A 121,896-nucleotide genomic window follows, 5' to 3' on the forward strand; every position below is an offset into this window, starting at 1 on the left:
AAGTTGCGGTATATAAAGCACTATCTTCTTCTTGACCAGGTAAATATGTTAAATATTTTATACTTTGGGATGGAAACCCATCTTTATTTATGTATAGACTTGGTTGTGAGTGTTGGATACAGGCATGGTTGGACTTTTCTGAGTTTTTTTCATGTATTTGGAGGATCCTTGGAGGTCATAACCCAATATCCATGTGTTGGAAATGAGTGTTAGACATGGGTACTTCAAGCAACATAGGAGATGCGGACCATTTTTTTGCAGACCACTTTACAGCTTTTGATGAATGTGCATGTCATTGCCAAGTTTTCAATAGCCTTATGCAGTTCATGCTTGGCATTCAGTATTCATATAGGTCAAGCTGTGATTTGGTTTATCTTATTGTTAGCCAATATTTAAGCCACATTGTGACCATTTCTGACTAGTTCTTTGACATCATCAGTACTTAGTTCAGCTTTGTAAAACTCAAAACGCCAAAACCATAATTGTTCCTGTGCACGGTAGCAGTGGTAGTCACTTTCTTTTTTCAATTTTTTTCTAATCTTTTTTTTGATAAGATTTGAAGGCCTCGTTAATAACCTCGTTCAAAACGCCAATTTTTTTCTAATCTAGTTTAGGTCATTGCTGCAATCTGTTTTGTGTTTATAGTTGTTAGACTAGATTCAAATTAAGATTGAAAGAAGAAAACAAATATACTTGATGCAAGTTTTGAGTCATTTTGGGTTGGTGCTGGGGTTGAGTCATGTCTGGTTTGCGTAGGAATTGGGTTGATCCTAGTTAGTCTGAACTTTTCCAATTTGCATGGATGATGTCTGTGGGTTTGCTGATCTTTCAGGTTGGTTCATCTTTTATTATCGCAAGGTTTTGCTTGGTCAGAATAATGGAAATGGACAAGGATGAAAAAACTTTTAATCCAATAGTTAAAGTTACAAAGTAAAAAAGTGGCTAGGGTTAGACCCTAAGAAGATAATAGGAAAAAGAAAATACAGGTGTTTGCAAAACTGATAATATAATATTGGTGGCAATGAAAAGGTGTAGTTACTGACCGGAGATATAGTTGGTTTTCTGGACAAGTACTGACTTGGCATCTTAGGGAGGGACTGATAGAAGTGAGGGATGAAAGTATTTTTGATAGAGAGCCGGAGTCCAAGTGGGGAGAGACAAAAGGAAAATAAAGGCAGTCTCAAATAGTTCCTGTATGTTCTGGCTTTATATATTAAAATCATTTCAAAATTGAGTTCCTTCATGGAATGATCATGCAAACACAGCACTACATTTTGGAATTTTAGGATCTAGATAAATTTTCTATTCTTATTCATTTCCTACATTTAGAGAGATTGTATATTGTTGCATGATATACATATGTTTTCATAATGGTTTATGTAATCATTCTAATTCAGGTGCTATCAAATTGCAGGGTGATTTTTTGGTTCATTTTATGGATATAGCTCGAGAGGAGCTCTTGAAAAAGCATGATGAGATTTCTGTGGAGAAACTGCAGGTTTTTTTTTTTCTTTCCCCTTTTTCTTTGATTACACACCATATGAGGTGCATGTGACAATACATTAAATAAACTCTAGCAAATTTGAAAAGGAAACTGCAAATAAATGTTATTAAAAGGGCAGGCCATCTGACTTATGAATTTATTTCTCTTTAACCATTTTTCTTGAATATGTAGTCTCTGCTGGATCTAGCTTTGCGTACCACAGCTGCTGCTGCAGATCCTTGTCATGAGGACTTAACATGCTGTGTGGTCAGTGATTCCCCTGTTCTTAATTTCTTTTTTATGGGGAAACTTGGATTGTGTGTGTATATATATATTGTTTAATGTTTTAACTCTCAGGAGAGATCTTCGGTTCTCAAAGGATTGAGCAGACTGAAGGATCTCGACATCAAGAATGTTTCTCATAGTAATGATCTCCAGGAGCCAATAAGCATTACTGGTCTTGAGACATTTTCCTTGAGCTATAAGGTATGCTTTTCTTGTTGATGCTAGTGTACAATGTCTATTCTTGAACGAGCCTTCGAATGTAATAAGTTAATTAAAGGGGCCTAGTAGCAGGGAGTGTAGCCATGTCTGGCGAGTCTCTTGGATGATGTGATTTCTTGAGGTTTATATGTTCTACTAAAATTATGTTTGGTTCCTCCAATATTTTCTGGACTTTGTTTAACCTTCTCTATCAAGTTAAAATAGTCGATTGTAAGAACTACATAATCTAAATGGTAGTTTCTCAGGGTAAGCATGATTTAGTTTGGTTAAGTTCAGTGGTAAAAACTAAGAATTTGTTTTCTAACTTTTTGAAACAAAACCAAATCATATTATAATGAAAACCAAGTTGAAGTAATTTAGTTTGCGTTGGTTTCTTATTGGTATTTTACTAAATAAGCCAAAAAATAAATGAGTTAATTTTGCATTCAAATAAGTAATATTTAAGAGAGTCCTCAATTCAAGTCAAACATAATTAAAATACAAAACAAGAGTCCTAAGTTCCTATTCAGTGAATGGCTTTGGTGTACTGGGTATTCATTTTCATCCCATTTCCCCAATATTAGTCTTGCAACAGATGAAGCCTAAATGTGCTACTAAGAACTGAATTTGTAGCATCATAAATAGAAACTAGTCCATATAAAACGTTTTAGAAAACAAAGTAAATAGTAGTACATAACATATATGGTTCAACTAAAGTTTGATAAATAACCTTTTAAAAGGAAACCCAGAAATTGAACTTACAATTCTAAATGAAATAAACATCTGTTGTGTGTGTGGGCATGCATTATAAATATTATTCTCAGTTTTCTCATTCAGTTTCCTTTCAGGATTTTTGAAAAACTAACTGAAACCAAATTATTAATCCAGTTTTTTTCAAACCAAAAATGAAACTATTTACCCCTAAACCAAACCAAACTAGATCAGTTGTTTCTTTGTTTTTGACCAAATGTGCTCTGCCCCGGTGTTTTTTTTTTCTTCCCTTTTCTGTTTATACTTGGTGAGTGGAAACTTCTTATATTGTAATCCATTGCTATATCACTTTTACATCATTTCATGGTGCAACCATGTATTTTCATCCTTCTGCTCATGATATTTTGTATGTTTTCAGATTCAGTGGCCACTGTCAATTGTCATATCAAGAAAAGCTTTAACAAAATATCAGTTGATTTTTCGCTTCCTTTTTCATTGTAAGCATGTGGAACGCCAGCTTTGTGGAGCTTGGCAAATGCATCAAGTATGGACTTGAACTTATTGATGAATTCTGGTGACTTTTTATGTGTTTGTTATATGTTATCCAATAACTTGAACAAATTTTGTAGGGAGTTCGTGCTCTCAATTATCGTGGGACTGCTGTCTCTAGATCATCTCTCCTCTGTCGTAGCATGCTGAGATTTATTAACAGTCTTCTGCATTACCTAACATTTGAGGCAGGTTTCTTTGTATCCTTTTCACCATAGCTGCTCTGAATACTTTTGTAAAGCCTAGAAGGAAATGCACATCAAGTCAAATGAATCTTATATGATACATGGTCGTTATCTTCATTCCACTTTCTTTCAGTTTTGGTGCATAACTGAACCTCCGTTTTTCTTTACTCTGGGAAATATCTGCATATGTGGTAGTCAAAGCCACTAGCAAGATGGACTTTGGGTTTTGACTCTGAGCATTGTCAAAGAAACGGGACATAAAAGGACGAGGAATAAAATATGAGCTTAGATTAGGATGTTCATTTAGTTGGCTCGGTATCTTTTGGTAACGTGTTTTGGAATCCTTCTTTTCAGGTCCTTGAACCCAATTGGCATGTGATGCATGGTAGACTCCAGACTGCAAAAAGCATTGATGAGGTATGATACTAATTAGACTTCTATATGCTGTGCATATTTTATTGCATCGCTAGTTATGTTTGAACATCCTTCTGTTTGTAACAGGTTATCCAGCATCATGATTTTTTCCTCAATAAGTGTCTGAAAGAATGCTTACTTCTTTTGCCTGAATTGATAAAGGTTTGTTGCTTCTCATTTATCAATACTTTTGGGACAGCTTTTAATAAAGTGGCATGCTTCTCTGTTGCTATTAGTTAGACTAAAATGATGCTTCAGAATTCCATTAGAGTTGAATAAAAAATGGTAAATGAAGCATATTTCAATTTTCCAAGTGAAAAACTGAATTCGGAAATATCCTAAGAAGTTGAAATAGCCCATGAATACACAAGATTTGATTGTGGGAAATTCACTTTCATTTTTTTTACCGTCACAGAAAATGGAGAAGTTGAAATCATTATGCCTACAATATGCAGCAGCAACACAATGGTTAATTTCATCGTCTATCGATATTCCCAAGTTAGATGTGCAGTATGATGGTTCTGGTGGGTCCGAAAAGTCCAAGCAGTGGAAAACAAAGAATCCATATCAGGGTCAAAAAGTCATGACTAGAAACTCAGCAGTTACTGACTCCATTCTGTAAGTGTGGAGAATGTCTATACGATTACGTACATGTCTCTCGTCACACTAATTTTAAGTAATACATTGCAGTAAATTCGAGAGGGAATTTAATGCCGAGCTTCAGAGTCTGAGACCAATTTTGAGCAGCAGTTCTCAAGTAGAACCATATTTGACACATCTTGCAAAGTGGCTACTTGGTGTTGGAAATGATCAGTAAGTTCAGAATTCGTTAGTCTTGTAAATTTATTACAAGATTATATACAGTTATAAGAAATGTAAATCTCTTTAGTCACGCCTTTTATGATAAATGTGCTTTAGGGTAGGGATTATTGCGTGTTGTGATTTTACCGTATCTTTGGTTTTTCTATATCTTGCATCTCGTTCTTCGTTGCAAAAGACGAGACGGGTGGGGCCGGGGCTCATAAACGTTAACGAGAAGTGAGATTCAGGATGTATGTTCTGAATCTTGTTTGGTTAACAAGGCATTTTTTAGGTCTCTAAATTTGACAAAACAGTTGAGTGTATATTAAACAAACTGTACCATGTTGTAAACTTTGAGGCATGGAAGACGCATTTAAGGTCTAGTGTTGTGATTTCCTCTTATATATCTTTTGCCTCTTTTCCCCCATTTAGTCTAGAGGGTAGCTTACTTTTTCTGGGTATAATCATCGGTGTTCGAGTCGATTAATCTGACGATTAATCTGGATCGAGTATTGTAGAGGTGGGATTGAAACTATAAAAATGGGAAGCAAAGTTCAGTGTATATGAGTAAGAAGGCAGTTTCTGAGTTTTCCTGTGATTTAGGGTAAAAACCTTTAATGACCAGAATAATAGTGAGAAGAAAGTGGATGATGAAATTTGTAATTTACCCTAAAAAATCCATTCAAAATCTCTTAACTGCGACAAACAATTTAAAATACCACAAATCTACAATTTATTTGGAATTTAATGGATATCATACATCCACACAATTTATATGAGAAGCAATTTTCACCCAAGTGTTTATAGAACTTGCAAACATAATTCATGCAGGTATATTGAACGTTCATTGCATAAAAATATAGGAGAATTTGAAATTTTCATGGGGATGACCGTCTCACCTGCCCCTGAGGTGCAAAACCATATTCCAGGCACAACATGACAACACAGAAACAACGGTAAATAGCATAAAATCAAAGCTTGCATGAATTTCAATAGTGAGCTAATGCTGCTATAATCATCAAATCTGGGTTAAGGCAACGATATATTCTGTAGTAATATAGTTTTACCCTTGACCAAACATCCCTTTTGGACCAGTAGTGTACTTTCTTCCCCTGAGTCTGTTTTGCCTCTACTTACTTTACATCACCAGCCTGCGAACTACCATTCATTTTAGCACGTTTAGCTTCCGCATCTTTTGCAGCTGCCTTGATTGCATCTTCTGCAAGCATGCTGCAGTGAAGCTTAAAGGGTGGAAGCGAAAGATGTTTCGCGATCTCACTGCAGTTTTACATAGAACATCGTGACAAATTTGCAGTATAGCACGAGCACATTTGATTGAAAGGAAATTTTCTATCAAAAAAAATTAACGAATTGAACCGTTGGTAACAAAAAGATGAACAAAGACTGGTATACACGCTAGCACCGCCCTCGAAACTAGATGGGAATACACCAGCACCTAAGCATTAGGCTCAACAGATGGTAAATGATCCCCACTTCCCCAACTATAAACAAAGGGGAAAGACCAGTTGGCTAAACATGAAAGCTATGCATATTCTATGTGATCGCCTTAAAAGTTAAATTTGGATGTTACCTATTTAGACAACCATATAATTACAGTTTATGCCTACGCATGTTGCAGTGAAAAAAACTCACAATGACATTGAATATTTCTTCTCATGAATAACTGTATTTATTATATTGACCCTATTGAATCATAGTTAAAACCATAATCTGAAGATCAACTAGACAAAATGCTCAATAGAAAAAAGTTAGACGACGCTATAGCCTTTATGCTCATAGAGAATAAAGAATTGATTGTATATTCTAGAGATTAAAGAATACCCTAGACTTACTAAAATGAATTCTGACTGAGTTAAATTTTTTTTTTTTGAAAAAAAAATGAATTATGACCGAGTTAGGTTGGATTTTTTTAAGGGTTGAGATCGAGATGCAACGATTCAAGTGAAAGGTGAAAAAACTCCGATTCGAGGATAATAATGTAATTTCCTTTCAAAACTTTATTACTTTTTAATTAAATTCTTATTTTATACCGGAACGGGTCAAATCATATCTATACACTAAAAATTCAGGTTGGGTTAAAGTTAAGTGAAGAGTACATATTTATGGGTCGAGTCGAGTCAAAACAAACAAAAAAAATAAAAGGCTCAAAACAACGATCAGACCAAATCAATAACGAGTTAGCTAGAATTAACAATTAAAGGACTAAACTCGAATGAATCAATAATGTAAAGGTCTAACCGCACTTAATTTTTGAATCAGTGACCAGAATCAATCAGACCAAAAAATAAAGAGGACTATTTTAATAGTTTGTACAGAAAAAAAAAATCAAAACCGGCAGTTCGTTGGACAACAATCTAAAACGAACATCGAAAACACAAAAATGAAAAGAGAGCATAAATTGCATGCATAGTTGTAAACTCCCAAGACAAATTAACAAAATTTCATCAGTCTCCCAATTTAAAGCCAAAAATACAAATGTTCCTCAACGCTCAAAATAAAAGGCTCTTTTGATCTCCTGCAAGGCAAAAACACAACAGAATTAAGTGAACCCATCTTTGGTGGCAAGCAAGTAGAAATAATGGCAAGTCCTGCATTAAAGTCCTAATGTTCAACCGCATTCAAACAATCTTTATCAAAACTGTTCAAAAAGTTATTAATCCATAGCATAACTCACGCACGACGCTTAAAGTACAAAAAATGTTCCCAAACTATACTCTTTTTTAACTTAAAGAATCTAAACTAATTTTTAGTCAAAATAAATCTCTAAACCATTATATGTGATACTAGGGGTGTTCAATCGGTTGGTTCGGTTAACCGACCGAACCAAACTAGCCTAAAATCATAAACCGGAATTTTTCTACCGTTAACCGAACCAAAATCTTTCGAAATTTTTTTAACCGAACTGAACAAAGTACGATTAATTCGTCAGTTAACCGAATTAATCGGAATTTTAAATAATATATATTATACATTAAATATTCAACATTTTCAGTTAATCCGGTTGGTTAATTCGGTTAAATCTCAAATTTAAACACTCATAAAACTAAGTAATATATAAATAATCTAAATAATATATTAAAATTTAAAAATTTCGGTTAATTAACCGATTTGGAACCAAATTAACCGGAAACTAAATTTTGGAAAAAATCACTAACCGTTAACCGACCAAACATAAAATTAACCATCGACTAACCCAAAAAAATTTGGTTCAATTGGTTTAATCGGGTTTAAATGATTAATGTACACCCCTATGTGATACTTTAGGTCCTATCACTTTTTCAGTTAAAAAATTCTCTTTTTTTTGACAATAAGATGTTGACATGTCACACAAAATTAAGTATTTGTTTTTAACAACAAAAATAATTTGGAGGGTTAAAGCAAAAAGACAGCATAGTTTAAGCACTTATTTTGACCAAAAAAAAATAGTTTAGATATTTAAAATGGTTTCATATAATAGTTTAAGAAATTATTTTAACTAAAAAATAGTTTAAGGGCTTAAAAGAAAAAGAAGAAGATATAGTTAGACTTATTTTTAGTTTAAGCCTAATAAAAATAACAAACTACCCACAGGGAATGCATGGTTGATGGAACATCATTAAATGAAAAAGAAAAACTAAGAATATTGCTTGTGAATAGCCTTACAAGTCTTAACGCCTTTGTGTCTTTCCAATTGAACGTTTCCCAGAAAACAGGTGCTTTGGTTTCAATGTTGGAATAACCCTATCAGCCTCTCCACGACGAGCATTCTTGTTCCTCTTCTTAACAGATTTCTTTGCCAATTTGATCGCCTTAACCTTTTGAGTAGAATCCTTCAAGCCCTCACCAGGTACAAATTCACTAGGAGGCCGTGACCGTGACCTTGACCGAGATGTAGACCTCAAGCATAGCTTTTTGCTTGCTTGGGTGCCATCTATATCCATAGCATCACAGCCATCAGCCTCTCCCCTGTCAACAGACCGCTCCCTTTTCCTGCCCCTTGACTTGCTACGAGCACGATCAATTGCAAGAGAGGGATCCAGACCCAAAGAAGATAGCTGCCTGCCCATTCTCTCTGTTGTGAACTTTCTATCAGTGTCGAACTTTCTAGGAACAATGGGCCGACTTTCTGCTGTGCTTTTCTTCATCCTATGCTGTTGAATAAGCAAGTTTTTCTTTTTCCTAATCTCGGCTAGTGCTTCTTGCTCTTCCGGGGATAATTCTTCGCCATCCATCTCAAACTCATCACCTTCCTCTTCCGCTTGTCGAAGACCCTCTTCACACTCCAGCTCTTCAAGTCTTAACAAGATATCTGGGTCAATAAAGTCATACACATTGTGACCATCAAGAATTTCAGGAAGTATATCCTCTTTCCATTCATCATTTGCCAATAAATAGTGCTTCTTTAAACTAGCAGAGTATACACCAGCACCACCATTCTCCTCCTCCAAATCCTTTTCAGTTTTCCTCTTCACCTCCTCTGCTGCTTGCTTAGCTTTAGCCTCCAAAACTGCCTCAGGTATGCAAGGAGGTCGCTCCTTCTGATCACGTGGTTTCGGTAATGCAACATGAAACCTATTTAGGCAGTCATTTATTTTTTTTGATTTCATCTTCAATTCAACCCTCTGATTCAATAACCTTTCACAAGCTGCATTCTTCACAGCAATCACTCCATCCTCAGTCAAAGCGCTCATAGTCAACAGCACCCCTTCTTCATTTGCAGCCTCACCTCCTTGACCAATCACAGTCTTCATGGCTTCAGATTTCATCTCCTCGACCAATTTCCTGTCTTCCTTGGAAATGCCATCCAATGGCTGCAAATCAGTCTTATTGCAAACAATGATCAAGGGTTTGTTCATAAAGAGAGATTTAATGCTGTGAAAAAGGGCTGCTTGCTGGGCAATGCTGTATCCACATGACCCAGATATATCCAAAAAGAACAACACCGCAGCTCGTAGGTGAGCCAATGCTGTAATGCTGCACATCTCAATAATGTTTCGATCTTCAAATGGCCTGTCCAAAATTCCAGGTGTATCAATTACTTGATACCTCAGATACTTGTAATCAGTATGACCCACAAAGAGCGATTTTGTAGTGAAAGCATAAGGCTGGACATCCACATCAGCCCTGGTGATTTTGTTCATAAATGAACTCTTACCGACATTGGGGTACCCACAAATCAAGATGGTTCGAGTATTGGGATCAATAGATGGAAGCCTTGCCATATGTTGCCTAATCTGCTCAAGGTAAGCAAGACTAGGGCCAATCCTTTTTATGACAGTACACATTCGACCAAGAGCAGCAACCTTGAGCGACTTGCACCGATATAGCGAGTCACCATACTTCAATAGCCTGACATAATCTTTAGCAATCTTGCTAATGAGATTTCTAGCTGTATTTATCTGGCCGAGAGCAAGCTTGTAGTGATCCTTGTTATAGAGGACATGAAGAAGATCACCATAAAAAGGATGGATATCATCAAGGCGAGGAAACTCCTCGATTATTGTCGAAAGCTTCTCATGAAAATTCTGTTGGGTGTATTTCACTTTGCGCATATAGAACTGGCGGAGACGGGAAATCGCATACCCTTTGTGGACTACTGTCGGCGTCTGACGTTGGGTACGAGAGAGAATAATATCTACGAAATCCTTCCCATTTGGTACGACAGTGATTTTCTTGAAATTATATTGAACCATGTTTACTATTGATCTGCAGCGAAACCAAGATCAGAAGGGCTAAATTAAAAAGGATTTGGGCAACAAATTCAAATTTGAAGTCATTGCTTAATACACATCCGATTAAGAGTTTGCTTTCGGCAAAATAAATCAAACCCAGATATATTTATGAGATTATTTTCTTTATATTCAAGGAAAAGCTAAGCAAATTTAAAAAAATTACAGGCAGTTTCAATAAGCTAGAAAAATAAATATAAAAGCCCTGAACAAATTCCCATGAAAATACATAGGCAAAAAATAAAATAAATCAATTAAAATAGAAAAGATAAATACGAATACCATTTCTTCAATAAAACTAGTAGCAGAGGCTTAGAAATTAACAATAAATTGCAGTAATGAAAGCTTAAAACGGAAAGAACACACACAGGTTTCAGTTTATAAGCTCTTTTTCCTTCAAACCAAACAAGGAAAAAATATTCCAACTGAATATCTCCCTTGAGAAATCAAGCTCCACGGATTCGTCCACCCAGAAGAAGTGAAGATCAAGAGGGAGACAACACTGTAGTTTTAGTTTTTATAGCCGAGTTTCGTCGGCCTAAAGATTTGAGGAGGCGATCCTAGGGTTTTGGATTTTATACTAAATTTGAAAAGCGTAAATTACACGGATCATTCTTGTACTTTTCTTTATTTCCTATTTCACCTACTGTACTTTAAAACTGATCAATTTTATCACTTAATTTAATATAATTGGCAAATTTGATCACTCAGCCGTTTCCCCACAAACGGCGTTAAATAATATTATTTTATTAATTATTTATTCTTCTTCACCCTTAAATTTCTCTCCATTTCATTTCTAAAAACTTATCTCCCTTTCGATCCATCGTAGTCGGCTAACGGTGGCTTGCACCGTCGCCACCTGCAGTCCCATTGTCACCTCCTGAGTAAACCCCAACCACCAACTACCCAAAATCGATCCTCAAAACATCGTAAATTGTGAGAAAGTCGCTCAACGCCCTTCACCGTTTGGTCTTGGTCACTGTTCGTTGGTGAGTGCCGCCGCCTACGACATCGGAAGCGTCTTTGTGCTCCGGTAAAACCCCTACCGATCCCGCTTAGTGAAGTATCGTCGTTCGCCGTCGAGGACTGATCGAATTTTGTCAAAAATCCATAACGACGCCACTGTTGGTTTTTGCGATTTCCGACTGATTCTGTCGCCGTTGCACCTCACCACCTTCACCAATGAGTTCCTTGTCTAGTTCCGACCAAAACCCAGGTGGTAGTGTCCCTTATCCGTTGCTCTATCATCTTGCATCTTACCTCCGTCGTGGGTAACTTTTCAATTAGCTATGGAGAGAGGAAGGATGATCGGGGAAGATGATGTGAGCATTCTGTTAGTCGGGGGTAATAGCTCAGTGACCCAAAAATTAAGTTTATTAAGTTTAGTGACAAAAAATGTTAAATGTATAAAGTTTAGTGAGAAAATTGAACTGATTTAAATTATAATGAGTGAAATAGAAAATAAAGCAAAATACAATGATGATCCTTGTAATTTACCTATTTTAAAAATTCTCAAATATGAATGATAATTACATGGGACCCGGCTTTGATAGGTCTAATTTTAAATTTATCCCTTTAGTTTATGTAATATGAGGAGATAGTCTCCCTACTTCATTTTGTGAGAATTTGGTCCTTATAATTTATAAAATCTGAGAAGTTAAACCTATTATTATAAACACTTGAAGTTAAATATTTTTTACTAATTTATTTCATATATATTGTAAAATTATAAGTGACACTGAACAACATATGCAAAAAATCATTAAAGCACGGACCAAGCAATTTTAATGGTTAAGAAATTTGTGTTGGATTAAAATTTATAAGTGTGAGTACATATGTATGGTGAACAATACTATTATAGAATTTGGTATAAAATTAAATAACTAATTATGTTACATGTTATGTATTAAAATGTCATGAAATTAAACTATAGATACCATAAGTTGTTTTTATAACTTGATGAGGAGTAGAATTGTAAACACTTAAAAGATTAAAATAATATTCAATCTATATAAAGAGGTAGTGGTCCCCAATAAATATGGTGACTTGTATTATTTTTATCATGTCTATAGAGTTTTACGGTAAGAGAAAATTTATCTTCTTAAAATATCGCAATTAAATAAATATTCAAAGATTCGAAAATTTAACCTTTATACCACATCATCCACTAGTTCATGTCAATTTCATGAACTGTCATATTAACATCATGAATCATCACATAAACATCATAAAGGTCAATGTTCAAGTTCCTTAGTTAAATAATAATTTTTTTTCTTAATTTAAGGAGTAAAAAATTCATAAATTACATAGATTTTTTTAAAAAGAGAGAAATTATGTGTTTAGTACATAATCTATCGATTTTAGTTCACTTTAGTATCTAAACTTTTAATTTTTTCAAAATTATACCTAAATTTTATTTTTTGTTTCATTTTAGTACCCGTTCAAAATTTAACGTTAAAATTTGGGGGGAAAAACTAAAACTGCAGTAATAAATGGATCAAAACAATAGTTTAGGTACTGAACCACATTAAGTTTTTAACGACAGTGTACTAGAATGAAACAAAAACTAAACATTATGTGTGCTTTGAAAAATTTAAAGTATAGGTACTTAAACGGATTAAAATTGATAGTATATGTACTAAATTCGTAGTGTACCCAATTTTTTTTATAAACCACAATTTAATGTCTAAATCATTAGGGATAAATTACATATTTGATAACTAAACTTTATTATATCTTATGTTTTACTTACTGTACTTCTAATTTTTTCAATTTATTCATTAAAGTTTATAGATCAAAATTTTTAGTCATTCAACCGTTAAATAATTAAACGACATTATGACACAACAACTTACATCAATACGATGCCATTTTGAATTCCTAAAAAAATATATTTTAGACTAAAACAATGTCATCTTGATTAAAATACTGTCATGTCATAACATCATTAATTATTTAACGACGAAATGATAAATAAAATTTATAAAAATCTATAAAGTTTAGTGAGTAAATTGAAAAAATTAAAAGTATGATGAGTAGAATAAGAGAGAGTAAAGTTTAGTTACCAAATGTATAGTTTACCCAATCATTAGTTTATTGTAAAAATTCGTAGTTCTCGTCAAAGCTCCCCGAAAGGCCGAAACTCTTGAACCCAAGAGAAAAACAAACCCTAGAAGAGATCTCCCTGGGCTTTACCTCTTCCCGTAAGAGGGAAAAAGAGCAAAGAGAAAGGAAGAGTGTTGTAGGTTAAGTTTTCCCCATTCACAATTCAAGAGAAAAGGAGAAGAAATTAACCTAAAAATAAAACACCATGGATGCTATGAGGAAACAACTCGATGTGCTGATGGGTGCCAATCGAAATGGCGACGTACGGGAAGTGAATCGCAAGTACTACGATCGCGATGTTTGCCGTCTCTTCTTGTCCGGTCTTTGTCCTCACGAGCTCTTCCAGTTAACGGTACTTCGATGAGAATTTAACCATCGATTAACTGTTTTCTTTTAGCTCTATTAATTTACCTGATATTGAGATTCTCTGTCTTGTTAAGCCCTAAACTCTGCTTTCATTATTCATATTTTTAATTAAAATTATTGTTTAGCGAGAGATGCATTTCATTTGTGGAGTGGTAGGCTAAGTTAGACGAAGAATTTGAATTATAAAAAAAACTGAAGAGTTTTGGAAGTCCTTTGATTTCTGTGAAAATGCGTTGCAAGGAAAGAATGGGAGTTTGGTTCTACAGCTTTTCTATATGGTTATGATTTAGGTTCCACAAGGTCGATTTCACTGAGTTTTTCTTATGAAAGGAAAATGTATTCGTTCACTGAAGCATTTATGTTTCTGTAAAATTAAAATTCTAGCTTCTTTTTCTTAGAAAGGGATGACTTGTATTATTTTATTAGTAGAAAAAGAAAGAGAACACTTCATTGTGTGTTGCTAAGTTTGTTTACTTGAGATTCTTTGGAAGAAGAAAGGAGTATGACCATACTATTTTGATTTGTCATTGATTGGTAACATGGAAAACAAATAAATCAAGATAAGCTTATTACGGTATTTCCAATTCCAATTTATTTTTCCTTTTCTCATGTGATTCTTTAATTCATGGCATCAATTTATACAAATACTTCTGTTTCGGAGGAATTTTGGTTAAATCATCCACTTAAGATGCTGTACTTGTTTAGCTACATCATACATGGTAGTTATAACGGGCCAGCATTACCAAGGTTTTGAGTTTGACTGTTAAGTGTTAAGTTTTAGTAATACGCTGGATTATGGTTTCTGATCCTTTTTCTTTCTCCTGTCTGAAGTTCTAATTTTTTTACATTACTGATTACATTTTCTTTACCATCTTGATTCAGAAAATGGATATGGGACCATGCCCAAAGGTCCACTCTTTACAGCTGAGGAAAGAGTATCCTTTTAAAGTCTTATTACTGGCACTTTTTTAATTCAGTATGACGTAGCATTGTTATTAATGGTTGAATTGTACTTCTCTTGAGATTTAGGGTATGTGGTAGGTACTATGGGGTTCTAAATTTTCAAACCAAGGTTACAACTAGGTTGCTAAGGTATTGGTATAAGGGTTGGATGTGGTTATGTTATATTTTTATGGATTTTTCCATATACTTTCATGATCTTGTACCTCTAGCTTTCTCTAGCTTGACCTTTGAAGTATTTGAAATGTTCTGAATATATGTAAGAAGAAAAGAAGCGGCTGAGTGACATGCTACTGGACCACTGGCTGACGGGCTATCATTGTGCTATCTAGAAGTAAGGTATAGTTGCTTATGTTTGGTCACTTAACTCTTCCTAGATATGAAGAAGCAAAAGAAAAAGGTGTTGATAACTATGACAGAGAATTGGAAGATGCCATTGATAGACTCATTGTCGAGTGTGATAGGAAAATTGGCAGAGCTTTAAGGCGTCTTGAAGATGAGGACGCAAAAGCTGCTATTGCAATATCAGTTTCTGAGGTTACACTGGTAAGGTCAAGTAGATTCACTTTCATTAGTTTTATCTGATGTCATTTGTGTTTTTGTTTTATGGACTTGTGCAAATTTTCAAGTTGCAGACACCTGAAATACTTGAGCTGTCGAAGCAGATAAAGCAGAAACTGAAAGAAGCTGGTCAACATGGTAATGTGTTTTGAGCTGGAATACAATCTATTCCAGAGTTATATGTTTTGAGCAATTTAACTTTCTGCTGATCGAAGAAAATTTAGCAGTGTTACAACTTTTCTATATTTATGTTAGAAACTTATTGCTGAACCATTCATGACTTAAATTAACTTAAAAATTACTATCGTGGGCTTAAGAATTTATTTCTTTTGATTTATTATGTTTTCTTTGCTTTCACATTCATATCCTTGCAGTCAATAGGGGGTCAACTTCCTGTCTTGTTCTAAGAAGTTGTGTTTCTTCTAAGGAATTTATCTCAGCTGCTGTCCAGTTGAGTAGTAAGGAGATTAAGTTGAATGGCTTAATGGGTTCCATATATTTTAGGTTTGCATGTTAAGAGGTCGAACTGTTCTGGTAGTTGGACTTCATTCTTCCCCTATGTTTAGCTTTCAGGATCTAGTAACTTTTAGGTGGGATGATGTTAAAAATTGCAAACCTAAACAGGGATGATTTAGATAGATGCCCTAGGATAAGTATTTATGGATGAATTTGGCCAAGGATGCAACATTTTTTTATTATTACTATTTTGCCTAGATATTTGGTAAATCATCTAGACTGCTCCTTGTTGTAAATGGAAGATTTATTGGTTGTAATAGATATGAAAGTCATCGTTGTTAAAAAGGACAAACTTATTGAGCCTTGAGTGTTTCTAATGTACTTATTCTTTATGCTTGAAATTTTCAAGTAAAAGATATTGAATTTTTTTTATAAGAAAAATATATTGAATTTTTTGTTTGTTCTTTCTATAAAAGTAGTGTGAACTATCATTGAAATATTGTATTTGTTTCTTAAAAATCTTAATGTTACATTTCTTTTCTACTTTCCACACTTCTTCTGTAATTATGATTGCAATAAAATTATAAAATTCTATACATGGTTGCTTGCAATTCTATTGGGAAATTTAATTCATGTTTACTTTTATTATATAGATCTTGAAGGCAAGACAGATCTTAAGGTTCGAGCTCTGGAAGAAGTAGAAGAGCTTAGAACTACAAGAGCAGACAAGCAAGTATGTCATAGTTTTTGGAGGTTTTGAATTAAAATGAAAATATTAATGCCATGGTGCCATATTCTTGATTTATGTGGTGAAAGTTTCTTAATTTTGTGATAACCTTTTGACCCTTGAACATGTGACATTTTCTTATTGTGATAGTCAATATTGCTTTTGGATGCATTCAATAAAGATAGAGCATCGCTGCCTCAACCCCTTCCAAATCCACCACCATTGGCACCTTTGCCTGTAGCTGCACCGGATCCTCATATCCAGGAGATGATAAATGAAAAGCTAAAGAAAGCAGAAGATCTTGGTTAAGTATACTGCTTCATGATACAGCAGCTTAAAAAGTTATGCTTGTATGTTAGTTAATTGATACATAAAATTAGAGATCAATGGCTAGCCTTACTCCTCCAGCTAGTTTCTGATTTTGATAATTTTATTACTTTTGTTCTGAGTTCTTTTTTTATAGTTACAAGGCAAAAACCAGAGTATTATAAGTTGTTACTAAACAAACAGCATCCCCTCACCAACCACCACCTCTACCAAAAACACACACACACACACACACGCACACTTCAGCCCACATCATTGATGAGTGGTATTCATTGAGATTAGGACGATGGAGGACCATGTTATTTTTAGTAATTATTGATATAATAACAGTTATTTTGCTTTATTTTATTTTGTTGCTTACATAGTTTCTAACTGCTTTCTCTTTTGTTTAGGTGAGATGGGAATGGTGGATGAAGCTCAAAAAGCACTGGAAGAGGCTGAAGCACTTAAGAAGGTTTCCAATTTCCAAGTCTTGGCTTATTCCTTCCTATTTTTCCCTTTTTTGTTTCTCTCATTCTTTAATGATTTTTCCTTTTCTGCTTCAGCTGCCTTCTAGACAGGAGCCTGTTGTGGACTCTTCAAAGTACACAGCCGCTGATGTCCGCATTGTAAGTCCCATTTATTTTCTTAACCAAACAATTAAATGCACCAAAGCTACAAGCCCACAAGATAGTAAATTAAAGATGCATGTGCAAGCTCAGACTTCCTGAAATTAGTTTAATGCTTTGTTATAAGCAGCTTAGAATCTCTAGAGAAAAAATATTTGAGTAATAAAATTTAGAGTTTGGTATGAGTTATGAGAGCTTGCTGCTTCCTCTTGGTTTTAATTTTCTGATCTTATTGGGCCTTTACTAATTAATCATTTGGATTGCCATGTTTGCACAGACTGATCAGAAGCTTCGTGTTTGTGACATTTGCGGAGCATTTTTAAGTGTTTATGATAGGTGAATTTGATTCTCCCGTAGCTATTATCTTGTTGTTTGGGCTTGTTTTGAGGGCTTAAAAAAATCAACATATGGGGTTTCAAGTGTTTAATCGTTTGACACGATTATTATAATGCAATATCAGCAAGCTTTTGGGCCCTGTTTTACGAGGATAATTTTTGCAGCTACATAATGTGCGTCTTTTTATTTTCCTGTTTTATTTGCTTGTAGATTATGCTATTGCTAGATAATAAGTTATAAGGAAGCTACACAATACTTGTCTGTTGTATATGTCAATCTTTTTGGTGAGATATTTTTCTTCTCTTTTGTCCTTCCAGTGACCGACGTTTAGCTGATCATTTTGGAGGCAAGCTTCATTTAGGTTACATGCAAATCCGTGATAAACTAGCAGAGCTTCAGGTGAGACGATTTATCTACACTCTAGTGTCTTAGCTCTTTGTTTTTAGTACTGAGTAGGGATTTCCAAGATGTCCAAGTCTCTAGTTCACTTGCAACGACTTCTGAACTGTGTTTACTGTTGTGCTTTAGTTCTCATGTAATTTAATGCTTTTGCATAATGAATTGAAGGAATAAATCAAATAGGTAGTAGGATAGATATATTTTTGGAGGCAAGCTTCATTTAGGTTACATGCAAATCCGTGATAAACTGGCAGAGCTTCAGGTGAGACGATTTATCTACACTCTAGTGTCTTAGCTCTTAGTTTTTTGTACTGAGTAGGGATTTCCAAGATGTCCAAGTCGCTAGTTCACTTGCAACAACTTCTGAACTGTGTGTTTACTGTTGTGCTTTAGTTCTCATGCAATTTAATGCTTTTGCATAATGAATTGAAGGAATAAATCAAATAGATGCAATTGTACTTAGTAGGATAGATATATTCTTTTATATATCTTGTGTTGAGACTTCATTAAGTTGGTATGTGGATATGTTGGTTCAGGTGCCCTGGTATAATGTTTCACATTCTTCTATACCGATTCTCAGTTACTAAGTCATCTGTGAGTTTTTCTTACCTCGGAGTGAATAATACCCTTCCATTTTCTGATCTTTGTGGTTATAATCTACCGAACTCTGAAAAGCGGGGTTTTTTTTTTCATAGATTAGTGCATAGATTGGAGGAGAAGGAACTTGTCTACTTCAAATCTAACTTATAGCTCTTTGCTTATCTTACTATATTGGACTGCTGAAAATGAACATAAGCTGCAAAAATAATCTAAAATTGCATGGCCACATATTTGCACGTTGTTGTCATATGATCAACGCTGGCTCTCAAGTTTCTGTAGTTCTGTTCCTTTTCACTGCTAAGAAAAGGCTGATGTTGGTGTGTGCATGGGGCTTTGTTGCACAACTGGTTATATGAGGTATTTGGAGTAAGATGATATTAATATAGGCATTTTCTGTTCTGCTTTCCTATCTATGGCTTAATGGTTTCAAGACATTAAGGCTTACTTTCTTATGCCTAGCGTTAAAAGTTTTACTATATAGTCCTTGTGCATTGCATATAAAAGTTTGAGAAGCGTTTCATGTTATTCAGAAATGGTTTCAATAGCACTTTCTTGGTAATTATCTTTGTCAGGAGGCAAGAAACAAGAGCCGCAAACTTGATCCACATGATGACAGAAGGTACACTATGTTCTCGTCTTTTAATTCTGTTTTGTCCCTCTTATTTTGGAAAGGGGCCTGCCAGAGAGTTCATTTTCTTCCATATTTCTCTAATGTTTCTAATTACTGATGGAAGATCGAAGGAACGGAGTAGGGATCATGAAAGAGAACCCAGTCGGGATCATGACCGAGGAGAGAGCCGTGATCGAGGGAGGGATTATGATCATAGGAGCAGGGATCGGGACAGGTATCATGAACGAGATCGTGGATATGATTGGGACCGTGAGAGAGACTATGAGCGTTCACGCGGTTATGATTCAAGTAGTCGTCGCAGGTCACGTTCTCGATCTACGGAACATTCCAGGGATTACGATAGGCACAGGTACATTATTTTTTATAGGTCTGGCAAAGCTTAATATCTTTTTTCATTGTTCTTATAGGCATGACTTGACAAGGATTTTAAAACAATCATCTGCTATTAATAAAGTTTAACGCATAATAGTCACAAGGGATGGGCTCTGTGGTTATTTTAGATGTTGATAATTACTTTGGTCATCTTTAATTCATCCTTTTTAGGTGTCGAGGGTTGGTTTTTTTTCTGGTGTGATTCAAAATAAGATCGAATTGTTGTTTTAACCCGTTTTCTGTATTTCAGGCGTGATCGATACTAGGATGGTTGATGGTTGCGATCAAAGTGGATGGATAAAGGAAATGATGTTCTTGTCTGGGTCAGTGGTGAAATGTGGGATTGTTGTGATGCTTTTATGCATATGCATATGTAGGATTTGAATTAGTATCATCGTGGTCGTCGTCATGTGCTTTTGGGGGGGGTGGAGAATGTCAGTTTACTGTGGTTTTTTTTTTTGCTGGATGTATTTAATTATATTCGACTCTTAATGAGGCTGCTCTACGAGCTCCTTTAATCATGAAGGGGCTTTTTAATGATACCTTCAACGCTTATAAAAAAATATATATTCGACTGCTTCGAAGATTTTTGTTGCTTAGATATTTGCCAGAGGTACTTGTTAGTGTTTGCAAATATATTTTAGGGTAAATTACGCATAGTACCTAAATTATCAGTTTGAGTCCGTTTTAGTATCCGAGCTTTCAATTTTTTTAAATCATATCTAAAGTTTAATTGTTGTTTCATTTTAGTATCCTGTTTAAAATTTAACGTTAAGTTTTGAACAAAATAAAAGTCCAAATACTAAAACGAACCAAAATTAGTAGTTTAAGTATTAAACGCTTTAAGTTTTTAATGGCAGGTAATAAAATGAAATGAAAACTGAAATTTAAGTATGATTTTGAAAAAATTAAAAGTTTAGGTATTAAAACGGATTAAAATTAATAGTTTAAGTATTAAATGCATAGTTTAACCTATATTTTGAACACTGCTGCTGTGATTGTCTGCCCCCCATATATGATGTTTTGCAATTAATTTCTGGGCACTCTTTTCTGGGATTTTCAAATTTAAGGACTTAAAGATTGTAAGGTAAATTGAAGGGAAGATGACTAAATGTTACCCGATTACATAAATGGTTACGATTTGGACAATATTGTGTAATTGAAAATGTGATAATTACATGTTATAAATTGGGTGAACATCGTGTAATTTACTCAAAATGTTGGATTAAATTAGTAATAACTCATGTAACATCGAAGTTTATTTAATTTGGTGACACTTTATATTATTTTAAGCCTCTTACCGTAAACTATCCCGCTCTCTCCCCGAAGATAACAAATAATTGTTGATGAATTTGAAAATTAGCAGTCAGTTCTAACCTATTACTCCCAAACCAAAAATAATTCTGTAAAACTGGTACGAGGAGGATTAGTTTTTTTTGGTGATCTCGACCTCGGTGGTTTCGTATGTAAGATTTACTGTTTTGATTGTTGATGTTTGCGAGTCTCCTCCTTTTTCTGTTTTTGTTTTGGTGATCTCGTCGACGGTGGTTTCATATGTAAGATTTACTGTTTTGATTGTGATGTTTGCGAGTCTCCTTATTTTCTGTTTTGTGTTTTGTTGATCTCGACCTCGGTGGTTTCGTATGTAAGATTTACTGTTTTGATTGTTGATGTTTGCGAGTCTCCTTTTTCTGTTTTTGTTTTGGTGATCGTCGGCGGTGGTTTCATATGTAAGATTTACTGTTTTGATTGTTGATGTTTGCGAGTTTCCTTCATTTTCTGTTTCGAGATTTATTGAACTTGACATTTCTTTCTTCAAACTCTCTTTCACGCTTCGTTAATATCGAGTTACGTTTGATTTTGTTCATATGCATAGTTTCATGAAACTATATCAAAGATGAATAATTTCGCTCCAATAACTAGTTGATTTAATAAGGTGAGTCATTAAATCCCTCAAAGAATATCACGATTACAAATAGAATAAATCGAATTATGAAGGTCGTCTTGCCTCTACGGTACCTGATCCAAATAGATCAGATACCGGTGGTTATACCAAAAAAAATGAATAATTTTGCCGGCTTGTGTTGATTATTTGTTAAAGAGTTTGAGTTTACTTTTTTGTGGTAATATTTCAACGGAACATGGTGTAAACCTTGGAACCAATTGCGGCATTTATATTTGAAATATCTCATAGTCCCAATACGAAAAATGTGTACAATAAATTTAATTACTAGTAATACTCCTACATAAAGGAAATTATAAGCAACATGGCATAATAGTTTTTTCTTTCTCAAAATTTATATATTTTATCAATTAATTTTAATTCAAAAAATAATTCAATAAATCTAACATTCAATATCCACACAAATCATTTCAATTCGATCATTTTAATTCTAAATAATTTTATAAATTTCTAATTTGATGACATGTGTCTTTATTTTATTGGTTAAAATTAAAAGGGGGGGGGAATATAAATAGGAGTATAGGACCAGGGGATCCAAGATCGAAATTGCTAAACATGGATAATGGTATCTAAATAGGAGTTCTCATTTGATACAAAGGCAGAGCTTACTAGTGCCACAAAACAAAAACAAGAGTCCAGTGGGGTTCAAATATATATCCCAAAGTCCTGGGCAATGAGCCAAATCATTCGGCTTCAAGTTCAGCACCGAATTGTTCGAGTCGAACGGCATCCCCGTCCAGATCCCGCACCAAAGCATGATTAACCGTTCCATCATCTTCACTTGCATGTATCTGTCTCCCACCAAACCTAAACCAAACCAAAAAAACACCTCAATAATTCTGTAAATAAGAAAATAACGAACATACGATAAAATCCCGCGATACAGTACGTGCTAGTTTGTAAGAGTTCCATTATTAGACCAATCAACATTTAAGCTCAATGAAAATCAAAAGGAATTAGGTGCCATTTTCATTCTAGAGAATCAAACATCATCTAGGAAATGTTCTCAGAGTAATCCATGATGCAAATTTTACAAAATGTATTCAGGGAACCAGACAACCAGGTGAGTAAAAACTGGTCAGAAAAAAATAGTATTGGTTCTAACAGAACACAAGTTGTTGCATTTTAGATGTTTAAAGGAACTAGCATAGAGAATCAACTACAGCAGTTAATATTATTTAAGCATACGACTTTGTGTTTTAGGGGTGACTAATACACTAGAACTTTCTTCTTAAAATCGTACAGTCACCCCCTCTTTCGGTTCTCTGATGGAAATGTCGTACCATAACTGTTATTTTTTAATCGAAAAAAGTAAACTTTCCAAGATAAAATTTTCCATCGTCCATTCATCAACTCTATGCACTTTTGAGCATCCTTCCTATCCTTGTATTTGACCAAAACAACACCTTGGGGATGGTTCTCACAAACCTGAAGGACAAAAGAAACCAAAACATAGAAAAAAGAGAACATATGATTAAATATGGAACAATCACTTTGCAGTCTGCATGGTTGAGCTAATAATCATTTAGAAGGAACTAGGTAGGTGGTTCAGTTGAGAAGACAAATAGATGAATAGACAGATCACGGAATAAAATCTGTAGTTCATGACTACTTACACACTAAACGGAAAGCGAATACAAAACGGGAGAAGTCAAAATTAATCAGCCTCGACTTAGTTCAAGGATAGTTCAATCATAGTTCTCCACCAATGCCTAAATGCAGGAATTATCAGCCCATACCAAGTATGTGTATAACTATTTATCTCACATGGCCTAGAACAGAACACGTAATTCAGATGTGCCAAGACCAAACATGAGTATGGCTATCAAAATTATTCAGATGTGATAATGGTAAAAGATTATACTACCTTGACCGAGTCCAGTGGACCAAGCTTTAAGCATTCCTCTTTAATATCTTCCTCCAGCTCTGAACACAAATTCTCATCTGCCTGTAGAGATAGGGAGAACGTCAACTTAGAAACCATGTCAAATAAATAAGTAAAAGCGGTAGGGACCTGATATTATTCATACTATTTATAATAACTGCATTCAAAGGAGAATATTAGATAGTAATATAAGATATAAAATAGTTGGCAGAAAACAGTAAGTACTGGAATACAGTCAAATGCAATTCGAGGAATGCTGTCATGCATTTTTTAATCATGGTTTCAAGCATACCCTCATTTCGGTAGGTGTAAACATGTTACGAAGACAACAGTCGCCGGAACTGACAACTTTGCATCGTCACGGCCACCTGCATCATTATATTAAAAAATAGCATTTAGGATGCAAATGCTGCACAAGGAAAAGCTGACAAGTGGAACTATTTGAAAAAAAGGTTTCTTAGGACCAATGCCAAAAAAGCCAGACAAATCCAATAGAAAGCATTGCACAAAATTCTGAATCATTCAATCTCATGATTTGTGCATATTTCTTTACCACCAACGTTCGTTCATACTAGCAGGCTGGTGTTGACTACAATGTAGAGTATATCTATTTTAATAGTACTAAATTCAACAAGAAAAGAACAAAACTAACTTATTTAAAACAAAGAGAAATTCAGATAACGCAAAAATTAGAGAAAGCTCTAAGTTCTAACCATTGGCTGAAATATATATATATGATATTTGACAAAGAATAAACAAATAAAATTATGTGTTAGATTTCTAAGTTGTGTGTAGGACTTATGTGTTAGATTTGGGGGGTTTTGTATTGTTTGGTTTATAGTGGATGTAATGTTCTGATGATTTCTAAGTTGTAATGTTCGATGTTGCAATAAAATTATGAGACACTCTTTTCCTCCTTCCAACAATAAAATTATGAGACACTCTTTTCCTCCTTCCAATGCTCGACGAAACTTTCATATTTCGTTGAGTATGAAGGGGTTTTTAATGAGGTCTCCCTATTCTATCAAAAATAAAAATAAACAAATAACAAAAAAAAAGCAAGGGAATGAGCTTTGTAGGGAATAGATAATTTGGTCAGCATCATAAATTTTTCTATCTACAGACAAAATGGTATGATATAAATATTACATATCAAATCCACATTGTTTTCCTATGATAAAAATTTAGAAGGGAAAGCCAAACGGGAAAGTATGAAGACCAACTTTATGATCATTATAATTAGTCACTATAATATGCTAAATGAGAACCTACCCCAGCTGAGCATCCTCTCCTCAACTTTCTTCAGCTTCTTTTTCTTCCTGCTGTCCACTTGCTTGGTTATGAATTTATCCCCTGCATTATTGCAATAGCAGCTTATCAGTACTGCAAGACTGTATAAGAGCTTTAAAAATAGTTCTATAACTTCACTGAATGAAGAGAAATGTATTCAATCACTCCATGTTAAGTGAAAAGAAAAGTATAAAATAACTCAAATGACACAATACAAAGTGAATGTAACAGCACGAATCATTGCACCTTTCTGCTCGAATTTAGCTTGGCTGACTGACATAGGGATCTTTCCATCAGGACGAAAAGGAGTTCCATCCAAAATTTGAACTGCTAAAGCAACAGAGGGCTCCTGGCACATATGCAAAAAAACTTGAAAATTAGCAAAAAATTTAAAAATGTTATACAGAAGGAGCACAACATGAAGGAAACTACCTTTAGATATGTAACAAGTGCATCCCCCTTTTTCCTTCCTGTCTCCTTGTCAACATAGATCTTCACACGAGGTCTTTTTGATTCAGGATCCTATAGAATTAGCCACACAGACTCATGACGTGTGCAACTAAAAATACTAGTTACCATTGAAACAATCATCAGATTATTTTTAGGTGGATTTTAGATTAACCCCAACAGTTTAGCTACCCAAATCAGTGATGGGGTGATGTCCCCAAACAGAGATCAAGCAAAATTGCACATTCAGATATGAACGAAAAATGTCATGAAGTTATTTCATTGAAACTTTTGCAAAGGAAATATAATGTTCAAACATCTAGTGACAGCACCATGCAATAACAGAACAATATCTCACATGCAAACATTGGTGAGCACTGAGCTCCTATCTAGCTATTCAGATGTATAGGACATGGAAAATGTACACGACAGTATAAAGAAAAAAATTGTATAGTTGAACCTGAACTAAGATGAACAAAATAATACACCACCAAACCAAGTCTATGAACCTTAGGGAAGGCCTGTGATTTACAATTTTTAAAGCATCCAACCTAAAACCAATTGGTAATATGTCGAGGGCCAACTTTAATAAAATACTATAAAAAAATACCTAACTAATATGGAATAACACTAAAACACTTCCATCATATGTTGTTCACAAGGCATCCACATTGACAACTTCACTAGGCATCTTCAACCTCACACAAGATTAGGCAGGAAGAATATAATTCGACCTGGACTCAGATATAATGTTGTAGCATTGAACCTACAACCAATTGGTAATAGGTGGAGGGACAACTTTAATATAAAACCCCAAGAAACCCAATACTTAATCAATGTAGGATAACACCATTTAACAACTATAGTTGACATATAAACTTAGTGATAACACTTCCACACATGCCGTCATTACTTTGTATAACAACAAAAAGGTAATTAAACTACACAGGACTAATTTTCAGCCATTTTCCCCCTTCCCACTCTATTCTATGTTGCTAAGAATTTCAAGTTGGGATAAATACATAAAAAGAAAATATGCAGAGCACTTGGACAACTTAACATCTTTTTTTTTTTATAGGAATAGGAGGTCTCATTAAAAACCTCCCTCATAGTTGGCTCTTGTGAAAGAGACAACTAGCGGAAGGAGGAAAAGTGTACCTCATTATATTAATAAACCATGATTACATAAGATTACAGCTTACTAAATAAACTGTCCGAAATATAATACAAACCAAAACAACCATAAAGCTCAAACATCAACCAATACCCTCTTTAGTTAGCTTATCAGCCTCCCAATTGCATGTCCTAGGAATCCATCTAACAATAATACCCCTAGCAGAAACTAAGGCCCCAATTTCCCCAACTAAAGTATTGAAAAAAGTAGGGGCAGAAAATGGCATCAAAATCCAGTCAACTGCTATTTTACAATCTGTCTCAAGGATTAGTCTTCCCTTCAAAGCCCATTCGGAAGAAATGAATAGATCAATCCCTTGTTTAATAGCTTTCAGCTCAGCTAACATAGGAGGACCAGGTCCCACCGCAAAAGAAAAGGTATTTAAAGTAGAACATTCCGAATCTTTCAAGACTCCTCCAATACCTCCCTGCAGCCCATCACCTCTTACCGCTCCATCAACATTGAATTTAAAAAAATCCGAAGGAGGCGGAGACCAGTTAAGAACCATCTTCTTATTGTAGGATTTTATACGCAAATTGTCTGCAAGCGATGGATCCCCTACTAGTAGGTCAACCTGAATATTAACATGAGGAAATTTCGCTAAAAACCATTTAGCCAACCTAAACCTAGAAATGAAGAATAGGGATGAATTATCTAATGTCAGTTTTCAAAAACCACTGCATTCTTAGCTTTCCAAATAGACCATAGAACAACACCTGGAATGAACTTCCAAATATTAGAACACTCCCTTAGATAAGACCAAGAGCAAAGAAAGGAAGGAGGATCTTGGGGCATGATCGAAGAGATATCCCAAAACCTTAAAAATCTATACCACAACTCCTCTGCAACCGAGCATGAAAAAAACAGATGATGAATTGATTCCTCATATTTGTGGCAAAAAGGGCACAAAACATCTTCAAGATTGACCCCTCTTTTCTTCAATTCCACTCTAACAGCCAATTTCTGATGAGTAAACTGCCATAGAAATGTTTCCACTCGAGGAGGAGTTAATCCAGACCACACCCATTTCTTCCATTGAAAATGTCCTCCAGTTCTGCTTGAGATAGTCATTCTACAAGATTTTACCGAGAACAAACCATCCCCTTTTCCTGACCACCCTAGAAAATCATCCACTGATTCATTTGGTGTTATGTTGTCAATCAAAAGCATTAAGGAAAGCCACTGATCCAATTCCCAGTCACAACGATTTCTCCTTAGCTGAATGTTCCAAACCCAACCATTAGCTACAAATCCACCAAATTCAACCAATTTTCCCCTTTTGTTAGTCGACAGAGCAAAGATTCTAGGAAATTGAATCTTAAGAGTAGATCCATTAACCCAAATATCATTCCAAAAATCAATTGACCTACCATTCCCCACTTGGATCTTCGAATTGGATCTCAAGCAATCCCCAATCTCGTCCTTTTTCTCATAGTTACTCCGAATACCTCTCCAAACCCATGAATCTTGAAGAGAAACAGCCTTGCCTATAGACAGAGACTCCATACTGACATTATGAATACAACAAATCAGTTTTTTCCATTGAGAGTCTTTGTCATTTGCATACTTCCAAACCCATTTCCCTAGCAAAACTCTATTAATCATACTCAAGTCCAATACTCCTAAGCCTCCTTCTTCCAATGGTTGACAAATCGTACTCCAATTCACCTCTTCTTGTCAGATTCTTCACCCCAAAGAAATCTTGCCAATACTGAGTTAATTTTCTGATTGACCTTAAACGAAATTTTGAAAATAGAGAGGTAAAAAATAGGTAAGGAGGACAACACCGATTTTATCAACACCAATCTTCCAGCCAACGATAAAGAAGCAGCTTTCCAACCTGCTAATCTGATGAAAACTTTCTGTAAAACTGGTTCCCACAATAACTCTGAATTTTTCTTTGTTCCTATCGGAAGACCTAGATAAGTCATAGGAAAAGATCCCGCCCCACAACCTGCTTCCAGTGCTAAATCTTTCAATCTGTCCTCTGCCACGTTAACACCAAACAATTTACTCTTGGATAGATTAAGATGGAGCCCTGAAATTAAACTGAATACCTCAATACTCTATTTAAATTCAGAATTTGAGTTGAGGAATCTCTGCAAAATAAGATTAAGTCGTCTGCAAACTGAAGATGAGTCAACTTAAAATGATTCTCTTCAATACCAATATTGAATCCTTCAAAAAGACCAAGGGCAGCAGCCTTACTCAACATTAAGTTCAATAGCTCACCAACAATATTAAACAGAAGAGGAGATAGACTACAACATTGTCTCAGCCCTTTGCCCATCTGAAATTCTTGAGTAGGAGAACCATTAATTAGACCTGAAATTGAAGCAGAAGAAATACAGTAATCCATCCAAGAAATCCATTTGTCTCCAAAACCCAATATCTTCAATAACCTCAAAATAATTGGCCATTCCACTGAGTCAAAGGCTCTGCGAAAATCTACTTTAAAAACAACTCCTTTCCTTCCTTTTTTCCTCCAGTAATCTATAGATTCATTTGCCATAAAAGCATAATCAATGAGCTGCCTACCCGGAATAAAGGCGAACTGCAATGGGCTGATCAAAACTTTAATAACAGAAACCAATCTCCTCGATAAGATTCTAGAGATAATTTTGTACAAACTTCCAACAAGACTAATTGGTCTGTAATCTTCAATAAATTCAGGGTTGAGCTTTTTAGGAATCAAAGTAATGAAAGCATGGTTGACCCCATGCTCCCAACTCATCCCTCTGTGAAAGTCATCCACAAACTTCATTAAATGATCCTTCAAAACAGGCCAGAATTTTTTAAAGAAACCCAGACAACTTAGCATCTTTCTTGTCTAGAATCAATATGCAATGGAAATAACTCAAAAGTATGTAAAATCGGGATATAATGCATCGATAACAATGTTTACTCATTGTTTATCCTCTTTTTTGTGAAGAGAATATATTATGTATGCTAAGAAAGCTTCAACTGTTTTAACAATGCATAAACAAAGTCTAATAATTAATAAAGACAGTTTGCTTTGAATATTTTTTTATCTTCCTTCACATCTTATGTTTCCAAGGGTTTTATATAGTACACCAAAATAACAACCAGTAAGCACTTTGAACAATGTTATAGATCATCATATCATACTAATCTAGTCAATCAATATGCAAGCAAAAATGTCACCCAAAACTCCTAAAGTCAAGATGCAGCGCTACATCAAAATATATGTAGTTTGTTAGTTGACTTTCTGAAGATATGTTAAAGAGGAACTTCCATGTATTTGAAGGCGAAAAAAAAGAGAGGACTTCAATTGTTAAACCATTCACAAATGAAGTCAAAAAAATAAAGAATGAATAACAGATGTTTACCTCTTTGATTATTCCGCACTTGGAGAACACCTCAACCAACTGCCACATGTTTCCAAAATTAGAGACTAGCTAAGAGGGAAGAGGAAAAGAAAGAAGTGAAGACATTTAGGTCGTAAAGTGAATATTACTTCTTCTGCAGTAACATCATCGGGCAGTCCAGTCACATAGACATGTGTATTTACTTTCAATTCAAACCACGAATCGGGAGGTTTATTAGCTTCCTGCAATAGTGGTTTAAACAGTAAGCACTATGGCAAACTTAGCTCATAGCATATATACAAACAATTGGTTCAGTCCAATTAACTTTACAATATCTATACTTCATATTCAAGATCATTCTTTTCTTTGTAGTACAATACTACTAAAAGAAATGTGTCACTTATAGCTAATGCATCAAGAGGACTCTTACCTAGCCATTTGTTAAGTTTTAGAAAAGGACACAAAACATTGCACCAAAAGGACATTAATATGATAAATGTGGTACAAAAAGATCAAGGATTATGACTGTAATGCTACTTGGGAACAGCATGTAAGATGAAGAATTGTAACCAGGAACAGTTAAAAAGAACTCCAAATTAAGAAAAGATACCTTCTTATCAACTGGTTTTTCCAACAATTTTCTCTTGGGACTAGAGCTAACTTCCATTTTCTCACCACTTCCATTAACATCTTCTCTAACAGAGGCATCAGCAGCATCAATAGCACTTACAGTTGGAAAAACTTCATCTTCTTTCAAGAATGTCATCTCTTCTACTCCATAGTTCTCATTTTTTGTTGATGCGTCATCCTATTAGTCGTTATCAGTAATCACACAATTCAAAACTATTTTTTTAGAATAAAGAAGGAATTTCCAACAGAGACAATGATACTAAGAATTTAGCCAATAAATGGTGTCGATTATAAGTATGATATCACTTCCTTGGACACTATTAAGACCATGTCCTCAAAAATCTCTGAAAATCATGTCTATTTCTTATTAATATAGTTTTCACTGCTTCCAGTTTACTCTTTATCACATCTTAAAATGGAAACCTAAAGAAAAATCCAGAAGCAAAACTGAGTCGGTCCTCCATATCACCAATAAATGAATAAACGAAATCATAGTCCTGTTGAAATATCTTATAAAAAAATAGTCCTGTTGAAATAAGAACATAATCAATGTATAATCATTAAAAACACCCCTATAAACCTTATATATCAGTTCATTCAATTCAAGGTACCAAACCTTTATGCAAGAGCATCATATTAGAATTCCGACTTCTACATTAATTTAAGCTACTTTCTCCACTAAAAATTTATGCAAAACATATTCTCAAGGTAGCGACTGCCAAAGTATACTTTAAGTTGTAATTAAGGTGCATAGAATTGATCATATTAGTTAATTTCTCATACACATCTTTGATGGCTTAGTTTGGAAAACATTTCGTCGGCAATGTTATCAAGGGTGCAACGTTCACTTTAGGCATTTAAACCCTTATATTTCCTTAAGGTTAATGTTTGTTTTTGAATGCTCAAATATTACAAAGTAGAGGTATATCAAATAAAAAAGAGAAATTCAATCAGGCAGACTTTTATTATGCCTATCACTTCTCAAAATGACTGAAGCACCAACCTGAGGAACCCATGCTCTCAGACTTCTATCCCACTTGTACCTGGTTCCATCATCATCAGTAAATTCTTCTTCACCTTCTGGCGGTGTTAGAGGCCTATCCTGGTCATCAAAACTGAAGCCATCACCAGTACTTATAGAAACAGATCCATTTTTCAAACGTTCTGCCTCAGCCTCTGCCTCTCTAATCTCTCTCTGCCACTTCTCAAATTCATCACTGGCACCAGGATCATTGGATGGCACTGCACAACACATTACAGGGTCAGGAGCCCTCTTAAAATGGTGACTATTTTGCAATAAACATAAAATATATATATCAGCCAGCATTTGAGTTCATACCCTCCATTCTGTTCAAGAGAGTAACACCATCGCCTGAGGGCACTGTAAACATCAAAAGTTAAAACCTCATTAAGAGAAAGGTTCTAATCACTCATAAATCATAAATAGCGCAACCTGTAGTTAATCTAACCTGTAGCAGAAATATTGTTGGTCTGATGAGAAATTACAGAAACAAACTCAGGAATTGAGGACAATGGTTGCCACTGACTTCTCCCTTCAGACCATGCAAGTGTACTTTCGGAGAGGTATCCATTTAAAAAATGCTCTGTGCAGGTGAAGCAAATAAGCGAATCAAATGGTTCAATAGCTCATTAGACCAATTGAACATGTAACAGATGGAACAAGTGTCCTGAAACCATGCTATTGATTACTGGAACTGAAATTCAAGGAGAGAGAAAATCACCAGTAAATTTGCAGTATCCAAATCAAACAACTTCATAAAACTCACAAATTACTACAGATAACAATTAGAAAAAAAATGTTCTGATTTTTTTTTCTAATGCAATCGATAATACATTGGCACAAAACTCAAGACACTGATTCCATACTTTGAATGCTCATAATGACTTAAAAACACGGGTTAAGCACAAAACTTACCTCGCAACTCAGAAATTGCATAAGGGCCAACAATTTGTTGATCTTCAGAAAGAATATACCAGCCTACATCAGCAACTGTGTCCATACTATTCTCAGTTCCTGATAGGCCAGACATAATATATCAACAAATCTCATCAAAATATCAATGAAAATAAGAAGGGTATATACTAATATTACTGCCCCAAACACTACTATTCTTAATTAAACAATAAATTAAGATGGAGGAGTCATTTTCGGCGAGGAAAAACATCATTTTTTTACAAGAAGTCAAGAAAACTTAACAAAAGTTATTTTTGACACAATCAAAACTAAAAAAATAATTAAAGAACTAATCCGACTGTTGACGGTATTCTGAGCCATCAGAAGACATCATCGTCTCTAGCAATGCAAAAACAGAGAGTATGAGATATTACATATGAAAGAGGCGGCAGGATGGAAAACAGAAAACCAAATATAGCAGAGTGATGCAGAGGCAGGGACACATCCAGGGGGAAGATGACGCAAACGGAGCCATAACTTAAAATCTCATAACTGAAGTAGAAATGTTCAGATTAAGCTTAGGGTTTCCAAATCCACCTTGTTTGATTTCTTATTTGGTTTCACAAGTCGGAAACTTGACGGAAAGAGAGGGGTTGGAGGAGGATAGAAATGAAATCGGAGGAAGAGAAAGACGAGTCTGGGAACGGCCGAACGGGTAGAAGCTACGTGCAAAGAGAGACGAGATGATCATTTATGTCTGTGTTTTTCTCCGCTTTTGATCATTTATTTCAAAAAATATAAAATATATTTACTTTTATTTTTAATTAATTAAAAAATATTTATTTTATTTATTTAATTAAAATATCATTTCGAGTTAACTATCATTAACAGCAGTTAAATATTTATTATATAATCATACATTTGGCTTATGTTATTTATATTTTCTCTTAATTTAATTATACTTTTAATAAATTAAAATAAATTTAATCCTCCAATTGAACGATGTCACATGTCATGCCACGTAAGAGTGTTAAAAAATACTCGACCCGTCGACCCAATTAAAAAATATAAGGTATTTATAATAAATATATTCGATTTTTCGAGTCGAGTGCTTGACCCGCTATATTTTCGGGTTTATAGGTCAAGCATGAGAAAAAATATTGGTTAACAGGTACCCTCCGACCCTGTAGTCTATTTATTATATATTTTTATTTTTATTTTAAAATTTTTATTCATAATTCTCAAACTATTTGACTCTAATATTCTAAAACCCTAATTTCTTAAAATTTGACACCATAACGTTCTAAATTCTTAATTTCTTAAATTATTTCACGTTAACGTTCTAAATTATTTTTAAAAATATTTATTTTAAATTTAAAATATTTGAAATTTAATTATATTTCTTTATTTTAATTTTTAATAAATTTTAATTCAATTATGTAATTTGAATTTTTAAACTTTATATGTGGAATATATATATTATAGACTTTTAAATTTTAAATTTTAGAATATATATATATTTAAAAAATAAAAATTATATATGAACCGGGTACCCGTGACCCAAATTATATATAATATAATTTTTATATATTAATTTAAAATATTTTTTATATTAACTTATTAAATATATTTTATTATTAACTTAATTTAAAAATATTTATTTATTTATTAAAAGTATGACTAAATTGAAAGAATATGTAAATGATAGGGACCAAGTGTGTGGTTATATCAAAATACTTAACAATCGTTAACGACAATTAGCTTGGGGTGGCCACATCTTAATTAAATAAAAACATAAGTGACAATATCTTATGTTTTTTAAAATCAGTGACCAAAAGTGACAAAACATAAGTGATTATATATCCAGAAAGCATAATTGTCATTTATGTTTGAATAAGTTATAAATGGTCCCTTTACTATAGAATATTGTTTTATTAAGTCATTTTATTATTGAAAATTAAAAAATAGTTCTCCAGTTATAGGAAGTTATTTTTTTGAGTCTCTTGACAATTAAATGTTACAAAATACCCACTCAAATATTCATTATGTTCCAAACTTGTCTTTTTCTATTAAAAAAATTAACCATTAATTTTTAATAAAAAAAATGAGTTTGGAACATAATGAATAAATGAGTGAACATTTTGTAACTTTTAATAATCAAATGACTTAATAAAGCAACTCCCTATAATTGATGAACCATTTTATAACTGTTAATAGTCAAGTGACTTAATAAAGTAATATTTTATAGTCGGGGGACCACTTGTATACTTTACCCTTGTTTTTTTTATTGAAGTTTAAAAACTAATGTGTAACACCCCCAACCCGTATCCGACCCGGATACGAGTCCGAAGTGTCACATTGTCTTTTCAAACATTTATTCATATAAAATAGAGAGTAATTTAAAAACTTTTATAACATTGAACTTATTCAAAACGTTTACAAAACTATTCAGAGCTTATACGATATATATTCTTTTGATTACATGCCAACTAAAACTTTATTTATTAAAATACGTATTATTCACCTCTTTTCTGATCTGACATTTGGTAAGGAGAACTGACCGGTCTTGCTCCATATTGCTCTTTACTCTTCTCGAAACCTACGTGTGAAACAATCACACGCTAAGTCGTTGACTTAGTGAGGCATATAAACATATAAAAAAACCATAGAACATTTCATATAACAAAACACATACCTGTACAAATACTATCATTATCATTAACATATCTATCATATAATATCATACATTTTTCCAATCAATACCCATTTCATTCGATGAATATGTATTCTAAATATTTGATCATGACATTTCAATATGCATGTATCTATTACATGATAACATATATAATCATATCATGCACATACGAAACTTACCTTCTTGTACCACTTTCACTTTAAAGTTTGTATTTCAATTGCCCATGTATATTATTGAGAATAGAGGTATGTGAGTACATTGAGGTTGTGCACTAATACTGTCACCACAGCTCGTATAATTGCACCGAAGTGCCACGTAGAATTGCACCGTAGTGCCATATAATAATGTCCATAAGGACCACATATTATTCCTTAAGAATCATATACATATACTAGGGATCAAGTATGTGTCTTACAAGACTTCACACATGTTCCACAGAATATATATATATCCCGAAGGACCGCGTAGAACCCTCGACTCTTGGCATGCCAACTATACCCCTAGCTCTCATGACACATAACATGGGCATTATCATTTATTTCATTTCAAATATTCACATAAACATGTAATTCACTTTCACATATCACGTATCACATAACTTCTTTTCATATTATCACATAGTCACATAGTTCACTTACACGTAGATCATTTCCATATAATTCACATGTCACATATCTCATGTTCTTGTATTCATATAACATATAATCACATAGATTACTTTCACATCACATAATTCATAGTTATGATTTCATATATTACCTAATTACAAAGCTAATTCACCTATACATGTTTTCATATACTTTCTATCATTTCTCACCCAATCACATTTATTCATGTAAACATACTTATCATATCTTGTTCACATATGATCATATACTTCATATAACATATAGAAACACCTAGAACACTTTTACATAGCTTATATCGTATTTCTAAATATATATATATAGTATTTTTAATAGGTAATAATTTAATCTATTTACTTAATTCAATTTCATAATTTCATTATAATCTTTTCATATAGCTCCATAGATATTTAGCATATACTTATCTTGCATATTCGTATCGTCCCTTTATATTCAAGTTTCTTAATTGATATATTATTCCCATTTCATTCTATAATTCAATCTTATTTAGTTCCCTTAACTCTCATTAAATCAAAAGCTCTATTTTACTAATTCCCATGATGGATCATATCACTATGTACTTGTCCAACTCATGTTTACCTAGTTCATATCACTTCTCATGAACTCACTCTCATCATATTTTCCTATTCTTACATCTTTTATCTCATAACCATGTATTCACATAGTCTTATATTTCATTATCATATTACTTATATTTGTTCTCCTATGACTCTTTATAAACATCTATTTCCATTTCCCTACATCTCTTGACTTATCTTCTATATTCATATAATTTCATAACTTATTTTATATTCTCTCATTAACACTTAACCGTATTTTTTTCATAAATCACATAGCACATACCAAACAAAACATATAAATTCATATAATCAAACATACATACACTTCATATCGTTAACATACTTATAATCAAGACTTAATGAGCTATTACTATAAGAATAGACTTATCACAAGTCCAATTTCCATATAATCTTATACAATAAGATGCACTCACCTGGGCCTCGTTGTTTTGAATCAATCCTAATCCTTAGTTTGTTCCGGAACAAGCTTTCATTCTATATCTACATAATAATACATTAATACTTATCAGTATACTGATTGATATATTCGAAACTATCACTCCTTAGGCTCAGAGAAAAGCCAATTTCATCTTTTAATGAAGGTATGCATCGATGCACTACTGATGCATCGGTGCATAAAATGCATTCGATGTTGTATTATTACTGGGATGCATCGATGCATGCCTTATGCATCGATGCACTAATTGCATTCAATGTTTCTATTTTAAAAGAGTGCATCGATGCATTACCAATGCATCGATACACCTTCAAGCAATTTCTGGGTTTTAACCTTGATGCATCGATGCACTATGAATGTGCATCGATGCACTCTGCCCAGAATCCTCTTTTATGCCTGAAAATCCACTCTTTTCAGCTTAATACTTCATATATCATCCCCTTTCTTATTATTAACTTACATACTCATATTCAAACTCATTCCTATTCATTAATCACCTCTTTAACATCAAAATCCTATTCTCCATATGTAATTCAAGAATTACACTAAATTTTCAACATGTTCCAAATTCAATTCTATTGCTTCTAGCTTTTTAATTATACCCTTGACAAGTCAAATCCATCTTTAGAACTACAAAAACCTTTCTATAACAAAATTTCATTTCTACACCCTTCATATCATTTCCTTTCTAATTCTCTATTCTTGATGTTTAAAGCTTATATAAGCTTTCCTTAAGCTTATATAATACTCCAAGAATCAAAATCAACTTATAAATCCAAGAATTAAACAGTTGAAATTAAACTCACCTTTAAATGAGGCTTACGGGGAGAAGAAGAAGCTGGAGAAGAAGACTCTGGATAATTCTCTTCTTTCCCACGTGTTTTATAACCCTAAAAGAAAGATAAAAAATCTTTCTGGTCAAATGACTAATTTACCCTTTATTTCATTTAATAATTACTGAATAACCTTCATCATATTTCCAATAAGTCATTGAACTATTCAATTATCATACTTTAATCACCAATTTCTGAAACTTTTTAATTTGGTCACTAACCCGGTATTGAGGATGTTACATAATGAATTAATTATTAGCGTTATCGATTTGTAATAAAACATTCATTCATGTTATCGATTTGTAATAAATTAATCACTTGACGTTAATAATGAAATACTGATGTGACACATTAAACCGATTATTTGACATTGTTTCACCACAAGAAATTATGGTGGTTTGATCTCCACCATGAATCGAAGATTGTCGCAGATCTCACCGGTGCAACAGGTGATCACCTGAGATCACCTAATGGTGGAGCACAACACCATGCGATCCCATTATTAGCCTGACCATCAAGCTTATACTTCTGTTATTATTGGAGAGAACAAATTAGCTGACCCTTATTCCCATATGTAATGGGATAATGGGAGGTAGGATAGTAGGTTACCCCCAACGCCAGGTCGAGAGCAGTTTTTGTAGGAGACCTCCGAATTATGAAATGTCCTCCGTGAGACTCGATCCCACGACCCCATCACCTTAAGATTAAGAGCCTTGTGCTCTACCAACTGAGTTGGATAACATTTTTTCTGTTATTATTGGAGAGAGTTCTATTATTACTGAATTTTGATAATAGATATAGCGTTTTCTTTGCTTAGTTTTGATGAATGCGCATGGCGATAGTGTCATGAAAATCGATTTTCCTTTGATAAATAAAGAAAATTATTTCAAAAATATTTATTAATGTCTAATTTATTATCTAACTAATATAAATTAGATCCAAAGAATACATATATATTGGTTGCATTAAAGATTGTTGTATTTTTATAATTAATATTTTCAAAATTTATTTTGGGGGTGTTTGGTAAATAATTTTTTGAAAGAATTTTTAGGTTATTTGAGCATAAATAATTGACTGATAGTCAAATCCTCCATTTTTAATGTTTGGTAAGAACTTTTTTTAAAGAGTTTATTGTGAAAAATAAGCTGAAAATGATGGAAAATCTAGTTGTTTGAGAGAACCGATTACAAAATAAGATGTTAAATGACATATTTGACCTTATTATTTCCATAATTTCAACATTGCCATAAAACATAATCTAATGAATTCTATGCAACGTCTAATGATGAATTACTGAAATTCTATTTTATTATTCTATATTTTAGTTGTAGATTTTCAAATATATTTTAGTTAAGAAAATATAGCAAATCATAAAAGTAACAAAATGTAGTGTTGATATTTTATACAAAGTTAATAGCATGTATCAAACTCACAAGGTTAATATTTGTAAATTTTAAATTTTAAAAAACATATTCAAAATTTTCAAAAATATTCACTAATTTTCTTAAAGAATTTTTAATTCATTGTCAAAAGCATTTTATCTAAATAATTCATCCCAATAATGACTAAAATATTATAAAATATATATGTACTTAACAACTAAATGTATCATACTCTTATTTGTCATTTTACACAAATCAACTATCAACTAAAATTTACCAAACTCTTCTATATAAACAGTTAATCAACTACCAGAATCAACTAATCAAATTTAATCAAATTAGTTGGTCAAACCAACTACTAGAATCAACTACCAGCATTCAACTATCATTTGTTTGCCAATCACTCTCTTTATTATTTAATTTATCTTAAAGATTTATTATTAATAAATTTTTCATATAATTTCATAATAATTATGACTACATTTTTATAAATGGAATTATTTTCGTTTGTTCATTTATATTTTTATTTTAAACATAATCATATAATTATGTTAATTTTAAATTTTATTTATTTACAAAATCAAAATTTTCAGATTTTAGTTAGATTTATCTTAAACTCAAATTATTACAAACCTGAATTCAGCGTTATTTTAAGTTTAATTTTTTTTTCAGAGTTTGAATTTTGTTGATATTAAAATATTTTTTTAAAATGGATTTTCTTTTAAGTCTAGATCTCTATAGAGTCGGACTCATTTTGCCATGTTCTATAGAAGCCTCCATAGGATATGTTTCCTTTTGCAAGATTGAAATACTTTTTTAAAGCATGAATTAAGTAGTTTTTGTTGTAAAGAAATTGTTATTATTCTTTGAGGATTTGGATTGGAACACCATAAATACTAGAGGTGTGAGCGTTTAATGTTGAAAGGTGAAGAGTTTATCTTTGAATATATATTGCCTTGTACTTACCTTAGATTAATAAAAAAATACTTTTTAAGGGTAAATTACGTACTTAAACTATCAATTTTGATCTATTTTAATATTTAAACTTTTAATTTTTTCAAAACTATGCTGTTAAAAACTTGTCGGATGATTTGCACGAGACACCTTTTTTATAGATAAATTGTATCATTAATTACTCAACTATCTTCTCTCTTATTTTGGTCACTAAAGTTTATTTTTTTAATTTAATTACTTAACTTTCAAATTACTCCTAATTTAATCACTCTAACTTTCAAATTTATTTTTAATAAGGGTAAATTATACCGTCTCTCACTGAACTTTATTATCTCTCCTATTTTGCTCATCGTACTTTCAATTTTTCTATTTTGCTCATTTAACTTTATAGATTAAATCATTTTGCTCACTCTACCATCAACTCTTTAACGACATGATGACATGTCAATTTTTATTATTATTATTTAATTATCAATTACATCGTCCCTCACTGAACTTTAATATGTCTCATATTTTGCTCACCCAACTATAAAATAAAAATTGAAGGTGGCCAGATGTCACCACTGACCACCGTTAACCGCCATTGATGGTGGTCGTTCGATCTCAAAATTCATGGGTTGATTCATCTCAACCTCCCGAGTTCAAATCTGGTTGTTGTGTCACCAGAAAATGTCTCAAAATCAGTGAATCTCGATTGAAACAGTTCAACTTTCTCACTTTCAATCTCCGATTCGTGAACTTCAGAGCAAGTTCTGACAAAATAAAGGTTGGGTTCGGACTCAAGGTGTTGAGACGAAACGACCTATAAAATTTGGGACCGAACGACCGCCATCTACGGCGATTGACGGTGGCCGCGGTGGTATTTGGCCACCTTTTGTTTTTATTTTATAGTTAGGTGAGCAAAATAGGAGATAGAGTAAACTTCAACAAGGAACGGTGTAATTTACCCTTTATATTTTCAATTATTTATATTAAATAATAATAATAAATGACGTGTCATCACTGTAACATCCCAAATTATGGGTTAGTGACCAATTTGTAAAGTTTCAGAATTTGATGACTAAAGTAGAAGAATGAAATAGTTCAATGACTATTGGATATATATGATAAGGTTATTTAGTAATTATTAAAGGAAATAAAGGGTAAAATGGTCATTTGATCATTTATGGAATTAAAAAAATGGATTTATATACGTGGAAAGTGAGAGAACTCTCCAGAGTTCTCTTCTCCTTTCTTCTTCTTCTTCACGTGGAAGCCAAGAGCCAAAGGTAAAATTTTTTGTTTATAAATGAATTGTTGATTTTAAGGTTGGGTTTTGATTATTAGATGATAACTAAGCTTAAGGAAAGCTTAAATCATCTTAAAAACAAAGGATAGTGGAATTAGGAGAGATTAAAGATTTTGAGTTTTTGAATGAAATCTTGAAATAAAGTTGATAAGTTGAATTTTAAGTTGAATTTGACTTGTCAATAGTTAAATTAAGAGATTTGGAGTAATAGAATTGGATTTGAAACATATTGCAAAATTGATGTAATTATTGAATTACATATGGAATATAGGATTTTGAGGTTTAAGATGAATTAAATGAATATAGATTGGTTTAAGTATGTGTACTAGAGTTAAGAATGAAAAAGAGGTTGAAATAGTAAGTGTTTAAGTTGAAATGAAGTATTTTTCGTGCTAAAAATGTAATTCTGGGCTAGGGGAATCGGTACCCATTCAAGGGGAACCGATACCCCTTCAAGCGAATAAAATTTCTAGAATGTCATGGGGGAACCGATACCCCCACAGGAAGGAACCGATTCCCCCTAAAGGAAAATTGTAAATATTGGTTTAATAAGTTCGTTTAAGTTGCTAGTATCAAATTACAAGGTGTAGGTATCTAATAATTGTCTTAAAATGTATAATTATGTAGATTCAGAGCCTAAACGAGTTCCGGAATCATTGACAAGTAATATCGATAAAAAGGGAAGATAAGAGATTGAAATGGACTAGTGAGGCCAGGTGAGTGCAATTTCATGGTACTTATGTTATCGAATAAGCATTGGCTTGCAATGAGCCAGTGACGGAGTTACTATGGTAATAAGTAACTCTTAAAATGTTATTTGATTTGTGAATTTTATGTATGCATGAGTATATGTGACATGATTTATATGATTCATATGATATGTGATACTGAACTACATGAATATATGAGAATATTATATCAGTTGTGTGATATGTTTGACATGTTATTTTATGTGATACGTGTTTACATGATCACAAGACCTGAGTTATATGAAAGAGAAAGTATATGGGATATGTGAAAGTGAATCCTATGTTTATATGGATATGAACTCATATGAGAATGAATATGAACTACTTGATTACATGTATATGTAAAGGAAACCATGAGCCTATATGAATATATGATATGGTTACATGAATATGAAAAAGGATATAAAAGATAATACCCATGTTATGTGTCATGAGAGCTAGGGGTATAGTTGGCATGCCAAGAGTCGAGGGTACCTATGTTCTACGGAACATATGGACAGAATTACCTATGTCTTTCGAGACATATGGACAATATACCTATGTTCTAAGGAACATATGGACAGTTCACCTAGGTTCTTCGGAACCTATGGACAGTTGCCGAGGATCTTTATGACCTCTGGATAGTTACCGAGGATCTTTATGACCTCTGGATAGGTCCTGCGAGACATTGATCGAGCTGTGGTGACAGCATATGTGTGCACAACCTCAATGTACTCACATACCTTAAGTTTTCAATAGTGTACATGGGTTAATAAAGAGAGTAAACAAGTATACTAAATGTGATAAGCATATGTGACTTGTTATATGGAATAGATTACATGATTTACATAATGATATATGTGCATGTGTGTACATGTTGCAGAAATTATATATATGTGCTTTTATATGATATGATTGTAATACTAATTGCTCATGCATTTGATATGAATTATAGTTGTATTACATGTTTATATGCCTCACTAAGTCAACGACTTAGCGTGTGATTGTTTCACGTGTAGGTTTTGAGAAGAGTAACGAGCAATGTGGAGCAAGACAGGTCAGTTCTCCTTACCAAATGTCAGATCAGAAAAGAAGTGAATAATACGTATTTTAATAAATAAAGTTCTAGTTGGCATGTAATCAAAAGAATATATATATTGTATAAGCTCTGAATAGTTTTGTAAACGTTTTGAATAAGTTTTAAGGTTATAAAAGTTTTAAATTACTCACTATATTATACAAGTACATGTTTTGAAAAAACAATGTGACACCTCGGACTCGTATCTGGGTCGGGTATGGGTTGGGGTGTTACATTTAATGGTATCAGAGCTACGGTTTAGCCGATTCTAGGCCTAAATCGAAGTCAGAAGTGTTTTAAAAAGTATACATGCCAACTCAAAGTGAAAAAATTCTGATCTGATAGTGTAAGGAGTATGTTGTCTTGCTAATAAAAATAGATTATTATGTGATAATGGAAGTATGATAATAAGAGCTTCAAAAGAAGTGAAAGTTAATAAACCTGAAGGTAATAGCATTCACCTGCCCTGGCCAGGCATGGAGAAGAGCGAACACCTCAGGAAATGCATGTATAAAATTTGGAAAATTATTCTTCATGTCGAAGAATGTTCTGATGTGTTTTCAATTTATACTTCTTTAACTCATAGAATGAATGTATCAAATTAGTTGATATAGTTGCGAACACCCCAGTTCAAGGGTTGATTTGAGGAAGGTTCTATTGTTATAGACCTTTGGTTGAATGATATGATAGAAGGTTTTCATTTCTTCAAAGTGGAGATGTTGAACTGAGTAGTTTTGTTACTACTTTGGTAAGTTAGAGTATGGTGGACAATTGTCACCATAAGAACGTTAAAAGATTAAATGATGTGATTAGAATTGTATAAGAGTTCAAAAATAAGTGCATTGATGACCAGTTTATAAGACAGATGAAACTGGAATACACGAGCTTGAAACAAGGGAATTACACCTTGTATAAGTATGATTATAAGTTTATTAAGCTAAGCAGAATTGCTGCTGAGTTAATTCCTATTGAAAATGATACATGTGATTTGTTGTTAGGACTTGCGCCTTAAATTAAAAGAGTGTTTGTAACACCCCCAACCCGTATCCGACCCGGATATGAGTCAGAGATACTACATTGACTTTAAAACACAACTCTTAACAAATAATAGCAAAATATTTGAACTTATATTAAGAAAATACGATAATATACATATTGTAATATAAGTTTACCAAAATATTCAGAGCATACACAACTTAACCCTTTAATTACATGCCAACTGCCATTTACATAACAAAATGACCTACTGATTAAGTTGCTTCTGATCTGGTGGTTGCAGGAGTAATGCTGTCAAGCTGCTTAACCTGTCTCGTCTACTTTCTCGGATCCTACGTGTGAAACACTCACACGCTAAGTCATCGACTTAGTGAGGCAATGTAATAGTAATAACAAGGCAATGTAATGAAAATGTCATAATCATATGAAATGAGATGCAAACATGTACTTAATCAATATAGTCTACATCATCAATATCCATACCTGTAAGCGTATGACTTTAACATTCATGAATTTGTATTAATAAGTTTATTGGCCCATGATATCATATTGAGAACCTAAGGTATCTGAGTAATGTGAGGTTGTGCACTATGCTGTCACCACAGCTCGTATAAATGCACCGAAGTGCCGCGTAGAATTACACCGTAGTGCCATATAATAATGTCCATAAGGACCACATAGAATTCCTTAAGAATCATATACATATGCTAGGGATCACATATGTGTCTCACCAGACTTTACACATGTTCCAAAGAATATATATATATCCCGAAAGACCGCGTAGAATTTTGTCCCGAAGGACCGCGTAGACCCTCTACCCTTGGCATGCCAACTATACCTATAGTTCTCATCTACATAACATGGGCTTTTACATTCACGTAGTCTATATCGCGTAGACATGTAAATTCTTACCTCTTCACATAGCTCATAACTTTTCTTGCATATTCATGTCATATAATGCATTTTATATGAATTCATGTCATGTCTCATAATACAGAATATGCTCATGTGCCAAGATATAAAATCTAGACTTATCACAAGTCTAGAATTGAGTATATTTCTATAATTATGCTATGCATATGCACTCACCTATATTTCTTTGCCTTTTCCTCGATCGATCCTACTTGTAGATTGTTCCAGAACTCGTGTAGGCTCAGTATCTACATAAACATAATTTTTAAGATGATTATCAGATGTCTATGTCTTGAAATTAATCTTTAATAGCCTACCAATTTAAGGAATTAATAGTTTAGTCCTTCTCTTTTTTTTATGGGGGAATTGGTTCCCCCCCTGGGGGTATCGATTCCCCTCTAACATTCTGGAAATTCATATTCGTTGAGGGGGTATCGATTCCCATTGAATGGGTACCGATTCCCCTAGCCTAGAAATCCTATTTTGAGCTCGAAAATCATCTCCTTTCAGCTCAAATATACATATTTCACTCCCTTTAATACTCTTAGCTTTCATACACTTACTTAAACTAATTATTATCCATTCAATACCTCTAAAACTGAAAAAACTAATCATCCATATAGAATTTAAGAATCTTACTCAAATTCCAACTTGTTCTAATTTCAATTCTATCACCTCATACTTCTTAATTAACTTATTGACAAGTCAAAAATCTTATTCAAACTTCAAAAACTCATCCATATCAAAATTTCATCTAAAAACTCATTTTCCAAATCTATACCTAAAACACTTATCTTGTTGTCTTAATGTCATATAAGCTTTCCTTTAGCTTATATAACATCCAAACTTCCATTTCCAATCTAAAAATCAAAGAAACTACCAAGGTTCAGATTCTTACCTTAAACTTGGTCTTCACGTTTGGAAGAAGAGAATAGTGAAGATAAGAAAGAAGGAAGAAGAGATGAGAGGATTCTGGAAACATTTGTTTCCTACTAATGCCCCACGTAGGTTATAATATAACCCCTTAAAATGTTTAATTATAATTTTTCCTTGCAAAAGACCATTTTGTCCTTAAATTCATTTCATATTTAATAACAATTATTTTTAAACTATATATATTTATTCTACTTTAATCACCAAATTCTGAATTTTTACAATTTAGTCACTAACCCGTTACTTAGGATGTTACAAATCTCTCCCCCTTAAGAAAATTCATCCTCGAATTTTCATTGCACGAACAAATAAGGGTATTGATGTCGCATATCTTCTTCACGCTCCCACGTTGCTTCTTCTACTTTGTGATTTCTCCACAACACTTTGACCAAAGGAATAGTCTTGTTCCTCAATTGCTTAACCTCCTGAGCTAAAATTTGAATCGGTTCTTCCTCATAAGTCATATCCGGTTGTACCTCGATCTCTTCTGGATTTATGATATGGGAGGGATCTGATCGATATCTTCGAAGCATTGAGACATGGAATACATTGTGAATCTTTTCCATTTCTGGTGGTAACGTCAATTGGTATGCTACGGGTCCCACCCTTTTTACAATCTCATACGGTCCAATAAACCGAGGACTTAATTTTCCTTTTCGACCAAATCTCAACACCTTCTTCCATGGAGACACTTTTAAAAACACTTTATCTCCAACTTGAAATTCAATTTCTTTCCTTTTTAGATCTGCATATGATTTCTGTCTGTCTGCTGCAGCTTTGAGATTACTCTGAATTATTTGGACCTTTTCTTCTACTTCCTGAATCAACTCAGGACCAAGCACTTCTTTATCTTTGAGCTCGTACCAGTTCAAAGGCGTACGACATTTCCTTCCGTAAAGAGCTTCATAGGGAGCCATTTTAATACTCAACTGATAGCTATTGTTGTAAGCGAACTCTGCCAGCGGTAAATACTTTTCCCATGATCCTTTAAATTCCATTACGCATGCTCTCAACATATATTCCAATATCTGAATAGTTCTCTCTGATTGCCCATCAGTCTGAGGATGAAAAGCCGTACTAAAGTTTAAACGAGTCCCCAACGCTCTATGCAAAGATTTCCAGAATCTAGAAGTGAATCGAGGGTCTCGATCAGAGACTATGGAAACAGGTACTCCATGCAATCTAATAACTTCTCTAATATACAGCTCTGCATACTTTTCTATAGAGAAATCCGTTCTAACCGGGAGGAAATGCGCTGACTTAGTTAATCGATCAACAATTACCCAGATTGATTCTCTTTTGTTCGGAGTCAAGGGTAACCCCGAAACAAAATCCATCGTAACATTTTCCCATTTCCATTGAGGAATGAAAAGCGGTTGCAATAATCCTGATAGAACTTGATGCTCGACTTTGACTTGTTGACATATCAAACACTTAGACACAAAATCGGTGATGCTTCGTTTCATCCCTGACCACCAAAATCGATTCTTCAAATCCATATACATCTTGGTTCCACCTGGGTGCATCGTTAACGGACTGCAATGAGCCTCTGATAAAATTTCTTTCTTCAAGTCATCATTGTCGGGTATTACAATTCTTCCTTTACAATATAGATTTCCATCTGACTTAATCTCAAAGTTTTTAATCTATTTGTTCTTTACTTGTTCAATTCTTTTCAAACACACTTCATCTTTACTTTGCAATTCTCCTATTCGTTCCAACCATGCTGGTTTAAGGGTTAATTCTGCACAAAAACCACCGTCTCTTGATAAAGATAATCTTGCATCCATAGCTCGTAAGGCTGCAAACGTCTTTCTACTCAAAGCATCTGCTACCACATTAGCCTTTCCGGGATGATAGTCAATTATCACATCATAATCCTTTAAGAACTCTACCCATCTACGTTGCCTCAAATTCAATTCTTTTTGAGTCATCAGATACTTCAGGCTCTTATGATTCGTATATAAGTAACAACGCTCCCCATAAAGATAATGACGCCAAATCCTGAGAGCGAATACTACAGCAGCCATTTCTAAATCATGAGTGGGGTAATTCCTTTCATGTGGTTTCAACTGTCTCGATGCATACGCTACCACCTTTCCTTCTTGCATTAATACACACCCCAACCCGTTATGGGATGCGTCACTGTATACTACAAAATTCTTGCCAGATTCCGGTTGAACCAATATCGGAGTTTCCGTCAGAATTCTCTTTAAAGCTTCGAAACTTTCTTGACATTCCGAAGTCCAAACAAATGGTACGTTCTTTCTCATTAGCTTTGTTAGAGGCAGCACAATCATCGAGAAATTCTTAACGAATCTTCGATAGTAACCGGCCAGTCCAAGAAAACTCCGAACTTCAGACACATTCTTAGGAACTTCCCAATCCATTATAGCTTTAACCTTCTGAGGGTCTACTCTAATCCCAACTGCCGAGATCACATGCCCCAAGAAAATTACTTCCTTTAACCAGAACTCACATTTGGACAATTTGGCATACAACTTTTTATCTCTTAAAATTTGCAAGACGATCCTCAGATGTGTGCTATGCTCTTCATGGGATTTCGAGTACACCAGTATGTCATCAATAAAGACAACAACAAACTGGTCCAAGTAGGGCTGAAAAATCCTGTTCATAAGATCCATGAAAGCGGCAGGTGCATTCGTTACTCCAAATGGCATTACAATGAATTCATAATGACCATATCTCGTTCTGAAAGCTGTCTTCGGAATATCTTTTTCCTGAATCTTCAATTGGTGATAACCGGAACGTAATTCAATCTTCGAGAATACCGAAGCTCCTTTTAATTGATCAAACAAATCGTCAATACGTGGAAGGGGATACTTATTCTTGATTGTCACCTTATTGAGCTGTCGATAATCAATGCAAAGACGCATTGATCCATCCTTCTTTTTAACAAATAACACCGGAGCTCCCCAAGGCGATACACTTGGTCGGATAAATCCCTTCTCTAGCAACTCTTGTAATTGATTCTTTAACTCTTGCAATTCTTTTGGAGCCATTCTATAAGGTGCCATTGCAATTGGAGCAGTTCCTGACATTACTTCAATTTGAAATTCTACGTCTCTATCCGGAGGTAATCCTGGCAATTCAGCAGGAAAAACATCAGGGAACTCTCGAACTATTGGAATTTCCTCTAACCTTTTCTCTTGAGCTCTTGAATCAATCACATTTGCAAGAAAACCCTGACATCCTTGTAGCAATAATTTCTTGGCAGACATCACTGATATTACATTTGCTAAAGGATTACACATTTCACTGATCACATTAACTTCTATTCCTTCTGGACTCTTTAGGGTTATATTTTTCAATCTACAGTCGACATTCCCATAGTAATGAAACAACCAATCCATTCCCAGAATCACTTCAAACTCGTCAAAGGGTAATTCCATCAGATTAGCAGGGAATTCAATTCCCTGAACCTTTATGGGACACCCCTTACAGACTTTGTCCACCTGAGTACTATGCCCTAACGGATTAGTTACTATCATCACATTACTCGTAGCTTCTATAGGAATCCTCAACTCCTTTACTAACTTACTTGTAATATAAGAATAATTAGAACCTTTATCAATCAGCACCAATACTAATTTATCATACAACTGAAAAGTACCTGCTATAATATCAGGGTCATCACGGTCTTCACTTGTCTTTAGATTGTATACCCGAGCAGTGGATCGAACTTCAGGTTGAGCAGAGAATTCAGACGGGTTCCTTCCTCTGCCTCTTCCTCATCCTCTTTGTTAGAAAGAACCAACTCTTCCAGATGGTGCAGGCTCCCCAACAATCAATGGACAATCCCGGATAAAATGTCTGGCATCTCTGCATCGAAAACAAGTCCCAGCAGCCATCCGACAAGCCCCATAATGGTTTTTCCCACAGTGCTGACGCTGTCTCCCTTGACTCGGAGTAGATCTCCCAGTACCAGATTCCACTGACTGCGTCTGTCTAGGTCTTTCCTGACTTGCTCCCCTAGCAGACGATGCAACTGATTCTGATCTAGCTTGTGATCGAAATCCCGAGTCTCTTCCCCTTTTTGTTGGTACTGAGCTAGAAGAAGTAGTCGTCCTCTTTGATGTCTGAACTCTTGAGTCCCCAAATCTTTCATTCTGAGCCCTTTCAAGAGCTTTTGCACGATTGATCACCTCCTGGAACGAGGACAAGTTTAATACTATCAACGTTTCTTTAAGTCTAGGGCGCAAGCCCTCCACGAACCATTCGTAAGCATCTTTTTCAGTAGGCACAAGCTCAGCTGCAAACCTGCTCAGCTTATTAAACTCACATTCGTACTCATATACAGAGCGGCTCATCTGCTTCAAATTCATAAACTCCTGCTTCATTTGTCGGATAAACTGATCTCCAATATACTTGTTTTTAAATTCTTCTAAAAATAAAAACCAAGTCAACTGGTCGGTTGACATCCTCATGGTGACGTTCGTCCACCATATCCTCGCCTGACCCCTCAATAAAGACACAACTCCATCTAATTTCTCCACTTCGAAACAGTGGAGACCATCTAACATGATTTTCAAATCATTCAACCAAAGATCCGCTGACGCTGGACCTTCCTCAGCTTCTCCCTTAAATTCAGGAGCTCCTAAACCTCTCAACTCTTTTGCTACATTTATTCTTTGAGTTAGTGGAGCAGAAGGTTGAAGACGCGTCAGAATAGCGTCTAACGTTCTGAAGAACGTATCTTGATCTTGCACAGGCACTCCTTGAGATGCCTGTTCTTCACCTTGCCTGGCCAGGGCAGGTGAATTACTGCTTTCAGCATGCCTATCTTCTCCCGCTTCACTTCGGGAGCTATTATGTCCGGACATCTAATAAGAATAAACACATTGTTCTATTAGCAAAACAGCATACTCATACTATACCAGATCAGAAGTTCTCACTATTTGTTGGCATGTATTCCATTTAAAGACTCTATAGACTCTGGTTCATGCCTAGAATCGGCTAAACCATAGCTCTGATACCATTAAATGTAACACCCCCAACCCGTATCTGACCCGGATATGAGTCAGAGATACTACATTGACTTTAAAACATAACTCTTAACAAATAATAGCAAAATATTTGAACTTATATTAAGAAAATACGATAATATACATATTGTAATATAAGTTTACCAAAATATTCAGAGCATACACAACTTAACCCTTTAATTACATGCCAACTGCCATTTACATAACAAAATGACCTACTGATTAAGTTGCTTCTGATCTGGTGGTTGCAGGAGTAATGCTGTCAAGCTGCTTAACATGTCTCGTCTACTTTCTCGGATCCTACGTGTGAAACACTCAAACGCTAAGTCATCGACTTAGTGAGGCAATGTAATAGTAATAACAAGGCAATGTAATGAAAATGTCATAATCATATGAAATGAGATGCAAACATGTACTTAATCAATGTAGTCTACATCATCAATATCCATACCTGTAAGCGTATGACTTTAACATTCATGAATTTGTATTAATAAGTTTATTGGCCCATGATATCATATTGAGAACCTAAGGTATCTGAGTAATGTGAGGTTGTGCACTATGCTGTCACCACAACTCGTATAAATGCACCGAAGTGCCGCGTAGAATTACACCATAGTGCCATATAATAATGTCCATAAGGACCACATAGAATTCCTTAAAAATCATATACATATGCTAGGGATCACAGATGTGTCTCACCAGACTTCACACATGTTCCAAAGAATATATATATATCCCGAAAGACCGCGTAGAATTTTGTCCCGAAGGACCGCGCAGACCCTCTACCCTTGGCATGCCAACTATACCTATAGTTCTCATCTACATAACATGGGCTTTTACATTCACGTAGTCTATATCGCGTAGACATGTAAATTCTTACCTCTTCACATAGCTCATAACTTTTCTTGCATATTCATGTCATATAATGCATTTTATATGAATTCATGTCATGTCTCATAATACAGAATATGCTCATGTGCCAAGATATAAAATCTAGACTTATCACAAGTCTAGAATTGAGTATATTTCTATAATTATGCTATGCATATGCACTCACCTATATTTCTTTGCCTTTTCCTCGATCGATCCTACTTGTAGATTGTTCCAGAACTCGTGTAGGCTCAGTATCTACATAAACATAATTTTCAAGATGATTATCAGATGTCTATGTCTTGAAATTAATCTTTAATAGCCTACCAATTTAAGGAATTAATAGTTTAGTCCTTCTCTTTTTTTTATGGGGGAATCGGTTCCCCCCTGGGGGTATCGATTCCCCTCTAACATTCTGGAAATTCATATTCGTTGAGGGGGTATCGATACCCATTGAATGGGTACCGATTCCTCTAGCCTAGAAATCCTATTTTGAGCTCGAAAATCATCTCCTTTCAGCTCAAATATACATATTTCACTCCCTTTAATACTCTTAGCTTTCATACACTTACTTAAACTAATTATTATCCATTCAATACCTCTAAAACTGAAAAAACTAATCATCCATATAGAATTTAAGAATCTTACTCAAATTCCAACTTGTTCTAATTTCAATTCTATCACCTCATACTTCTTAATTAACTTATTGACAAGTCAAAAATCTTATTCAAACTTCAAAAACTCATCCATATCAAAATTTCATCTAAAAACTCATTTTCCAAATCTATACCTAAAACACTTATCTTGTTGTCTTAATGTCATATAAGCTTTCCTTTAGCTTATATAACATCCAAACTTCCATTTCCAATCTAAAAATCAAAGAAACTACCAAGGTTCAGATTCTTACCTTAAACTTGGTCTTCACGTTTGGAAGAAGAGAATAGTGAAGATAAGAAAGAAGGAAGAAGAGATGAGAGGATTCTGGAAACATTTGTTTCCTACTAATGCCCCACGTGGGTTATAATATAACCCCTTAAAATGTTTAATTATAATTTTTCCTTACAAAAGACCATTTTGTCCTTAAATTCATTTCATATTTACTAACAATTATTTTTAAACTATATATATTTATTCTACTTTAATCACCAAATTCTGAATTTTTACAATTTAGTCACTAACCCGTTACTTAGGATGTTACAGTGTTACTGGTTTTGAATTTGTTATTGTTTCAAGAAATGGTTAAATGTGTTAAAGCTTTAAAGAGAAAAAGCTCAGAACGAAAAGTTTGGAGAAATAAAATCTCAGATGATTAAGAGAATTAGTGCTTCATAGAATTTTAGCGCCATCAAAGAAAGGTAGAGATTCTGGTTCAACTTTAAACCAGACATGAATTAGTTGTATTCTCCGTCAGAGAATCAAATCAGATGAGAGTTTGACAGACTCCAACCGTAAGTGTGATCTTGAAAGATTAAACAAAGAGTTAATTGAGGATACGTCAGGGTTAAAGACAACCCTTGTGAATTGGGTTAAAAGCTCTTTTAGAAGTTATGCAAATCGAAGCAGAAAGAGTATTTTAAATGGATTAAGTGTATTGCTAGAAATTAAAGAATGTGAAGGATAAGAAGTATTTTAAATGTATCAAGTGAGGTAGATATTGTTTTTGTATTTAAGATGGAAAGAGTTAGCGTGGGCTAACAAGATTATGGGATGGAATGTATTGAAATTACAAGATTTCAAGATATGGTAGGTTATGATAACCAAATATGAAGTGAATTTGGATACAGTTGTATACTGTGATTATAGTAAAGTGATAGAGTGAAGGAAGTGAGGATTCGAATGATTGAGTAAAACTAAGGATTGATAAGAAGAGTTTAAGTATGGGTACATCAATGATCAGTTTATAAATAAAGGAAGTTAGAATGTTAAGCTTGAATAATGAAAGTGACATGGTGTATGAGATTGAATGTTTATTTGATTAGTTGAATAAACTATTGTTGAAATAATTCTGACTGCAAAGAATGTATTTGAATGGTTCGATGAAGGTTTATGTTTTAGATTGGAAGAATCGATGTTGACTAACAGAGTTATAAGATAGTAGTGTATTAAAGTTAAAGGATTTGAAGATGATTTCAGGGTAAGCTAATTATGTATGGTGTGGATTGAGATATGGTTATGTATTTTAATCATTGAAATGAAAGGTAATAAAGGAGACAAGACATAATACTGTATATGAATGAGAGTATGGGTTCAATAAGTAAATTACACTGGGTTGATTTTAACTGAAATGATGTGTATGATTAATTTGATCAGGGCTTACGCCCTAGATTGAAAAGTTGTTATTAATTAGCTATAGTGGCATGGACGTTAGAATTATCAGATTTGAAGGAAACATAAAGTAAGTTGATCAAATGAGATACGAATCTGGATGTGGTTGTGTATTTTGATCATATAGATATGATATAGGCAAGGGGATAAATATTTATGTGTTTTAAAGAAAATTTTGATGGAAGAAAATACAAGCAAGATACGATAAGAATGAGGTTCTGTATAAGTGAAGTGATTAGTAAAGTTATAATGATATAATAAAGATTGGTAATCAGAGATGAGTTTAAGTGATAGGAAAAGAGTATGTGAACATGAAAGAAAGATATGATTGGTGTATAAGAAGATTTTGAGTTATGAAGGAAATAAAAGGATGAAGTTTAAAGAATTAGACGTGATAAAGATTATGTTGAGATATAGGTTATAAGTTTAACCAGAAGTAAGAAAGGTATGTCAGGTAATATGAGAAATTGTTTAGTTATGTAAAGTGTATGTTTAATCAGTTATGATGAAGATTTAAGGTTATGTTTCTTGGTCAAGTGAATGTAGTCAGAGAAATGAATAAAGATTTATATGTATTAAAGGAAGTTTTGGAGTCAGTCAAGTAAGGATGAAATAAAAGTTTGGTGATTCTTGAAAGACAATTGAAGATTTACAAGGAATTTGATTGAATTATGAGTTTGAGTAATAAGAATTAATGTTATTGTCTATCTGATAAGTGACATGATAGGAGATATAAAGTAAAAAGGTAGTCGAATAATTGGAAAGATAAGAACCAAGTTATTAAAGATGATACAAAAGATTAAGTTCAGAAAGCAGCATGAGAACGTTAGAAGATATGTCCTTCTCAGGATGTGCAGTGAAAATTCGAGGACGAATTTTTTTAAAAGGAGGGGAGATTTGTAACATCCCAAATTATGGGTTAGTGACCAATTTGTAAAGTTTCAGAATTTGATGACTAAAGTAGAAGAATGAAATAGTTTAATGACTATTGGATATATATGATGAAGGTTATTTAGTAATTATTAAAGGAAATAAAGGGTAAAATGGTCATTTGATCATTTATGGAATTAAAAAAAATGGATTTATATACGTGGAAAGGGAGAGAATTCTCCAGAGTTCTCTTCTCCTTTCTTCTTCTTCTTCTTCACGTGGAAGCCAAGAGCCAAAGGTAAGTTTCTTTGTTTATAAATGAATTGTTGATTTTAAGGTTGGGTTTTGATTATTAGATGATAACTAAGCTTAAGGAAAGCTTAAATCATCTTAAAAACAAAGGATGGTGGAATTAGGAGAGATTAAAGATTTTGAGTTTTTGAATGAAATCTTGAAATAAAGTTGATAAGTTGAATTTTAAGTTGAATTTGACTTGTCAATAGTTAAATTAAGAGATTTGGAGTAATAGAATTGGATTTGAAACATATTGCAAAATTGATGTAATTATTGAATTACGTATGGAAGATAGGATTTTAAGGTTTAAGATGAATTAAATGAATATAGATTGGTTTAAGTATGTGTACTAGAGTTAAGAATGAAAAAGGGGTTGAAATAGGAAGTGTTTAAGTTGAAATGAAGTATTTTTCGTGCTGAAAATGTAATTCTGGGCTAGGGGAATCGGTACCCATTCAAGGGGAACCGATACCCCTTCAAGCGAATAAAATTTCCAGAATGTCATGGGGGAACCGATACCCCCACAAGAGGGAACCGATTCCCCCTAAAGGAAAATTGTAAATATTGGTTTAATAAGTTCGTTTAAGTTGTTAGTATCAAATTACAAGGTGTAGGTATCTAATAATTGTCTTAAAATGTATAATTATGTAGATTCAGAGCCTAAACGAGTTCCGGAATCATTGACAAGTAATATCGATAAAAAGGGAAGATAAGAGATTGGAATGGACTAGTGAGGCCAGGTGAGTGCAATTTCATGGTACTTATGTTATCGAATAAGCATTGGCTTGCAATGAGCCAGTGACGGAGTTACTATGGTAATAAGTAACTCTTAAAATATTATTTGATTTGTGAATTTTATGTATGCATGAGTATATGTGACATGATTTATATGATTCATATGATATGTGATACTGAACTACATGAATATATGAGAATATTATATCAGTTGTGTGATATGTTTGACATGTTATTTTATGTGATACGTGTTTACATGATCACAAGACATTAGTTATATGAAAGAGAAAGTATATGGGATATGTGAAAGTGAATCCTATGTTTATATGGATATGAACTCATATGAGAATGAATATGAACTACTTGATTACATGTATATGTAAAGGAAACCATGAGCCTATATGAATATATGATATGGTTACATGAATATGAAAAAGGATATAAAAGATAATACCCATGTTATGTGTCATGAGAGCTAGGGGTATAGTTGGCATGCCAAGAGTCGAGGGTACCTATGTTCTACGGAACATATGGACAGAATTACCTATGTCTTTCGAGACATATGGACAGTATACCTATGTTCTAAGGAACATATGGACAGTTCACCTAGGTTCTTCGGAACCTATGGACAGTTGCCGAGGATCTTTATGACCTCTTGATAGGTCCTGCGGGACATTGATCGAGTTGTGGTGACAGCATATGTGTGCACAACCTCAATGTACTCACATACCTTAAGTTCTCAATAGTGTACATGGGTTAATAAAGAGAGTAAACAAGTATACTAAATGTGATATGCATATGTGACTTGTTATATGGAATAGATTATATGATTTACATAATGATATATGTGCATGTGTGTACATGTTGCAGAAATTATATATATGTGCTTTTATATGATATGATTATAATACTAATTGCTCATGCATTTGATATGAATTATAGTTGTATTACATGTTTATATGCCTCACTAAGTCAACGACTTAGCGTGTGATTGTTTCACATGTAGGTTTCGAGAAGAGTAACGAGCAATGTGGAGCAAGACAGGTCAGTTCTCCTTACCAAATGTCAGATCAGAAAAGAGGTGAATAATACGTATTTTAATAAATAAAGTTCTAGTTGGCATGTAATCAAAAGAATATATATATTGTATAAACTCTGAATAGTTTTGTAAACGTTTTGAATAAGTTTTAAGGTTATAAAAGTTTTAAATTACTCACTATTTTATACAAGTACATGTTTTGAAAAGTCAATGTGACACCTCAGACTCGTATCCGGGTCGGGTATGGGTTGGGGTGTTACAATCACGTCATTAGAGAGTTAACGACAAAGTGAGCAAAATAATTCAATCTGTAAAGTTCCACGAGCAAAATAGAAACGGTGAGCAAAACAGGAGAGAGAGTGAAGTTTAATGAGGAACGATGTAATTTACCATTTTAATAAAATAATAAAAACGTCATGTCACAAAAATTATTAATAAAATAAATTAGAATGATTAAAATAGAAGCAAACTGAAAGTTAACCAATTAAATCGAAAATTTTTAAACTTTAATACCGAAATAAAAGTGAGAAGATAGTTGAATGATGAATGATGCAATTTACCCATAAAAAGGTGTCAAGTGCAAATCACCCGTTAAATTTTTAACAACGAGGTACTAAAACGAAACAAAAATTAAACATTAGTTTAGATATGATTTTGAAAATATTAAAAGTTTAGATATTAAAACAAACAAAAATTGATAGTTTAGGTACTAAACAAGTAATTTACCATTTTTGAATAGTCTTAATTCAGGATCAGCAACCTGGTGGGTTTCAAGATGAATTACTTAATTATAAAACATGCATTTTAATTCAAAAAGAAAAAAAGAAAAGAAAAGAAGAATCGACATGATGACACACTCGTAAAATTTGGAATCTTGATTAAGGTGTGTACCAAGTAATATTCCTACAAAATAAATAAAAAATTACATGCCACACAAACCAAGTAGTAGTTCTAACCGATGAAACATGAATCCCTATACTCTCAAGCATGCTATAAGAAATGATAAAACCTACAACACACACTACAACCTTTTCTCTTGAGTTTCAGCATTATTTCTAGCAAACCACAACATTTACAGCTTACAACAACCAATAAGTGTTTGGTACATCCATATAAACACATATATTTACCTTTTTTTTTTGAGCTTGTATGTATGTATCTCTATTTTCAACAACTTACAGTCCACCGAAGCTGCGTACCGCTGCAATGTCACAAGAAAAGGAGACGATTCACATCAATTTCAAAATACTCAACCCCAAGCAACAAACACTCGTTTAATTAGTAATAGATTTTGATCTAAAAAGGAGAGAGAAACTGAAGATTACATACATTGACAGCGTTGTTAGATGAGACTTGCTACATTCTCGCTTGTTCTGACGTATCGGTTTCATTTCTTGCAGTTTGGCTTTCCATAAATTCTCCAACTCCATTTTGAAAAGCTGCACTGTCGTCGGTTCTAACTTTTCCATCATCCCCTGGAATGGAGATTTCAACAGACTGTTTCACATCATGCCCCTCCATAAACAATGAATCCATAGGTCTTTCCCCTTCGATCTTTACCATCATTTCATCCTCCAAATCATCAAAATCCAAATTTCTCAAAATTTCAGGTAGTGAATAACCAGTCTCCTCAGCAAGCCTATTTCCCATCTCAATATCAATTTTCTCTTTTGAGCTAATTTCACCTTCAGCAAAGCTTGGTGTCATGGATCCAATAATTATATGCTCACTTTCCTCCACAAATGAACGAAAATTATTCAATGAAGGTGGCATCTTGGAAAAAAACATTTCATGAAAATTTCTTCTTGTTCCCTTGTTATATGGGTTTTCCTTTTTATCATATCGATAACGGAAGTTCTCGTACGTAGTCTGTTAAAAATGGATAAGAGGGCAATCAAATATTTTTTTTGATAGGAATAGGAAGCCTCGTTAAATTCCTCCCTCATAGTTGACCCTTTCCTAACAGAAAGGATCAAGTAATAGAGGAAGGAAAAGAGTGCTCATTTTATTACCAAACCGGAATTACATAAGACTTAACAATACATCATATGAGTTTACATAAGACTTAACAACTTCAGCTACTTCAAACTACAGCCACAGAAAAATAAAGTAGAACTAAAAACATACAATCAACCGATGTCCTAACCCAACAAAAAAGAGAAAAAAATAAATATAAGGTAGAAATACAGGCATATATAAGCTCTAGCATGGTTATCTACAAGATCGTGTAGGTCGGACACAAAGCAAAACAAAAATACTAGCATACAACAATAATAATGACATTATGGTTGAGATAGTATTTCTTTTAGGGGAGGTTTAGAACTGTTTATATTTGATGGTTGCCACTATATCACTATTTAGTGTATATTTATTCCCTAAATAAAGGGGATATACATATTCCTTAAGGTAGCGTTTGGCAACTTGAATTTCAGAATTTTTTATTTGGATTTCAAGTGTGTAAATTGAGTATTAATATAATTAAAAATATAACATCGATGATTATTTCTGAAATCCTTGGCTTTGTTATATGCCTATATAGTAGCGATTTTGAAATTCCTAGTTTATATTTGGATTTGATTAATCCAAATTTGTATACTTTTCAATTGTTCATCAATATATTATATTGAATTTAACTGTGTCTATATATGCATTTCATTCCTTATCATTTACAGAGTTCACCTATAAATTGTAGATCCACATGTTCACCTATAAATTGTAGACTCCCACCTAACTTCTCCTAGAGTGTAGAACTATAGATCCACATGTTCACCTATAAATTGTAGTGTTTTTTATCAACCCAATTTAAAAAATAAATAAAGAGTTCCTTTCATTTTTTTGCGGGTGAGATATCTCGGATTTCAACGATGATGGAAAAAGGGTTGGATGTGACTGACATAGTTAGACGTCCTTCAAACAAAAGAAACACCATATTGACTTCTAATGGCTCCGCTTTTATCATAAATGTGAAACCTAGTGTTTTAACTTATCGAAACCAAGGTCTTGATATTATAAAGTAACCTCATAATTTTGATAAAATGGCACTGGGGAGGAAACACGTACAGAAGAACTCCTTGTTTACTCACGGAGGAAACAAATCTGAAGTAATCAGATGCAAATTGTTTACGACCAAAGTAAATCTTAATAGATCAATAGCTTGTCTTGTTGCTAAAAGGTATGCTCAAACTTATGGTGTTGACTACTCAAACACTTGTCCAGTAGCTAAATTACCTTTTTTATTATTATTAATATCTACGACAACTACCTATGATTGAACTTTACATCAGCTAGATATAAAAATGCCTTTTTCACATGGTGACCTTAAAGAAGTTTATAGGGAGCAACAACCTGGGTTTGTTGCTTAAAGGGAGCACGGTAAAGTTTGTCATCTTCGCGAATCACTATTAAGATTTAAAAGAGTCCTCACACTTGGTTTGGTAGATTTAGTGAGGTAGCTCAAGTATTTGGGTTGAAGAGTAATTGTCATTATTGGAAGCAATACCGCATGCATTTTATCTCTAAAATATTTTCTTCAGGGATTAGATTTTGATTTATTTTCTTTCCATTTTCTAACATTTATAACACGTTTAAACATTTGACTTTTAAGAGAAATATACAAACAAGAATTCTTCTCTTTTCACCTCTCTCTTTTATAGGATTGATCTATTGTTATCTTTGATGTTAAGTACTTATCTTTCATCAATTAAAACATCATTGCTGAAAAAACTCATAATACTCAGCTCTCATCTTGATTTTCGGTTTTTTCTTCTAATTTCTCTTCTCAGATATGATATAGAAAAAGGAGGTAGAAACAAGAAGAAAATCTAACATGGAGGCAAAGTAGCAAAAACCGTAAGGCATTAGTAATAGGAAAATAAGCAAAACATAAGTTAACAAAAAAAAACCTAAATAATTAAATGCAATAAATATCTACCCATATAATTACAATTATGTGACGTAAAATCTTGAACAATTTAGCCCTTCAAGCATCTTATTTTTATCCTGCATTACTTTGGATATCAAGTTTCTCCTCAACCTTTTTAACCACATTCTTAAGATTACTATTGCACTATCTGGATTTGTATGGCAATCAAGAATTTAAAGAAAACGTTCAAGATTCAAGTGTCTATTTGCCAGCTTATATACCAACTTCTTTGTTCTAGAAAGGTAGCAAGGCCAAACAAGGTTTTTGAAAATCAACTTTGGTTTCTATATAAACAAAAAAAGAATTTCTAAAGGTTAGAAGGCTGAAACTTCAAGTATAGAACAAGAGTTGCAATGACAAGTTCATATAACGCCTCCGTCAAATGCTTAAGAGGAAAACAAATATTCTTAGTTATTTAAGATAATTTCAATCTAACAACACTTTTCCAATAGCTCTACCTCAACGGCATTTTTTACAACTATTCTGGGGTCAAATTGGCTCAATGTATCCAATAAGAAAGTGGTGAAACTAACAAAGGACACAACGACAAAAAGTATAAGTTACAGACAAGATTTAAGAATGCATTGAACAACAATGGCCCAAAATGTTTTGCAGACTGTTATACAGCCAGCCAATTTAAGATTTGCCATATCAGTCAAAGTGTATATAGTGATGACAAATATATAATATGATAATGAATGATCAGTATATATTTCTTCAGAAAGACATGAACTTTGAGAAGGAACTTACTTGATTAGTGCAAATCAGATAGAAATGGAAAACTGTAAGACCACCGACGAACCACACAACTACGAAGCAGTAGACTATTAGAATTACGGATAGGACATCATGCGACATAGCCTTCCAAAGATTGCCATCACTGTCAGCTTCCTTTTCAAGGAGATTGATCCAAGAACAAACAAAGACATGTAAGCACAAGATGGTTGCGGTTGATATAAACATAAAGAAGAACCGATAGTTCCGCTGCAACCAACACACAAGTCAGAAGCACCATTAGTTTCAACCGCAAATAAGTGATTTACAACATTTCAAATTATATGACTGAAAATCATTAATTTAGAGATTATATACAAGATCACGCAACAAATTTGACTTGGGGTAACGGATAACCCTGTTGGTATGATAATTTTACAACTTGTGTCATTTTGCAGAGTTTTAACCTTAATAAATAATAATCCTGAAGCCAATAAGAAAAGATATGGTACATCCTAAAGATTAAAATTTCCCACGAGCAGACGCATGGCCGGCCACTCATGTAAAATACCCTCAACAAGATGAATGGAAATTCCACAAGTGTTTTTTGGGTATGAGAAGCACCATTTAAAATGTTCATATTGTTAATATGATACAGAATTACAAAATGGTGATATAAAAGACATAGGTACTCGAGCAACATTTTAGGGTGAATGGATTTAAGACCATGATCAACTAAACATTTAATAGAGTTCTAAGATGTGTTCCTTTTGGTCAGTTTGCAAATTTTATTTAATTTTCTCTTCATTAAGTGTTGCAGATATTGGTATTCTTGATCTACTGATAATTACAAATTAGGAGTCCACAAATTTTGCTTTATACTTCCTATACATTTAGATATTAGACATAGTTTGTGATTCAGTTTTAGGTCAATTAATTATAAGATTTATGATTCTAGAATTATTCTCACAGAATCCCAAGTATGTTTGCTCAGTGAAATCAAGTCCAAGTCAGACTCTGGAATGCTAAATTTGAAGCTGATAAATCTCCTTATTATCCTCATTCAGATTTTAAATCATCCTCAATCAACTGGACTGTTCATCAAAATTTTATCTTAAACGCTAATTACTTTTCACCTTACGAAACAGCCTCTAAATAGTTTTTGTCTGCCTTGTTCTTTTCATTGCAGCATTAATGCCCTAATAAATTAAGGCCCAGTACAATTTTTACTTCAAACTTATACTATAAAAGAATATTTATCACAAAGCCTGGTCAATACCATGTTTATGCCAATCTAATTCAAGTCATGTCAAGACAAATCTTTAATGCTCATTATTCAAGTGCTTCCTACCAGTAAGTACATTTAGTTGATAAAAAGGTTCACAGAGGAAAGTTAAACTTACTATTCCAATGCATTGACCAACCCATGGGCAGTGATGATCAAACCTTTGAACACAGTTGTTGCATATGGAACAATGAGATGCTCGGGGAGGACGATAAAGTAAACAGGTGTCACAGTACTTTACTTTCACAGTGTGGCCATTAACCATTACATCTTTGGTACGAGGAAGTTTTAAATGAGGAGTTCTACCATTGACCCACTCCATAGATGGGGTAGTCTCTTCAAAAGCTTCATCTGATTCGGGGGGTTTTGAATTTCTGGGTAGAATTCCAGGATCTCTACCAGAGGTACAGAAGAGAAACACAAGGTCCTGCAAAAATTGACTTCCATATTAATTTTATATTTTCTTTTGGGAAGTGCAGTTTCACACAAAAAGCATAATGTAGTAAAAAAGTAATTAAATTTCAAATAAAGAGAAAAATGGTCATACATACCATTCACCAAAACCAATGATAAAACACCAAACAACAATGCAACGCGTAAATGAAATATAATGTAGACAAGCGCCAAGGCATACAAAAGAAAGTTAACCGATAGCTACTTGCATGAAAGAAGCTACGTCTTGCATAAAAAGTGTCTTCATGCAAACACAATCAAGTCCGGATTGAATGTCCACCAAAGAAAATTGTTCACAAAATGTAGATTACTTAAGTTCTTGATCACCTTTAAGAGCTTATAAGTTGTTGCTCAAGTACAGTGGAATAAAAGATAAAGTGCAAAAACTTAAAAAAGAAAAAAAGAAAAAAAAAGCTCTACATAAGGATGTAAAACATAATTAAATGGAATACCCATGCTGGTAAATTGTAAATTAATGGTTTGAAAACTATTTGGCTGGCATAATTCTTAAGCAGTGACCACCAACACCACGAGAAGTTGAATCAAAAGGAAGACTAACCAGTACAGAGAGCAAAGCACCCAGAATTAATATGGAATAATCGCGACCAACATTGGTATTTTCATGTTTGATCTTTATATACATCCTTATGCAGAAAGCAATTGCAGGTGCAGCAATAAGAAATGTGGATAGAAACAATGATGCAACGTCAGGACCAAAGATCAATCTCCCGGCAAAAAAGAATCTCTGTTAAAACATAATGAACAATACAAACCACTTTCAATAATATACTTTGTCACAACAACAATAATGACATGTATCAGCTACACTTCTGATTAAGCAAACATGATTATGATCATGGTTTTACACAAAGATTAGGAAGATATTTGGATTTTATTTTTCCTTTTTTGGAGGGCCTGAGCAAGTAAGAAGAGAAGGTAAACATAAATAAATATTCAGATAGCATTCAACAACTCAACTCTCAATATCATATGCTCATATTTTCCAGTAGCTGATGTTACAGATTCTCATTAAACTCAAGAAAGCTTCATCCATTCATCTTCCACCCATCCATCATCAGTACTATGTTCAGATATTATTTAATTTAATCGGAAAGAATGAAAATCGACATAATTGCAAAATCTCTTAATCAATCCAGACAGACTCAGAATTAGTGCTAACGGGAATGCTTGTAAATTATAACCTTTGTCCATGCAATTGTTTGGTAGAAAAACAAGCAAAGGAATACCAGTGTCTCAAAATCTAAACTTACACGACCAAAACAACCCTAATCGCAAATTAAAGGAGAGAAAACATCAACAAGAAGAAACTCACATTGCTCCCCTTCCAAACTTGATAAAGCCTCTTGGTTTTAGTAGGATCATCATTCGGTGCCATAGAAGATTGATTCGACGATTGATGATAAAGAAAGAAAAAAGCAAAACAAAAACCCAGAATAATAACTAGTAATCGATCACTAATAACGCCTCCCCCAAATAAAGGGTAAACCAAAGCTCGTTCCTCATCTTCCAATTGCGAATCAACAATCAACAGTGACGATAGATGCCAATGTGACTCGATCAATGATCAGTGAAGAGAGACGAAGAGAGAATCGTCGGATTAAAGCAGGAGCTGCCCTCCCTCGTCTCTCTGCCAACATTACAACACCGAAGACGGATTGTACCAAGCTAATGATATCGATATCCTCCTCCTTTTTCTCTCTCTTTCCTTGTTTTTGGCTAAAAAACAGAGAGAGATAAAAACATATATATAAAAGAATGAAGAAGAAAAAAGGGACAAAACCTTGTTGCCTGCCCTTCTTCTCCAATCTCTATGTAGAATTCCAAAGAATTTGTTCTTTCTTTGATTTCTATACAAAATAAAAATAAAAAAAATGGGGAAGGAAATGAATGGAATAACGCAGGCGAGTTACAAACAAAACACGCTGAGTTGCTGAGTTGGGCGAATGCTTCAATTCCTCGCGGCTTTTACGCGCCTACTCTTCGCTTTCTGATACTTATTGTACACTAGTACTTACAGCTAATACTACTATTTTTTTATATTCTTGCACATAACAATATTTGTTTTGTTTATTGTTAAAAACATATATTGGGTAAAGTACACATTTAGTATCTATATTATTACGTTTATTCAATTTTAGTACTAATTTTTTTTAAAAGAGTAAATTACAAGTTTAGTACCTAAACTATCAGTTATGATTCACTTTAGTATCTAAACTTTCAATTTTTCTAAAGCATACCTAAAGTTTAGTTTTTATTTCATTTTAGTATCCCGTTCAAAATTTAACATTAAGTTTTAAAGGGAAAAAAATGAAATTTTAGATACTAAAACGTATCAAAACTGATAGTTTAGGTATAAACGTGTTAAATTTTTAACGACGTGTACTAAAATGAAACAAAAACTAAACTTTAGGTATGGTTTTGAAAATATTAAAAGTTAAGTACTAAAACATACCAAAATTGATAGTTTAAATACTAAATGCGTAGTTTACCATTAAAAATAATTATATATTCAAATATTTTTAAATAATCATCATAATTTATAGATGCCGACAATCAATTGGTCTATTGAGATGAGACACTAGATCTCTTAATTAAGGTTGTGAGTTTAAATTCCGACGTTTATGAATGAAGCATATTAGCCTGAGAAAATCGCCCTTACATCTGCAATACTCGATTTAGATTAGTCGATAAATAGATAAGATAACAAATGATAATAAAAAAAATATAATTTATAGATTTCATTAAATTTGATGTAAGATCAGGCCTTCAGTTCTTAAGAAGGAATAAAATTTGAGCGTTTGCAATGAAATTGAGCGTATTGTAAGGCACTTCATAGGGAGCTCTTCTTCTCCTACTACCAAAACTCCCTTAGTCAACCTATTCAATGCGGTAGCCTTGGCATTCACCGGACTTATGATCACAACAAGGCGTTCATACTGAAGGTTGGCCATGCTTTAATCACCAAACCAATGACTCTTTGGGTTCAACTTCTACGGGAGAAATGTAAAACGGTGGAGCGACTCCCTCTTTGTATCCGGCGTCATCGCTGCTCGAGCCTTTGGCTTTGGGTTGCTAACATTTGAGCGATCTTCTCCCTAACTTAGCGTGGAGCCTTGGTAATGGTAATCATGTTTCTCTGTGGCACGACGTATGGGTCCCCAGCCTTGGCCCTTTAAGTAATCACGTCATCAACCCCTTATCAATGGAATCCTTCACTCGTATTTTTGATCTCACGGAAGGCAATAGTGCATGGGATTTAAATCTTCTTTCCTTCATATTTCAGCCGGCTGCTATTCCTCGGATTCTCTCTTTCAAATGTCCATCCCAATCTGACATTGATGACACTTGCTATTGGAGATGGACCCCTCAACACAAGTTTGAAGTGAAATCAGCTTACAAAGCTCTTGTTGGCCATCAATGGCGTGATCCTAATCACTTATGGAACATGGTCCGGCGTCTCCCTATACCCCAGAGAATCCATGTCTTTATATGGGCTGCTTCTCAACAAAAAATCAAGTTATTACTCCCACGACTACGATTATTCGCCACAGCAGCCTGTGGGCAATCCACTATCACCAAAATCATCAGCCCAACAATGCAACTCCAACAACCAACGGCATTCCTATGGCAGCTAGCCTAAACCTCCCCATGGATGGATTGCTCTTAACGTTGATGGAATAGTTGACAATTCTGGTCAAAGCTCCATAGGGGGCTTATTCCGTGACACTAATGGCTCCCGGATCTATGGATTCTCACGTTCAATTGGTATAACAACTCCTTTACAAACTGAACTTTGGTCTATCTACGACGGTATGAAACTCGGCTGGTCTCTTGTGTTCGAGTTCTTACAAGTTCAGACGGACTGCTCTCATCAACTCCCCCAGATGCCAACTCCAGCCCGCATGCTCCCGTTCGTGCCATCGCCTCCCTTCGGAACCAAGCTTGGGTAGCTGAATTTATCTAGATTCCACGTGAAATCAACCTCCCAACATATCACCTCTCCGAGATAGCAGCTCCACAGCAAATTGAGCTCTCTACTTATGATTCTCCCCCTCATTCGATTCTTGAATTGTTATCGAAAGAGTCATGCGGCTCTCTTGTAAACCCCATTGAGGATGATAGCTAAATAAAATTTATCTCTTTCAATTCAAAAAAAAAAAAGGAATAATTTTTTTTAATTTTTATTATTGATATTATTATTAGATCAAACATTAAAATATTAATATAATTAAAATCTTATAATAAATAATAAGAATTTTATGTACATACACTTACTTTTTTTCTTCTTCTCCATGACATCACTTTTATATATATATACACATATATATATATAAGCATTTAGTGTTCTTTTTATTTGCATGTACATGGATTTCTTATAAATATATAATCTTATTTATTTACTTTTATAATATTAAATATTAAATTATTATTATTGTTACATTGGGGGTTTTATTCTACTGTAAAATTAGGCTAATAATCCAAACGGATTAATTATTCGACTCAATAAATCAACCTCAACAATATTTTACATTCTACAACATTTGCTACGGTATAGGCCTAACTCGTCAACCCCACGTAACGAGTTTGCACGGAAATTATTAAATTATGAATTATTTGATTATTCAAAACAGTAATTTTATAATTGCTTTAAGTTATAATTTTGACAATTCCTTCAAAAAAAATGTTAATTACTCAACGGTACCAAAATATGGCATGAAGCACAGAGAGAGAGAGAGAACCATATCCATAAGAAATGAGTAAACTATTCAGTGAATACATGTAAACATCATACAATAAGAACAAAACAGCTGGGAAACATACATTAAGAACAGAACAACAGGGAAACCAGTTTGTTCGCCGGACCGATCGCATGCGAACTCGGTAAAATTGCTGATAAAATATGTTCCCATGGCGACATGATCTATTGAACATGCCTAGTTTTTTATCAGCATATCAGTCTGTAGAGGATTAAATAAGGGAAAAAATAAAGGAATACCATTGAACTGATTCACCTTACACAAAGAATGTCCGATCAAGGGAACTGAAACGATCCTCCAATCTGGTTCGTGTTCGATGGGGGATTGATTGCCACCCAAAGGAGGGATATGGTGATGGCCATAAGACCCGACCACACGAAGACTATGGTTGGTGTCCTCCCTCTTCTTCCCCATAAGCCCTTTGGCAAAAGGGTACAGATGAGCCAGAACCCAGAAACTGAAGAAAACTCCACCTAGCAGCCGACTCCACTGAGGAATAACGCTGTAAATTGTTCGGCTAAACCCGACTGCTATTGCTATTAAGTTGACCATCATGATCGTGATCGGGGGTATCATCAAGGATGTCCATTTGACAATGTAGAGATCAGCAAACTCGTCGTCCACATCGTCTCCTGCTGATTTTGAGGTCAATGTGAAAGAAATCTCAATCCCGGCGATCACTTTCAACAGCCCTTGAAGCACGGCAGCAAGATGCGCGCTTGTTCCACCTATCAACCAAAACTGCTCATTTCTCCACCATTTTTCTAGTTCAATGCCGGACCACTTAATTTCGAGCACAGCTAGCAAACAAAGAGTAACTGTGATGATGAGGAGGTAGGTAAGGAAAGTGACATTGAGGGTCTGGACAATGAACTGGCCGGAGAAGAGCGAAAGAGCAGGGAGGAAACAGTAGACAATCAGGAAAATGGAGGTGAAGGGATAGATTCCAACATTAAGATAGGCAATTCTCTGTAGGAACTTCATTCTAGGACTGGCAAGGAGAGCATTGTTACGGGAGAAGAAAATCTCGACGGAACCAGTGGCCCAACGCAAGACTTGGTGAAGCCTATCAGTTAGGTTGATTGGAGCAGTTCCTCGGAATGCATCTCGCTTTGTCACGCAATAAACCGATTTCCATCCTCTGTTGTGCATTCTATATCCCGTAACGACATCTTCAGTAACAGACCCATAAATCCACCCAACACGCTGTCCCCACTCGGTCTTGTCCTCGTACCAGCATGAGATGACACTTATTGCCTCTGCAACAGTTGAGGCATCGAGAAGATCGCGAGGAATGGTGAGAGCACCAGGTGGGCGCCCGTTCTTCACAGCCGGATGATCGGCAAGGGGCCGACCTTGAAACTCAGCAACTGGAATTGAATCGATGAGAAATGTCGAGTTCCCAAACCTCCTAGGTAGCAGGTAGAGGTTCATCTCCTCATCATCAGAATCGCCCATTCTCAGAGCATGGTTCTCCTCTGGGCTGTGCGCTATTGAGGAATGCTGCTTCTTACGACCAAAAAAGCAGCAGCTGCAACAACCAGAGTAGTGTTCTTTTGATCGTGGTGGGTCAAAGCCATAAAGGGCAACCCTCCGAAAGAGGCATCCAGTTCCGACATAGACAGGGCCCATAAGACCATCAAGAGCTCGCATGTTCACATCAAAGAAAACAGTATTGTTATTGGCATATCGATCAGAAGGGTCAATCCCCTCAAACCTTTGAGGGAACTGTACATAACAAAGACGATCACCTCCTCGATCCATCATGAAGCACATGCCTTCCCTCATCGCCTGAGAGTTATAGATATAGTGATCACAGTCGAGGTTCAGGATAAATGGGCCATTGGACATGATTGCAGATGCCCGAACAAGGGCATTCATGGCACCTGCCTTCTTGTTGTGATCATATCCCGGGCGTTTCTCCCGAGAACATAAACAAGCAAGGGACGAATATCAACATCAGTTAGATCAATGAGCCTATCCTCGGCAGTTCCATGTAATGGTTCATCACTGGGTGGTTTCAGCATCACCTATGAAATAAAATATTTAAGATATCAAGAAAAGAAACGTCGGCGGCTCGAATTCCCATTACTTTATCTATAACAGTAAAACATCCTAAATCTAAAAATTACCAAATCCAAAGCAAACAAAGGGTGAAAATATGGTCATTCAATGTACTAGTTGAACGTGTGAAAAAAAATATCTTCCGACCATATACATACATATATACATACCTGTATTATACCAGCATGGTCGCCCTTGGAGTGCTCGGCAGCTGGATTTAACCAAGTCCCAGGCCAATGAGTTCCATCAGCCATCCATGTAGCTTTCAGGATCTTCAGTCTCTACGGGTTCATCTTCCCTGTTCTGTCTCTGCAGCTTCATTGCCTTGATTTCCTCCCTTGCATGAAATGCATCAGACCTACGGCGTATGGAGTCTGGCAAACCATTGATACGGACCTTGAATTCATCATACTCACGTTTAACTCGTCGACGGTCCTTGACAAAATCTGGTTTGACTTTATTCTTGTAAGGATCTCTCTTCAGGTTGAAGTAAGATTCTGGGTTCCTGGGTTCAATATCATGTTTACGACAAAACGGAACCCACGTATTAGCAAAACTTGCTGCTTCAGCCATGGCCTCGAAAGTTAAGAGTGCTCCTCCGTCATCAGAAACATAACAAGCAAGTTTTTCAACAGGGTAATCTGCAGCTAGAATTGACAAGATAGTGTTTGCAGTGACAAGAGGGGGTTCTTTCTCAGGATCAGCAGTAGAGACAAAGACATCTATGCCCGGAAGGTCAGATTTTCCAGTAGGATTGTTAGGGGTTGGTGTTTCGAATTTGTCTTTCAACACGTTAAGGTCTGTAGCACGATTGATAGGGCAAAGCTTGGGCAATTGGTCGAGAAGCCATGAAAAAGCGAACCAAATTTCACAAACCACAGACATTCCCCATAGTCAAATAGCATCGTTGTTTTGATGTTTGACCCTCCAAGCCAAAAACAATCCGAGAACAACAATTCGCACAAAAATTAGAAGCCTGCAAGTATGGAAAGAAAGGTTAAAAGGTAATGAAACAAAAAGGAAATGCATGATCAATATTGTCACCTTCCTATATTTATTAGTACATTGTGCAATCGTATTAACCTACTGAGCATAAATGTGGTAGAAAAACACAGCTCAAATATTCAATGAAAAATAAAAGCTCAAGTTTGTTACATGTAGGATGATATAGAACCGATAAGGGCTGAGAATAGCTGCTGGTATTTTTAATTTCCGAGTAAGTGGCCTCCATGGTTTGCTCATCAGTTCTATTGGTTCAGCAACTTCATCATCTTTTCCATTACCTATATTACCATCCTTTGGCCATATAGCATTGCCATAACCATAAGTCCCTCTCGTCTCAAACAGCCAACGATTGTGATCGAAATCTCCCGTCTGACTCCTCATCAACGCTGATTTTGTTGACTTCATTAAAGACAACCTCCTCTCCATTTTGGACATTGTACCAGGGGGAGGAAGTGGAAGCGGCCTTGAATTATTATCCACTGCCGTTTCATCAAGATCTGTGTTCTTATATGGCTCCTTACATCCAGGGCATATTCCACCCCCTGATTTCACTGCATCAATGTAACAATCCCGACAAATTTTGAAATCACACTCACAAGGGAGAATATCGGCACCGCGTCCATCACTCATTACATTCGAGTCACACCCAGGAATCGCACATGAAGATCCTTTTGCACCAGCCATCTGTGGATGGTTTGCTTCAGACTCGATAACCTTGTCCATTAGATGTGCCCGCGTTACACTATTGAACCCACCGGTAAAAAGTGAATTCGATACATACTGCTCTTCAACCTTCTGAGATATAGAAGGGTCCACGGGTTGGTTGTCGGGGGTGGGGGGTATATGCACTGTATAGTTCATGAAATCAGTGCTACCAAGCTCACTATCGAGATCATCCCTTGAATAGCTCACATAACGACCGGAGGAAGTTCTCCGCCCAAAAGTCACAGATGGCGGCATAGGAGGCTTCTGCAACTCTGCTGTGTCAGAGGAAATCGACAAAGAAGATCGACTCCCTTTGTAAGACTTTGATGCCATTTTTTCAGCTCTAGCAGAGATTTATCCTTGGATTCTACAACATCAACATAAAAGCAACTTAAAATACCAATGATATGGAGAATTCAGCGATAGATGGTACAGGTATATAAATCATACGACTTTACAGTCAAATCATGTCAACATCTGCAATAAAAATGGAATTACTTTTCCTACAACAGATCTATGTTTAAACTGTGCAACAAGATTCTTAGCTGCCAAGAAAAAGTAAATGCAACAGCGCGTGGACCCAATTAAGCAAACTGTTCCTACTAAGCTCAGATCAAACAATAACACTTATCCAAAACTTCTTTTTTCCCCTTTTCTTGCTCCCACATTTTCCCATAAACCAAACAAATTGACCCCCAAGAAAACGAAAACTTGCATAAACCCAATTTGCCTTTAAGGAAGAAAAGATCAAAAAATGTCTAAAACAAAGAAGAGAAAAAAAAACAGATCTTAAGCATAGCATTAACAACGCTAACATGGTTAAAAGCTCACCTTTTTATTAATTTCTTTAGATCCCTTCCTGATTCTAATCTTGACAACCACTTTTTCAAATCAGAACTTTTCTTCCCATGTTTCTCTCATTCGTTGATTTCAAACTGCTATCTGCTAATAACTCCTAAAGAAGGGAGAGACCACAAGCACTAACACATGACAAAGGGTGAACTTTATAGTTACCCTGTCATGAAAGAAAAAGAGAACAAAAAAAGATAGGGTTTTTTTTTTGTAATGAAAATGAGAAGCTTCTTTGTAATGGGGTTTTATTGAGAAGTGAAGAACATGCAGAACAGATAAAGGAAATAATGAGTTGGACTGAGTTGGAACGCCGGTTACTGTAAAATATTGTTAACTGCTACTGCCCTGATCAGTCCTTCACCGGCTGCCCTCTGTAATACTTTACACACAGATTTGTTGCATTTTTATTTTGTTCTTGAGTAATAAATATTTTGGAGTAGGTATTTGGTGTTTGATTTTGGACAAAGATGTGATTTTTTATGAGAAAAAAAGGGTAAAGAAAAAGACTCATTAGCCACTATTTACGGAGAATGATTGCATTAAATTGAGGCCAGTTTTTTTTTATTGTCATGATTTGAATATAATATAAAGGGTATTGATGGGAGTAAAACGTTTATAACATTTTAAAGGGCAAAATACATCATTTCTCACTTAACTTTACATTCTCTCTTATTTCAATCACTACACTTTTAATTTTTCTAATTTATTCACTGAATTTTTAAATTACTCCTATTTTGATCCCTCTAAATTATTTTATAATTATTTTTGTATGACATGACATTTTTTTTATTATTTAGTATAAAAATAATTTCAAAGATCGACAGTGGGCAATATTATTTTAAGTTTTTTTAAATTTAATAATAAAAAATATTATTTTATTATTTATTTTAACTTTTTATATTTAATAATAATAAAAATACCACATCATAATAAAATAATTCAGGATCATCAAAACATAAACAATTTAAAAGTTTAGTGAGTAAAATAGGAGAGAAAGTAAGATTCGAAGAATGATGTAATTTACCCCATTTTGAAAGCTAAGGCACGATACTTCCTTCAGGAACTTGGGATTGGAGGAAACTTTTCGCCTTTACTTCCCGATCATATCTTTGAGCGCATGGCGGCTGTGCCACCACCTCAAAGTCAGTCAGGACAGGATGCACCCAACACGACGGCGGCTGGAGGTCTTCTTAAAAATCATGAAAGGAAAAGATCTTCAGTTTTACACGGAGCTTAGGAAGGTGCTCAATCATCATAGTCGAGCTTTGGGCTGCACATGATCTCCTAATGCACGCTTGGAGATTAGACTTCATATCCGTGGGACTAGAAACGAATAACAGTGAGGTTGTTCGAACTCACAGCATATCTGAGGCTTTAGCCGGAAATCCATTGATAAAACTCGTGATTGAGTCGCAAGAATTACACATGTTCGTAGGGAGCAAAAATTCACTATCCATTTAAAAAGGATTTATTAAAGGAAAACAAAAGTTCAGATTTACTAACTATAACTTACAATAGACATGCAAATACGTGCAACAAGTTACACCAAAAAATGCAACAAAATATGAAGTTTAAATCATGGAGGATCCTTTCTTTTTCCTCTTGTTCTTAGGTTTCACAGCATCTTTCAGTGTTTTCGGCCCTATCACCCGCATTTCGATTCTAGATGCATCGACAGCTGACAACTTTGGATTACCATCTTCGTACGACCCGGTCTTCTACCTTGGCTTAGCTTTTCTTCGCAGCTCGACTCCTTTTTCTTATTCTCATTTGACAAACCTACAAATTCCACGTGTGAGACGACGTTGTAATGACTTCTTTCGAGCTAGTGCACATACTACTACAATCTCCAGTGAGAAACAGTGAAATATCATTCAAAAAAGGGAAAGTGTTCATAATTATTCATCAGGTACAGTGCAGAAAATGGTGAACTTCAGTTTACTTTAGGTTAGAGCCTATTCCTCAACCGAGTGACGTTTAGATACCAATAAAAACAGACAAAGGCTACAAGTATCATAAGCGAGAAATCCGTAATGACTTCTATCAAACTTGTTAAAAGTTATCGTATTCGGAACCAAGTGAACAGTAAAGAACTGATCTTCATATGCTAAAGTAATTTGCATTTGAATAAAAATAATAATTTCATTACGCATAATAATCACATCACAAATAATAATAAAAAGAGTAAAAGTTTCGCCAAAAAAAAGGAAACCAAGTAAATTTTCCAAGAAAATAAACAAAAATAAAGAACAACATAACTTGCCTGCCAAAGTTGATTATGGTATTACGAAATTCAAAGGGTTTTCGACCATCGATCCTTATTTTAGAAAGTAAAGCTGTTTTGATGAAATTCTTCTCATTCGGTGTCAAGCGCCAAGTGTTGGCCAATCTAACATCCATCTTTATTTCTGCAACAAATCGGATTTATTCAAAACTGATGAATATTTAGCCAGAGCAGTCGGTTCTTTCATTGAGACAATTCATCAAACGGGTTCAAGACTTTCGAAATGCACTAGAAATAAGGTGTTCGAATCGATACCCAGTAGCAATCCAGTACGTTGGTGATACAGAAGAATCGGAAAAAGGGATTTGATACTTGAGTGCAGCTGTTCTTCCCCGCGTTTACTGATCACTACTGGTTGCCAATGGGAACTTTGAGCAGAAGGAGCCCAAACCAAACCCCATAAATTGGTATTAGACCCGTGGATGGGCCGCCCTATCCGTCCTTGTGGTCCAAAATGATATATGTATATATAGGCTTAGGATCTAACCAATATAAAATTAAGAGTTTTACATATCTTTACGGTCATTGGATTTAGAGAAACCAAAGACTATGATTAATAGTAACACCTTTTTTTTTAGTGAATATCTTCTTGTTTTTAATCTCAACTTTTGGTTTCTCTCATCTAATAATCCTAAGAAGGTTAATTTCTTTCATGCAATATATTCTATCAAGATATCGAGAGATAAAATAATTATGCAACAAATAAAGTCAAAGTTATCTTCACTCATGAAATTTTTGTTAACTATAATAATCATAATGTCTTATTAAAGATCACTTATGACTTATAACATCAAAAGTAATTTTGACCTATTGCTAACGCTGAATAACCTTAAAGGGTCATACATTAAACAAGTCCCAGAATAATGCTTTTTATAGTAATTTAAAATTATGAAATTAGTTTTAAATTAAAAATAATAATCATTTATTATAACCAAATTCTTACTGGTTTTATTTAGTATTATTTTCTAATCAAATAAAAAGGATACAGTACATAAATGGTCCGGACAATATGATACTATTTTATTGAATCCTTTGACTATTAAAAATTATAAAATAATTACTTTGTTGAGTCTCTCGATTATTAAAAGTTACAAAATAGTCAACTATTTTTGTCGTCAAAATTTTAATGAAAAAGACAGGTTTAGAATATAATTAATAGTTAAGTGATCATTTTGTAACTTTTAACAGTCAAAAGACTCAACAAAGCAACTCTCTATAGTCAGAGGCTCATTTTGCAACTTTTAATAGTCGAGAGATTCAATAAAATAATACCCCATAATCAAAAGACCATTTATGTACTTTATCCAATAAAGAAATATAGCAAATTAATTATATGATATAATTTAAATTACGGATTTATATACTTGTTTATATATATATATATATATATATATATATATATATATATATATATATATATATATATATATATATCACACACACAAACAACAAAAACGAAAGTTAATCGCCCTTAAGAAAAAAAACGAAAGTTAATCGCCCTTAAGAAAAGAAAAGGGGAGTTATGCTATTTGAGATAAAACCACACAAATCATTTTTAGAAAATAAATCAGAACTATTTTATTTTTGATAAATAAATCAGAACTATTACTCCAATGAATTATTCATTATTTGTTCGAGTGTGAATATTTATAAAGGATGATTAAAAATATAAAATTTATCTTATTTGTGTATAAATTTTATTTAAAATAAATAAAATTAAATATAAAAAATTTTATTTTCTATTAATTTTCATGCACAAATTCTGACTTTAAAAGAGAATATATCTCATTGACAATTTGGTAAAACATACATTTTTTTTTCTATCTTATATTTCTTCAACCAAACATTATATCTTACATTTCTGTCAAACAAAACAAAAAAGATAATACAACATTCCCAGTAATATGATAAATAATGTAACATTCAAGTAATCTTATTCCCAGATATAATCCTACATTACGTGAATCAAACGACCCAAATATAAACATATAATTCAACAGTGGGAATATTAAATCAAAAGAAGCAAGACATAAAAACAAGTATGCTTGCAAGAGCAGCCAAATCAAATACATCAAACAAAATGTTTTTGGAAGGGGATGGACTCTACAAGAATCTAAGAGCAACCAGGAAACAAGAAGCTGTCTCTATATATATGCTTAAAGAACGGTTCATGCACAACACCTTCAAACGGGGAGAGACCGATGAGAACCGGTCATATTGCCACGCCTGCAATCACAGCTGCAGACACTTCTCGATTCTTTAACCACACGCTGTGATCTCCGAGTATGAAGCTTGATGTTCACCAACTTACCACCCATCTGTTACAAACAACAAATACTTGGTGAATTCGTACGGCTTACCCGGAATAACAACACCGTCTATTCTTTAAAGGCAGCAATGTTAAGATTGAAGAGAACAATCAAATGCTCAGAGCCATTAACAGTCATTGCCTATGTTTACTCCGACTAGGAATGAGTACAAAATATTAACATTTGTCCGATACAGAAGTTCTCATTATTTTAGTAAGTTCTTCCACGTCTTTTAAGGGTCATACCCTGTGCCTATGATATATCTGAATGTGTGAAACTCATGTCCATGTCCAAGAATGTTTCGTGCACAAATGTGGGACACAACTAAACAAGTACATTCTTAAAAAATGAAGAGTTAAATCAAAGCTCTTCATTTACATGGGTTACGGCTATTGGGTGGCGAGATTGCATCATTACTGCTGATGCTATCCAAGAGCATTTCATTTCATTTTACTTTAAAGTCCTTAAGCTGGAAGTCATGAACAAGCTTAAGCTCAAAGCAATATAAATTCAGCATAATTTCTCAAATAAAATAACCAAAGGAATTTAAACTAAATATAATGGTAACCAGTGTTACAAACCATTCTCCAAACCAAATCTTCTGGACCCAAGGGTTGAGCTGGACTCGAGTACACAAAATGCCTTGAGAACTGGAAAATGAGAAAAAACAAAATCAGTCAAATTGACATTATAAAATATAGTAGTACTGGTTTTATCATACTAACTTGAGAAGATGAAAGATAAGCAGGAAACTGATAAAGTACCATCCAATTATTAAAAAACTCAACATTTGGGTAGAAGAAATAATATCATACAGACATTAAGAGATGAACGTACAAAAGATGCCAAGTTCTAGTTTCAAAAAAGTGAAATGTGAGTGCTAATCCTAATGCTAAAATTCTCATGTGCAATCAAAATGATTATAAGAAGCATAAAGCGATCGATATCCAAAGATTCCAGGTTTTGGCTTGAAAGTGAAAATGTGAATGCTAGACCAAATATTAATTTTTTCCCCCAAGTACAAGCACGGCCAACCTGAGTAAAAAAATTGTCTTTCCATCTAACCATTGTGGAAGATAAAGGTAAAGGAAATCAAGAGCAGGATCAAAATGCAGAATTTTCAAGCACAAACCTCAACAAGATTCTTCCTCATTTCTCTGATCTTATTAGAGCTAATGCCTTTTAAATATGTTAGCAGCCAACCAGGCTGCACAGCATCAGTTGAAGAAACAAATATAGCAATCTGCATGAAAGGAAACAATAACAATAGAACTCGTGATTTAATCTGTCTAATATGCAGAAATCATATAACCCCAATGAACTACTTGGTAGCATCTCAATGAACTTCATTACAAAATTTAATTCATTGCTTCTTCAATTGTTTCAATAGAGTCAAACAAATTCTTAAAGGGGAAAGGGGATAATAAAAAATATCCTCGTATATACAATTAATAATCATTCGCTTAATGATCTATACAGGTTGCCCACCAATATTAAAGAATTCATAACCATTCACTTCATGCAACATGAAACTATAAAGGCACATGTTCGGGGGGAAATTGCAACTTTCTGAAAATGGCAAGAAAGAAATAATAAATTATGTAATTTCATCATGCAACAAATAAAACAGGAGGCTGATTTCCAACTGAATGAACTCTAACTTCCCAAAAAGATCAGAATATCAATAAAGTACCATATAATAAGCAACTTTTAGGCAACCATTAAACAGAAAGTAAAAAGCAATGTCAGGGTAGCCACAATGCATCGAAGGAAAGCCAGAAACAATTTTTTTTTTGATAGGAAAAAGCCAGAAACAATTAAAGCTTAAAAAATTGCTTACCTTTCTATAATCTAATATTCCTTCAAAAGGAAGTTCCAGTTCATCACTAATAATAACAGGGATACAGCCACTAACAACAGCATCAAACAATCTAGCAGAGGAAGGAGTATCACCAGCTGGACTTAAACAAAATGTAGACCTGATGACAGGGGAAACAACACAACCATTATCATGAAGCGGGAAACAAGACTGTAAAGGAGAACCATTCAATCTTACGAGCGCATCCCCTTCTGAGCAGCAGTTTTCCCTTGCTCCCCAGCTGTTCCTTCCTCTATCACGACATCCTTTGCATCTGCTAATTCTGCAACAAGTTTAGAACGTATCTTTCCTCCCTGAAAAACAAACCACAAATTAAGCATCCAAAAGATCGAATGAGTGCATTAGCATGTGAGACATAGGAGAGTGAATGTAGAAGACAAAACAGGTAAATCTATTCGCCAGCCAACCCTTAAAAAAAGACACAAGGGTCAGGTAAATAACACCATCAAATCAATTAGAAAAAATGCAGCATTTACAAGAACCAAAATAATATCAAAGAGAAAATTAAAGGAAAAAATACTTCAGAATAACTGTGTTCTCAGTATCATTAATTTTTTTATTTGCTTTCAATTCCAACCTTTCTCACTCTCAAGCAAGCATGCATAGACACGCATACAAAGAAAGCCCAAGAAGGCATCTTTCTAACTTGTTTCGCCTTCTTCTGTTTAGAATTAACAATTGGCAAGTCTTTATATTAAAGACCAAATACCCATCGACCCTAATGGAAAAACAATGAACACATAGGATTATGGTTGTTACAATGTCCCCCTTCTTCGCTCGCTCCCTCCAATATTTCTCTCCTGTCATACAATTCTTGTGTCTGAAAAAATAAAGAAAGAAATGGCATGTCCTTGGGCTAGATCTCCTGCACATGCATCCACACAATAATCCTAAATATTATCCTACTTCCATATTCTATCAAATATTCAAATTTAATTCAAGAAAAAAATTCAAGCAGATTAATAAGATAGTCAGAACTCATACAGCATTTCTCTTCAATCGTCCACGGAAGAAGACCAGTGTGGTTCTCTTTGATTCACTTTCGGACACACAATTTGCATCACATAAATCAACATTTGCAACATATGGGAGAATGAGATCTTTCTCCAGTGAAACTTGTCCTGGCTTGTACCTAGGATGTTAGAATACCACTTTTCAGAGATTGAAATGACTGTAAACTAGCAAGATAATAAATCTCATTTGCAATGGTCATGTGGTTACCAATTCCCGGTGGAGTCCATATCTGGTAAAAGCCAAATTGCATTTTTCACATATCTGCGAACAGACTTAAAGGACCATGGATGATGAATGGAAAATATGTGATCCCTTCCTTCAGATCGTTTCCATGCAGGCTGATCTGTCACCCATTTCAGGGCTTCCTGAAAACCATACAAAGCAGGGGCCTAAGATAAGTAAATTCTAAAATTTAATACCACAAAATGTCCACATGCAACGATCCAGGCGAAGTCCAAGGGAAATCAAAACAAAAAAATGGAAATAAAAAAGGATGACATAATTGATGTATTACAATAAAATACTATGACACAGGACCCACGGAAACAAGTTAACAAATTAAATATTGAGAGTTGAGCTTAGTGGCTGCACCATAGTTAAGAATCACTTGCACACAAAGAAGCTAAAACATAATCAATTTAGAAAATACATGGGACTTGATCCAATTATGATTTTCTTTTCTTACCCTACCTCCCTTTGAAACCAAGCACTCGGTAATACATTGACCTAAATTGTCAACATTGATAAACTTGAATACCCAACCCAGTAAGCACAAAACGACAACACATGAACATACCAAAGACCGAAAAAATAATCAGCGGAATGGGAATGGAACCAAGCGCCTCTCGGCTCTCTTAAAGAATAAAAGGCACATTAATACGAACATTTAGATATAAAATATCAGAAAACCTGGAAATGCACTCACACCCTATATAAGGCCTTGCATTGTTGCTTCTCCAACAAGAAAAAGCTAATTGTGGTGAAAAATGGCACGTAAAACAAATCTGCCTCTTCCTGCCTATCAACTCTCACAACATTTTTCAAAAGCCTTTCAGATTCCGGTGCAATCAAATCCGCCCACAGCCAATAATCAATAGAATGCTGCACCACCAGAATAACAACATAATTTAAAGTAAGAACTATAACAAACGGACCATTTTCTTGTAAATGAAGGACAGTTTCCCGTTTATTTTCCAAGGCACTCCAGTCGAGAATTTAAGCAGATTTCAAACAGGAATAAAATTAGAACACTTGATAAGTTTACCTGAACACTTGATAAGTTTACCTGTTCGATCAACGGTGAACCGGGCTACCGTTGGAGGTCAGATTAGATGTTTCTCGATAAGTATTCCGAAACAACCAGAGCAAATCGAAGGTAAACTTCTTCGGCATCTCGTAAACGTAAACCCTAATCGGGAAATTCAGCGGGTAGTACGGATCTCGGTGCACCCATTCCACTTCCTTGGCGAACTTTCGGTCGTCGAACCTCGTTACGTCGTCTTGGAGAGCGGAACGCACCGTATCGTCGGAAGTGCTGGGAGCCTTGTGGGTGAGGAAGTTTTCGAGGGAGGCGACAAAGGAGGTTTCGGGCTGGACGCGGGGGTGCGGGTGGGTATAGACGGTGGAGGAGAAGGAGGCGGCAGAATGAGAGGAAGAAGAGAAGAAGAAGGGGAAAGAGAGAGCGAGGAGAAAGAGGACGGAGAAGAGGAGGAGGCGTTGGGATTTGGATCTGGTGGAGGACGATGGCATTTGCTTAGCTCGCATTTTTTTCCTCTTCTTTTTCTTCTTTGGGAAGTTGCAGAGATCTGATACGAACTATATGCATATTTTCAAGAACTTTAGGATAGAGAGTACAAATGATATCCGATTATAGTTTATATCAATTATTAAAAATTATAAAATTATACTTTGTAATCAAAAGGTTATTTTATTAAATCAATCAATTATTAAAATTTATAAATTTATCATTTGATTATTTATTATGTTTCAAATTTATTATTTTTTATTAAAAATTAATTACCGTTTGAGTTAAATATTAACATGATGATTAGGATATAATAGTCATTTGAGATTTTAAGATCAGATTTTATCATATCATAATCAATAAGTTAACTTTCAGCTTAGACTGTCATCAATTTCTTAACGTAAATTGATGAGTTTGGAACATAATAAATAGTTGAGTGACTATTTTGTAACTTTTAATAATCGATTGACTCCACAAAACAATATTTTATAATCCACTGATCATTTTATGACTTTAAATAGTCGAGAGACTGAATAAAACATCACTCAATAATTATAGATCATTTGCATACTTTACTTGAATTTTTAATATTTTATTTAGCTACTTATTGCTAATGATATTTTTATCGTTGGTTAAAATTTAAAATATAATATTTAATAAAATGATAACTTTTGCTTATGTAGTATATTTCATTTATTGTTTTCGCCCTTCATGTATTTTTTATATTAATTTAGTCTTTGAAGTTGTTCAATTACATCATTCTATAATATATCCCTAACTTAAAACTTAATCTCTAAACCCTAAATCTCAAACTCTAATTTAAGGTTATAATTTAAGATTTTAAGTCAGGGTAAGATATATAATGATATATAATTGTACTTTAGGATTTTAAGGGTAAGATATAAAATGATGCAATTGATCAACTTTGAGGGTTAAGTTGGTGCGAAAATACGATAAGGACAAAAATGATAAATTAAAGAGAAAATAACCTCAGTGACCGAAAATGCCTTATAATATACGATTTTAACCAACTTTTTTTGGATTTGCCAAAATGACCAACAAAATCGCAACACGAACTCTAATTTTTCAACTCAGTTTCCAAATTCGCAACGCGAATATCCAGATCCGCAACGCGATTTTGAAAAATGTGTTGCGATAGTTAAAATGTGTTACAAGAGTTTGAAAAATGTGTTGTTGCGATAGTGAAAAAGTGTTGCGATAGTGAAAAATCCAAAATAAGTTTACATTTTAACTATTCCAAATTCATGTGGAGTTTGAAACAATAAAGAATGTGTTGCGATAGTGTAAAAGATTCCCAAGCCATTTGTAAGATCTTAGTTTGAAACAATAAAGAATGTGTTGCGATAGTGTAAAAGATTCGCGCACCGCCGCCGCTGTCGTCCCGTCTCGGGTCGTGGTCGTGGTCGTGGTCGTGGTAATACGTGTCTTCGACACGTCTGCGCGGATACTATCATTTTAGAGAAAATTCTTAAGAAACAAATGCAATACCACCAGTCGTGAACTTGGACTTGGACTATCGCAACGAATTTGGACTAAAGTAAATTTGGAAAATCGCATTGCGATAGTCAGAATCGCGTTGCGATTTTGTATTATCGCGTTGCGATTTACATATTCACATTGCGATTTTCTAAAATCGCAACGCGAATTTGGAAAATCGCAATGCGATAGTCAAAATCGAGTTGCGAATCTGGAAACTGATTCGCGATACTGGAGATCGCGTTGCGATTTAGAGATCGCATTGCGATTTTGTTGGTCATTTTGGCAAATCGAAAAAAGTTGATCAAAATCGTATATTATAAGGCATTTTCGGTCACTGAGGTTATTTTCTCTAAATTAAATCTACTACAGAGGTAAAGGTTGTCCTTTTGCCAAATATTTTATACATAAATGAATAAATAAATAAATAAAGAGCATTGACATTACCAGGTTTTGGTGGCTTCTATTAGTGCTCCACTGTTTGTTTAGGAAGATTGTGAGATAAACAGCTAGATTGTTTTTACTGGTTTACGCCCGGGTACGAGCTGAATTAACGACTGCCATCGATGGATAGATTATCAGATAGATAGTTATGGTCATACTAGCTTCCATTAACTTGTATTGCTCGATCTAAAAGCTGGATAGATGGAAGCCCAAATTGAGTTCCCATTATTATGTCCTCATTTGTAATGTCGATATCCTCTTCAACCTCCTTTTGGATCTCATCACTTCCATTACCATCACTTAACATTTTTAAATTAAATTATTAATAATAATAACATTTATATTTTTTTTACAAAAAATAATCAATACAAAACTTTCATATACTTAAGGTTCGGATTCGAGCTCGAATTCGAATTCGAATCGAGCTTGAGTGTGTACTTCAATCGAACTTTCGAGTTGTCAAATTTGAAAAATTTTACCTCACAGGCTTAACTTTCGAGTCAAGCTCAATTTTAAACTTTTTGAGCGACTCAGCAACACTGGTGTTTACAACCCTGATTATAAAACAAAAAACATCTATGAAAATATGCACTAGTAGCCGAATCATACTTAAATGCAGCAAACAACCAGCCACGTCATCAAGATCAAACCACATAACATTCATATTTATTCAGTTCATAGCAATCCTCCCTTGAAAGAGGTATTCATATACTCATCAAGTAAACAAATTCAGACATTAATTACTTACAAATCATTTGACACCAACAAAAATGGTTGTATGTAAGGAAAACACGTTTGTCATTCCAAACTTGTTGTTCCAATTCCTACAATGGCCCCCAATAGGCATTTGTCCTAAATCATGGGTTATTTTTAGTGTTAAGAGCATCACTCAGAATGTGATTAGATCGTCTTTTAGTGCATGTTGCTTCTTTGAATCTCGCCCACCTTCGGATGATCGCCCCCCATCGGGATCATCATGTAACATCCTAAATCAGGGTCAGTGACTAAATTGCAAATTTTAAAAACTATGTGCTCGATTTCGAAATAAGTTAAAAGTTCATGGATTTAATGGTAAAGTTTGGAAATAACAAGGGTATTATGGTCTTTTCTAAGAGAATATTTTTATTCTCTTTTAAGGGATATAAAAACGTGGGAAATGAGATAATTTCTCCAGAGTATTCTTCAGTCTTCTTCTTCCTCCTCTCCACCGTGAAGCCTTGTATAAGGTAAGTGGGTCTTCAGTTGGTTAATTCTTTCGTTTTAAAGTTTGTTTTGATTCTTGGGATGTTAAGAAAGATTAAGGAAAGCTTTAGGTGGCTTAAAACTCAAAGATTAGCAAGTTATGAGAAATTAAGAAAAATGAGTTTTTAAGTGAATTTTTGAAATAGGAGTTAATAGATTTTGAAGTTTAATTTGACTTGTCAAGGGTTAAATTAAGAGATATGAAGTGATAGAATGAGTTTTAGAACATGTTGGAAATTTAGTGTGATTCTTGAATGCCATGTAAATGATAGAATTTTGAGTTTAAAGAAGTGATTATGGACTAGAAATGAGTTTAAGTATGTGTATGAAAGTTAGAAATATTAAAGTGAGTGAAGTATGAAGTGTTGAGCTGAAAATGAAGTGATTTTCGAGCTAAAAATATGATTTCTGGGCAAGGGGAATCGATACCCATTCAAGGGGAACCGATACCCCTTCAAACGAACAAAAATTTCCAGAATGTCATGAGGGAATCGATACCCCCATAGTAGGGAATCGATTCCCCCTAAAGGAAAATTGTTAATATTGGTTTAATAAGTTCGTTTAAGTTGCTAGTATCAAATTACAAGGTGTAGGTATCTAATAATTGTCTTAAAATGTATAATTTTGTAGATTCAGAGCCTAATCAAGTTCCGGAATCATTGACAAGTAAGATCGATCAAGGGGAAAGATAAAAGATTGGAATTGACTAGTGAGGCCAGGTGAGTGCATACAAGTTAGTTTATGATGTTTAACAGAAATAAGACTTGCGACAAGTTTATTTCCTATATTAGAAGGCCTGAATGTATGATCATATGTATATGTTTGATTTGGGTATATGTGATATATATATTATAGGATGTATTAACGATTTGTGTGAATGCATGCAGTGTGATAAGTTATAGGAATTAATATGAATGATATATATGATTATATGAGAATGTGAAATAGGTTATGTAACACCCCCAACCCATACCCGACCCGGATATGAGTCAGAGATACTACATTGACTTTAAAACACAACTCTTAATAAATAATAGTAAAATATTTGAACTTGTATTTAGAAAATACAATAATATACATACTATAATATAAGTTTACCAAAATATTCAGAGCATACACAACTTAACCCTTTAATTACATGCCAACTGCTATTTACATAACAAAATGACCTACTGATTAAGTTGCTTCTGATCTGGTGGTTGCAGGAGTAATACTGTCAAGCTGCTTCACCTGTCTCGTCTAATTCCTCGGATCCTACGTGTGAAACACTCACACGCTAAGTCATCGACTTAGTGAGGCAATAATAATAATAAGGCAATGTAATGTAATGAAAATATCAGGATCATATGAGATGAGATGCAAACATGTACTTAATCAATGTAGTATACTTCATCAATATCCATACCTGTAAGCGTATGACTGTAACATTCATGAATCTGTATTAATAAGTTTATTGGCCCATGATAGCATATTGAGAACCTAAGGTATTGGAGTAATGTGAGGTTGTGCACTATGCTGTCACCACAGCTCGTATAAATGCACCGAAGTGCCCCGTAGAATTGCACCGTAGTGCCATATAATAATGTCCATAAGGACCACATAGAATTCCTTAAGAATCATATACATATACTATGGATCAAGTATGTGTCTTTCAAGACTTCACACAGGTTCCAAAGGATATACATATGTCCTAAAGAACCGAGTAGAATTGCACCGTAGTGCCATATAATGATGTCCATAAGGACCACATAGAATTCCTTAAGAATCATATACATATACTATGGATCAAGTATGTGTCTTTCAAGACTTCACACAGGTTCCAAAGGATATACATATGTCCTAAAGAACCGCGTAGACCCTCTACCCTGGCATGCCAACTATACCTATAGTTCTCATCTACATAACATGGGCTTATACATTTCTCGTAGTTCATATCGCGTAGTCATATTATTTCCATACCTTTATCACATAGGCATATCATTTACATACCTTTATCACATAGCTCATATAACTTTTTCTGCATATTCATGTCATGCAATGCATATAATATGAATTCATGTCATGTAATACATTTAATATAAATTCATGTCATGTATCATAATATGGAATGTGATCATATGTCAAAATATGGAATCTAGACTTATCACAAGTCTAGAACTGAATATAATACTATATTCATGCTATGCATATGCACTCACCTATACTTCTTTGCCTTTTCCTCGATCGATCCTACTTGTAGATTGTTCCCGAACTCGAGTAGGCTCGGTATCTACATAAACATAATTTTTAAGATGATCATCAGATGTCTATGTCTTGAAATTAAGCTTTAATAGCTTACTAATTTAAGAAATTTATAGCTTAGTCTTTCTTTCTTTTCTTTCTTCTTTTTTTCTCATGGGGGAATCGGTTCCCCCCTGGGGGTATCGATTCCCCTCAAGCATTCTGGAATTTCATATACGATGAGGGGGTATCGGTTCCCCCCTGGGGGTACCGATTCCCCTCTAGCATTCTGGAAATTCATTTCGTTGAGGGGGTATCGGTTCCCCTTGAATGGGTACCGATTCCCCTAACCCAGAAATTCTATTTTGAGCCCGGAAATCATCTCATTTCAACTCAAACATACATATTTCAATCCCTTTAATACTCTTAGCTCTCATACACTTACTTAAACTAATTATTATCCATTAAATACCTCTAAAACCTAGAAATCTAATTCTCCATGTAGAATTTAAGAATCCAACCCAAATTCCAATATGTTCTAATTTGAATTCTAACACCTCATACTTCTTAGTTAGCTTCTTGACAAGTCAAAAATCTTATTCAAACTTCAAAAACTCATTCCTATCAAAATTTCATCTAAAATTCATTTTCCAAATCATTCTCTAAAACACTTATCTTGTTGTTTTAATGTCATATAAGCTTTCCTTTAGCTTATATAACATCCAAGCTTTCATTTCCAATCTTAAAAATCAAAGAAACTACCAAGGTTCAGATTCTTACCTTTACTTGCAAGCTCCACGTTGAGAGAAGGAAGAGAAGAAAATAAGGAAGAAGGAAGAAGAAATAGGAGGGTTCTGGAAACCTAATGTCATACGTGGGTTCTCATATAACCCCATAACATTTTATTTTAATTAAAATTTCCTTACAAATGACCATTTGGTCCTTACCTCCATCTCATATTTACTAACCATACTTTTTAAACTATATAATTATTCTACTTTAATCACCAAATGTTGAAACTTTGCAAATTAATCACTCACCCGACATGGAGGATGTTACAAATCTCTCCCCCTTAAGAAAATTCGTCCTCGAATTTTCATTGCACGAACAAATGAGGGTATTGATGTCGCATATCTTCTTCACGCTCCCATGTTGCTTCTTCTACTTTGTGATTTCTCCACAACACTTTGACCAAAGGAATAATCTTGTTCCTCAATTGCTTAACCTCATGGGCTAAAATTTGAATCGGTTCTTCCTCATAAGTCATATCCGGTTGTACCTCGATCTCTTCTGGATTTACAATATGGGAGGGATCCGATCGATATCTTCGAAGCATTGAAACGTGAAAGACATCATGTATCTTTTCCATCTCAGGTGGTAAAGCTAGCTGATATGCTACCGGTCCTACTCTCTTTACAATCTCATATGGTCCAATAAACCGAGGACTCAATTTTCCTTTTCGACCAAATCTCAACACCTTCTTCCATGGGAACACTTTTAAAAACACCTTATCTCCAACTTGTAATTCAATTTCTTTCCTTTTAAGATCAGAATAGGACTTTTGCCGATCAGAGGCCACTTTGAGGTTATGCTGAATTTCTCGAACTTTCTGTTCTACCTCCTGAATTAAATCCGGACCAAGAACACTTCGGTCTTTGAGTTCATACCAATTTAATGGAGTACGACATTTTCTTCCATATAATGCTTCATATGGGGCCATCTTAATACTAGACTGATAACTATTGTTGTAAGCGAACTCTGCCAGCGGTAAATACTTTTCCCATGATCCTTTAAATTCCATTACGCATGCTCTCAACATATCTTCCAATATCTGAATAGTTCTCTCTGATTGCCCATCAGTCTGAGGATGAAAAGCCGTACTAAAGTTTAAACGAGTCCCCAACGCTCCATGCAAAGATTTCCAGAATCTAGAAGTGAATCGAGGGTCTCGATCAGAGACTATGGAAACAGGTACTCCATGCAATCTAATAACTTCTCTAATATACAACTCTGCATACTTTTCCATATAGAAATCCGTTCTAACAGGGAGGAAATGCGCTGACTTAGTTAATCGATCAACAATTACCCAGATTGATTCTCTTTTGTTCAGAGTCAAGGGTAACCCCGAAACAAAATCCATCGTAACATTTTCCCATTTCCATTGAGGAATGAACAGCGGTTGCAATAATCCTGATGGAACTTGATGCTCGGCTTTGACTTGTTGACATATCAAACACTTAGACACAAATTCGGTGATGCTTCGCTTGATCCCTGACCACCAAAATCGATCCTTCAAATCCATATACATCTTGGTTCCACCCGGGTGCATCGTTAACGGACTGCAATGAGCCTCTGTTAATATTTCTTTCTTCAAGTCGTCATTGTCGGGTATTACAATTCTTCCTTTACAATATAGATTTCCATCTGACTTAATCTCAAAGTCTTTAATCTCTTTGTTCTTTACTTGTTCAATTCTTTTCAAACACAATTCATCTTTACCTTGCAATTCTCCTATTCGTTCCAACCATGCTGGTTTAAGGGTTAATTCCGCACAAAGACCACCGTCTCCCGTTAAAGATAATCTGCATCCATAGCTCGTAAAGCTGCAAACGTCTTTCTACTCAGAGCATCTGCTACCACATTAGCCTTTCCGGGATGATAGTCAATTATCACATCATAATCCTTTAAGAACTCTACCCATCTACGTTGCCTCAAATTCAATTCTTTTTGAGTCATCAGGTACTTCAGCTCTTATGATCCGTATATAGTAACAACGCTCCCCATAAAGATAATGACGCCAAATCCTGAGAGCAAATACTACAGCAGCCATTTCTAAATCATGAGTGGGGTAATTCCTTTCATGTGGTTTCAACTGTCTCGATGCGTACGCTACCACTTTTCCTTCTTGCATTAATACACACCCCAACCCGTTATGGGATGCGTCACTGTATACTACAAAATTCTTGCCAGATTCCGGTTGAACCAATATCGGAGTTTCTGTCAGAATTCTCTTTAAAGCTTCGAAGCTTTCTTGACATTCAGAAGTCCAAACAAATGGTACGTTCTTTCTCATTAGCTTTGTTAGAGGTAGCACAATCATAGAAAAATTCTTAACGAATCTTCGATAGTAACCGGCAAGTCCAAGAAAACTCCGAACTTCAGACACATTCTTAGGAACTTCCCAATCCATTATAGCTTTAACTTTCTGAGGGTCTACTCTAATCCCAATGCCGAGATCACATGCCCCAGGAAAATTACTTCCTTTAACCAGAACTCACATTTGGACAATTTGGCATACAACTTTTATCTCTTAAAATTTGCAAGACGATCCTCAGATGTGTGCTATGCTCTTCATGGGATTTCGAGTACACCAGTATGTCATCAATAAAGACAACAACAAACTGGTCCAGATAGGGCTGAAAAATCCTGTTCATAAGATCCATGAAAGCAGCAGGTGCATTCGTTACTCCGAATGGCATTACTATGAATTCATAATGACCATATCTCGTTCTGAAAGCTGTCTTCGGAATATCTTTCTCCTGGATCTTCAATTGATGATAACCCGAACGTAGATCAATCTTTGAAAATACCGAAGCTCCTTTTAGTTGATCAAACAAGTCATCAATGCGCGGAAGGGGATACTTGTTCTTGATGGTCACCTTATTGAGCTGTCGATAGTCAATGCAAAGACGCATTGATCCATCCTTCTTTTTAACAAATAACACCGGAGCTCCCCAAGGCGATACACTTGGTCGGATAAATCCCTTCTCTAGCAACTCTTGTAATTGATTCTTTAACTCTTACAATTCTTTCGGAGCCATTCGATAAGGTGCCATTGTAATCGGAGCTGTTCCCGGCATTATTTCAATTTGGAATTCTACCTCTCTATCTGGAGGTAATCCTGGCAATTCAGCAGGAAAAACATCAGGGAACTCTCGAACTATTGGAATTTCCTCTAACCTTTTCTCTTGAGCTCTTGAATCAATCACATTTGCAAGAAAACCCTGACATCCTTGTAGCAATAATTTCTTGGCAGACATCACTGATATTACATTCGCTAACGGATTAAACTTTTCACTGCTCACACTTATCTCTGTTCCTTCTGGACTTTTCAGAGTTACCTTTTTCAATCTGCAACTAACATCTCCATAATACCGGAACAACCAATCCATTCCCAGAATCACTTCAAACTCGTCAAAGGGTAATTCCATCAGATTAGCAGGGAATTCAATTCCCTGAATCTTTATGGGACACCCCTTACAAACTTTATTCACCCGGGCACTATGGCCTAACGGAGTTGTTACTATAATCTCATTACTCGTAGCTTCTAAGGGAATCCCCAACTCCTTTACTAACTTACTTGTAATATAAGAATAATTAGAACCCGGATCAATCAGTACCAGTACTAATTTATCATACAACTGAAAAGTACATGCTATAATATCAGGGTCATCACGGTCTTCACTTGTCTTTAGGTTGTATACTCGAGTAGTGGATCGAACTTCAGGTTGAGCAGAGAATTCAGACGGGTTCCTTCCTCTGCCTCTTCCTCGTCCTCTTTGTGAGGAAGAACCAGCTCTTCCAGATGGTGCCGGCTCACCAACAATCAATGGACAATCCCGGACAAAATGTCCTGCCTCTCCACATCGAAAACAAGTCCCAGCTGCCATACGACAAGTTCCATAATGGTTTTTCCCACAATGCTGACACTGTCTCCCTTGACCCGGAGTAGATCTCCCAGCACCAGATTCCACTGACTGCGTCTGTCTAGGTCTTGCCTAACTTGCTCCCCTAGCAGACGATGCAACTGATTCTGATCTAGTTTGTGATCGAGATCCCGAGTCTCTTCCCCTTTTTGTTGGTGCTGAGCTAGAAGAAGTAGTCGTCCTCTTTGATGTCTGAACTCTTGAGTCCCCAAATCATTCATTCTGAGCCCTTTCAAGAGCTTTTACACGATTGATCACCTCCTGGAACGAGGACAGGTTTAATACTATCAACATTTCTTTAAGTCTAGGGCGCAAGCCCTCCACGAACCATTCACAAGCATCTTTCTCAGTAGACACAAGCTCAGCTGCAAACCTGCTCAGCTTATTAAACTCACATTCGTACTCATATACAGAGCGGCTCATCTGCTTCAAATTCATAAACTCCTGCTTCATTTGTCGGATAAACTGATCTCCAATATACTTGCTTTTAAATTCTTCTAAAAACAAAGACCAAGTCAACTGGTCGGTTGACATCCTCATGGTGACATTCGTCCACCATATCCTCGCCTGACCCCTTAATAAAGACACAGCTCCATCTAATTTCTCCACTTCGGAACAGTGGAGACCATCTAACATGATTTTCAAATCATTCAACCAAAGATCCGCTGACACCGGACCTTCCTCAGCTTCTCCCTTAAATTCGGGAGCTCCTAAACTTCTCAACTCTTTTGCTACATTAATTCTTGGAGTTAGTGGAGCAGGAGGTTGAAGACGCGTCAGAATAGCGTCTAACGTTCTGAAGAACGTATCTTGATCTTGCACAGGCACTCCTTGAGATGCCCGTTCTTCACTCTGCCTGGCCAGGGCAGGTGAATTACTGCTTTCAGCATGCCTATCTTCTCCCGCTTCACTTCGGGAGCTATTATGTCCGGACATCTAATAAGAATAAACACATTGTTCTATTAGCAAAACAGCATACTCATACTATACCAGATCAGAAGTTCTCACTATTTGTTGGCATGTATTCCATTTAAAGACTCCATAGACTCTGGTTTATGCCTAGAATCGGCTAAACCATAGCTCTGATACCATTAAATGTAACACCCCCAACCCATACCCGACCCGGATATGAGTCAGAGATACTACATTGACTTTAAAACACAACTCTTAATAAATAATAGTAAAATATTTGAACTTGTATTTAGAAAATACAATAATATACATACTGTAATATAAGTTTACCAAAATATTCAGAGCATACACAACTTAACCCTTTAATTACATGCCAACTGCTATTTACATAACAAATGACCTACTGATTAAGTTGCTTCTGATCTGGTGGTTGCAGGAGTAATACTGTCAAGCTGCTTCACCTGTCTCGTCTAATTCCTCGGATCCTACGTGTGAAACACTCACAAGCTAAGTCATCGACTTAGTGAGGCAATAATAATAATAAGGCAATGTAATGTAATGAAAATATCATGATCATATGAGATGAGATGCAAACATGTACTTAATCAATGTAGTATACTTCATCAATATCCATACCTGTAAGCGTGACTGTAACATTCATGAATCTGTATTAATAAGTTTATTGGCCCATGATAGCATATTGAGAACCTAAGGTATTGGAGTAATGTGAGGTTGTGCACTATGCTGTCACCACAGCTCGTATAAATGCACCGAAGTGCCCCGTAGAATTGCACCGTAGTGCCATATAATAATGTCCATAAGGACCACATAGAATTCCTTAAGAATCATATACATATACTATGGATCAAGTATGTGTCTTTCAAGACTTCACACAGGTTCCAAAGGATATACATATGTCCTAAAGAACCGAGTAGAATTGCACCGTAGTGCCATATAATGATGTCCATAAGGACCACATAGAATTCCTTAAGAATCATATACATATACTATGGATCAAGTATGTGTCTTTCAAGACTTCACACAGGTTCCAAAGGATATACATATGTCCTAAAGAACCGCGTAGACCCTCTACCCTTGGCATACCAACTATACCTATAGTTCTCATCTACATAACATGGGCTTATACATTTCCCGTAGTTCATATCGCGTAGTCATATTATTTCCATACCTTTATCACATAGGCATATCATTTACATACCTTTATCACATAGCTCATATAACTTTTTCTGCATATTCATGTCATGCAATACATATAATATGAATTCATGTCATGTAATACATTTAATATAAATTCATGTCATGTATCATAATATGGAATGTGATCATATGTCAAAATATGGAATCTAGACTTATCACAAGTCTAGAACTGAATATAATACTATATTCATGCTATGCATATGCACTCACCTATACTTCTTTGCCTTTTCCTCGATCGATCCTACTTGTAGATTGTTCCCGAACTCGAGTAGGCTCGGTATCTACATAAACATAATTTTTAAGATGATCATCAGATGTCTATGTCTTGAAATTAAGCTTTAATAGCTTACTAATTTAAGAAATTTATAGCTTAGTCTTTCTTTCTTTTCTTTCTTCTTTTTTTCTCATGGGGGAATCGGTTCCCCCCTGGGGGTATCGATTCCCCTCAAGCATTCTGGAATTTCATATACGATGAGGGGGTATCGGTTCCCCCCTGGGGGTACCGATTCCCCTCTAGCATTCTGGAAATTCATTTCGTTGAGGGGGTATCGGTTCCCCTTGAATGGGTACCGATTCCCCTAACCCAGAAATTCTATTTTGAGCCCGGAAATCATCTCATTTCAACTCAAACATACATATTTCAATCCCTTTAATACTCTTAGCTCTCATACACTTACTTAAACTAATTATTATCCATTAAATACCTCTAAAACCTAGAAATCTAATTCTCCATGTAGAATTTAAGAATCCAACCCAAATTCCAATATGTTCTAATTTGAATTCTAACACCTCATACTTCTTAGTTAGCTTCTTGACAAGTCAAAAATCTTATTCAAACTTCAAAAACTCATTCCTATCAAAATTTCATCTAAAAATTCATTTTCCAAATCATTCTCTAAAACACTTATCTTGTTGTTTTAATGTCATATAAGCTTTCCTTTAGCTTATATAACATCCAAGCTTTCATTTCCAATCTTAAAAATCAAAGAAACTACCAAGGTTCAGATTCTTACCTTTACTTGCAAGCTCCACGTTGAGAGAAGGAAGAGAAGAAAATAAGGAAGAAGGAAGAAGAAATAGGAGGGTTCTGGAAACCTAATGTCACACGTGGGTTCTCATATTACCCCATAACATTTTATTTTAATTAAAATTTCCTTACAAATGACCATTTGGTCCTTACCTCCATCTCATATTTACTAACCATACTTTTTAAACTATATAATTATTCTACTTTAATCACCAAATGTTGAAACTTTGCAAATTAATCACTCACCCGACATGGAGGATGTTACAGGTTATATGATAGGTGACCATGCATGTTACATAGTAAATGTGATCAATTATAAGAATCAATATAATAGATTTATATGACTACAGGAAAAGGGTGATGAGTTAAATAAGATTAGACTATAGAGTAATATGAGAATAATATATTAGTGAAGGGAATTGAGTATAAATGATGATGCCAAACTATAAGATAAGTGTTATAGAGAAGAAGTATATTTAAAGAGAATTATGGTATAGGATTTATGTAAAATTTAACTAAATAAATAGATTAAACTGGTATAAATGGAAAATGAGATAAGTTTGGTAGCATTTACCTAGGAGATAACATAAGATTATATGAATAAGTAGCATAAATGACATAAGGAAAACTTATGTGTTATATGATTTAAGCATTGAAATGAACAAAAGATATATCCAGGTGAAGTTATTTGGTGATATGAATATATGCCATTATTATACGGTTTAGATTAAATACCATACATGAATAAATGTGATTGTGTGAGAAATGATAGAAACTATATGAGAATATGTATATGTGAAAGTAATCTATGTGATTATATGTTATATGAATACAAGAACCTGAGATATGTAACATGTGAATTACATGGAAATGATCTACGTGTAAGTGAACTATGTGACTATGTGATTATATGAAAATGTGATAATGAGTTATGTTCAAAAACTATGAGACTACGTGCCCAGGTAATATGAATACGTGAACATGTGAAATGACATAAATGATAATGCCCATGTTATGTGTCATGAGAGTTAGGGGTATAGTTGGCATGCCAAGAGTCGAGGGTCTACGCAGTCCTTCGGGACATATATATATATTCTTTGGAACATGTGTGAAGTCTTGTGAGATACATACTTAATCCCTAGTCTATGTATATGATTATTAAGGAATGATATGTGGTCCTTATGGACATTATTATATAGCACTTCGGTGCATTTCTACGCGGCACTACGGTGCATTTCTACGCGGCACTACGGTGCAATTCTATGTGGCACTTCGGTGCATTTATACGAGCTGTGGTGACAGCATTAGTGCACAACCTCTATAGACTCACATATCTATAGTTCTCACATGTGTTCATGGGCTAATAAAAATGATAAGATAAATAAACTTGGTATGATCATATGTTTATTTTGTTGTGAAGTGATATATGTGCTATGATGTGATAATTAAGGATATTATGGATAAGAGTATAAAATTATAAGGACTAATGTACATATTGATAATAATAGAAATGATTGTATATAAATATGTATGTTTTGATATAATGATATGTGTGTTTCTCGTGACATGGTACAAGTGCACATATATGTTGATGTATATATAAATGAGTTGTATGACTTGATAGCATAAAACAATCATGCATGATTAGTGGGTATGAATTTCATTAGATGTGTTTTTTTATGCCTCACTAAGTCATCGACGTAGCGTGTGATTGTTTCACACGTAGGTTACAGAAGCGAGAAGAGAAGAGAAGAAGAGTAAGACAGGTCAGCACCTCCCTTACAAAATTTCAGATCAGAAAATAGAGGATTTAAATGTTTTTGGTTATTTTGAGTATAGTTGGCATGTACTAATTGGTTGAATTATGTATGCTCTGATTGATTTTGGTTATTGTGGTCAGTTTATGTAACTAAACTGCTTTTACTTTAATGAAATGTTTAAATTTTCTTTGAATTTTGTCAAGAGTCAAAGTTTGAAAAGTCAATGTGACTCCTCATACTCGTATCCGGGTCGGATACGGGTTGTGGGTGTTACATTTAATGGTATCAGAGCTAAGGTTTAGTCGATTCTCGGTATAAACCGAAGTCTAAAGTGTCATAAAATGTGTACATGCCAACATAAGGTGAAAAATTCTGATCTGATAGTGTAAGGAGTGTGTTGTCTTGCTAATAGAATTAGATTGCTAAGTTATAAGAGAAGTATGATTATAGTAATTTCGAAGTGATTTAAGAGGCGATATTCCTGATTGTGATAGTAATTCACCTGCCCTGGCCAGGTAGGGAGAAGAGCGGACACTTCAGGAAGTGCATCATAATATCAAATACTGATTTCAGAAAGTTGAAATCATATTAGAATAGTGATAGGAAGTTTTCACAGGTCTGAATCGGAAAAGTGATATGAAGTATTCTTATTATTTCATGGATACAATTGAATATGGTGAACAAGTGTCACCATAAGAAAGTTAAAAGATCTAAGGATGTGGCTAGAATTGTAGAAGAGTTCAAGAATAAGTGAATCAGTGACCAGTTTATAAGATAAATGCAAACAGTGTGATAAATTTGAAACAAAGAGATAGTACTGTGTATAAGCCAAATGTGGACATTATAAGGGTTTGATGAAAAGATTTAGAAGTGATGTATTGATTAAGATATGATAAGTTAACCGAATATAAAATGGATATGGATATAGTTGTGCATCTCGATCATGTAATTGTGATGTAGTGAAGGAGATAAGGATTCGTATGGTTAAGGAAATTTATAAAGTAATAGAAAAGTTTAAGAATCAATATATATCATCAATCAGTTTATAAGACAGAGAAAGTTAGAATGCTTGAGTTTGAAAACAGAGGAATCGTAACGTGTAGGGCTATGAATGTAGTTTGATAAGTCGAAGAAATAATTGTTAAGTTATTTGAAGGAAAAATGATGTATGTAAGTGAGGTATGGAGGGTTTGTGCCTAGACGAAAAGAATATTATTGATGTTAAAATTATTCTTTTCAAGAAGTGATGAATTGTATTAAAGATCTAGAGAGATCTCAGAAGAATTAAGAGAATTTGTATCTCATAAAAATCGACATTATCGAAGAGAGACAGAGATTATGATTGTCAATTACAGACTCGATTTGAATTAGTTGTATTCCATAGCAAAGGATCAAAACTTGATGAAAGACATATACGCTTGAATAGTAGAGTCTGGTACTGGAAGATTAAATAAGGAGTTAAGAATGAATATGAAGTTAAGTTAGAAGGGAAAGTAATGGATTGAATTAAAAGTTCTGCTAGAAAATAGGTAAAGTAAAATTATTTAAAAAGAATCAAGTGATATAGGTACTGTTTTTCAAGGGTTTAAGAATAAGTGCATTGATGATTGATTTATAAGATAAAGGAAATTGTAATGCCTGAGTTTGAACCCAGGAAAATTTCATTGTGAATGAGTAAGAATGTGAGTTGAATGAGTCAAATAAATTAATGTTGAGTTAGTTCGACTGGAAAGAGTAAAGGATTAATATGTTTGAAGGAAGTCAAGTATGTGTTATTATGATTTGAATAAGGACTTTACGCAGAATAAGGTATGTGCAAGGAGTGTTGATTATCAAAGTATGAAGAGATGATAAAGATTAGTAATCAGAGATGAGCATAAGTGAGAGGAAAAGAGTATGTGAGCATGAAAGAAAATATATGATTTGTGTAAAGGAGATTTGATTTTTGAATGAATAAATGAATAATGGAATAAGGAAATGAAAGGAAAAAGTTTAAGAATCAGATGTGATAAAGGTTTGTTCTTGGTCAAGGAGATTTAGTCAAAGGAATAAAGAATAATTTATATGTATTAAGGAATTTAAGAAGTAATTAAGCGTTGATGGAATAAAGTTCGTTATTACTGCAAGGTAATTAAAGATTGATAAGGAATTTGATTGATTAATGATTTTGATTGATAAGAACTGATGATATTGGTTATATGATAAGTGACATGATAAGGGTATATAAAAAAATGGTAGTTGAAGAACTAAGGGAAAGAAAGATTAAGTAAATGAAACAACATGAGAACATTAGTAGACATGTTCTTATAATTGTGTGCAGTGACAATTCGAGGACGAATTTTCTTTAAAGGAGGGGAGATTTGTAACATCCTAAATCAGGGTCAGTGACTAAATTGCAAATTTTAAAAACTATGTGCTCGATTTCGAAATAAGTTAAAAGTTCATGGATTTAATTGAAGAAAGTTGATGTTGGATTTAATGGTAAAGTTTGGAAATAACAAGGGTATTATGGTCTTTTCTAAGAGAAGGTTTTTATTCTCTTTTAAGGGATATAAAAACGTGGGAAAAGAGATAATTTCTCCAGAGTATTCTTCAGTCTTCTTCTTCCTCCTCTCCACCGTGAAGCCTTGTATAAGGTGTAACATCCTCAATACCGGGTTAGTGATCAAATCGTAAAGTTTCATAATTTGATGACTAAAATAGAAGAATGAAATAGTTCTATGATTATTGGATACATATGATGAAGGTTATTTTGTAATTGTTAAAGGAAATAAAGGGTAAAATGGTCATTTGATCATTTAAGGAATTATATACACGTGGGAAATGGGAGAAACATCCAGAGTTCTCTTCTCCTTTCTTCTTCATGCGTGGGAGAGCAAGGCAAAGGTGAGAGTTTTATTAGTTGATTATTATTTGAATTTTAAGCTTGGTTTTGATCTTTAGTTGATGGATAAACATAAGGAAAGCTTGGGTTACAGTAAAAATCAAGAATAGAGGGGTTAAGAGAGATTAAAGATTTTGAGTTTTTATATGAAACTTTGGAAAATAATTGATAAGTAGAATTTGAAGTTAAATTTGACTTGTCAATGGTTAAATTAAGAGATTTGGAGTGATAGAATTTGATTTTGAACATATAGAAAATTTGATATGATTCTTGAATTACATATGGAAGATAGGATTTTGAGGTTTAAGAGGAAATAAATGAATATAGATTGGTTTAAGTATGTGTACTAGAGTTAAGAATGAAAAGGGGATGATATATGAAGTGTTTGAGTGGAAATGAAGTAATTTTCGGGTTGAAAATATGAGTTCTGGGCAAGGGGAATCGGTACCCATTCAAGGGGAACCGATACCCCTTCAAACGACAGAATTCCAGAATATCTTGAGGGAATCGATACCCCCATAGTAGGGAACCGATTCCCCCTAAAGGAAAATTAGGAATATGGGTTTAATAAGTTCGTTTAAGTTGCTAGTATCCAATTACAAGGTGTAGGTATCTAATGATTACCTCGAAATGTACATTTATGTAGATTCTACGCATAAAGAATTCCGGAACGTTTGGCAAGTAAGATCGATCAAGGGGAAAGATAAGAGATTGAAATTGACTAGTGAGGCCAGGTGAGTGCATATTAATTAGTTTATGGTGCTAAATGGAAACAAGACTTGCGACAAGTCTATTTCCTCTGTTAGAATGCATGAATATATGATTATACGTATATGAATGACATGAATTGTATGTATGCATGATTATATGTGTTAACATGCTTTTGAATGTAATGTTATGAGAAGTATGTGCTATGTAATGTATATATATGAACATATGTGAAACTGAACTATGTGACTGCATGAGAAAGATATGAGCCATATGACATGATATATGTGAACATGAGAAAACAAAGTATAAGATATGAACTATGTGATCCTATGAGAATATGAAAAGAAGCTATGTGACTACATGTATATGTGAAAGAAGCTATGAGCTTATATGGCATGTGATATGAAATATATATGTGAAAACAAGTATATGTTATGAGATAAGATCAATGATTACACGTACATGTGATACGTGACTGAAAAGAAAAGATATGTGGTTATAAGAGAAAGAATATGAATAAGTAATGTGAACTGTTATAAATGATAATGCCCATGTTATGTGATATGAGAGCTAGGGGTATAGTTGGCATGTCGAGGGTTTACCTATGTTCTTCGGGACATATGGACTGTTTACCTATGTTCTTCGGGACATATGGACTGTTTACCTATGTTCTTCGGAACATACGGACTGTTTACCTATGTCCTTCGGGACATATGGACTGATTACCTAGGTTCTTTGGAATCTATGGACTGGTCCTTCGGGACATTGATCGAGCTGTGGTGACAGCATATGTGTGCACAACCTCAATATACTCACATACCTTAAGTTCTCACTAGTGTACATGGGCTAATAAAGTGATTAAACAAGCATACTGAATGTGATATGTATACGATGGGTTTATAAGTGGTTTGAAATGTGTTACGTGAACCATATGATGTTGTGTGTGTATAGGGTTTGATTGAAAAGGTTAACAATAAAAGTATGTGATTACATGATAAACTGTTAATGATGAATTATGTGTCTGTATGTATTTACTGTAATTAATCTGATATGATTTTATATGATACGAAGAATGCATGGAATTGGTATAACATGATAGAACAGAACATGCATGTATTGATATATGTTATGAAGTGCATTATAAGTTGTTATGCCTCACTAAGTCTTCGACTTAGCGTGTGATTGTTTCACACGTAGGTTTCGAGAAGAGTAAAGAGTAATGCGGAGCAAGACAGGTCAGTTTTCCTTACCAAATGTCAGATCAGAAAATGTATGTACTGTTTACAGAGTGTAGTTGGCATGTAGTCTAAAGATATAAATGGTATGAACTCTGATATCTGTTGTAAACGTTTGGAAATAATTTAAATGTTATCAAAGTTTTTAAATTACCCACTATTTTATACGAATAAATGTTTAAAAAGTCAATGTGACACTTCGGACTCGTATCCGGGTCGGATACGGGTTGGGGTGTTACATTTAATGGTATCAGAGCTAAGGTTTAGCCGATTCTCGGCATAAACCGAAGTCCAAAGTGTCATAAAAGGTGTACATGCCAACATAGATTGAAAAATTTCTGATCTGATTGTGTAAGGAGTATGTTGTCTTGCTAATAGAATAAGAATAGTTTAATACAGTAGAAATCCGATCGTGATAATTTCGAAGTAAGTGAAAGGTGATATTCCTGATTGTGATAGCTATTCACTTGCCCTGACCAGGCAGGATGAAGAGCGGACACCTCAGGAAATACCTAGTAAGATCAAAAGTTGATTTCAGAAAGCTGAAATCATATCTGAATAATGATAGAAAGTTTTCATCGTTTGGAATCGGAAAAACGATATAGAGTTATTATGTGGATAAGATAGAATATGGTGAACGGGTGTCACCATAAGAATGTTAAAAAGATCTAAGGACGTGATGAGTACGTATAGAAGAACTTAAGGATAAGTGCATCAGTGACAAGTGTATAAGATGTATAAAGTCAGAGTTTATGAGTTTGAAACGAAGTGATAGTATTGCGCATAAACAAGAGTATGTTTATGATAAGGGTTTGCAGTTAAGATGAAAGAGTTAGTATGGGCTAACTAGAGTATGTGATAAAAATGTACTGGAATTATAAGATTATAAGATATTGTCAGGATATGAGAACCAAATCCGTAATGGATCTGGATACAGTTGCATATTTGGATCATAGTAATGTGGTATAGTAAAGGAAAAGGAAGTAAGAATTTGTATATTTAAGTAAAGCTGAGGATTGATAAGAAGAGTTTGAGAATATGTATATCGATGATCAGATTATAGGACACAGGAAGTCAGAATGTTGAGTTTGAGTAAAAGAAATTTCAGGATGTATGAGAATAGAGGTGAAATTGATAAGTTGAGTAAGCGAATGTTAAGATAAGTTAGATTGGAAAGAATGTATATGATTGGTATAAGAGGGCTTGTGCCCTAGACTAAACCAAAGTTATTATCTAGCTGTCAGAGTAAAGGTGCTAGAGTTATAAGATTGGAGGAAAGATATAGTGAAGTTAATTGATTATGATATGAATTAGAATATAATTGTATATTCTGAGCAGATAGCTATGATGTAGAAACAGAGATAAGTATTTGCATGGAACCTTCAGGAAGGAAAATACAAGTATAAGAAATGATAAAGAATGAAGTTATGTATAAGAAAGGGGTTATCAGAGTAATGAGGATGCAATGAAGATTGGTACATAAAGATGAGTATAAGTGATAAGACAAGAGTGTGAATATGAAAGGAAATATATGATTTATGTATAAGGAATAAGGAGTAAAGAAATGAAAGGGATTGATTTAAAAGAATCAGATACGATAAGTATGGAAGTACAGAGGATAGTTTTGATATAGAGTGATGAGATGAATGTTACTGTCAACGTGATGAGTGACATTATATGGAATTTTAGAAAGGTTAAAGGAAAAATGCATAATCGAACGAGAGAAAGACAACAATGGATTGGTATTATTGGTTATTGTTTATATGATAACAACAGAAGATGAAGGTATAAACGAAAAGATAGTCGAAAAACTAAAGGATTAAAAGTAAGTTTCTGATGATGACAAGAAAGAATAAGTCAGGGAAGCAACATAAGAACATTAGAAGATATGTTCCTATTAAGATGTGCAGTGAAAATTCGAGGACGAATTTTCTTATAAGGAGGGGAGATTTGTAACATCCTCAATACCGGGTTAGTGATCAAATCGTAAAGTTTCATAATTTGATGACTAAAATAGAAGAATGAAATAGTTCTATGATTATTGGATACATATGATGAAGGTTATTTTGTAATTGTTAAAGGAAATAAAGGGTAAAATGGTCATTTGATCATTTAAGGAATTATATACACGTGGGAAATGGGAGAAACATCCAGAGTTCTCTTCTCCTTTCTTCTTCATGCGTGGGAGAGCAAGGCAAAGGTGAGAGTTTTATTAGTTGATTATTATTTGAATTTTAAGCTTGGTTTTGATCTTTAGTTGATGGATAAACATAAGGAAAGCTTGGGTTACAGTAAAAATCAAGAATAGAGGGGTTAAGAGAGATTAAAGATTTTGAGTTTTTATATGAAACTTTGGAAAATAATTGATAAGTAGAATTTGAAGTTAAATTTGACTTGTCAATGGTTAAATTAAGAGATTTGGAGTGATAGAATTTGATTTTGAACATATAGAAAATTTGATATGATTCTTGAATTACATATGGAAGATAGGATTTTGAGGTTTAAGAGGAAATAAATGAATATAGATTGGTTTAAGTATGTGTACTAGAGTTAAGAATGAAAAGGGGATGATATATGAAGTGTTTGAGTGGAAATGAAGTAATTTTCGGGTTGAAAATATGAGTTCTGGGCAAGGGGAATCGGTACCCATTCAAGGGGAACCGATACCCCTTCAAACGACAGAATTCCAGAATGTCTTGAGAGAATCGATACCCCCATAGTAGGGAACCGATTCCCCCTAAAGGAAAATTAGGAATATGGGTTTAATAAGTTCGTTTAAGTTGCTAGTATCCAATTACAAGGTGTAGGTATCTAATGATTACCTCGAAATGTACATTTATGTAGATTCTACGCATAAAGAATTCCGGAACGTTTGGCAAGTAAGATCGATCAAGGGGAAAGATAAGAGATTGAAATTGACTAGTGAGGCCAGGTGAGTGCATATTAATTAGTTTATGGTGCTAAATGGAAACAAGACTTGCGACAAGTCTATTTCCTCTGTTAGAATGCATGAATATATGATTATACGTATATGAATGACATGAATTGTATGTATGCATGATTATATGTGTTAACATGCTTTTGAATGTAATGTTATGAGAAGTATGTGCTATGTAATGTATATATATGAACATATGTGAAACTGAACTATGTGACTGCATGAGAAAGATATGAGCCATATGACATGATATATGTGAACATGAGAAAACAAAGTATAAGATATGAACTATGTGATCCTATGAGAATATGAAAAGAAGCTATGTGACTACATGTATATGTGAAAGAAGCTATGAGCTTATATGGCATGTGATATGAAATATATATGTGAAAACAAGTATATGTTATGAGATAAGATCAATGATTACACGTACATGTGATACGTGACTGAAAAGAAAAGATATGTGGTTATAAGAGAAAGAATATGAATAAGTAATGTGAACTGTTATAAATGATAATGCCCATGTTATGTGATATGAGAGCTAGGGGTATAGTTGGCATGCCAAGGGTCGAGGGTTTACCTATGTTCTTCGGGACATATGGACTGTTTACCTATGTTCTTCGGGACATATGGACTGTTTACCTATGTTCTTCGGAACATACGGACTGTTTACCTATGTCCTTCGGGACATATGGACTGATTACCTAGGTTCTTTGGAATCTATGGACTGGTCCTTCAGGACATTGATCGAGCTGTGGTGACAGCATATGTGTGCACAACCTCAATATACTCACATACCTTAAGTTCTCACTAGTGTACATGGGCTAATAAAGTGATTAAACAAGCATATTGAATGTGATATGTATACGATGGGTTTATAAGTGGTTTGAAATGTGTTACGTGAACCATATGATGTTGTGTGTGTATAGGGTTTGATTGAAAAGGTTAACAATAAAAGTATGTGATTACATGATAAACTGTTAATGATGAATTATGTGTCTGTATGTATTTACTGTAATTAATCTGATATGATTTTATATGATACGAAGAATGCATGGAATTGGTATAACATGATAGAACAGAACATGCATGTATTGATATATGTTATGAAGTGCATTATAAGTTGTTATGCCTCACTAAGTCTTCGACTTAGCGTGTGATTGTTTCACATGTAGGTTTCGAGAAGAGTAAAGAGTAATGCGGAGCAAGACAGGTCAGTTTTCCTTACCAAATGTCAGATCAGAAAATGTATGTACTGTTTACAGAGTGTAGTTGGCATGTAGTCTAAAGATATAAATGGTATGAACTCTGATATCTGTTGTAAACGTTTGGAAATAATTTAAATGTTATCGAAGTTTTTAAATTACCCACTATTTTATACGAATAAATGTTTAAAAAGTCAATGTGACACTTCGGACTCGTATCCGGGTCGGATACGGGTTGGGGGTGTTACATAAGGTAAGTGGGTCTTCAGTTGGTTAATTCTTTCGTTTTAAAGCTTGTTTTGATTCTTGGGATGTTAAAAAAGATTAAGGAAAGCTTTAGGTGGCTTAAAACTCAAAGATTAGCAAGTTATGAGAAATTAAGAAAAATGAGTTTTTAAGTGAGTTTTTGAAATATAATGAGTTAATAGATTTTGAAGTTTAATTTGACTTGTCAAGGGTTAAATTAAGAGATATGAAGTGATAGAATGAGTTTTAGAACATGTTGGAAATTTAGTGTGATTCTTGAATGCCATGTAAATGATAGAATTTTGAGTTTAAAGAAGTGATTATGGAGTAGAAATGAGTTTAAGTATGTGTATGAAAGTTAGGAATATTAAAGGGAGTGAAGTATGAAGTGTTGAGCTGAAAATGAAGTGATTTTCGAGCTAAAAATATGATTTCTGGGCAAGGGGAATTGGTACCCATTCAAGGGGAACCGATACCCCTTCAAACGAACAAAAATTTCCAGAATGTCATGAGGGAATCGATACCCCCATAGTAGGGAATCGATTCCCCCTAAAGGAAAATTGTGAATATTGGTTTAATAAGTTCGTTTAAGATGCTAGTATCAAATTACAAGGTGTAGGTATCTAATAATTGTCTTAAAATGTATAATTTTGTAGATTCAGAGCCTAATCAAGTTCCGGAATCATTGACAAGTAAGATCGATCAAGGGGAAAGATAAGAGATTGGAATTGACTAGTGAGGCCAGGTGGGTGCATACAAGTTAGTTTATGATTTTTAACGGAAATAAGACTTGCGACAAGTCTATTTCCTATATTAGAAGGCCTGAATGTATGATCATATGTATATGTTTGATTTGGGTATATGTGATATATATATTATAGGATGTATTAACGATTTGTGTGAATGCATGCAGTGTGATAAGTTATAGGAATTAATATGAATGATCTATATGATTATATGAGAATGTGAAATAGGTTATATGATAGGTGACCATGCATGTTACATAGTAAATGTGATCAATTATAAGAATCAATATAATAGATTTATATGACTACAGGAGAAGGGTGATGAGTTAAATAAGATTAGACTATAGAGTAATATGAGAATAATATATTAGTGAAGGGAATTGAGTATAAATGATGATGCCAAACTATAAGATAAGTGTTATAGAGAAGAAGTATATTTAAAGAGAATTATGGTATAGGATTTAAGTAAAATTTAACTAAATAAATAGATTAAACTGGTATAAATGGAAAATGAGATAAGTTTGGTAGCATTTACCTAGGAGATAACATAAGATTATATGAATAAGTAGCATAAATGACATAAGGAAAACTTATGTGTTATATGATTTAAGCATTGAAATGAACAAAAGATATATTCAGGTGAAGTTATTCGGTGATATGAATATATGCCATTATTATACGGTTTAGATTAAATACCATACATGAATAAATGTGATTGTGTGAGAAATGATAGAAACTATATGAGAACATGTATATGTGAAAGTAATCTATGTGATTATACGTTATATGAATACAAGAACCTGAGATATGTAACATGTGAATTACATGGAAATGATCTACGTGTAAGTGAACTATGTGACTATGTGATTATATGAAAATGTGATAATGAGTTATGTTCAAAAACTATGAGACTACGTTCCCAGGTAATATGAATATGTGAACATGTGAAATGACATAAATGATAATGTCCATGTTTTGTGTCATGAGAGCTAGGGGTATAGTTGGCATGCCAAGAATCGAGGGTCTACGCGGTCCTTCGGGACATATATATATTCTTTGGAACATGTGTGAAGTCTTGTGAGACACATACTTGATCCCTAGTCTATGTATATGATTCTTAAGGAATGATATGTGGTCCTTATGGACATTATTATATGGCACTTCGGTGCATTTCTACGCGGCACTACGGTGCAATTCTACGTGGCACTTCGGTGCATTTATACGAGTTGTGGTGACAGCATTAGTGCACAACCTCTATAGACTCACATATCTATAGTTCTCAAATGTGTTCATGGGCTAATAAAAATGATAAGATAAATAAACTTGATATGATCATATGTTTATTTTGTTGTGAAGTGATATATGTGCTATGATGTGATAATTAAGGATATTATGGATAAGAGTATAAAATTATAAGGACTAATGTACAGATTGATAATAATAGAAATGATTATATATAAATATGTATGTTTTGATATAATGATATGTGTGTTTCTCGTGACATGGTACAAGTGCACATATATGTTGATGTATATGTAAATGAGTTGTATGACTTGATAGCATAAAACAATCATGCATGATTAGTGGGTATGAATTTCATTAGATGTGTTTTTTATGCCTTACTAAGTCATCGACTTAGCGTGTGATTGTTTCACACGTAGGTTACAGAAGCGAGAAGAGAAGAGAAGAAGAGTAAGACAGGTCAGCACCTCCCTTACAAAATTTCAGATCAGAAAATAGAGGATTTAAATGTTTTTGGTTATTTTGAGTATAGTTGGCATGTACTAATTGGTTGAATTAAGTATGCTCTGATTGATTTTGGTTATTGTGGTCAGTTTATATAACTAAACCGCTTTTACTTTAATGATATGTTTAAATTTTCTTTGAATTTTGTCAAGAGTCAAAGTTTGAAAAGTCAATGTGACACCTCATAGTCGTATCCGGGTCGGATACAGGTTGGGGGTGTTACACATCATGTCCTCACTGCTTCCTCCACTAGTCCCATGTCTTGTACCTGCCGGTTTTCTAACCAAGGCGTCGTGTTTCGTATCAAGGTGTGAATCATTGTCGGGTTCAACGGTCACGGGAATCATAGCAGGTTCGAGCTCCTGAGGACTGACTGATGGCTTCTTCATCTCTTCATACTTTGAGACAACTTTCTGGAGATCATCATTGACATTCAAAGCTTCAAAAAGTAGGACCTCGTTATCTCCAGCGGTCTCGATGATTCCTAGAACAGTCGACTGGGACTGGCGACATTGCCGGACAAGAGTATTCGTCAAGTCATCCTGACAACAAAGTAAATTGTGAAATTTAACACAGAAGAAAACTCCAGGACATTGTGAAATCTTATCTATTGTTTCTATTGACAAAGATCTAAAAAAAATCACAAGTTAAATTGCATTCAATAGTCTGCAAAAAGGTCGATAAGCTTAAGTCTAACTCGATGACGCCGTCTTACAACCACAAAGCATCAATTCGAATACACCCTTCTAGCAAAGCATATATAACAAGTCGTGGACATTCATTTCAACGTTTAGACTATGAGCCTTCAAGTGCAATAAAGACCATAAATGGATAATATAAATACCTAAAGCTCTAGAAAGAAGTATTCTTCATTAAAATGGAGCAAAATTCAAATTTTACACAGACAATATGATCTTTTCTACATTAAAAGCTTCGCTACACGCAACAGAACGCTAAACATTATTTAACAAAGAAATTGATGAAAGACACCACTCGTTAAAGATATAATCCGACTATGGCTTGGATTTTTAATGCTTGTTACTGGTAATCTTATATGAACCGAGAAACTAAGTGAAAAAAAATAATATTAAAAAAATACCTCGAGAGCATCTTGTTGGGGTGATGAGGATAACACAGTTGAAAGAAGTTCAATGTTGTTTCTTGCCACATCAAATGCTTTCTTTGTTTGTTCAGCTGTAAAGCTTTGGACAGGAATATCACGCTCAAGCTGCATCTCGTGTCGAAACTGCTCGTCGAGACTAGCATCGACATCTGGAACAAAAGTTGAACGAGCAGGAGTAAAAATAGATGCCAAGCTCTCATTGTCACCACCCGGAAAGCGAATACCCCTTGATTTTAAACTCTACAACAGAGAAAACGATCATTAGGTTTGCTTGGTTAGTTATGTCAGTTCAATATAGTAGGGTAAGCTTTTGATGCATATAAATTATGGTTCTTACCCCTAGGCTATTTTTGTATCCAAGGTAGGTTAGTGGTGTCGATCCGAGATACACGTAAATTCCTTCGACCCCACTGCCAGACCTATCCCATGTCCATTTGTGTCAATCATGCATTTATGGATCCATCATTTTAGTACGTCATATATGTTAAAGCTTGCCTTGAAGGCTATGTGAGACCATACCAATGCTTTAGTTTGTGCGGGAATTATACATATGCTATATGACATTAGGTTTCCTTTAGTGATGTACCTTATGGCTATGTGAGGACCAGGAGATCATTCAGTATGTTTGTAGGAATTACGCCGATGCTATGTGATACAGGGATTCCCTTTAGTAACTAGTGTCTAAGAGCTATGTGAGACCATATATTACTCAGATAACATTCAGGTAATGCACATCATGTCAGGGTTGCATTCATGTAATGCACAGTATGTTAGGTCCGCATTCAGATAATACCTACCATGTTAAGTTATTAAGTTTAGAGTCCCTTTAGAGGTGTACTCAGGGTGAGGCCCATAGCAGAGGACTAAGGGAAGCGTGAGACCCCTACGTCCGAGTTAGAATAGTAAAGCCTAAGTAGGTAGTATTTGACCTATATCATGCATGTACCTACTGCTTAGTGTCTTGTCTTCAACATGCTTATGTTTATGAAATCCTTATACTGCTCTAGATTAGCTATTATATTGTTGGGCTTTGTAAGCTCCGCCTTCGGATGTTTTCTGTTGGCAGGTTTCTAGTTGGGTCGTTTGTGGAGCACCATCATTGCATGACTTGTAGCATCTCCATCAGAGTATTGTTCTGTAACTTCAGTGGGCATATGTATTCATAGGACCTTACTTATGTATTTGAGTTGAAATCTTTAAGATGTATTATTTTGTTTTAAATTAAGTGTCATGGATCTCCGATTTTTTAAAATGTTTTTATAACGGTTCTTTATATTTTATTTATGATACCATTCAATACGTTTGTAAGGAAAATGAGCAGGTTTTCAAATTCAAAGGTTGCCTCGATAGTCCAATGTGACACTTTACGCCTAATTGAGTTTAGGGTGTTACATTCCGTCATCATCCCAAAATTCTTATCATAGTGCCAATAATAACCAGTTGTGTACGACCTAATGTACTTTCAAACTTATCATGGTACCCACGACTAAATTGGTCAATAGTTCCCCTAACAACAATAACAATAATTTGCAAAAACAAGTTTAAAAGCTTCCATGCGCAGATCCAACTACAGTTGTAGTAGCAAAATCAGCAAAACAAGAGTTAATCCAAAAATAATTCTCCACGAGTTACTAATCTCTCATCACTAAAGAAGTAGACATCGTAAAGAGGAAAAAGAAAGAGCCTCTAACGTCGAAGAAAGACGTCAGCAAGAGTATACCACCACTCCCATAAACACTTTAGATAGCATAACCTCTCAGATATTGAGCACAACGACGACACATATTACATTTTGAATGATTGATGAATTTTTTTAACAATCATAGTAAATTAAGTACTTAAAATAATAACGATCAAAACATTAAACACATATTTTAAAACCAAAAATACTTTAAATACCTAAATGGATTAAAAACTATAATTTTGTTCTTATTTTTTTATTAACCCTTTTTTATTGGCATAATAATAAAATTATCATTCAACGTTTGTACAAATTATAGTTTTACCGTTATCATTTTTTGGAGCATTTTAGCCCCCCCAACGTTTTATTTTGGAACAAAATGTCTTATGGATAGATGTAAATCGTTAGTTGACTAAAGATCAACATTTTCTATAGATGTGACAAGTCCACATGTGATACCACATCATCAAAAAATATTTTTACACGTTTATATGTAATTAATTATAATTATAATTAACTCTAAAAATATTTTTTTTACTGAAGTGACATCACATATGAACTTGTCACGTTCATATGAGAAACATTGACAATTAGTCAAATAACAATTTTTATCAAACTAAGGACATTTTGCTCCAAAATAAAACATGGGCTAAAATACTAAAAAAAAATAGGGAGAAAGAAAATAGGGCTAATATGTCTATTTGAATAAATATTGAGGGCTAATTTTGTTATTATTCATTTATTATTATTATTTTGGTTGTTCTTTTTCTTCCCTGTTGATCGGTCGCTCACAGCCAATTCCCCCCACCCCTCTCCAACTTTAACCCTTGCTTTGAACCCAAACGTAAAACCCCAAAGAAACTGTTCTTCCCATTTAACCCAAAGTCAAAAACTTCAAGATCCAACTCTGACCCACAGCTTCTAATCGGTATAGTTTCTCTATTTCTTTGTTCTTTCCCCGTTAAATTTTCTCAATGCCGTTGATTGTGGAAGTGTTTTCTTTAGTAATGAATGTCTAGTATAGGGCTGTAAATGAGACGAGACGGATCGCGAGCTATTCGAGATTAACTCGATCAAGGCTCGATAAATACTCGGATCGAATGGACTCGACTTGAACTCGAGTTCGACTCGAGTTCTTAACGAGTTGAAACGAGCTACTCGATATTCGACTCGAAAAGCTCGTGAGCAGCTCGAAAATATAATATATCAAGATTTTATTTAAAAAAATTATTTAAAAAAATAAAATAATAATAATAATAATATTTATGTATTGATTTTTTTTTAAAAAACCTATAGTAAGATTTCATGTATTTAAGGTTCATGTTCAAATTTGAGGCTTTAATCGAGTTAAGTTTAAGAATTTTTTTTCATTTCGAGCCTTTTTCGAGCTGCTCACGAGCTTCAGTTCAAGATTTTTAGTTCGAGTCGAGCTTGAAAATTTTAAGCTCGCGAGTTTTCGAGTCGAGTCGAGCTCCATTTCAGAGTTTTCGAGTCGAGTCGAGCTCAGCAATACTCGAGCTCGACTCGGCTCGTTTACACCCCTAATCTAGTATAAAGTTTGGAACTTGCTAGTTTGATTGCTATTAATGTTCTGAAGCCTCAGTGTCTGAGAACCTTATTGAATGAAAATTAGGTGTTTGGGTGTTTAAATTAATTGGATCAATCACGTTTTACATATTTCGAGTTATTTTGTTTGATATCGGCTCTGGCTTCAGAGTTTAAAGTTCTGTTACTTTTATTTATTTGATTTAGCTATTGTTTGGTTGTTGTTTTCCCCTCATTTTTGGAAGCAGAAAATTTAGAAATGCATGATTATACCATATATTGAACAATAATTATGCTAGAATTGGTGCTAACCGTTAATTGTTTGTTCCTTTTCTAATTAATTATCATTTCGCCTTTTACCATTTACTTTTACATGTTAGCACGAATGTCATAGCAAAGCCAGAAAGCAGATTATGAGACCACCAACTAAATGGGGTTAGTTCTGCTGTGCGGCAGCTTAATATAAGGCGGATTTTAACTGAAAATGTTATCATGTTCAAAGTAAAAAGTTATGCAAATTTGTAACATTTTTTATTGCAACCGGCAAGTTATACAACCGAAAAAGTTATACAAATTTGTAACATTTTTTGTCGCAACCGAAAATGTTACCTTATGTTACGAAGAAGGTAACATTTTCGGTTTCAACCTAAAATATTACTCAGCCCAATATAGAAAATTACTCTCTTGATAAGATTTTCGGTTGCAACCGATTTTTGCCCTTTTTTAGCCTTATATTAACAAGTTTTATTGTAGAATTTCGGCTAAACGGGGCCTAAATAAGCCCTTGTTGAACAACATCTATTGTTACTACTACCAATATAAGATTACTAGTTTGTTTGTTTTTGTCTCCCGTTCTTTTATCTGTATCATGATTGTAATTCTACTGAAACCTCAAGGTGGATATTTTAAATCTATTTAAGCACAGTGTGATTTTCCTTTGAGTTTTAACTGGATGTTTTCTGTGTCTCTTAGGAAAGTGGGAAATTTTCATTGGTTCTTTAAGATGGTGGATTTGTCATGGTTGAGTGCCATCCTAGTTGGGGCAGGCTGCCTTGCCTTGGGGTATTGCGTTGGTAAGTGTCATCCCACTTATTTATTTCTCTCATCGAGAGGAACTACAGATACTACAATCTCTAAATCAAATAAGAAGATCAAAGAACCCTTGGAAATCGAAAAGTTGGCTGACATTCTAGAGGATTTTAAAATGGTATTGAACTGTTTCTCTACTCTGTTGGATCGGTATTGTTATGTTACGCAAACTGTTTAATGTGAGAGAATGGAGATTGAACATCTCTGTCTTTCTTTTATCATCTTCAGGTCCTGGTTGTAAGAAATGATCTTAAGATGGGTAAAGGGAAAATTGCCGCCCAGTGCAGGTGAGCCTTGTTTTTGTATAGTTTTATTAGTTATGAAGCTTTTCATTAGACCCAACTTTTTCTGCTGAGAGATGAACTCGCTAGTCAAGCCAGGTAGTGCAGTAGATGTTCTGTTATATTAGAATGTACTTTGTGATTATTGATAGATCCTTTCCTAACCCTTAATTTTGTTGATTAGATGGGATATGCTTATTCCTATTAACTGATTATGAATATCCTTCCGAGAAAAAATAAACCGTCAAATAGAACTGACTGCTATAACCGTCAAATAGAACTCTGACTGCTATCAGTTAAATTGTAATTATATTTGAATACTTGGGGTGTGATAAGCAATTCTCAAAGCATGTCGTACTCAATAAATGATTGTAATTTTTGCACTGTATCAGTTGTGACACATTATGATTCCCATCATGGCATGGCATCTTGTAAGAAACAAAACTAGATTTAACCCATTGCGTCAGGTTATCTTTTAAGTTCCCCTTGTGCACCGTGCTGCTTCAGCCAATAGGCAGTTTCATTTCCTGCCATCTTTAAACATAATGCTGCTACTTTTCTTGTTGCTCATTCTGCCATCTTATAAGGAATTTCATGTAAATTTAGAGTCACTGATATTTTGTACTCGCTGTTAAAAAGTGGTAAACTCATCTGATGTGATTTATTAACCTCTTGTTGCATGACCCTTGATTGATTTGCACAGTTTTTTCTTGAAAAAATTTGTTCTGATGAATCCCTTTTTGTTTACTCCGTAATCCAACTTGTTTTGTTTTTCCTTTGAATGTTTAGTCATGCAACTTTGGGTCTTTACAAAAAACTCCTACATCGAGCACCAAAATCATTGAACAGGTAGAGGATTTCTAGCATTATACTATTGAAACTATTGCTTTTCATTCTATCTCTGTCCGTGTCTGTTTCTTTCATTTTTGTCCATATGTTGTTAATATGCAGGTGGGAGATGTGTGCTCAGCCAAAGGTGGTGGTGAAAATTGACAGCGAGAAAGATATGCTATTTTTGCAAGTAACCGTGATTTAATATTTATTCCTGTGCACGCCCTCTACTATTATCACCATCAACCTTGTAATTTAATTAATATGTATCAACAATTTATCCACAGAGAAAGTTTGTCAGTAGAAAAAGGCTGTGTTTCAGATGAAAGAAAGATTTTATTATGATGCAACACTTACCACTTTACTGAGTATTGGTGAAAGAAATTGGTTATTTGGTTTTGCATTTGTGGACAGTAGAAGGCAGAGCATATTTACTTGTTTATACAAAAGAGTGGCTCTATCAGATTTATCCATCTTTCTCGATTTGTGTGTGAACCATTTAATTTTTTACTTATGAACCTTGCTGTTGATAATTCTTTGATGCAAATCTTAGGACTTGGTTGATGTTTCCTTTTTTGTTGCCAAACCTGTCTCCAATAAGAGGTCCACACTTCACTTTTTTGTATGGCATCAACTACATTTTGGTCTTACTCTTCTCATTAGAGTGTCATTATTTCTAATTATATATCTCGATATTTCAATTTACATTGATTTATCAATTATTAGCTAGAATTTAACTTTTCAGGAGAGGGCAAAATCGCTAAATATACCAACGCATATCACCATTGACGCAGGGAGAACTCAGATCGCACCAAGTGAGTGGCATGGTTTATTTTCTCTCTTAATAATTTATGTCATCAAGGTTTTACTGAATCCTAAATCATCAGTTTTATAAATTGCTCAATCTCAGTTTATCTCATTATTTCTAGAAAATTTATCAATAAGTGGAAAATGGTTTACACAGCATCATCCAAACACCGTAAAATGATTTCCGTTAATTGTTTTCTAGAAAATGTAATTCATTTTACAGAAAATCATTTTATGGAATATGTTTTCAGTGAAACAGACAGTCCCTAAGGATTAAACAAGAGAAAATGTTGAAGAAGCAGATTGTAGGTTGGGATATTTTGCTATCATTGGCGTTTGTGTTGCATTTACTGGGTGGTGTTATGAAATCTCTGTTCTTTTTTTCTCTATATGATTTTCAGAACGTTGAAGACAAACTATCATTATCTTAAATCATTCATCTTATTGGGATATGTTAGCAAGGATAAGCTATGGGATCATTTTGATGCTTTTCTATGAATGTGGTTTTATTCTTTACGAACGCGAAACCTCGGAGTTATTTTTATTGTTAGAAGCAATGAGGCTGATAACTCTAGTGGTGCTGATCCAAGCTTAAAGAAAGAAATAGTAAATTGTCTAATTGTTAGGAATACATAGGTTTTGGTCATCGATTCAGACCGTTCTCGCTTCGCTGCATCACAAGCACATTCCTGCATTTAGGTTCTTAAGTGAACATTATCGGCTTTTTCTTTCTAAAGGCCTTATGTTTTAATATATGCATTTTCAGATTCGAGGACGGTGATGGCTATTCTCGGTAAGCGTCTCTTGTTCCTGCAAAACCTGTGGATTCCTTTTTCTTTTATCGAGTTCTACAATGCAATGCTCTTTGTAGGACCTATCGAAATGGTGGATGATGTAACCGGCGGACTGAAGCTATTGTAGCGGTTTTGTCCGAAAGGCCTCGGATTCAAGAACTTTGAGGAGCATCTAATCTACAAAGTTATGATTAGTTTTGCTTGAAGATATTTCGTCCGAGAAACTTATGTGAAAGATCCATCGCATACTTGGTGCTGGATTCCTGGAAACTTACTTTTCAGTTTTGTGATGATTACGAAAAGTTAACTGTTGTGAAGACGATCGGAGAATTGTTTCATAATATTCAGTGACATTTTTTGAACAGTCTGAGACCTCGGGTTGATTTTAAGGTAGAATATGTTTATAATCATTTTTAACTATTGATAACGTGCACGTATCTAACAGATACAATTGTTCGAATTCAAGACTTCAAGAGAAAACAATATTCTTTAACCACTGTGGTCACTCGAAACCGTTTTGGATGAGCAAGAGCATTTGATTGGTTGGTTGTCATTTTTGTTTTCTCATATTTTCTTAAGTCATAGGTACGAGACACTAAGAGTATTCCCCTTTCCTCTTTTTTTTAGAATTTTTCCTTCCCCTCTAAGTAAGACCAAGACTGGATTTAGAATGAGGATTAGATTTTGGATAATGTTTTAGATGTTGAACATATTACTGTTATGAACATTTTCCAGAGTTTTGTTAGACGTTTACAATGAATTTGCATTGCTTCGCCCAAAACCCAAACTTTTGCTGATAAAATACCGTATCTTGGAGAAATAATTTGGTGAACCCGAATCATCAGGTTATTTATGGTCTCAATTAACGAGATTCATCCACTTTAAAGTAATTTTCGAATTACCCGTTCCTTATTTATAAGTAAGAAAAAGGTGAAGATCCATTGTGAGAAAAATGAAATAGTAGATGTTATTGATTAGAACCATGAATGACTTATTGAATCAAACCATTTAATAATTTTTCTTCTTGTCGACATCGATACCTCCTTTTCAACGATAAAAATAACATAAGAATATTTTATTTTACTCTTCAAATATTTTTCAATTTATTTCAAATCTTTATAATGTAGTGTTTTAATACAAAAATAAGTGTTTAAATTATATCTCGAAAAACGATTTGGTGCCTAAAGGATATTTTTTTTTAAATCGATGCCTAACATTTTCTCATTTACACTTCTTGGTGCCCTTATTTTTTTTTTTAATAATAACAATATTATTTTTCTAATGAAAAAATAAATAAAACTTAATTTATTTACAAAATAACCCCAAACTTTTAATAAAATTATATAAAAAACTAAAATCTCTCGTTTCAACCTTGTTACCAATCGTCGCCGACCATCTCTGGCCACCATCATCGTTGTCGAACGATCACCCACCCGTCGCTCTTACCGTCACCCATCGATCAACCGTCGCCCTTACCGTCGCCCAAATCCCCTAAAACTCTAAAATCGCAACTTACATACCCCTAAACCTTTAAAAAGCTTAATATCCACGATGGAACGACATAGGAGCACTGACGGAACAACGACGAATATGGGTTTTGAGCAAAATTGCACGGTGATTAGAATGGTGGTCACCCTAAAAGTGTTCCGATGAAAACGTTAGACACCTAATTTTAATAAAAAATTCTTTAGACACTAAAACATTTTTCGAGATAAAATTCAAACACTTATTTTTGTATTAAGCCTAATGTAATAGATTATTTCACGATGTACTTATATTGATGTAAATAATTATATTAACTAAATATAATAATATTTCAAAATATTGATATTATAATTTATAATAAATACTTCATAATAAATATTTTTAAAACGATAATGTCCACAACAATATAAGAAAATAACTTTTTAAAAACTATTATTTAGAAAATGTCACTTTCCAAAATCCATTTTCAATAAACAAATCAACCCATGATAAACAACTTGACGTTGAATTGTTTGCAATTCAATTATTAGTGTTTAAGCCACAAAGTATACCAAACATATCAAACGGTATGTAACAAACTAGTCTACATTTTAAGTTCTTTTAGCTATTGTCCAAATCAGAGAGTCGAACTCCGACAACGAGATCCATACCTGCTATTTACAAATCTTCTGCAAATTAAAGGATTAAACCTTGTGGGGATGACGGGCGTCCAGCTCTGGGAGATTCAGACTCATCCATCCTTGCATACCCCTTCGATTTGTGCGCTTCTTCCTCCTCCGCCAACACCTTCTCCTTCGTCTTCTGGGTGACGTCACCTGCAGCTTTAGTGACCCTGTTGAATGCACCGGTGACCCACGAGGTTCCGGTCAAGACATAACGATTCTTCATTACAGCGGAACCGGCGTTGCTGACTGTCTGCTCGGCGGCTGCGATAGCGGACTTGGTCTTCTCGGAAACCTGGAACTTCTGGTCCATTTCCCTCACCTTGTCATTCACCAAGGTAGTGCCGACGCTGATTTTCTCAGTGAAACCGATCTTCTGGTCCAGAGATGCTACTTTGGCGGTGGCAGTTGATGTGAAATGATGCTTGTCATCGAATGCCTTCGCTTTGTTCACGGCGTCTTTGCCGAGAATGAAACCCTTGGCTAGCATGCTGGTTACTACATCCTCTGCCTTCTGGACAGCAGATTCTGCCTGGCCAGCATCTTTGCTCTGTGTTGCCTAAGGTAATCAAAATATTCATTCATATTAAAATCGAATCGCCATTTCGTAAGTGAAGTCAAAGCAGATTGCTACAAGTTAGCAAAATTACAGGAGTTACGGTGGCAGTAGCGGGTGGCTTGTAATCAGGAGCCAGCTCTATGGTAACAGATTGATCTACAATTGTTGCCCCCTGAAAAAAAACAACACTGAACTCTCATTTCATAAGAATGAAATTATAAATTTCCGTCCAATCAATGAACATTAGCAGCATCAGCCACAAAAGGCATTAAAAACTATCCATATATGGAACTAGATTCGGTCATTTCCTTGACATTAAACTATAAATTTAAATCAATTACCCTAAAACAAAGCATAGAGAATATTCAAAATACAAATCCAAATACTTTTAGTCAAATGCATGCAAGGATTTCATTTACAACGTTGTCAGCAAACCTACCTCAAAGGGAGATATCTTTCAGTAGCAATGGTTATTGACTTATAATTGATGAAATACTTAACAAAGAAAAAGGTCATTGGCACGGCAATCCAACAGGTAATGCATTAAAGTATTCACTTTCAAAAGCATATCATATATGAGATTCCAGAAGGGAATTATAAACAATTCATTCATTGTTTTTGGATAGTTGATTTATTTCAATATCCATGGAAAGCAGAGAGCTCATGCTTACGAAGTTTACCAGCTTTACATATTTCACTACAAATGGAAATTGAACTCATATCATATAAATATCTACCACAATATGTAGCAAATATATACATTTAATCACCATATATATCAGACTAACCATTTTCCTTCAGCCCATAGAATAAAATCTAATTATGTGATGCATGTCTGAAAAGGTGCAAATGATTAAGATACTTGATACCAAAAGCTCAAAAGAAATGGGATGAGTGCATACAGAAAGAAGAACAGCAGTCTCTGCTCCCTGTGGTTCCTTGAAAGTAACATATGCAAATTGTGACCGCTCAGTATCGCTGAAAAGGGAAAAAATGGAAGCAATAAGAAACCTAGACCAGGTAATGTTCGCAGAATTGCAGAACATCACTATACTGGAAGACGGAAGTAGTAGTTTAAACAATCATCATAAATTTTATCTGTATCCATACAGTAGAGAACTGCCCCAAAAAAATATAAGCTTAAGTATCTAATGGTAATCACTAACCTACGCATTTCGACATGTTCAATGTCACCGGAGAATGAAAAGAACTCCTTAATGTCTTGCTCAGATGCACCCAAGGAAACGTTGCATACTTTCACCGATTGGATCTGTCAAATAAAATAAGTCATACAGCCCAAAATAGGCAAAGCATATTCAATCCATCATCATTACATCCATTACTAAGAAATCATCCCAAAAGTTTTTAGTTTGAATACAATTTTTTTCATTAGGTTTCATCATCATAGAAAGGTAGCATCTTAGATTAATAATCACAAAAGCGCGTGTCCAAACGAGCAAGAGTATCCAATATTATCAAATTAAATCATGCACTGATTGTTTTCAACTTTTTCTCTAAAGCAAGCATTACTAGAGCAATACTTTACATAAGAAATTGCTAATCAACGCACAAAACGGAATCAATCAGATCCATAAGTAGAGTCACATACAAATCCAGAGAAGGTACAACCAAATTCTCTGAAGTTTCATACCTTTTGCATGAAATTGAAAAGGAAAATATTTTAAAAAAATTACGAACAAAATAACAGATATACATGTTAAAACACAGAACAAGGACAAGTTAGATCTTGAAGGTGAACTTGAAATGGAAAATTATAAAAACTTTTCTCCCCAACCAAACAAGATACTTCAAAAAAAAGAATAAAAATAAAAATTGCTCTAACCGCCATTCAGTCCCGTTTCTAGCGAAAAAGATAGAATCTTTCTTCAGCGTAAGAAAATGTTTTTCCTCTGCTGCGTTTCTAACAAAACTTAAAAGAAGGGGAAATTTCATGCGAAGATTGGGGTGATTAATATCCTCTGCGAACATCCTTAGTTTCTTACTATGGATCTATTTCTTTGATGCCAAAAGTGACATGATAAAATACACAAATGGTCCCAACTATATAATGTTATTTTTTTAATTCTTCTATTATTAAAATTTATAAAATAATTTTTGATTATTAAATATTATTTTATTGAGTTCATCTACTATTAAAAATCATAAAATGATCATTTAATTGTTCATATGTATCAAAACTATCATTTTTTGTTAAAAAATTGGTAGTCATTTGAGTTGGACATTAACATGTTAACT

At 34.3% G+C, this 121,896-nt stretch overlaps 9 protein-coding genes and 1 pseudogene across 10 annotated transcripts in view; 3 read left to right on the forward strand and 7 right to left on the reverse strand.

The window, feature by feature from the left end:
* LOC120142977 (gamma-tubulin complex component 2) overlaps positions 1–4,944 on the forward strand; it is a 10,775-nt gene extending 5,831 nt beyond the window's left edge. The window contains exons 12-21 of the mRNA XM_039157409.1: positions 1–39; positions 1,415–1,498; positions 1,676–1,750; positions 1,841–1,969; positions 3,096–3,221; positions 3,307–3,414; positions 3,766–3,828; positions 3,913–3,987; positions 4,241–4,443; positions 4,516–4,944. The exon at positions 1–39 is cut by the window's left edge and continues 15 nt beyond it. Coding sequence (XP_039013340.1) covers positions 1–39; positions 1,415–1,498; positions 1,676–1,750; positions 1,841–1,969; positions 3,096–3,221; positions 3,307–3,414; positions 3,766–3,828; positions 3,913–3,987; positions 4,241–4,443; positions 4,516–4,642 — 1,029 coding nt within the window. The 3' untranslated portion in view covers positions 4,643–4,944. The remainder of the gene's footprint in view (positions 40–1,414; positions 1,499–1,675; positions 1,751–1,840; positions 1,970–3,095; positions 3,222–3,306; positions 3,415–3,765; positions 3,829–3,912; positions 3,988–4,240; positions 4,444–4,515) is intronic.
* A 3,316-nt stretch (positions 4,945–8,260) lies between these two features.
* LOC120142978 (nucleolar GTP-binding protein 1-like) lies at positions 8,261–10,883 on the reverse strand. Its single transcript, XM_039157410.1, has 2 exons — positions 10,724–10,883; positions 8,261–10,332 (listed from the first exon to the last, which is right to left on the reverse strand). Exon 2 carries the CDS (start codon positions 10,317–10,319, stop codon positions 8,295–8,297), a length of 2,025 nt encoding a protein of 674 aa, XP_039013341.1. The 5' UTR covers positions 10,320–10,332; positions 10,724–10,883; the 3' UTR covers positions 8,261–8,294.
* A 2,629-nt stretch (positions 10,884–13,512) lies between these two features.
* LOC120142980 (U1 snRNP-associated protein usp106-like) lies at positions 13,513–20,340 on the forward strand. The gene is made up of 13 exons (XM_039157412.1): positions 13,513–13,812; positions 14,709–14,761; positions 15,164–15,332; positions 15,422–15,485; positions 16,457–16,536; positions 16,681–16,834; positions 17,250–17,311; positions 17,403–17,465; positions 17,743–17,801; positions 18,119–18,200; positions 19,373–19,419; positions 19,535–19,780; positions 20,054–20,340. The coding sequence occupies exons 1-13, from the start codon at positions 13,666–13,668 to the stop codon at positions 20,067–20,069; spliced, it is 1,242 nt and encodes a 413-aa protein (XP_039013343.1). The 5' UTR covers positions 13,513–13,665; the 3' UTR covers positions 20,070–20,340.
* A 1,958-nt stretch (positions 20,341–22,298) lies between these two features.
* Positions 22,299–33,165, reverse strand: LOC120142979 (splicing factor U2AF-associated protein 2-like). Its single transcript, XM_039157411.1, is given in 16 exon segments — positions 22,299–22,573; positions 23,103–23,194; positions 23,634–23,714; positions 23,944–23,978; positions 23,981–24,019; positions 24,924–25,004; positions 25,188–25,290; positions 25,374–25,463; positions 29,913–29,951; positions 30,041–30,133; positions 30,502–30,699; positions 31,525–31,763; positions 31,861–31,902; positions 31,991–32,125; positions 32,458–32,556; positions 32,871–33,165. Coding segments are annotated over 15 exon segments (1,476 nt in total). The 5' UTR covers positions 32,543–32,556; positions 32,871–33,165; the 3' UTR covers positions 22,299–22,449.
* A 24,695-nt stretch (positions 33,166–57,860) lies between these two features.
* LOC120143174 lies at positions 57,861–72,331 on the reverse strand (annotated as a pseudogene).
* LOC120143175 (probable protein S-acyltransferase 4) lies at positions 57,894–65,318 on the reverse strand. 2 transcript variants are annotated; one of them, XM_039157567.1, is made up of 7 exons: positions 65,214–65,318; positions 64,746–65,149; positions 63,972–64,157; positions 63,078–63,386; positions 61,711–61,944; positions 58,368–58,907; positions 57,894–58,239 (listed from the first exon to the last, which is right to left on the reverse strand). In XM_039157567.1, exons 2-6 carry the CDS (start codon positions 64,806–64,808, stop codon positions 58,395–58,397), a joined length of 1,305 nt encoding a protein of 434 aa, XP_039013498.1. In that variant the 5' UTR covers positions 64,809–65,149; positions 65,214–65,318; the 3' UTR covers positions 57,894–58,239; positions 58,368–58,394. The 2 variants fall into 2 exon arrangements, with proteins under 2 accessions (XP_039013498.1, XP_039013497.1); XM_039157566.1 differs by having other exon boundaries at positions 64,746–65,317.
* A 4,750-nt stretch (positions 72,332–77,081) lies between the features above and the next one.
* On the reverse strand, positions 77,082–82,068 carry LOC120143176 (probable arabinosyltransferase ARAD1). The gene is made up of 10 exons (XM_039157568.1): positions 81,600–82,068; positions 81,230–81,416; positions 80,510–80,667; positions 80,273–80,420; positions 79,466–79,581; positions 79,250–79,388; positions 78,542–78,652; positions 77,991–78,059; positions 77,281–77,418; positions 77,082–77,222 (listed from the first exon to the last, which is right to left on the reverse strand). Exons 1-9 carry the CDS (start codon positions 82,064–82,066, stop codon positions 77,284–77,286), a joined length of 1,530 nt encoding a protein of 509 aa, XP_039013499.1. The 5' UTR covers positions 82,067–82,068; the 3' UTR covers positions 77,082–77,222; positions 77,281–77,283.
* Positions 82,069–84,144: 2,076 nt separating this feature from the next.
* On the reverse strand, positions 84,145–111,060 carry LOC120143155 (TOM1-like protein 1). Its single transcript, XM_039157548.1, has 5 exons — positions 111,001–111,060; positions 109,883–110,146; positions 108,991–109,325; positions 84,467–84,541; positions 84,145–84,286 (listed from the first exon to the last, which is right to left on the reverse strand). The coding sequence occupies exons 1-5, from the start codon at positions 111,058–111,060 to the stop codon at positions 84,145–84,147; spliced, it is 876 nt and encodes a 291-aa protein (XP_039013479.1).
* A 1,346-nt stretch (positions 111,061–112,406) lies between these two features.
* Positions 112,407–117,164, forward strand: LOC120143002 (peptidyl-tRNA hydrolase 2, mitochondrial-like). The gene is made up of 8 exons (XM_039157434.1): positions 112,407–112,515; positions 114,105–114,339; positions 114,450–114,508; positions 115,292–115,351; positions 115,454–115,523; positions 116,079–116,148; positions 116,907–116,933; positions 117,012–117,164. The coding sequence occupies exons 2-8, from the start codon at positions 114,136–114,138 to the stop codon at positions 117,059–117,061; spliced, it is 540 nt and encodes a 179-aa protein (XP_039013365.1). The 5' UTR covers positions 112,407–112,515; positions 114,105–114,135; the 3' UTR covers positions 117,062–117,164.
* Positions 117,165–118,988: 1,824 nt separating this feature from the next.
* Positions 118,989–121,590, reverse strand: LOC120143000 (binding partner of ACD11 1-like). The gene is made up of 5 exons (XM_039157433.1): positions 121,484–121,590; positions 120,807–120,910; positions 120,543–120,618; positions 119,732–119,812; positions 118,989–119,640 (listed from the first exon to the last, which is right to left on the reverse strand). The coding sequence occupies exons 1-5, from the start codon at positions 121,487–121,489 to the stop codon at positions 119,095–119,097; spliced, it is 813 nt and encodes a 270-aa protein (XP_039013364.1). The 5' UTR covers positions 121,490–121,590; the 3' UTR covers positions 118,989–119,094.
* Between the last annotated feature and the right edge of the window lie 306 nt (positions 121,591–121,896).

Source organism: Hibiscus syriacus, unplaced genomic scaffold (genome assembly GCF_006381635.1).
Source record: "Hibiscus syriacus cultivar Baekdansim isolate YM2019G1 unplaced genomic scaffold, ASM638163v2 tig00110833_pilon, whole genome shotgun sequence".
NCBI classification, from domain to species: Eukaryota; Viridiplantae; Streptophyta; class Magnoliopsida; order Malvales; family Malvaceae; genus Hibiscus; species Hibiscus syriacus.

Bases quoted from the DNA above. Each gene is read 5' to 3' on its own strand.
- LOC120142978 (XM_039157410.1), bottom strand. From the start codon at position 10,319: ATGGTTCAATATAATTTCAAGAAAATCACTGTCGTACCAAATGGGAAG.
- LOC120142980 (XM_039157412.1), top strand. From the start codon at position 13,666: ATGGATGCTATGAGGAAACAACTCGATGTGCTGATGGGTGCCAATCGA. The intron at 14,762-15,163 runs GTATCCTTTTAA...AACTCTTCCTAG, and splicing joins TCTTTACAGCTGAGGAAAGA to ATATGAAGAAGCAAAAGAAA. The intron at 15,333-15,421 runs GTAAGGTCAAGT...TTCAAGTTGCAG, and splicing joins CAGTTTCTGAGGTTACACTG to ACACCTGAAATACTTGAGCT.
- LOC120143175 (XM_039157567.1), bottom strand. From the start codon at position 64,808: ATGGCACCGAATGATGATCCTACTAAAACCAAGAGGCTTTATCAAGTT. The intron at 63,387-63,971 runs GTTAGTCTTCCT...CAATTTTTGCAG, and splicing joins GTGCTTTGCTCTCTGTACTG to GACCTTGTGTTTCTCTTCTG. The intron at 61,945-63,077 runs GTAAGTTTAACT...TGTTGGTTGCAG, and splicing joins TTGGTCAATGCATTGGAATA to CGGAACTATCGGTTCTTCTT.
- LOC120143176 (XM_039157568.1), bottom strand. From the start codon at position 82,066: ATGCGAGCTAAGCAAATGCCATCGTCCTCCACCAGATCCAAATCCCAA. The intron at 81,417-81,599 runs TTGATCGAACAG...TTATGTTGTTAT, and splicing joins AACGGTAGCCCGGTTCACCG to TCTGGTGGTGCAGCATTCTA. The intron at 80,668-81,229 runs GTGTGAGTGCAT...TATGGTTTTCAG, and splicing joins AATGCAAGGCCTTATATAGG to GAAGCCCTGAAATGGGTGAC.
- LOC120143155 (XM_039157548.1), bottom strand. From the start codon at position 111,060: ATGCCCACTGAAGTTACAGAACAATACTCTGATGGAGATGCTACAAGT. The intron at 109,326-109,882 runs GTATTTTTTTAA...CTTTGTTGTCAG, and splicing joins CCCAACAAGATGCTCTCGAG to GATGACTTGACGAATACTCT. The intron at 84,287-84,466 runs GTAAAATTTTTC...AAAAATGTTAAG, and splicing joins TCGAAAGTTAAGCCTGTGAG to TGATGGTAATGGAAGTGATG.
- LOC120143002 (XM_039157434.1), top strand. From the start codon at position 114,136: ATGGTGGATTTGTCATGGTTGAGTGCCATCCTAGTTGGGGCAGGCTGC. The intron at 114,509-115,291 runs GTGAGCCTTGTT...TTGAATGTTTAG, and splicing joins AAAATTGCCGCCCAGTGCAG to TCATGCAACTTTGGGTCTTT. The intron at 116,934-117,011 runs GTAAGCGTCTCT...TGCTCTTTGTAG, and splicing joins GACGGTGATGGCTATTCTCG to GACCTATCGAAATGGTGGAT.
- LOC120143000 (XM_039157433.1), bottom strand. The intron at 120,619-120,806 runs GTTAGTGATTAC...TTCCCTTTTCAG, and splicing joins GAACATGTCGAAATGCGTAG to CGATACTGAGCGGTCACAAT. The intron at 119,813-120,542 runs GTATGCACTCAT...GTTTTTTTTCAG, and splicing joins AGACTGCTGTTCTTCTTTCT to GGGGCAACAATTGTAGATCA.